This window comes from Hevea brasiliensis, chromosome 3 (genome assembly GCF_030052815.1).
Source record: "Hevea brasiliensis isolate MT/VB/25A 57/8 chromosome 3, ASM3005281v1, whole genome shotgun sequence".
Taxonomy (NCBI): domain Eukaryota; kingdom Viridiplantae; phylum Streptophyta; class Magnoliopsida; order Malpighiales; family Euphorbiaceae; genus Hevea; species Hevea brasiliensis.
The window spans coordinates 57076374-57220552 of NC_079495.1; the positions used below are offsets into that span (position 1 = coordinate 57076374).

The 144179-nt window shown below is 35.7% G+C and overlaps 1 protein-coding gene across 9 annotated transcripts; it reads right to left on the minus strand.

Moving 5' to 3' along the window:
• Window positions 1-43960: 43960 nt before the first annotated feature.
• LOC110671386 (protein ZINC INDUCED FACILITATOR-LIKE 1) lies at window positions 43961-109613 on the minus strand. Of its 9 annotated transcripts, none has more exons than XM_058144013.1 (17): window positions 109261-109609; window positions 109116-109156; window positions 108176-108260; window positions 107973-108075; window positions 107749-107851; window positions 99746-99799; window positions 99588-99650; window positions 87486-87535; window positions 87203-87278; window positions 80537-80713; window positions 80024-80111; window positions 72722-72807; window positions 72519-72626; window positions 46175-46219; window positions 45701-45789; window positions 45202-45245; window positions 43961-44291 (listed from the first exon to the last, which is right to left on the minus strand). In XM_058144013.1, exons 1-17 carry the CDS (start codon window positions 109421-109423, stop codon window positions 44191-44193), a joined length of 1476 nt encoding a protein of 491 aa, XP_057999996.1. In that variant the 5' UTR covers window positions 109424-109609; the 3' UTR covers window positions 43961-44190. The 9 variants fall into 9 exon arrangements, 7 of the variants coding, with proteins under 7 accessions (XP_057999996.1, XP_057999997.1, XP_057999999.1 ...); XM_058144014.1 differs by having other exon boundaries at window positions 108176-108236; window positions 109261-109608; XM_058144016.1 differs by lacking the exons at window positions 72519-72626; window positions 72722-72807 and adding an exon at window positions 70637-70682 and having other exon boundaries at window positions 109261-109613.
• Between the last annotated feature and the right edge of the window lie 34566 nt (window positions 109614-144179).

Below are 144179 nucleotides of genomic sequence, written 5' to 3' on the forward strand. Positions count from 1 at the left end.
ACCTAAAACTTTCATGAAGAATACAAACCCAAATTATGACATTAACCCAATCAAATTATTGAGCACAATTGAGTTACTGAATCTGCAAAACTGCAGAATTGCCACATGAGCAGTAAAGTTTCAATGGCTATAACTCTCTCTAGAAAACTCCGATTAGGTGATTCTTCAACCGATGGAAACCTAAGACATAGTAAAATATTTCATATGAAGAACTTGAGGCCAAATTATGGACTTAACTCAATCAAATTGCGAAATGAATTCGGGTCACCGAATCTGCCAGAATCTGGGCACCTAAAATTGACCAAATAAACAGTAAACTTTGCAAGGCTATAACTCTCTCTAGAAAACTCCGATTTAGACAATTCTTAAACCGATGAAAACCTAAGACATAGTAAAACATTTCATATGAAGAACATTAGACCAAATTATGGACTTAACTTGGTCAAATTGCTGAACGAATTTGGATAGATAAATCTGCCAGAACAAAATCTACAGCATGAACAGTGACGTGAACAGTAATGGTGTTTTGGGCATAACTTGAGCTGCACAGCTCCGAATTAGGCGATTCAAAAAGGAAAATAAAGTTAAGACCTAAATGAACAATTTTCATGAAGAACATCTCACCAAATTATGATCGAAACAAGGTAAAAATTGGGTTCAAAGATTGGGGCACCAAGCTGTCCCAAAACCAAAATATTCTAAAATTTTCAAAGCTAACTTGGGATGCATTAGACATGTATGTAATGAGTTCTTGGCAGCAATTGAGATTGGTATTGAGGTATTCTATTTGTTTATTTTCAGTAGAAAAAGAAGTTGGAATGGACAAGGAGAAGTAGGTAACAAATAAGGAGAATTATTGAAGGTTTGTGCACAACTAACCTTTTTCTTTGTTTTAGCTTCGTAAATTGATTTGAATAAGTTTATTTGAATGAGTTTGATTTGAAATGAGTTTATTTTGAATGACGTATGTTTTTCTCTTGTATTTTTGGAATTTGTGTGTTGCCACCCCTTTTATGGGTTTTATGATGATTTGAATATGCTATTGTTTTGCAAACGTGATTATTGATTTAGAAACTCTTGAAAGTTGTTTTGAAACCATAGTTAGCGTGACAGTCCCTTCGAAACTCCCCAGTAGTAATGGCTACTTGGGGTTTTATAATTGATATTGATTATGTCTCCCATTAATAATGGTTAGTGGGGTAAGACTACATAAGTACTCATTAGCTAGCTAGCCCTTCCCTCATTAATAACGGTTAGTGAGGTTGAGATTGCTTTGTCGTGGTGTACAACACGGCATTGATCGTGAAATTTTGTGTCATAGCCTGAACTGTGTGTTGATGTTGGCAACACTAATGCTTTGTGAATTGTGATTTATGAAGTGTGATTTCTCATTTGAAATGTTATTCCAATAAATGGCTCTTATGAACTTAGAACTATTGTGAAGTTTTCATGCTTAAGAAAAATGTGATTTATTATGCTTTGACAAATTGTGTTTTAACTTAAGTTTTAAAGTTATTAGTTGTGCACCACTGAGTGATATACTCAGCGATAGCTTCTTTATGCTGTCGCAGGTAAGGGAAAGGAGAAGGCTGCCGAGTAAGAGACTTGGAAGCAGCATTTTGGTATTGTTTGTGGGTATATATTGTAGTTATACCCCTGTAATTTCCTTTTGATGTATTTTGTACCTATATGCATGGATGTACGGACATTAAGCAGTTTGTATTTAAAAACATTTACATTGCTATCACATTTTGAGTTTGTAACTATTTTGTATTTTACTTTGAGACTTATGAAAATGTAACTTTTGCAATATTTAGTCTATCATTATTTCCAATGAATGTTTACATGGAATTTTAACTATTCTCATATGGTTTTTTGCAAAAGAATTGATAAGATAAAAAGTTATGGTTTGTTTTAAAATCCTTTGTAGCATAACTAATGGGTTATCTGTAGGTGGAGTATGGTAATTCATTCGGTATGCTACGGGAACATGTCATGCCTTATAAGGGATAGGGTGTGACATGTTTTAGTGGTATCAGAGCTTTGGTTTTTATACAAGTTTTAATATTGCATGTTTGAAAATTATTGATAAGTACAACTGCTCAATTGTCATTATGGATACATATAGTGCACTACATCATAAATATGGGCTAATGGAAGGAAATCTCCTTGTGTTGGTTGCTTAGGGAGTAGAATTCCTTGTGATTCAATATGGAAGAGGGGGATCACACATTAGAGCAATCAGTAACAGCTGAGGTACAAGGGGAGGCCCCAGCTCCTCAGAATGCCAGTGGATCGGCTGCACCCATCCCACCCATGCAGTTTCCTGCTCAGTTCGCTCAGTAGATGGCTGCACTATTTCAGCAAATGGTTGGAAATATACTAGTCCAAGCTCCTGTGCAAGCACCTCCAGTGGAACCACCATCCCTAGCCAGACAATATGATAAGTTAATGAAGTATGGGGCAACAGAGTTCAAGGGTACAGTGGACCCATTGGAAGCTGAGCAATGGTTAGAACGGATGGAGAGGGTCTTCAAGAAATTGCACTGCACAGATGAGTTGAAGTTTGAATATTCAATTTCCTTACTGCATGGAGATGCATATGAGTGGTGGAAGACCATTCCCCACAGTTTGGCTGAGCCGCCAGTGCTGACATGGGATGACTTTCTAAGGGAGTTTAGACAGAAGTATGTCCCTGATACCTATGTGGATATGAAGCTACAGGAGTTTCTCAGTTTGAAGCAAGGGAACAAGACTTTAGCTGTCACACCTTACCCCTCCGTAAGGCATAACATGATCCCGTAGAATACTTAATGAACTACCGAACTTCGCCTACCGATAACCCATTAAGTACCCTACAAGGGATTTTAAAACGATTTTCTTACATTTTGGAAGTGGTGAGCATTTTAGTGAGAATTAAAAACCATTTATTCAAAGCTTAAATACTAGTAAAAATTTTGTCCATTTTAAATTTTGTTGCAAATTTTATAAAAATTTTGACAGAGTTCCATTTGAAAACTGGAGAAAACAGTTCTTCAATTACCTAAAAAAAACACTTCCAAAAATATTTCACAACTCCCAACCTTCAATAACTCAATCAACTCAGTTCAACACACTTCAAAATAATTTCACAATACAATTCAAGATTTCTCATCTCAAAATATTTAATATTTCCATTCACAAAGCATAAAGCAGGAAATTTATATGTACAAATATTAAATTTACAGAAGAAAATCCAAAATAATATTATTACAATTTATTTACAACTGCTCAACAACATTGATACATACAACATTTTTATATTTACATCAAGATTATCCACAAGGGTATAAAATAATACCCGTACAAAATGGTCAGAGTAGTCCTCGATTTAACAGCAGCTCACTCTGCTGCTTTCTCCTTGCTCTTATCTACGACAGCAAAATAAGCTATCGCTGAGTATAAAAATACTCAGTGGTACACAATAAAAATTTAAAATATAATAAATAAATCATTCATTGCCAAACACAATTTAAATATTTCTCAATCACATTTCACAAATATCAAAGTTCATAATAACACCATTTTGTTAAATAATCTATTAAACACAGTTTAGTCAAACAATTTCATAAACACAGTGTTGCCAAAGTCATACACAACTTAAGCCATGACACAAAATTTCCGATCAATGCCGCGTTGTACACCACGACAAAGAAATCTCAACCCCATTAATCGAAATCAATGAGAGAGGTGGCTAGCTAGCTAATGAGTACTCATCCGATCTACAACCTCAACTGGCAAGCCAGATAGGGAGGAAAATAAACGATCTCAACCCCATAAATGGAGAAGGAATAATGTGGTACTATCATGCTAAGTGTGAACGTAAAATCAATTCAAAACAATTTATACAACAATTTATGAGAAATTTGATCAATTTCCAAAGTCACATTTACGATTATAAAATGGCAACAAAGTACATAATTAATCAAAGAAGTCAAATTTTTGAGATTAAAATATTTAAACAATTATTATTGTGCACAAACCTGACTTGAGTCGCCTTGAAGCCTTGACTCAGTCTCTTCGAATTTTCAAGTCTTTTTCAGCTGAAACACACAGTTTCGCAGTATTTCAGTACCATAACTTAGCATAAATCCAAAAATAAATTTAACTTCATTTTTACTAGTTCTATTGCGTTAAATTCAACGTTCTCAAAGTTTTTGTGTTTTGGGTTACTATTTACTACACTATTCAAGTCAAATTGTTGACTTTTTATAGTTTAATAGGTATGGAAACTCCAACTTCACCCACATACCACATTTTGGTCATTAAATTTGTTGGTTTTGGTCATTTTCTCAAAGTTTAAGTCCTTTTGGCCAAATTGTCAAATTTTCAGTTTTGGTGCTCCAAGTTGCACTGTTCCATTGGTCAATCTACTATTGGAATTTGGTAAAACTTACTTCATAGAAAATGTTCCTTAATGTCTTAAGTTTATTCTCATTTTTGAATCACCCAAATTGGAGTTTTGTAGCTCATGTTATGCCCCTTTGAATCAGGGCTGCCGGATGGAACATAACCCAGATTTTCTGGGCAAAGTTGGGTGCTGGCAGATTTGAGTCACCAACTTGAGGTGGCCAAATGGTTTGGTTTCTGGCATAATTTGGACTTGTGTTCTTAATGAAAGTTTTAGGTCTATATGTGATCTAACTACTGGTAAAATTTCAGGTCAATTTAACCTGCCTAGCTCGAGTTATGACCAAATGAACAAACACTGTTCATTTGGTCAGTTTGTACAGTGGCAGCCTGCTCTCATTTCACTTTGGTCAATTGGTTCACTAAGTTTTAGTCAGTTTTTGGCCATGGTTCCTCAATGAAAATTGTGGCATTTTATGTCTATTTTCATCTCCAATTGATGGCATATCAATTGGACTTGTAAAATTTCCGTTTTGGTCCTTCAAAGTTGGCTTGGTCATGCTGCCAGCAGCATGACCATTTACCCTACGAATTTGCCTTCCATTCCAATAATTCCCACACATCTCCTTTGGTCATTATTGACCATTTTTCAGCTCACAATAGGTCAAAGTCATCATTTATGCATCTCTCCAAATTTTGGTTCACAAATCCTAACATTCAAACCCTAATCTCACTAAATCATTGTATTTAACTACATTTAATGGTTTTAATGCTAATCATTCAACTAATTAAGGTTTCTACACTCATTCAAAACCCTCAAACCATACAAAATCCTACTCCCTCCAAGCTGGATGAAATTTCAGTTTAGTCCTCTTTACATATTTTTATTTCACTTCATTAACTTCTAAACTCATTTAAGTAACTAATGATGCATTTAAATAACTAATTGATAGTTAAGAGACTAACCTTTATTTAGATCCTCAAATCCCAATCTTTTGTTCTCCTTTCTTCCTTCAATCTTCTTCTCAAGTTGAGATTACAAGTTCTAGTGAGGTATTTAAGGGAGTTATTTGGATTAAGTGAAGAAAATTAAGCTTAAATGTAAGCTTAAATGGAGGACCATTCATGGAGGAATTTGGGAGGAAAGTGGGGCGGCAAGGAAGAAGAAAGAAGAAGAGATTTTCTATTTTTTTTTCTTTTGTTTTCTTTATTTATTTTAGGTTATGGAAGACCACAAAAACCTAATTAATTTATTTATTAATTAATTCTTTTATGACATCATGCATGAGGTCATGCATGATGTCATCACCCTTTTTACTTTTTCATTTTCCTCTTTTTTTTTCTATTTTTCTATTAGTTCTTTAATTTAATTCTCGATTCCGAAATTTTCTTTTCTTCGATTTTATTTGACACTTAGGTCAGGAGTCAGCTCTTGGGGTCAATTGACCAAATTGCCCCTCGTCGGTTCATCCCGATTTACAAATAATCTAATATTTCTTCCGGCTCTCTGACCTAATTATTTGACTGGCTTAACAGTTCCTTTTCATGATTTTCTCTTTTCCACTGTGTTCATAATGGTCCTAAGGACTGCGGCGTCACATTTTACGATTCGAAAATTGAGTTTAAAACGACTTCGCAGTCGTTCCCGAGGAGGTCACCCATCGCTGTGACTCTCGGCTCGTTTAACTTCTTATGTTCTGTTTTTCTTATTTATACTTAACTAATTGAACATTACTAATTATTTGTGTTTATGGTTTCTCTAGTTGTCTTAAGTGTGGTTCTAATCCCCTTAATTGTCCAGACCGACACCGGTCACCGGAACAGTGAAATCTACTAGGCTATGCAAACGGGGGTGTTACATTAGCCAAGTATGAGAGAGACTTTTCTCACCTCAGCCACTATGCTGGAAGCCTACTTACTACCAGTAGAGACAGATGCAAACGGTTTGAGGCCTAGTTTGAGATTGCAAGTGGTTGGATTTCGACATGATAACTTCTCTGGGTTGATATCACAGGCCCTTGAATTGGAAAGGATAGAACTGGAAGGGGCATCTAAGAAGGTAACCACTGAAAAAGAGAAGAGCAGTAAGCCTATAGGTCAAAGTCCAAGTAACAATTCGGGTAAGAGGAAGAGCTTTGGGGAACCAAGTAACAGAGGATCTAATAAGGGAAGATTCTCAGGGCAGAGGCCACCTAGATCCGGACAGCAGACATCTAGGGGTTCCTTTCCTACCTGTGCTTGTGAGACTTGTGGCAGGACTCATGGAGGAGTACGTTATAAGGCCATAGGAGCCTGTTACAACTATGGTGGAAGTAGGCATTTTGCTAGAGATTGTACTAGTGCCCGCAGATCTGGGCCTCCTATTACCACTGAGAGATCTGTTCAAGGTTCTGCTTCCAGAGGACAACAGACAACTAGTAGAGGCAAAGGCAGGGGTAGAGGTAACACTTCTGGCAGCCAGGGCACAGTGAGCCAACCAGAGCAGAGTGGTGCACCAGTCAGGGTGTACACCATGCGCCAGAGGGATGAAGCTGAGACATCAGATGTTGTGGCTGGTACTTTCTCCATTTTTGATAGAGATGTATATGTGTTGTTTGACCCTGGTTCTACACATTCTTATGCTAGTGCCAGTATTGCATGCTCTGTTGCTATTCCTTGTGTGAAATTGGATTATGATGTGCTAGTGACTAGTCCTTTAGGACAAAAGGTTAGGGTGAATAAATTGTATAAGGATTGTCCTTTGGTGATCCAAGGACATACATTCCTGTCAGACTTAATTGACATGCCCTTCCGATATTATGATATCATCTTGGGCATGGATTGGTTAGCAAGACATCACGCCATGATCGACCGTAGACTGAAGACAGTCACTTTTGGTCTTCCCGAGTATGCAAATGTAGTGATACACGGGGAGAGGCAGTTATTGCCATCCAACATCATTTCAGCTGCACTTGCTAGAAAGATGATTAGAAAGGGATGTGAAGCTTATCTAGCTCATGTGATAGACACCCAGGTGGGGAGTCCAGATCTTAAAGATATTCCTACAGTATGGGATTTAGGAGCCAATCTCTATCACTCCTTATAGGATGGCACCTGCTGAGTTGAAAGAGTTGAAGGTACAATTGCAGGAATTGTTAGATAAGGGTTTCATCCGCCCTAGCGTGTCACCTTGGGGAGCACCAGTATTATTTGTGAAGAAGAAGGATGGTACTCTCCGCCTATGCATAGATTACAGACAGTTGAATAAGGTGACCATAATGAATAGATATCCTCTGCCACGGATCGATGATTTCTTTGATCAGTTGAAGGATGCAACGGTATTCTCCAAAATTTACTTGAGATCGGGCTACTACCAGTTGAGGGTGCAGGAGCAAAGTATTCCTAAAACTGCCTTTAGGACTCGGTATGGCCACTATGAGTTCTTGGTAATGCCATTCGGGTTGACTAATGCTCCAGCTGCTTTTATGGGCCTAATGAACACTATCTTCAAGCCATATTTAGACCAGTTTGTTGTGGTGTTCATTGATGATATTTTGGTATACTCAAAGAATACAGAGGAACACGACAAATACTTGAGGATAGTATTGCAGACTTTGAGGGAGAAGCAGTTGTATGCCAAACTGTCGAAATGTGAGTTTTGGCTAAAGGAGATTTCATTTTTGGGGCATATTGTATCTGCAGAAGGTATCCAGGTGGATCCTAGCAAAGTAGAAGCCATTCTTAATTGGAAGCCACCTAGAAATGTCACAAAAGTTCAGAGTTTCCTTAGTTTAGCTGGGTATTATCAAAGGTTTGTGAAGGGATTCTCCATGCTAGCATCTACACTGACCAAGCTACTTAGGAAGGATGTAAAATTTCAATGGAATAATCGGTGCCAGGAAAGTTTTGATGAGTTAAAAAGGCGTTTAACTAAAGCTCCCGTCTTAACCTTGCCCACTTTGGGTAAGGAGTATATCGTATATAGTGATGCTTCTCATAATGGATTAGGCTGTGTGTTGATGCAAGATAGAAACGTCATTGCCTATGCTTCACGCCAGCTTAAACCGCATGAGAGGAATTATCCCACGCATGACTTGGAGCTGGCAGCCATTGTCTTTGCCTTGAAGATCTGGAGACATTACCTGTATGGGGAGAGATGTTATATATACACAGATCATAAAATTTTGAAGTACTTGGGCACACAGAAGGAGTTAAATTTGAGGCAGAGGAGATGGTTAGAGCTGATAAAAGATTATGATTGTTTGATAGACTATTAGCCTGGAAAGGCAAATGTTGTAGCTGATGCTTTAAGTCACAAGACTATGGCTGGTTTGAGGGTTTCTCCTTTGTCCATGGTGCATGAATTAAGGGCATTGCATGCTAATTTGGAGATTAATGAAGATGGGCAGATGGTAGCTACTTGGCAAGTGAAGCCAATGCTGGCAGAACAAATTAAAGCAGATTACGAAGGATGATAAGTATGTGAAGTTAATGGAAGAGGCTCGGGATGGCAAGAAACCGAATTATCGTGAAATGATGAGAGCTTGTTGTTATATAAGGGCAGAATGTGCATTCCTGAGAATGTTGAACTGAGGCAGACCATTTTAAAGGAAGCACATGATTCACCTTTTGCAATGCACCCTAGTGGAACCAAAATGTACAGAAGTGTGAAAGAGCACTATTGGTGGAGAGGAATGAAGAAAGACATTGCAGAATATGTTGCCAAATGCCTAACTTGTCAGCAAGTAAAGGCAGAACACCAAGTGCCTGCAGGGTTGCTATAGCCATTGCCAATTCCCGAGTGGAAATGGGAAAGAATCACTATGGATTTCGTGACAGGACTTCCACGTACACAAAAGAATCATGATGCAGTTTGGGTTATTGTTGATAGATTGACCAAGTCTGCACACTTTTTGCCAGTGAGAATGGATTACAGCCTGGAAAGATTATCCAAACTGTACATTGATGATGTTGTGAGGTTACATGGAGTGCCAGTGTCTATTGTGTCGGACAGAGACCTAAGGTTCATTTCTAGATTCTGGGGTAGTCTCCAAAAAGCCCTAAGAACTAGATTGAACTTCAGTACAGCATTTCATCCACAGACAGATGGCCAATCCGAAAGGATCATTCAGATTTTGGAGGATATGCTTCGGGCATGTGTGATTGAGTTTGAAGGGAGTTGGGACACACACTTGCCTTTAATTAAATTTGCCTACAACAACAGTTATCAGTCAAGCATCGGAATGCCTCCATGCGAAGCACTTTATGGCAGGAAGTGTAGAACTCCCTTGTGTTGGGATGAAGTGGGCGAGAGGAAGTTGATTGGCCCAGAATTAGTGCAGCAAACAGAAGAAAAGGTTAAGCTCATTAGAGACAGACTCAAAGTTGCAACAGATAGACAAAAGTCCTACATTGACCTAAAGAGAAGAGATATTCGGTATAGTGTGGGTGACAAGGTGTTACTGAAAGTTTCCCCTTGTGAGAGGATCATGAGGTTTGGTAGAAAGGGGAAAATAAGTCCTCGCTTCATTGGGCCGTATGAGGTTCTAGAAAGAGTGGGTCCATTGGCATATAGACTTACATTGCCTCCGGAGTTGGAAAAGATTCACAATGTCTTCCATGTCTCCAAGTTGATGAGGTACAGATCAGACCCCTCTCACATTTTGCCAATAGAGGAGATTGAGGTGAATCCAGACCTGACATATGATGAAGAGCCCATAAAGATCTTACCACATGAGGTGAAGCAACTGAGGAACAAACAGATACCTCTAGTCAAAGTGCTGTGGAACCATCATTCAGGCCAGGAGGCTAAATGGGAGCGTGAGGAGGACATGAGGAGACAACACCCACAGCAATTCAAAGACTGAGACCAGGTAAATTTCATGGACGAAATTTATTTTTAAGGAGGGGAGAATTGTAACACCCCGAACCTCCGAGTTATGAATAGTACCATTTTTTGTCCGTGACTAATACTATTCAAAGACACCTTGAGGACCAAAAATAAATAGAAAATTAATTGAGATAGACACAATAAAAATTCTAGTGAATAAAAAAGCTAAGGACTCATTGGGTATTATAAAAAGAAGGATTATAACCCGATGAGGGGCATATTGGTCAATTCACCTCAAGAGTTGACTTTTGACCAAAATGTCAATTAAATTAAATAAAATTAATGAATTGAATTATGGAGTAAAAATTGAAGAAAAACTCAAGTAAAAATATGTGAGGGAAAATTTAAGAAATAAAAACTTAAAATTTCATTTCCATTATGACAAAATTAAAATGAAAGACTTATGGGCTTTTGATAGCTAAATTTAAATTTTTAATTAAAAGGAAAAAATTAAGTGTAAATGTAAAAAAAAACAAGGGAATAAAATTTAAGTTTCATTATTCTTATGGCACAATTAAAATTTATAATTTTAATAAGCTAATTTTGGGGATAAATATATATATACATATATATATATATATAAGAAGACAAATATCTTCTTCATTTCTTTTTTTTTTTTTCACAAGATACAACCACCCTCTCCTCTCTCTTCCTCTCTCTCTCTTTTTCTCTTCTTCTTCCACTTCTTCCCCTCATTGATTCCCCCTCCCAAGTTTTAATTCCCTTCATAAATTCCATAGCCCACTAAAAGAAAACATCAAAGAGATCTTTGATTGAGAGATTAAAAGCAAGGAGAACAAGAATTGGAAGAAAAGTGAAGTTGGAAAGAAATCAACAAGAGGTAATTTTATTTTCATGTTAGATTAGTTGTATAAGCTTAGAATGAAGTTAATTTATGATGAAATTTCATAAGAAAATGAAAGAAAACATATATGGAACCTAAACTAGGGTTTTGGCCAAATGGGAGAAAAATTAGGGTTTTGAACATTAGGGTTTAGCGACCAAAAATGTAAATAAGTGCTAAATGATGTCTTTGACATAGTTTAAGGAAAGAAATGGCCATTTGTGACCTAATTAAGTGTGTTAGAAGTGTTTAAATCAAAGCCAAATTTGGATTGGGTGTGAAGCAAGACCAAAAGTCAACTTTGAGGGACTAAAAATGAAATTTTACAAGTCCAATTGGTATGGGACCAATTGGGACTGAAAATAGGCACTAAATGATACAATTTTCATTTAGGAAGCATGCCCAAAAAGTGACGAAACCCTAGTGAATAAACTGACCAAACTTGAAAAACTGCAGTATGAACAGTACACATAAACTGTAATAGTGTTTGGGTCATAACTCGAGCTAGGCAGGTCAAAATGACCTGAAATTCTACCAGTAGTTAGATGAGATATAGACCTAAAAATTTTATGAAGAACACAAACCCAAATTATGACATTAACCCAATCAAATTATTGAGCAAAGTTGAGTTACTGAATCTACAAAACTGCAGAATTGCCACATGAGCAGTAAAGTTTCAATGGCTATAACTCTCTCTAGAAAACTCCGATTTAGGTGATTCTTGAACCGATGGAAACCTAAGACATAGTAAAATATTTCATATGAAGAACTTGAGGCCAAATTATGGACTTAACTCAATCAAATTATGAAACGAAGTCGGGTCACGGAATCTGCCAGAATCTGGGCACCTAAAATTGACCAAATAAACAGTAAACTTTGCAAGTCTATAACTCTCTCTAGAAAACTCTGATTTAGGCAATTCTTAAACCGATGGAAACCTAAGACATAGTAGAACATTTCATATGAAGAACATTAGACCAAATTATGGACTTAACTTGGTCAAATTGCTGAACGAATTTGGATCGATAAATCTGCCAGAACAAAATCTGCAGCAAGAATAGTGACGTGAACAGTAATGGTGTTTTGGGCATAACTTGAGCTACACAGCTCCGAATTAGGCGATTCAAAAAGGAAAATAAAGTTAAGACCTAAATGAACAATTTTTATGAAGAACATCTCATCAAATTATGATCGAAACTGGGTAAAAATTGGGTTCAAAGATTGGGGCACCAAGCTGTCCCAAAACCAAAATATTCTAAAATTTTCAAAGCTAATTTTTGATGCATTAGACATGCATATAATGAGTTCTTGGTAGCAATTGAGATTGGTATTGAGGTATTCTATTTGTTTATTTTCAGTAGAAAAAGAAGTTGAACCGGACAAGGAGAAGTAGGTAACAAAGAAGGAGAATTATTGAAGGTTTGTGCACAACTAACCTTTTTCTTTGTTTTAGCTTCGTAAATTGATTTGAATAAGTTTATTTGAATGAGTATGATTTGAAATGAGTTTATTTTGAATGAGGTATGTTTTTCTCTTGTATTTGAGGAATTTGTGTGTTGCCACCCCTTTTATGGGTTTTATGATGATTTGAATATGCTATTTTTTTTGCAAACGTGATTATTGATTTAGAAACTCTTAAAAATTGTTTTGAAACCACAGTTAGGATGATAGTCCCTTCGAAACTCCCCATTAGTAACGGCTACGTGGGGTTTTATAATTGATATTGATTATGTCTCCCATTAATAATTGTTATTGGGGTAAGACTACATGAGTACTCATTAGCTAGCTAGCCCTTCCCTCATTAATAACGGTTAGTGAGGTTGAGATTGCTTTGTCGTGGTGTACAACACGGCACTGATCGTGAAATTTTGTGTCATCGCCTGAACTGTGTGTTGATGTTGGCAACACTAATGCTTTGTGAATTGTGATTTATGAAGTGTGATTTCTCATTTGAAATGTTATTCCAATAAATGGCTCTTATGAACTTAGAACTATTGTGAAGTTTTCATGCTTATGAAAAATGTGATTTATTATGCTTTGACAAATTGTGTTTTACCTTAAGTTTTAAAGTTATTAGTTGTGCACCACTGAGTGATATACTCAGCGATAGCTTCTTTATGCTATCGCAGGTAAGGGAAAGGAGAAGGCTGCCGAGTGAGAGACTTGGAAGCAGCATTTTGGTATTGTTTGTGGGTATATATTGTAGTTATACCCCTGTAATTTCCTTTTGATGTATTTTGTACCTGTATGCATGGATGTACGGACATTGAGCAGTTTGTATTTAAAAACATTGCATTGCTATCACATTTTGAGTTTGTAACTATTTTGTATTTTACTTTGAGACTTATGAAAATGTAACTTTTGCAATATTTAGTCTATCATTATTTCCAATGAATATTTACATGGAATTTTAACTATTCTCATACAGTTTTCTACAAAAGAATTGATAAGATAAAAAGTTATGGTTTGTTTTGAAATCCTTTGTAGCATAACTAATGGGTTATCTGTAGGTGGAGTTTGGTAATTCATTAGGTATGCTACGGGAACATGTCATGCCTTATAAGGGATAGGGTGTGACAGTTTTGACTTGAAGAATTTGTGTCTTTTCCTTGTTAAGTTCAACTGTTCAATGTCCATATTTATTACATACAGTGCATTACATCATAAATATGAACTAACGGAGGAAAATCTCCTTGTGTTACTTGTTCAGGAGATACCCTAACTTCAGACTAAGATGGAAGAAGGGGATCGCTCAGTTGAGCAGTCTGTTGAAGCTGAGGCACAAGGGGAAGCCCACTTACGTAATGTTAGTGGATCAAGAGCACCACCCGCAAATGCCGCAGCTTCTGCACAACAGATACAATGATGGTCGTGATGTTTCAACAAATGGCTGGGGGTATGCCTACTCAAGCTCCACCCCAGACACCTATGGCACAACCACTGCCTCCAGCCGGATAGTATGATAAATTACTGAAGTATGGGGCTGCAGAATTTAAGGGTACAGTGGATCCTTTAGAGGCAGAGCAATGGCTTGAAAGAATGGACAGAGTATTTAAGAAGCTGCACTGCCAAGGTGAACTAAAGTTTTAGTATTCTGTGTCGATACTGCAAGGGGATGCATATGATTGGTGGAAGACTATCCCCCACAGCTTGGCTGAACCACCAGTGCTGACCTGGAATGACTTCATCAGAGAATTCAGATAAAAATACATCCCAGATGCATATGTTGATCAGAAACTGCAAGAATTTTTGAGTTTGAAATAAGGGAATAGATCAATGGCAGAGTATGAGAGGAAGTTCTCCCGCTTAAGTCATTATGCTGGGAGTCTCCTTTCCACCAGCAAGGCAAGATGCAAGAGATTTGAGACGGGTTTGAAGCCCAGCATAAGGATGCAAGTTGTGGGATTTCGACACAGTAATTTCTCAGAGCTCATATCTCAAGCACTTGAGTTGGAAAGAATAGAATCAGAAGCAACCCCAATGAAAGAAAAATCAGAGAAAGCTGAGAAATCAGAAAAAGACAAGGGGAAAAAATCAGTAGAGCCCAAGTTCTGGTGGGACTTCTGGGAAAAAGAAGAAATTTAGTGGACCCAGCAGGGGTCGAGGTGGAAGATTTGGTAGGGGCAGATTTTCTGGACAGAGGCCCCCTAGGTCTGGTCAGCAGTCGAGCAGGGGTTCACATTCTGCCTGCCCCTATGAGACTTGTGGCAAAATTCATGGGGGGGAATGCTATTGGGCCACTAAAGCCTGTTTTAACTGTGGAGGCAATGGCCATATAGCTAAAGACTGCACTAGTGCTCCATTTCCGAGATATGGTCCAGCTCCTACTACTGCCAAGGGATCTATTCAGAGTCCTGCTCCCAGAGGTTCACAGTCAGTTGGTAGAGGAAGAGGCAGAGGTAGAGGCACTGCTTCAGGCAGTCAGGGCACAGTTGGTCAATCAGCACAAGGAAGTGCTTCAGCCAGAGTTTACACGATGAGACAACGAGAAGAGGCTGAAACTTCCGATGTGGTAGCTGGTACATTCTCTATCTCTGATCAAGAAGTATTTGTATTGTTTGATCCGGGTTCAACCCATTCATATGTTAGTGCTAGCATAGTCTATTCACTTGCTGTTCCATGTGTGCAAATGAGTTTTGAAGTGCAAGTAACTAATCCGTTAGGACAAGAGTTCCGGGTCAACAGAATCTATAGAGACTGTCCTTTGGTGATCCAAGGACATGTTTTCCTGTCAGACTTGATTGAAATGCCCTTCAGAGAGTATGATATCATCTTGGGCATGGATTGGTTAGCCAGGCATCACGCCATGATTGATCAGAGATCAAGATCACTTTTGGTCTCCCTCTATACGGTGATGTGGTAATACACGGGGAGACGCATTTACTGCCATCAAACATCATTTCGGCTGCACTAGCTAGAAGGATGATCAGAAAGGGGTGTGAAGCATACTTGGCACATGTGATAGACACCTAAGTGGGGAGTCTAGCATTAAGGGACATCCCTACTGTATGTGACTTTTCGGATGTGTTTCCTGATGAATTGCCAGGATTACCTCCAGAAAGAGAGGTGCAGTTTGAAATTGATGTTATGCCTGGTGTGGACCCAATCTTCATAACACCATATAGAATGGCACCTGCAGAATTGAAAGAGTTGAAAGTGCAGTTGCAAGAATTGCTTGACAAGGGCTTTATCCGCCCTAGTGTGTCACATTGGGGAGCGCCAGTGTTGTTTGTTAAGAAGAATGATGGCACTCTCCGCTTATGTATTGATTATCAGCAGTTGAATAAGGTGACAATAAAGAACAGATACCCATTGCCCCGCATTAATGACTTGTTTGATCAGTTAAGGGGTGCAGCTGTGTTCTCCAAAATTGACCTGAGATCAGGTTATTATCAGCTGAAAGTATAAGAGCAGAGTATTCCTAAAACTGCCTTCAGAACCGCTATGGTCATTATGAGTTCTTGGTTATGCCATTTGGGTTAACTAATGCTCCAGCTGCTTTTATGGATCTGATGAACACTATCTTCAGACCATACCTCGACCAGTTTGTTGTGGTATTCATAGATGATATATTGGTTTATTCGAGGAATGCAAAAGAGCATGATAGACATCTGCGGATTATACTGAAAACTTTGAGGGAGAAACAACTATATGCCAAATTGTCGAAATGTGAATTTTAGCTGAAGGAAATATCTTTCTTGGGGCATGTAGTATCAGAAGAGGGCATCAAGGTAGATCCAAGTAAGATTGAAGCTATCCTTAATTGGAGGCCACCTAGAAATGTCACAGAGATTCGCAGTTTTTTGGGTTTAGCTGGATACTACCGTCGATTTGTGAAGGGATTTTCCATGTTGGCATCTCCATTGACTAAGCTATTCCAAAAAGATGTAAAATTTCAGTGGACAGATAAATGCCAATAGAGTTTTGATGAATTGAAAAAATGTTTGACTGAAGCTCCAGTCTTGACTTTACCTACACTGGGTAAAGAATACGCCGTTTACAGTGATACTTCTCACAATGGGTTAGGCTGTGTATTGATGCAAGATCGAAATGTCATTGCCTATGCATCACGCCAACTAAAACCGCATGAGAGGAACTATCCGGCAGATGACTTGGAGCTTGCAGCTATTGTGTTTGCTCTTAAGATCTGGAGACATTATTTGTATGGGGAGAAATGCTACATCTACACAGATCATAAGAGTTTGAAGAATTTGGGCACCCAGAAAGAGTTGAATTTGAGACAGAGGAGATGGTTAGAGTTGATAAAGGACTATGATTGTCTAATAGACTATCAGCCAGGGAAAGCTAATGTTGTGGCTGACGCCTTAAATCTCAAAACCATGGCAAGTCTACAGGTTACTCCTTTGTCTATGGTACATGAGTTAAGATCATTGCATGCCAGCTTAGAGATTAATGATGAGGGGCAGATAGCAGTTGCATGGCATGTACAGCCAGTGTTGATTGATCAGATCAGAATGGCTACTCATAATGATCAGAAGTATCAGAAGCTATTGGAAGAAGTCCGGCAGGGCAAGAAATCAGAATTTTCTATCAGAGATGATGGTCTATTGCTACACCAGGGCAGAATGTGTGTTCCTAATGATGTTGATTTGAGGCATATCATTTTGAAAGAAGCACATGAGTCTCCTTTTGCCATGCACCCTGGTGGCACAAAAATGTATAAAGGGTTAAAGGAGCATTACTGGTGGATGGGTATGAAAAGAAATGTGGCAGAGTTTGTATCCAAATGCCTAACTTGTCAATAAGTAAAGGTAGAGCATCAAGTACCCTCTGGGTTATTACATCCACTACTAGTACCGAAATGGAAATGGGAGAGAATAACGATGGATTTTGTGATGGGACTTCCGAGGACACAGAAGAGCCATGATGCAGTATGGGTCATTGTTGACAGACTGGCCAAGTCTGCTCATTTTCTGCCAGTTCAGATGGATTACAGTTTAGAAAGATTGGCCAAGTTATACATTGATGAGATTGTGAGACTGCATAGAGTGCCAGTATCCATCGTGTCAGACAGAGATCCTAGGTTCACTTCTAGATTCTGGGGTAGCCTTCAGAGAGCCCTAGGAACTAGATTGAACTTCAAGATCAGATTCCACCCACGCATGCATGGCCACCGAGAGAGTAATTCAGATCTTGGAGGACATTCTACGGGCTTGTGTGATTGAGTTTGAGGGCAGTTGGGACACACACTTGCCTTTGATTGAGTTTGCTTACAACAACAGCTACCAATTAAGCATTGGGATGCCTCCATATGAAGCTTTGTATGGCAGAAAATGTAAAACCCCGTTGTGTTGGGATGACATGGGTGAAAGAAAGATGATTGGGCCTGAAATTGTTCAGCAAACTGAGGAGAATATCAGAGTAATCAGAGATCGACTTAAGATTGCATCAGACCGTCAGAAGTCCTATATTGATTTAAAGAGGAGATATTGAGTATGCAGTGGGTGAGAAAGTATTCCTCAAGGTTTCTCCTTGGAAGAGGATTATGAGATTCGACAGAAAGGGGAAATTGAGTCCTCGTTTCATTAGGCCTTATTAGGTCCTGAAAAGAGTGGGTCCTTTAGTATATTGTTTGGCACTACCTCCAGAGTTGGAGAAGATACATAATATTTTTCATGTGTCTATGTTGAGAAGGTATCGATCAGACCCATCTCATGTACTACCAGTAGAGGAAATCGAAGTGAATCCAGACCTAACCTATGAAGAAGAACCCATAGTGATTCTGGCTTATAAGGTGAAGCAGCTACAGAACAAGCAGATACCGTTGGTAAAAGTGCTGTGGAACCATCATTCGAGCCAAGAAGCTACTTGGGAACGAGAGGAGGACATGAGAAGACAACACCCACAGCTGTTCAGAGATTAATACCAGGTAAAATTTTGAGACGAAATTTATTTTAAGGGGGGGAGAATTGTAACACCCCCATTTGTATAGCCTGGTATATTTCACTGTTCCGGTGACCGGTGTCGGTCTGGACAATTAAAGGGATTAGAACCACATCTAAGACAACTAGAGAAGCCATAAACACAAATAATTAGTAATGTTCAATTAGTTAAGTATAAATAAGAAAAACAGAACATAAGAAGTTAAACGAGCCGAGAGTCATAGCGATGGGTGACCTTCTCGGGAACGACTACGAAGTCGATTTAAACTCAAATTTCGAACCGTAAAATGTGATGCCGCGGTCCTTAGGACCCTTATGAACACAGTGGAAAAGAGAAAATCACGAAAAAGAACTATTAAGCTAGTCAAATAATTAGGTCAGGGAGCCAGAAGAAATATGGAATTAATTGCAAATCGAAATGAACCGACGAGGGGCAATTTGGTCAATTGACCCTGAGAGCTGACTCCTAACCTAACTGTCAAATAAAATCAGAGAAAAGAAAACTTCGGGATCGAGAATTAAATTAAAAACTAATAGAAAAATAAATAGAAAAAAAAAGAAAGAGAAAATGGAAAAGTCAAAAGGTGATGACATCATGCATGACCTCATGCATGATGCCATAAAGAATAAAATTAATTTATTTACTTATTTGGATTTTTGGTCTTCCTAAAGAGATAAAAGACAAAAGAAAAGAAAAAAAAAATTAAAAGCCTCATCTTCCTCAAAGTGCCGCCTCCCATCCTTCTTTCTCCCTCACCATTGCAAATCTCATTTAAAGCTTGCTTCAAGCTTTGAAACCATCATTAAACCCCAAATCCCCCCATACTTGCTTCACAAAAACTTGATTTAATCACTTGAGAGGAAGATTGGTCATCAAAGAATTGAAGAAAAGTGAGAGGAAGTGAAGTTCAAAGACACCTAACAAGGTTAGTAATGCAAACTTCAAGTTTTTAGTTTAATTAGTGTATGTATAGCATCAAGAACATAGAAACAAACTTAAAATGAAAAGAAAAATTAGTTGAGGGAATAAACTAATTTTCGGCCAGCTTGGTTATGAGGATGATTTGCATGAATTGGATGGTTTGAAAGGGGTATATAAACCTTAGTTAGTTGAATGACTATGGTTAAAGGCATGGAATCAAGTAAATGCAAAAATTAGTGTGAATTAGGGTTTGGACATTAGGGTTTAGGGACAAAAAATGTGAAGAAGTGCTAAATGATGTCTTTGACATAGTTTAAGGAGAGAAATGGTCATTTGTGACCTAATTAAGTGTGTTAGAAGTGTTTGAATCAAAGCCAAATTCGGATTGGGTATGCACCATGACCAAAAGTCAACTTCAAGGGACATGGAATTTTACAAGTCCAATTGGTATGAGACCAATTGGGAATGAAAATAGGCACTAAATGACACAATTCTCATTTAGGAAGCATGCCCAAAAAGTGATTAAAACCTAGTGAACAAATTGACCAAAGTTGAGAAATCACAGTCTGCCTCTGCACAAACTGACCAAATGAACAGTATTTGTTCATTTGGTCATAACTCGAGCTAGGCAGGTCAAAATGACCTGAAATTTTACCAATGGTTAGATGAGATATAGACCTAAAATTTTCATGAAGAACACAAACCCAAATTATTCCATTAACCCAATCAAATTACTGAGCAAAGTTGAATCACTGAATCTGCAGAACTGCAGATTTACCATATGAACAGTAAAGTTTCAATGGCTATAACTCTCGCTAGAAAACTCCGATTTAGGTGATTCTTGAACCTATGGAAACCTAAGACATAGTAGAACATTTCATATGAAGAAAATTAGACCAAATTATGGATTTAACTTGATCAAATTGCTAAACGAATTTGGGTTAATAAATCTACAGAACTAAATTCTGCAGCATGAACAGTAACCATAATTTGGATATAACTTGAGCTACAAAACTCCAATTAGAGCGATTCAAAAAGGAGAATAAACTTAAGACAATAGGGAACATTTTCTATGAAGAAAGTTTTGCCAAATTCCAAACAAAAAGGGACCAATGGAACCGTGCAACCTTAGACACCAAAAACTGAAAATTGACAATTTTGCCTAAAAGACTTAAGTGTTGAGAAAATGACCAAAACCAACAAGTTTGGTGACCAAAATGTGTTATGTGGGTAAAGTTGGAATTCCCATACCTATTAAGCCCTAGAAAGTCAATAATTTGACTTGAATAGTGTAGTGAATAGTAACCCAAAACACAAAATTTCAAGAACGTCGAGTTTAATACGTTAGAGCTAGGTAAAAGTGAAGTTAAATTTATTTTTGGATTTATGCTAAGTTATGGTACTGAAACACTGTGAAATTGTGTGTTTTAGTGGAAAAGATTACCGAGACAGAACCTGAGGAGTCGAGTCAAGACCAACAGGCGACTCGTTTGAGGTTTGTGCACAACGTATATTTTTTATAATCATCTTTTGCATACTGTTTTGAATAATGAGAAATATTGGATTATGGCATTCTTATGATGTTTGATCTAAATTGTTAAAAGTTATTATGTATATTTGAAATGACAATGTTTAGCAAATTATTAAGATAAGTTTTGAAACCTCAGTGTCATGACCATATATTTGAACACCTCACTAGCACGACTAGTGGGGGTAATTAGTTTCGAATTTTGATTCCTTCTCTGGAGAAGTGATGAGGTGTGCCAGTAGAAGAGGGTGTGAATGGATATCCATATATTTGAGCTAGCTAGCCTTGTGATGTGATTTCTCTTTAGCCTCTGGCTATTGAGATTCTATTTGTTTTGAATGGCATGATCTAACTGTGGGTTTTATGAAATGTGTTTTGATACTTTGAAATGAACTTGGTTTGCATTAAAATCTCATAATTCATGTTTTGTGTTTAATGCTCATGTTTAGTCAAAATTTTGAATAAATGTGATTTATATTTTGCATAAAGATTATTTTAGTATGTTGTGCACCACTGAGTCCTAGTACTCAGCGATAGCTTCTATTGCTGTCGCAGATACAGAGACTAGAGGAGCAGCAGACTGAGCTGCTAAGGATTAAAGATCATTCAGCTTGAAGTTATCGGGTATAATTTATACCCTGCCTGTAAATATTTATTTTGATGTATGTATTGCACATAAATGTATGGACATGTAAATCGATCTTGAGCAGTTTGTACAAAGTTTGTATAAAGTTGTAAAAAAATTTAGTGGAATTTTCATACTATAGAATTTGGTATGATGTATATATATATATATATATAGTTTGTTGTCTTTAATGAATGGAAATGTTTTATTTGAATTTGAATGAGATTGATAGATATCATTTTATTGATGATTGAACTTTGGAAATTGAGAAATGTTTACTGTTAAATTTGAGATTTGAGAAATCGTTGAGATTGATTGTGAAATTGAAGCAGTGGTTGAGAAAATTTTTGGAAGTGCTTTTTACAGGTATTTGAAGAACTGTTTTCTCAAAATATAAATGGAACTCTGTCAAAATTTTTATAAAATTTGCGAAAAAATAAAATGGGCCAAAAGTTTTAACTAGTTTTTAATTTCAATTAAATGTTTTAAACAGCTATTAGGAAACGCTCACCACTTAACAAAAGTAAGAAAATTGTTTTAAAATCCCTTGTAGGGTACTTAATGAGTTATCGGTAGGTAAAGTTCGGTAGTTCATTAGGTATTCTACGGGATCATGTTATGCCTTACAGAGAGGTAACATGTGACATCGGTAGTTGTATAAGGTGACAATAAAGAACAGATATCCGTTGCCCCGCATTGATGACCTATTTGATCAACTAAAGGGTGCAGCTGTGTTCTCCAAAATTGATTTAAGATTGGGCTACTATCAGCTGAAGGTGTAGGAGCAGAGTATCCCAAAAACTGCTTTTAGAACTCGATATGGCCATTATGAGTTCCTGGTCATGCCATTCGGGTTAACTAATGCTCCAGCTGTATTTATGGATCTGATGAACACTATCTTCAGACCATACCTCGACCAGTTTGTGGTGGTGTTCATTGATGACATCTTGGCGTATTCGAGGAGTGCAGAGGAGCATAATAGACATCTGCATATTGCACTACAGACTTTGTGGGAGAAACAGCTATATGCCAAATTGTCGAAATGTGAATTTTGGCTAACAGAAATTTCTTTCTTCGGGCATATAATATCGGCAGAAGGCATTAAGGTAGATCTCAGCAAGATTGAAGCTATCCTTAATTGGAAGCCACCCAGGAATATCAGAGAAATTCACAGTTTTCTGAGTTTAGCTGGATACTACCATCGGTTTGTGAAGGAATTTTCCATGTTGGCTTCTTCACTGACTAAGCTGCTTCTGAAAGATGTGAAATTTCAGTGGACGGATAAATGCCAACAGAGTTTTGATGAATTGAAGAGATGTTTGACTGAAGCTCCAGTCCTGACTTTACCTACACCGAGTAAAGAGTATACAGTTTATAGTGATGCTTCTCATAATGGCTTAGGCTGTGTACTGATGCAAGATTGGAATGTCATTGCATATGCATCACACCAGCTGAAATCGCATGAGAGAAACTACCCAACACATGACTTGGAGCTTGCTACCATTGTATTTTCTCTGAAGATCTAGCGACATTATCTGTATGGAGAGAAGTATTATATCTACATAGATCACAAGAGCTTGAAGTACTTGGGCACCCAGAAAGAATTGAATTTGAGACAGAGGAAATGGTTAGAGCTGATAAATGACTATGATTGTCTAATAGACTACTAACCAGGGAAAGCTAATGTGGTGGCTAATGCCTTAAGTCGAAAGACTATGGCAAGTCTTAGAATTTCTCCTTTGTCCATAGTACATGAGTTAAAAGTACTACATGTACAGCCAGTGTTGACTGATCAGATTAAAATGGTTGCACAGAAGACGAGAAATCGATGAAGGAAGCTTAGGATGGCAAGAAACCTGAATTCTTTATGAGAGATGATAGCTAACTGCTACACCAGGGCAGGATGTGCGTTCCTAATGATATTGACTTGAGACAAATCATTATGAGGGAAGCACATGAGTCTCCTTTTGCTATATACCCTGGTGGCACTAAAATGTACAGAGGGCTAAAGGAACACTATTGGTGGATGGGTATGAAAAGGGATGTAGCTGATTTTATCTCCAAATGCCTAACTTGTCAGCAAATGAAGGCAAAAATCAAGTCCCAGCTAGTTTACTACATCCATTGCTAGTACCTGAGTGGAAATGGGAATGGATAACTATGGACTTTGTGATGAGACTTCCGAGGACACAGAAGAGCGATGATGCAGTATGGGTCATTGTTGACAGATTGACCAAGTCTGCTCATTTTCTACCAGTTTGGATAGACTATAGCCTAAAAAGATTGGCTAAATTGCATATTGATGAGATAGTGAGACTGCATGGAGTGCCAGTGTCGATTGTGTCAAATAGAGATCCTAGGTTTACTTCTATATTCTGGGGTAGTCTTCAGAGAGCCCTAGGAACTAGATTAAAGTTCAGCACGGCATTCCACCCACAGACAGATGGCCAGTCTGAGAGAATAATTCAAATCTTAGAGGATATGTTACGGGCTTGTGTGATTGAATTTGAAGGTAGTTGGGATACACACCTAGCTTTAATTGAGTTTGCTTACAATAACAGCTACCAATCAAGCATTGGGATGCCTCCATATGAAGCTTTGTATGGCAGAAAGTGCAGAACTCCTCTATATTGGGATAAAGTGGGTGAAAGAAAAATGATTGGGCCAGAAATTGTTCAGCAGACAGAGGAAAAGATTAGACTAATCAGAGATCGACTCAAGGCTACATCAGACGTCAGAAGTCCTACATTGATTTGAAGAGGAGGGATATTGAATATGCAGTGGCTGATAAGGTATTCCTCAAGGTTTCCCCTTGGAAGAAAATTATGAGATTTGGCAGAAATGAGAAACTGAGTCCTCGTTTCATCAGACCCTATGAGATTCTGGAAAGAATGGGTCCTTTGGCATACCGATTGGCACTACCTCCAGAGCTAGAAAAGATACATAATGTCTTCCATGTGTCTATGTTAAGGAGGTATAGATCTGACCCATCTCATGTAACATCCTCCCGGTAGCAACTCCGTACATTCTCTTATCAAGCCACGATCGGTCGGTCCATACCTAGAACGTCCGAAAAAATATTTAAACTAAAGTCAGGAACCATAATTAACTCAAATATTAATAAGAAAAATTTAGTAAAAATTTAATAAATAAAATACAACCAAGTCAAATGAGCCGGTGCCCAAGCGATGGGTAACCCAGAGGGAAGTTGCGGTTCTTGCAACGAGGAGCCCTAGACTTGGGGGAAAAATTATAAAATAATTTTTGGGACTCCAGAGAAGGGTCATTGAGGTTCCTATGGCATTATAATGCCAAGAAAATATTTAGAAAAATTTTTCAATCGGTACAGCCAATTTTGACCCGTTAAGCCAAACGGAGGGCATTTTGGTCATTTCGCCTTCGGAGGTGATTTTTGGCCGACTTGTCCAGTTAAGTAAATAATTATTATGATCTAAAATATGAATAAATATTAGTAAAAATTTAATTAGAAATGAGTTAAAGAAAGAAGAAAGAAAAATCAAATAAAAAGGCATTAATGACATAAGCTTGATGTAATTAGAACCCCTTAGCCAATCAAATTAAAGGAAGACATTTATAATACATAAATGGGCAGAAAAAGAAGACCATTTTAGAGAATTTTCTGCAGCTACTCTTCTTCCCCAATAAAACGTTTCATGCTTCTCTTTTCCCTTCTCCATTTTCATGCTTACAAAGCTTGAATCCACACCCTTTCTCACCTCAAAACCCTAAGTTATCTTCGCTAAAACTTGTCCCCACATCCTAAGCAACCTCTAGGCAGCCAAAAGAAGAAGAAAGAAGGAGTTTGGGTAGCTTGAAAAATCTGCCACCTAAAGGTTAGTGCCTATTTACACTTAAATCTCTTTTAATTCATGTTAAAGACTTAAAGTGAGTAAGGTTTTGTAAATTAAATGAATGGAATCTATGTATATGGACCCTATGAATTTCGGCTGCCCTAAGGAAGGAACAAAGGTGAAGTGTTTTTGATGATTTTAATGGACTTAGAATGAATTAGAGATTATGTTTAAGGTGTATATACACATAAATAATGAATGGAAGTGCTTAATTAGGTGTATGTGTGAATCATAAGGGAAAACTAAGGTTTTGAGAAGTGAAAAATTGACTTGGCTTAGAAAATTGTTAGAGAACATCTTAATGGTCAATTAGTGACCATTTTAGGTGAGTTGACCATAAATTGGACCAAATTTATAAACCGTAATGAGTAAAATAAGTCTGCAAAAAAATTGTTAGAATTTAATTATTGGAAATGGATACTGAAACACTTTAAATTTATGTGTTTCGGTTGGAAAGGGATCTTCGAAGGAGAATGAAAATTTGAGTAAATTGAGTCAACAAAAGAGGTTTGTGCACAACTAGTTTTAATTTGTTCATGTTTTACATATTTTATTTGATTAAATGATTTTAGTTTCTTTATGTAATATGTTTACCAATTATTGAATTTATTTCAATGATTATTGAAATACATTATGGTATGAATGAGTTTAGTTTTGGAAAATGAAATTAATTATGATTTTATTTTGTTATGAATTGGATGAAAGTGGCTTCGGAAAAATTTTGATTGAAATACATTTACATGGTTTACATGGAAAATTTGATTTGAAAAATGGTTTATACTTAATATGGGAAATGGATTAAATATGTTTTGAATTGTGATGGGCATAAAAAAATTATTGGATACTGAAATTGACTTTAAATTGAATTGTATTGTGATTTATGCTTACAAGAAGGACAAAGAGATTCATGATGTGTTTTATATCTCACTATAGATGCTTGACTAGGTTATTACCCGTCCCTCATTTATTGAGGAGACACTGGAGTTAGCTTTATTTTGATTACCATGGTACGTGCACATGCTTAGATTCTCCTCTTATTAGAGGTTAGATATAAGTTTCTCATGGCCCTTTCGGAAGTTACATTGCTGTGGCATTGTAATGTGCCTGATGATTCAATCTCCCCGACCATAGGGAGTTAGAATCATGATTTGACCTCCGCGACCATAGGGAGTTAGAATCACTTTGAAGATGGCCCTTACGGATTAGTCTTGCATAGTTAGTGAGATAAAGAATGTTTTTTGAATAGTAAGAATGGTGATTTAAAATAAGATTTGAACATAATTGATTTTAGTGAAATTAATATTTATTTCTACAAAATGATAGAATTATTTTAAACATTCAATTATGATTTGACAAATGATTGGTATTATTGGCAGCAGATATTTTGATTTTTGGAATTTTGATGAATTTCAAGATTTCCAAATTCTTTGTTAAAATTTTCTCAATGTATAGTGTATTATATTTTAAATTATAGTTGTGCACCACTGAGTTCACCACTCAGCGATAGCTTTGTATGCTGTCACAGGTGAAAGTAAAGATAGAGCAGCTGAGTAAGATTTCCTATAGCTGCGCCTTGAAGACACATTGGGACTAGCTTCGGGTATATTATAGGTATACCCTTGTACATTAGATTTTGATGTATGCATGTAATTATATGTATGTAATATATTTGAGCAGTTGTACAAAAACTCTTGTAATATTATTTTGGTATGAAACTAAATGAAAATTATTATAATGTAAATTTGAGATTTTTATTTACCTGTATAGTTTTGTAATATTAATTGTATTACCCTAATGAATGTAATATTCAAAATTCTTTCTGAGTTTGGTAATGAATGAAAGTGCTGTGGAACCATCATTCAGGCTAGGAAGCTACTTGAAAAAGAGAGGAGGACATGAGGAGACAGCACTGCTGTTTAGAGACTGATACCAGGTAAAATTTCGAGACGAAATTTATTTTAAGGGAGGGAGAATTGTAATACCTCTATATGCATAGCTATGTGTAATGCACTGTTCCGGTGACCGGTGTCGGCCCGAACAATTAAGAAGATTAGAACTATGTTTAAGACACTTAGAAAAGCCCTGAATGGAAATAAATAGTGAGTACTAGATAGTGAAGTATAAATAAGAAAAACAAAGCATAAAAGATTAAATGAGCCGGGGGTCACAGCGATGGGTGACCTTACTAGGAAGGGACTGTGAGGTCAACTATAATCCTAATTTTGAATGGAAAATTGTGACATCGCAGTCTTAAGGGCTATAGCGAAGCTAGTGAAAAAGAGAAAATCATAGAAAAGAGTTGATAAGTAAGTCAAATAATTAGGTCAGGGTTTCGGAAGAAATATCGAATTATTTGCAAACCGGATCAGACCGACGACGGACAAATTGGTCAATTCACCCTTAGAGGTGATGCATGACCTAACTGTTCAATAAAATCAGAGAAATGAAAATTTTGAAATGTAGAATTAAATTAAAGAACCATGGAAAAATAATGGAAAAAGGAAAAGAAAAAAAGAGTTGAATTATGACATCACTCAAATGAGGTATGCATGATGCAATAAAAAAATTTTATTTAATTAATTTTGACTAAGTCAAAAATGAAGATAAAAGCAAAAATTGCAAAAAAACAAATTCACTCTTCTCCTTCCTTCATGGCCGGCTCATTTCCCTCTCCTCCCTCTCTCTCTAAAAACTCAATGGAAGCATGAAAATTAAGCTTCATAAACCCCTAATTTTCCCATAAATTCCCCAATTTTATTAATTAAACCTTGCTCTTGCAATTGGAAAAGAAGATTGAAGAAGAAAAGGAAGGAAGAAAGTGAAGGATTTGAGGAATTGGAATTCAAAGAAGAGGTTAGTGTTTAAACTTGTAATTTTCTAGTTAAATTCATGTGCATGTATTTGAAATAACTTAGAAATTATGAAAAATTCAAACAAATCAAGCATGTTGGACTATATGGGAATTTCGGCCAATATTAGTGGGAATAGGGTTTGAGTGATTTTGATGAATTAAAAAGGGTAATTGAGTTGAATTAAGTGTGTAGAAGAAGATTATGCACTTTGATTTAACTAATTGAATAATTGGCATAATTAGGGTTCTTGAGCTAATAAGTATTGGGGGAAAAATTGGAGAAAATGGTCAATTGATGCAATTGACCCTAATTGAGGTTAGAAATGGTCAATTGGGACCAATTGAGATGTGTTAGAGTGACTAGAATTGCCATGCAATTCAGATTGGATAAGGTTCACCTTTGGGCAGTATGACCTAGGTCCATTTCAGGGACCAAAACTATAATTCTGTCACCCTAATTGGTGTGAGGCCAATTAGATATGAAAGTAGACACATAATGCCACAATTTTTGTGTAGAAACCATGCCCAGAAAATGACATTAAGTGAACAATTAGGTCAAATACGGGTAATGTGCACTGCCACTATACCAAACTGACCAAATTAATAGTGTTTGTTCATTTGGCCATAACTTTGTGTAGGAAGGTTCAAATGACCTACATTTTATACCGATGGAAATCTGAGACATAGCACTACAACTTTTATGAAGACGCAAACCCAAATTCTGACCATAACCCATCCAAAAAGTAAGCTGCAATCAGTACACCAAAACTGCCAGAACCAAGAAAGTGCCCAGAATTCTGGGTTTGAACTAATTCGGCCAGCCTTAGAAAATAGGCATATCTTGGGCTACAAAACTCCAAATGGAGTAATTCAAAAAGGGAATTAAAGCTAAAACAATAAGGAATAATTTGGATGAAGAACACTTAGCCAAATTCTCACAATAACCAGACCAATGAAATAGTGCAAAATAGGAGATCAAAACTAAAAAATTGAAATTTCTCTTAGGAAACTTATAAATTGAAATGGCAACTAAGGCTAACAAATTAGGTACCCAAAATGTGGTATGTGGGTGTAATTGGAATTCACATACCTATTAAGTATGAGAAAGTTAATATTTTGACTTGAATAGTACCATAAATAGTAACCCTAAAATGCAAAGTCTAGAGAATACCATTGTAAGCCTATGTAGAGATATAATTAAATAAGTATGAAATAAATTGTTGGATTTATTATGAGATGTGATACTGAAACACTATAAACTGTGTGTTTCAGTTGAAAAAGACCCTAAGAAGGATAAAGCCTAGAAGCGACTCAGTCTAGGTTTGTGCACAATAACGTTAACTTATTATTTTCACATTGAAAACTTGATTTTTTACACATTGCACATATTTTGTGTTAATTATGAATTTCGAGAAATGTGGTGTTGCCCTTTGTGTATGGAAAAATTGAATTGAAAGTAGATTTATGATTTTGCCTATAATATTTGAATAAATTATTTTAAATTTATTTCGGAATCACACTTAGCATGACAGTATCATATTATTACTCCTCCATTTATGGAGTTGAGATTGATTATTTTCCTCCCTCTCTAGCTTACTAGTTGAGGTCGAGATCGAATGAGTACTCATTAGCTAGCTAACCACCTCCCTCATTGATTTCAATTAGTGAAGTTGTAGATTACTTTACCGTCGTGTACAACACAGTATTGATCGAAAATTTTGTGTCATGACCTAAGTTGTGTATGGATTGGCAACACTGCATTTATTAAATTATTTGACAAAATTGTGTTGTAAATGTGATTTAAAAATTATGAAATGTTTAAATTATGATTTGGCAATGAATGGTTTATGTTCGGCATTTTAAATTTTATTTTGCACCACTGAGTAAATTATACTCAGCGATAGCTTATTTTGCTGTCGCAGATAAAGGGAAGGAAAAAGCAGTAGAGTGAGCTGCTGAGTAGACAAGGACTTCACAAAAAAATTTTGTACGGATTTTTTTTTATACCCTTGTAGTTTAATTTGATGTAAATATCGTAGTGTCATATGTATTAATGTAAAATTGAGCAGTTGTACAATAAATTTGTAATAATATTATTTTTGGATTTTATGCTTGTAAATTTAACTTGTAAATGTAAATTAAATATTTTGAATGCAATGTGGATGAATTGATGAAAAATTTGGAGATGAGAAATTTTGAATTGAATTTGTGTTGATTATGTGGATTTGAGTTGCATGGGAGGTTGGGATTTGTGAAGTGATTTTATTGGATGTGCTATTTACAAGTTTAAATTTTTTATTTTTCTCAATTATAGACGGCACTCTGCCGAAATTTTTACAAATTTGCGGAAAAGTAAAAATTATCAAAATTTTTACCTAGCATTTAAACTTCAAATAAAAGTTTTTAATTCCTACCAAAAGTGTGCACCACTTTCAAAAGGAAATAAAATTGTTTTAAAATTCCTTGTACTGTATTTAATGGGTTATCGGTAGGCGAAGTACGGTAATTCATTAAGTATACTATGGGATCATGTTATACTTTACGAAGGAGTAAGATGTAACATTCCCTTTCTTTCTTCTTCTTGTAAACTTGAAGTTAAGTATGAATATGGAAAGAATTGCAAGGAAAATATTGTTGAAATTTTTAAACAGGTGAATAGTGAAACACGCCAAATGGTAATAAAATAGGGAAAACTCCGTCAGTTTCTCCTTTGAATATAATTTATTTTAAAATATAACAAGATTAAAAATTATTAAAGGAATAAAGTAAGATAAGTAAGGTGCTCCGGCACCGAGTGTGGCATTTCCTTCTCGGCTACATTGTAGATCAGGTAGGGGATGTTACAAGGAAACTCAACCTCAACAAGTGGAGGAGATTACAATCAATATCATCTCACTAGATAAGTTAATGAGGAACATAATCACATTGCCATATCAACTGTGGTTTCAAAACATATTTAAAGAAATTCCATTCATAAAACACATTTATAAATCAAAAAACATATTTAATTGTTGTAAATTCATGCACATGGTTGGCAATACATCAAGTTCACAAAAACACTTTAAAATACATTCAAATACCAGCCCGCCCCCTTGCTACATTGAAATTAAGGACCAACATCCGCCTTTCCATAATATAATTTTATTTCATAATTCATAATTTTCAAAACAATGTAAATAATTCTTTAGCTGCATAGGAAAAATCATATTTGATACATACAATTTCATTCAACAATTTAAAGTTCTCAATACAATGAAAACCATAATTCATTCATATAGCCTTATTCAAATCAATTTCAAAGTGAAAAACAAATAAAAATGATTAGTTGCACACAAACCTTATTTGACTTCTCTTTTCTTGACTTAATCCTTCCCTTGCTTGGGAGGATCCTTTTTCCACTAAAATTACACAATTACCAAACCTTAATACTCATTCTAATTATCTTCGATAGCTAATTAAATAAATGTCTAATGCATCCCTAAGTAGACATTGAAATTTCAATGTATTATGGGTCCAAGGCAATTCTGGACCCTAACTTTTCAACCCCATTTTAACCTAGTTTTAGTCATAATTTGGTAAATTGTCCTTCATGAAAATTGCCCCTCTATATCTTATTTTTATTTTCTAATTTGAATCACTCAATTTGGAGTTCTGGATCTCAAGTTATGGCCAAATTACTAAATACTGTTCTAGGTGCCATATCCTGAGATTCCCAGATTTTCTAGATTTGTATCCTAACTTTGCATTCTATATCCGGGCATCTCAAGCTCACAATTTGGCCCTGATCCCTAAAACAATGTTTTAGGTATTTGTCTTAAGTTTCCAAATCATTTTGAATCACTTCAATTGAAGTTTTGTAGAGGAAGTTATGGTCTGATAACCATTCGGAAGTCACAGAGCCAATTAGCCAAGGAGCAAGAATTCCAAATTTAGGATTCCTAATTTATCCCAATAATTCCCCTACTTTTCCCTAAGAACTGGGTTCTGGTCAAATTACGAAATTTTTAGTTCTATGTCTTATGAGAATTTTGGCGTTGGAATCACCTAATTTTCATTTTTTTAGCCCAAGTTATGGTAATTTTGCCAAAACTGATCAAATAGGTAATTGTCCAGAATTTCTAGGTTAGTCCAGAATCAAGGCAGATCTATTGGATCAAATTTGTCTAGCAATTTGATCAACTTAAGGTCATAACTTGACTCTATGGTCTCCTTAAGAATTGTTCTCTTATGTGTTCAAGAATCACCTAATTTGGAGTTTTTTAGAGTGAGTTGTGCCAAATTTACTGAGTACTATTCATTTGGTCATTTTTTGTTAGGTCTAGAATTGCAATCCGGATTCAAGGCAAATTTAGGGCAACTTATGGTCATTTTCTAGGCAAGGTGTCTGCATGAAAAATTTAGCCCTATGTCTTATGTTTCATTTCCAATTGATTTCACACCAATTGGAGTTGTGTAGCCCAATTTATAGACTGTTAAGCACACTGGACTCAAGTGTCTAGAATTTCAGCATAATGACACACTATCAATCCATCAATTCTTTTCATCAATTCAACATAAATTCTCAACTAAATATATCAAATGACCATAATTAGGCCTCATAACATCAATTACATAGCATACTACAAAACCCTAATTTTCACCAAAATCCTAATCATGCAACTTACTACTCCAATCATATACATATAACTTCATACAAGCTAGAATTCATCATTAATCTCATCAAACACTTCAAACCCTAAGTTCCCTCAAGCTGGCCGAAATTCATACATCAAGATTCATGCATCATTTTCATAATTTTACAAACAAAATCCTCATATTCAACTTCAATTCAAAGAGTATATAACTAAATATCCTTGGAAGAGTGCTTACCTCTATTGATGATTTCCCAACTTCAATTTCCTCCCAATTTTCTTATTTTTTCTTGCTTCAAATCTTCCTATCTAGTGTAAATTGGATGTTTTCTACTAGTTTAGTGTGGGATTTATGGAAGAAATGGGAGTTTTAGAGCTTGACTTAACAATGGAAGAAAAATGAAAGAGAAAAGAGGAGAGAGAATGGCCGACCAAGACTAGGAAGAAGACAATTTGTTTTTGTTTAATTTTTGGTCTTTTACGTTAATAATTATCCCCAAAATTTAAATAATTAAGATTATAGTTTTAATTGTATCATGCTAAGGTCATGATGATGTCATAAATCAATTAGAATTTAAATTTTTAATCCCTTTTCTTTTCTTTCCATACACATTCTATATTTTTAATTCTTTTTTAATATTTTAAATCTCATACAATTTAATGGACATTTAAGTCAAAAGATACCTCTAGGAGTGAATTGACCAAAATGCCCTTCATCGGGTTATAGTCCATCTTTTTTCATAATGCCGATGAGTCCTAAGGTTCTAATTTTCTTATTTGTACTTGTTCCCTTTTTATTTTCTAGATTTTCTAGTTCCCTAGAGTTTCGCAATTAACTCTCAATTAAAAATGTCATGGGGTTCCATACGAATTTAGGGTAGCAACTGAGCTCGCAGTCGTTTCCCGAGTCGGTCACCCATCCTCAGCACTCTAAACTCATTTAACCTATTTATGCTTCATTTCTCTTATTTTAATTCAACCTCTTTTACTCTTTGTCAATTTTATTTATGTCTCTTCTATGTGAATTAAACATAGTCTTAGACATTCTAACCGTCCGGACAGACGCTAGTTACCAGAACAGTAGAATATACGGACTACTTAATATGAGGGTGTTACATTCTACATGTCTAAATGCTGATCAAATTGATTCCTAATGAAAGTTAAGACATAAATTGACATGTTTTATGAAAGAAATTGATCTTGAAAATGCTTTTCTCTAGGTTTAATTGTGATTGCAAAATGAGTTGGGAAATCTGCCTTATTGGAGGGTGATGTGATTGATTCTAAATGCTATGGAATAAGATGCTACTACTTTTCCATATGAAATGATAAGCTATATAATCATGTTCTTGTTGGGAATATGCAAATGATTATGTGATGATAAGAATTGATGTTATGAGAGTCACTACTTTGCTTAAATGAAATGACATGTTACATAGTTATGTCTTTATTCTGAATATGTAAACGATTATGTGATGATGACAAATGATGTTAAAATGATGAATGACAATCCTTTATGGATATAAGAATGGTTGAATTGTCTAAGACCATGTTATATGACTATTAAGGCCCAAAATTCCACCTAACTTAAAAGTTGAAATCGGATAGTTTGGCATGCCAAATAGGAAAGTAAGTTAGCAGATCTACAAAATGAATTGAACCTATATCTTTGATGATTTAAAGATGATATCTGAAAGACGATATCGCAATATACATACTATTTCTAAAAAGGGCACATAAGACGACACCTGAAAGAAGGTATTGCAGTTGTGAAAATGGCACGTAAGACAACATCTGAAAGAAGATGTTGCAGTAGTAAAGAGGAAATGTAAGACAACATCTAAAAGAAAGTGTCGCATCAAAATCCAAGTATCCGGTAAAGGAAAATTATACTAGGAAGGAATTGGGCTTTTAAAAAGGAAACAGTAGAATGACCAATATTCATGCCAAATAAGCTATTCATTTGTTTGTAAATTTGGACCTTACCTTGGTTAACAGATAACTTATTTCTATGTGCATATCTCATGAGCAAAATCAATTGATCTCAGTTAAATAGTTACAATGGAACGCTTTATACATTTTTGCAAAGTTGTTATAAATTGTTACTTGATTGAAATTATTTTAATTAGTTATTAAATGCCTATAGCATGTATAGTTACAGATGACTATTAATTAGCCGTTTTAGGTTAGACTTTCACCACTAAGCTATATGCTTAGCACGATGGGTTTTTTCCTCATGCAGGTACTAAAGTCAAGGGTTCGCAAAGAGTAGATCATTGAAGTCTGCATCAGAGGGGTATTTTTTTAAGAGTTTAATTAGGGTTGGTTTCTTTAATTGTAAATAATTCATTTTGTATAAGTTGTATAAAGAGCTAATACTCAACTCAACTCAACTCAACTCAACTCAACTCAACTAAGCCTTTATCCCAAAAATTTGGGGTCGGCTATATGGATTCGCTTTTTCCACTCTGAACGATTTTGGGTTAAATCCTCAGAAATGTGTAATACTTCTAAGTCATGCTGTACTACTCTCCTCCAAGTCAATTTAGGTCTACCCCTTTTTTTCTTTCTATCCTCTAGCCTAATGTGCTCTACTTGTCTAACTGGAGCCTCCGTATGTCTACGCTTCACATGACCAAACCACCTCAATCTCCCTTCTCTCAACTTATCTTCAATTGGCACCACTCCTACCTTTTCTCTAATACTTTCATTACGGATTTTATCTAGTCTAGTATGACCACTCATCCACCTTAACATTCTCATCTCTGCAACTCTTATCTTAGATGCATACGACTCTTTCAGTGCCCAACACTCACTACCATATAGCATAGCCGGTCGTATGGCTGTACAGTAAAATTTTCCTTTTAATTTATTGGGAATCTTACGATCACATAAAACTCCCGTGGCACGTCTCCACTTCAACCATCCGGCTTTAATCCTATGACTAACATCCTACTCACATCCCCCATCTACTTGAAGGACTGAGCCTAGCAATTTAAAGTGATTACTTTGGGACAGTGCCACTCCATTCAAACTCACTCATTCCCGTTCACCAGTTTGGCCTTCACTGATCGTGCAAGGCATGTATTCTGTCTTCTTTCTTCTTAACTTAAAACCCTTTGACTCGAGAGGACTTCTCCAAAGTTCTAGCTTCCTCTTGACTCCTTCGTGTCTCATCTATCGTAACAATATCATCCGCAAACATCATGCACAAAGGAATACTCTCTTGTATATGTTTTCAGTTCATCTAAAACTAATGTAAAAGGTAAGGGCTTATGGTGATCCTTGGTGTAATCCAATTGAGATCTGAAAATCTCAAGTGTCCCCTCCCACTGTGCGCACAATAGTAGTTGCTCCTTCATACATATCTTTCAATACTTGTATGTACCTAATAGATACCCTCTTTTGTTCTAACGCATTCCATAAGACCTCTCTTGGAACACTATCATAAGCCTTCTCCAAATCAATAAAAACCATGTGTAGATCTTTCTTCCCATCTCTATATTTCTCCATCAAGCTTCTAATGAGAAAGATCGCTTCCATAGTTGAACGACCAGGCATGAAACCAAATTGATTGAGAGAGATAGAAGTATCATGATGTAGTCGATGCTCCACAACTCTCTCCCACAACTTCATAGTATGGCTCATGAGTTTAATTCCCCTATAGTTTGAGCAACTCTGTATGTCTCCCTTATTTTTAAAAATAGGTACTAAAATACTCTTCCTCCATTCATCATGCATTTTCTTTGAGTTTAGAATCTTATTAAATAATTTAGTTAACCATGCCACTCCCATATCTCCCAAATACTTCCACACTTCAATTGGTATTTCATCGGGTCCACAGGCTTTACCTACTTTCATTCTCTTAAGTGCTTCCTTTACTTCTAAAGATCTAATCCTTCTAGTATAATTTATATTCTTTTCTATTGTTCTATAATTTATATTCACGCTATTTCCATTTTGACTATTATTAAAGAGATCATTAAAATAATTTCTCCATCTTTCTTTAATGTCCTCATCTTTCACCAACACTTTTCCTTCTTTATCCTTAATGCACCTAACTTGATTGAGATCTTGACATTTCCTTTCTCTACTCCTTGCTAATCTATAAATATCTTTCTCCCCTTCTTTAGTTCCAAGTTTCTCATATAACTTTTCAAAGGCACATGCTCTTGCTTGGCTAATCGCCTTTTTGCCTCTTTCTTTGCTATCTTGTACTATTCATATGCCTCATTATTATCACATTTAGGTAATTTCTTATACCATTCCCTTTTTCTCTTCACTGCCTTTTGTACTTCCTCATTCCACCACCATCTCTTTTGAGGGTGGTCCATGTCCTTTAGACTCCCCAAGTACTTTTCTAGCTACTTCTCTAATCTTTGATGCCATCTGTATCCACATATCATTGGCCTCCATATCTAGCTTCCATACTTCGCACTCAAGAAGCTCATTTTTGAACTTCACTTGCTTTACTCCTTTGAACTCCCACCACTTTGTTCGAGCTACACTATTTCTTCTGACCTTACTTGAATTGTTCCTAAACTTGACATCCAAGACCACCAACCTATGTTGACTTGTTAAAGCCTCTCCTGGAATGACCTTGCAATCCTTGCATAGAGCTCTATTTGTCTTCCTGGTTAAGAGGAAGTCGATTTGGCTTCTATTTCTTTTGAAAGTCACTAAATGTGACTCTCTTTTTATAAAGTAGGTATTTGCTAGTATTAGGTCGTATGCCATAGCAAAATCCAGGATGCTTTTTCCCTCCTCATTTCGACTGCCAAAACCAAAACCTCCATGAACATTCTCATAACCTTGCCTATCGCTTCCTACATGTCCATTCAAATCTCCACCAATGAAAACATTCTCTTCATTCGGTATGCTTTGCATTAAATCATCCATATCTTCCCAAAACCTTTGTTTACTCTCACTGTCTAGTCCTATTTGTGGGGCATAAGCACTAACTATATTTATTGTTTCTCCGTCTAGTACTAGCTTTACTAGTATAATTCTATCTCCTACTCTTTTCACAGCTACTACTGCATCTTTCAATGTCCTGTCTATGATTATACCCACTCCGTTCTTGTTTCTCTCCTTTCCGGTAAACCACAATTTGTAACCTGAATTACCCACTTCCTTACTTTTCTCTCCTACCCATTTAGTCTCCTGAATGCAAGCAATATTCACCCTTCTCCTTTCCAAGGTATCCACAAGCTCCATTAATTTTCCTGTAATTGATCCAACATTCCAAGTACCAACCCTGATCCTCCTCCTATCCTGCTCCTTCCTAATTGGTCTCCTTCTATAATATCTTCTATTATTTTCTATGTCTATCTTGTGTTCTGTTTCACTATTTGTTCTATTATCTGTCCTATGGACTAACTTCTTTACCCACACCCGTCCATGATGTGGGAACCCTTGCTCACTTAACACCACACCCGGGCGCCGGCATGGTGCGTCGCTTTCGGTGAACGCCCTACACCCTTGCATATTTATCACTACACCCGAGCTCCGATGTAGCGCGTTGTTAGTAGAGGACGCCCCAACGTTTATATCATTTGAATCCATATCATAGGGTGTGACGAAATTTTTACGCTGGTTGTCACCTACCGCAACCCTCCTCCTTTATCAAAGTGAATAATATGATATGTAAAGTTTGTATTTTGTTTATGTGATATATGATGGAATATTCATGTGCAATTGAGATATAATTCTTCTTACTGGTTATGAAAATTACAGGTAACGCCCTCAGTTTAGTTGTTATGCTGCCGGATCGAGGGTTATTACAATTAAAATAATTTTTTAATTTAGCAACCGATTTTAAATCAGTTGCTATTGCAATGGATTTTAGTAATTGATTTCTTAATCAGTTGTTAATAGAAACCGATTTTAAAATATATTGTTAATCGTATATTTAAGGTTTTTCTAATATCGACTAATAACTGATTTAGTAACCAATTATAAATCGATTGCTATTAGTAATTAATTTTAGCAACCAATTATAAGCAACTAATTCAAGAATCGATTGTTAAATTTTTTAAAATTATTTATTTTACTAAAAAAATCATAAATTGATTGCTAATAAGAACCAATTTCAGTCGATTGCAGTAATTGGTTACAAAACTAATTATTTTTTATATTGTGAAGGGAAAAACTCAAGTGTCTACTTTGGTGAATCCTTCAGCCACACCTACCAATTCAGCTCTCTTTATGACGACTATCATTATCTGCTAAAGAAATTGAATTACCCACGTTCAATGGGAAGGATCCAATGGGTTGGTTGGCTTGTGCGGATCAATATTTTCATGTGCATCATACTCCAGCTCATATGAAGTTGCCATTGGCTCTTATCTCCATGGAAGGGTCTGCCCTCCATTGGCTTCGTTAACATCGTTCCCCCCAAATGACTTGGGAGAGGTTTTCTTTGGAATTATTCCAATATTATGGTGGGGATGTTATTGCCAGTCCCTTTGAATGGCTCGCAGCACTCCAACAAGAAGGTTCAGTGGAGGATTATATTCATCTCTTTGTGACTCGAACTTCCCAAGTAACAGGAATTATTGGTTCACATTACATTGGTTTTTTCTTGAATGGTTTGACACTAGAGATTAGATTGAAGATTCGCTCGCATGAAACGACAGCGATTGGTTATATCATGAATTTAGCATATGAGATAGAACGAGAATTGCTCATCCAAAAATCTAGTGCTTAGAGTTGATTTCACAACGGGATGATGGTAGGAACTTCTAATGTGCTGGATTTCAAAGTGAGTTCCGCTATCCACTTTCGGTCTACTAATTCCAGTTTCAAGCCCACTCAGTCTTCTGGGCCTAGTCACATTAAGTCCTCCTTTTTCACTGTAGATAAATCCTCAATGGCATCTTCCAAACCTCTAACTCCTTTTTCCACTTCTCAACGTGGTCCTCCGGTGGCACTGTCTAAGCCTTGAGGAGCTCGCCAATTTACTCAACAGGAATTCTTAGATTTGCATGCTAAAGGGCGTGTTATAAGTGCAAGCAGCCATATAGTCCACTTCATGACTATCCAAACAAGTCGTTACAGGATCTCATTATCGATGATGATGAAAGTGTAGACATTGATGCTATGGGTAAAGGTGAACCAGAGCAAGTAGTCATGCTTACTGACGGCATAGATGAATCCCATTTTTCTCAATTGGAATTGCCCTTTTACTCTGTGGGTGGTATTACTCGGCCAAAAATGATGAAGATTAAGGGCAAATTAAATGGGCATTGTCTCCCAATCATGATCGATAATGGCACTAGTCACAATTTCATTGTTGATAGAGTGGTTGATAAGTTGAGCCTTCATGTTCAACAAGCACATTCGTTCGGGATACGATTAGTGTTAGTATATATGCACTGTAGCCAATGTGTTAGTTACAAGTGTAATCACTTAATACATATATATATTTTTTGTTATTAACAAATGCTGTTTTATCTTCAACATTCAATTTAATTTTAATGAATATTAATTAATAAAGATATAGTCTATGGAACTTGTATGCATAACAGTTACAATTATAAAGTTGTTATAATTATGATATTCTGACTGCATTATAGCATTGTTCCAAAAATGCTCTTGGTCAATAGTTTATTGAGATTGGACATTGATACAACTATTGAAATCAGTACATATTGCATTCTTTTTCTATATGAAAGGAACTAGCAATTCTCATTAAGTCCAGGTATATGAGATACCTAAAATCAATATGTAGGTGTTTGTGCTGACAAGATCATTAAACTGACCCGCATGAGGATTCCGTATGAAAGTTTACCTGTGTCTATGAAAAAATTCGCGTGACAATTGTATAAATGATCCTTAGACTTGAGATATTAAGTTATCTTATATAGGAATTACTGTATTTTGATACTGCTCATATGTCATTCTATATAAGGATAACAAATATGGTAGCTGTTAGATATAATATGAACTATATTAAGATATTTATTTGTCAAGATAGAATTCATCACCCTAAATAATAAAGAAAAAGTATTTCAATTATTCTTAGCCAGTATGAATTGTTAAATCTTTGCACAAGGTAAAATAAGATTGAAATCTTATTTAATTAATCAATTAATCAATTATACTGGGAGAACAGAAATTATTTATATATAGTATACACATTCCATGGATCAATATATAAATTGAAATATTATGATGAAAGGATATTAATTACACTGACAAACTGTTCACAAAAAGGTATGTGTTCTAATATGAAATTAGATTTGGAACTTGTCTCTATTTTTGCGGAAGGTTACAATTTTCCCCTCGGAGATGTGGATTTGATTTTTGGTGTGGCTTGGTTGGAAACATTCCGCGACGTCAAAGTCAATTGGGCAGATATGGCAATGCAATTTTCTTATCGGGGTACTCCTGTCACTGTTAAGGGAGATCCCACTCTTACTCCAGCCCTAGTTTCTATCCCTGGTAAAGTAAATTAGAAGTAGTGGAGTATTATGCCATTCTTTGGGAAGCATCTGAGAATTTTGAATTAGAATTAACAGAGCCTTCACTGGCAGAGCATCAATGCACTCAATTAGCCCTTTCTCAAGTCCTGTATTATTGGTCCGGAAGAAAGATGTGAGTTGGTGATTGTGTAGATTATCGAGCCCTCAACAAGGTGACTATCTCAGATCTATCCTATTCCGACTATTCAGGAATTACTAGATGAGCATCATGGCTCTCATTATTTTTTAAAGATAGATCTTCGGTCAGGCTATCAGATCAAAGTTTAGTCCAAGAATATTCCAAAGACTGCCTTTCAAACCCATTCGGGTTACTATGAATTTTTGGTGATGCCTTTCGGGCTCATGAATGCTCCCTAACTTTTCAAGGGACAATGAACAACATATTTTGGCCATTTTTGTGCAAGTTTGTGTTAGTCTTCTTCGACGACATCCTTGTGTATAGTCACACTTGGTCCGAACATCTTCAACACTTGCAATTGGCGCTTCAATTGTTGCGCGATAATAAATTTGTGGCTAATAAGAAAAAGAGTTCTTTGGGTCGACGGCTGGTCGATTATTAGGCCATGTTATTTCCGCTCACGGGTTTGCCATGGACCTTACTAAAGTTTCTAGTGTGTTGAAATGGCCTATACCGAAATCGGTGAAATGAGTGCGCAGATTCTTGGGTTTAATGGGCTACTATCGCCAATTCATAAAAGATTATGGCAAGAACATTCGGGGACTTTTGAATGGACTCCTGCTGCTCAAACAGCTTTTGAATCGTTGCAAAAGGCTTTAGTATCCGCTCCAGTTCTCACTACGCCCAATTTTCAGCAGTCATTTACCATGAGTGTAATGCTTCTAGGAAAGGATTAGGAGCTGTTTTGATGCAAAATAAACAGCCCATTGCTTATTTTAGTAAAGCTCTATCAGCCCACTCTTGGACTAAGTCCACTTATGAAAAAGAAATGATGGGCCATTTCGAATTATTGATAAAATTGCTTCAGTGGCGTATGAACTTTAGCTTCCAGCAGATTCCCGGATTCATCCCGTGTTGCATATCTCTCAATTAAAAGGAGTGGTGGAAGATCATATTGTTGCTATTGACTTACCTAAAGAGCTGGCTGTCGATGAAGAGATGGTGGAGTCGAGGAAATTCTAACCCGGAAAGGCATGGGAAATGGGGACAATACGAGATTCTGCTACTAATTCGTTGGAAAGGTCGTTCTGCGGACGAAGCTACCTAGTTGAACTTGGTTGATTTTCACAATCAATCTTCCTTCTTCAGCCTTGAGGACAAGACTATTTTTCCAGCAGCAGGCGATGTTATGGATCAGATCAGGAAGTTGGGATTGAAAAACCAAGGCCCGGGAATGCTGAAGGCGTACTCACGCATGCCCAAACAAGCAAGGGAGGTTTTTGGCAGGACAGAAGTTTCCAATGGCACAGAAAGGAAGTCAAGATTGGTGGGACTGACAGCTAAATAACAAAATGGAGTGAATAGTATACAAGAGCGAAGTGGTTATGAAATAAGGCATTCTTTTGATGTATTGAAATTGCGGCTTTGAGCTGGGTCAAGAGAATTATAGAATTCCTCGGAAGAGAGTTTCTGTCGTTATTTTTTCTTTCTTCTGCTTATCATCATATTTGAATACTTTCAGTTCCATTCTCTTGTATTATTGGACAATCAATTCAATATAATTCTCTATGATTTTCTCTTACTTTCACTCTTTCTTTGTGGTGTTGCTTCTAACTCTATCAGCTACACACAGCACGCCCACAAGTCCGCTGCATTTTTAAATTTGCTAAACACACCATATCACTTTACTAGCAAAATATGCTCCCCTAAAGTCACTTATATATATTTGAGTTTGGATAGAGAAATAAGAGACATCAATAATTTATTTTTATAATTAAAAATTAAAATTATATTTAATTAATATATACTTATTACAAAATTATACATTCATTGCAAATTTAGTGAAGGCCAAAGTGGTGATACGGAATGAGTTAGTTTAGATGGAGAGGTAAAATATCTCGGTTCAATCTTTCAAGTAGATGGGGAATACGAGGAGGATGTTAGTAATAGGATTAAAGCTGGATAGTTGAAGTGGAGAAATGCTATAGAGATTTATGTGATCGCAGGATTCCTAATAAGTTGAATGGAAAATTTTACCATACAGTCATACCACCGGTCATATTATGGTCGTGAGTGTTTGGCATTGAAAGAGTCGTATTTGTCTAAAATAAGAGTTGCAGAGATGAGAATGTTAAAGTGAATGAGTGGTCATGCTAGACTAGATAAAATCCGTAATGAGAGTATTAGAGAAAAGGTAGGAGTGGTGCCAATTGAGGATGAGTTAAGAGGAGGGAGATTAAGGTGGTTTGGTCATTTAAAGCATAGACATGCGGAGGTTCCAATTAGACAAGTAGAGCACATTAGATTAGGAGGGGATAGAAAGAAAAGAAGGGGTAGACCTAAACTGACTTGGAGGAGAGTAGTACAACATGACCTAGAAGCATTATAAATTTCCGAGAATTTAACCCAAAATCGTTTAGAATGAAGAAAGAGAATCCATAGGGGTCAAGGCTTAGTTAAATTGAATTGAGTATACTTATTACAAAATTGAATATATATGTAATAAAATAATATAAATTATACGTTTATAAATTATATATAAAAAAAAAAAAACTGTATTGCATGTGCAGGTACAAAATCTAGTACACATATCTTTATATATTTCAATCTACCACTTAAACTTTGATGTCATGGTTGGAGTCCAGAATTCTACTATGAAATAAGGTTCTCTGGTATAGCTAGAAAAGGTTTGAACGTCATTAGCAGTCCAATCACCTCAACTATGTTTAGAATGAAGAAAACAATTTGATCACCTGCATCTCAGAAAGATCATCCATCAGAGGTTTACATACATAAAAATGGGAGGCAAAAAAATATGAAGCCCAACTACATTTAATATGAGTTTCTAAACTTCCATAATAAAGAATCTAATTTAGAGAAAGATCAAATATGGCAATTTTTGTGGCCGCCACATTTCTCATATTAGACTGGAAAGATGCCTGTTCTGCTCACTATATTATAATTTCCTTTGACTGGGTTGGGAAGATATTGCAACGACTATACTTCCCAATTTGTCAGCAATTTACCAATATCAATGTCATAGGTGATCCCAAGCTGCAATGTTGTCCTTAACTCTCTCATTTTCATAAAATTCTCTAGAGCGCTTAAGCAACAAGTAAATTGAAAATCAAACTCATGAAGAGCATGGGAATAGTATTGAAACTGATGTGGATAATTGGGTGCATAATCAAATCTCCCTCCCGCCCCCCTTTTAGGTTAAAAAAAGGCGTTCAAGGTTTAGAATAAAGACATCAAATATCAAAAAATATATGAGTGCAGATTCTAGTATCTCAACTAGAAAAAGAAAACATGAACTTCTTTTCTTTCAACAAATATAGGGACTTATCTTCCACAGCAATATTGAATGGGAAAAACATCATCATGTGTTGAACTGAGAGCAATCTAAACATGTTCATGTAACAAATTATCTAATGATCCTAAACTTGGAAAAGTACTTCAAAAATTCTGATGTTCATGAATTTCACAACAAAATATAGTTATTATATTTATTTTTACAAACTTGTATCAATAGACAACAATTATAGCCTTTTGATAAGGAAAGTTCAACATTAACTAATGAATGTCATAAAAGTATCATAGATTAAAATTGTTAATTGGTTTTAGGCCCAAAGAACAAGAACAGATTAAATTTAGAGTTATTACCTGGTAGAAAGAAAGCATCTTGACGCTTTTGTGCCCAAGAAAAGCTGTGAATATAAAAAGTATAACTGATTAAAATATTTATTGTTAATTGAGTTCAAAATTGAACAGGTCACTAAGTGCCACTGAAATGATGAATATATCACATGGCTATGAAATGAGATACAATTGACGAAGAAACAATCTCAAATTCTAAAATAAATTGATTATTTAGCATTACTTCTTATTTTAACTAAATAATTGGCAGGATACTTAATTTTACTTGCAACATTTTGATCATTAGTTTTCTATTTTTGCCTCATTTCAGAGTCTTGGTAGTTGTCCTAGCATGAAACTAAGCAAATTCAAAGGTGAATTAAATTAGGAATTGACTGATAAGTTGCTTTTCCCCTCCTCCCCTCTTATATGTGGTTACCAGAATCCTTGCTGTATTCTATTCCAGCATGCCATGCCTACAATGAATATGTATGGAACCTCCTACATTCAGTGCATAGAGACTTACATAGAACCTCCTGAAGCAGGACCAACTGCCTTGAAGAAGGACATCGCAGACATTGAAATCCCATTTGCAGCTCCCCTTTGCTTTTGTGCCTGACATTAAGTTCCGGAAACATATTTTACCAAATGAAGTAGTCTAGCTAAAGGCTGACACTCGGTATTTTATACACACACACACATACACAAACATATTGAATAAATTACAAAAATCCTCATGACAATTGACAAAATATACACCAAAATCTTTTTCCTTTTTCCCAAGATGAAACTGCATTGTCATTGACTTCTTAAATTTGCTATACTTCAGTTTTTCAGTTGCATTTTGAAAAAGTTAAAGAGAATATAATTCATTTTGAAACAAGTGACTACCTAAGTGGATATCTTATTCAATGACTTGGTTTTTTGAATGTATATACGTACATGCATGTTTGTGTGTGTTCGGCATGTGTATATGCATTAACAAAGCAAGAAGAGTTACCACAGCTCTATTTTGTAGAAGGAACAATCCTGTTGTGATTGATACCTGCAATTTCAAAGAATAAATGAAGAGTTTAGTAAAATCCAAAATATGGAGAGAGAGAGAGAGAGCGAGAGAAATAGACATATTTTTTCTGTTTTTATGAGGAAATGCTTCTAACAGAAATCAATGATACAAGCCATTCATTTAAGTTTCTTATGTGTTATAGAAAGTCAATCCTATAATTATGTACATAATATTCTTTCTTAAGTAGTTAGCATAATTATTGGGATATCTTCCCAATTAGAATACTTAATTATAGGATTCTTTATATATAAATACCTTGTATCCCATTCAAGAAAATACACAAAAAAATATTATCTTCATGGTATCAGAGCTAGGTTCCCTGGCCTGAATTTTTTTTTTTCTTCTGAAATTTTTTTTTTTTGGTTCTTCTCCTCCGACAAGTGCTGTCTTCTAGGAGAACTCAATAGAGTTATCACAGTGTCTCACCACCCATCTCAGGAGAAGGCCCAAGTGCCGATCGGCCACCCTTGGAAGTCCGGTGATTGGACTTGAAGCGCATCCCCTTCACAGGCCATTCTTAAGTTCTGATCCCTATTCCACACGCCGGCGCATGAACGCACATGAGCCGTCCTCCGGCAACGTCCGACAGTCGCGCCTCTTGTCCCAGGGTCGCCTCGACTTGGTGATTCTAGTTCCATGGTTCATTGTTCTGTTTGGGGCATTTCTTTTGCATCTCAAACATTTCTCTCCTTCAGGCAGTTCACTGTTGAGCAATTTCAAGTTCTGTTTTCACGGAATTCTTTTGTTTCTAAGCTTTATTGAGTTTGTTTGAAGATTGGGACAGAGTTGGTTATTAATCTGTGTTAGAATTTTGTTAATTTCATCTAATGGCGGACAATAAGTCTATTATTTCTGATGTGATTCCAATGATGACTAAAATCACGGAATACAAACTTAACGGTTTAAATTACCTGGAGCGGAGTAAGACCATCAGGGTCTATTTATGAAGTATTGACAAGGATGATCATCTGACTAAAGATCTACCCACTAATGATACAAGGCAAGCTTGGCTTAGGGAAGATGCTCAGTTGTATTTGCAACTTCGGAATTCGATTCATAGTGAGGTAATTAGTTTAATTAATCACTATGAATTTGTTAAGGAATTGATGGATTACTTAGGTTTCTTGTATTCTAGTAAAGAAAATATTTCTTGTATTTATGATGTGTGCAAAGCATTCTATCGTGCTGAGAAGCAGGATAAATCTCTTACAGCTTATTTTATGGAATTTAAGAGAGTATATGAGGAACTTAATGTTTTGTTGCCTTTTAACTCTGATGTGAAAGTCCAGCAGGCTCAATGAGAGCAGATGGCTATTATGAGTTTTTTTGCAGGTCTTCTTTCAGAATATGAGACTGCTAAATCTTTAATCCTATCTAGCTCTAAAATTTTCCCTCTAATTGATACATTCACACGTATCCTTCGTACAGAAAGTACCCAACTTCCACAAACTACTAGTGGTGCTCTTGTTAGTAGAAATATGAACGGACAACAGAGAATTAAAGGAGGAAATTCAAGCAATAGAAGTAATAAGCGTAACGAGGAAACCAATTCTAATTTGAACTTAAAATGAGTTATTTGTTATTATTGTCATGAGCCTGGTCATACAAAATACAATTGTCTAAAGCTTCAGAGGAAGAATCAGCGGTCTCAGATGGCAAACATGGCAATAGATGAGTCTACAGTTGCACCCTCATCTGAGAAAATTGTCTTAATATCTGCAAAGGAATATGCACAATTTTCCCAATATCAGGCATCTCCAAAGGCCTCTAATTCCCCTGTCACTGCTATCGCTGAGTCAGGTAAATCCATATAGAAAGAGATGATTCTCTTTAATTTCAATTAATCTATACATGGGTATATATATACAATTGATTCCTATAATTGTGTTCTACTAATTAGGAAGAAATCCTAAATAGGAATACAGAATACAGAATATATAGAGAAATAATATAGTGATTGACTTTCCATAACACTCCTCCCTCAAGTTGGAGCATAGATGTTAATCATGCCCAACTTGTTACAAATGTAGTCAATCCTAGCTCCATTCAGAGCTTTTGTGAAAATATCTCCTAACTGCTCTCCAGTTTTGATGTGTCCTGTTGAGATAATCTGTTGTTGAATCTTTTCACGAACAAAGTGACAATCAATCTCATTATGTTTGGTTCGCTAATGAAACACCGGATTAGAAGCAATATGGAGAACAGCTTGATTATCACACTACAATTTCGCAGGCAAGGAGGTCTTAAAACTTGTCTCAACTATTAATTGAAGTATTCATATTATCTCACATACTGATTGTGCCATGGCTCTGTATTCGGATTCAGCACTAGATCGAGAAACTACACTCTGCTTCTTGCTTCTCCAAGACACCAAATTTCCTCCAACAAAAACGCAATATCCAGTAGTTGACCTCCTATCAACCTTAGATCCAGCCCAGTCGGCATCTGAAAAACATTCAACATTCAAATGCCCATGATTACCATATAACAAACCTCTTCCTGGAGCGCCCTTTAGATAACACAAGATTTGTCCCAAGGCTTCCCAATGAGCAACAGTTGGGGAAGATATAAACTGACTTACCACACTAATAGCATAAGCAATGTCATGACGAGTGACTGTAAGGTAGTTCAATTTTCCTACTAATCTCCTGTATCTCTCTGGATCTTCAAACAATTCACTATCCCCTCCTAACAGTTGTAAATTTTGAGTCATTGGTGCACTACAAGACTTAGCATCTAATTTTCCTGTCTCTGTCAATAAATCGAGGACATATTTTCTTTGAGACAAGAAAATACCCTTCTTACTTCTCATAACTTCAATACTCAAGAAATACTTTAACAATCCCAAGTCTTTAGCCTGAAACTGGATTTGGGGGAAGGTTTTAAGAGATGAAATACCTGCAGAGTCACTCCCAGTGATGACAATGTCATATCCACATAGACTAACAGGAGAATTAAACCAGCCTCAGATTGCCTATAAAATACTGAGTGATCACACTTACTCTTTTGCATACTAAATTCCTGTACTGCTTCACTGAATCTCCCAAACCAGACCCTAGGACTTTGTTTCGAGCCGTAAAGAAACTTCCGAAGCCTACAAACTTTACCCAACTCCCCCTGAGCAACAAACCCAGGTGGTTGCTCCATATACACCTCCTCCTGAAGATCACCATGAAGGAAAGTATTCGTGATATCCAATTGATGCAGGGGCCAATCATATGTAGCTGCTAAAGAGATAAACAAGCGAATAGAAGTAAGTTTAGCTACAGGAGATAAAGTATCAGAGTAATCAACTCCATATGTCTGAGCATATCCTTTTGCTACAAGGCGTGCTTTTAACCTAGCCACAGAACCATCAGGACTTACCTTTACTGTAAATACCCATTTGTAACCAATAGCTTTCTTACCAGTGGGCAAAGGCAATAGTTCCATGTACCATTAGCATCTAAAGCCTCCATTTCCTCTTTCATAGCATCACACGCAGGATGAGACAGTACCTCATCAACAGTATTAGGGATAGGAACAGAGTCTAAAGAAGTAACAAAACACCGAGAATAAGAAGACAATTGATTATAAGAAACAAAAGAAGAGATATGGTAAGTACATGAACGTTTACCTTTACGAAGAGCAATGGGTAAGTCTAGATCAGAATCATGGTCAGTATGAGGTACATGATCTCCCAACGAAGTAAGCTGGTTGAGGATCTGAGTCAGGAATCTCCATTCTCCTGGAATAAACATGAACAACGGGAGGTCGAGTAGGTCTAGAGACAGAAGGAACAGGCTGTGGGAGAGGACTAGACATTGGTTGGACATATATATTAAGAGATCATCCTCCTCCCCCTGACTCTCATACACAGATGATGGAGGAAAAAATGGAGTGGACTCAAAAAATATGACATCTGCAGAAACAAGATAACGATTAAGAGTAGAAGAGAAACAACGGTACCCTTTTTGGAGCCAGGAGTACTTAAGGAAGACACATTTGAGAGATTTTGGATCCAATTTAGTAACCTGTGGATTAACATCACGCACAAAACAAGTATAACAAAAAATACGGGGTTCAATAGGGAACAAAGATTTTGTAGGAAATAAAGTAGTATAAGGAATATCCCCATTAAGGACAGAAGACGGCATACGATTGATAAAAAAACATGCCGTGGAAACTACATCCGCCCAAAAGTGTTTAGTTACTTTCATCTGAAAAAGAAGAGCACGAGTTACCTCAAGAAGATGACGATTTTTTCTTTCGGCCACGCCATTTTGAGATGGGGTATCCACACAGGAAAACTGATGAAGAATGTCATTTTGTGTCATATAAGACTGAAATTGTGCTGAAAAGTATTCTTTGGCATTGTCACTTCTTAATATGCGCACAGAAATATTAAATTGAGTTTTGATTTCATTACAAAAGGCACAAAAGATAGAAAATAACTCAGAACGATTCTTCATTAAATATAACCAGGTAACACGAGAGTAATCATCAACAAAAGTAACAAAATAACGAAATCCAGTTTTAGATGTAACAAAACAAGGACCCCAAACATCAGAATGAACTAACTCAAAAGGGGGATGAAGCCCGTTTATTGACTCCAGACACAGAAGGAAAACGATGATGTTTTGCAAACTGACACGACTCACATTCTAGTACTGATAAAGACTGAAATTGAGGACACAGCTTCTTCATGGTAGACAAAGAAGGATAACCCAATCTACAATGAGCTTCAAGAGGTGTTAAGGTACTGGAGCAAACAAGCGACCGCAGTACATGATTTTCCAGAATGTAGAGACCACCTGACTCGAGTCCTCAACCAATAATCTGCTTCGTCGTAAGATCCTGAAACAAACACTGATCAGGAAAAAAGGAAACAGAACAATTTAAGGTACGAGTAAGTTTACTAATAGAAAGTAGATTAAAAGAGAATTTTGGTAGACAAAAAACAGAAGACAAAGAAATTAACAAGGTCGGGTTTGCAATTCCAGAACCCATGACACAAGAAGCAGAACCATCAGCTAAAGTAACAGTAGAGGAAGTGAGATTAGACTGAAAAGCAGATAGAAGACTAGAGTTACCTGTCATGTGATCTGTCGCACCAGAATCAATAACCCATTTGGATGAAGAAGGCACAAGGCATGTAGTGGATTTACCTGACTCAGCGATCGCAGTGACAGGGGAACTGGTAGGCTTTAGAGATGCCTGATACTGGAAAAATTGTGCAAAATCCTCTGCAGATACCAAAATAGTTTTCTCAGAGGAAGATACTGTAGAATTCGTTGCTGCCATATTTGCCATCTGTGATCGCTGATTTTTCCTCTGAAGTTGCGGACAATTATATTTTGTATGGCCAGGCTCATGGCAATAATAACAAATGACTCCTCTTGAGTCCTGATTAGAACTAGCCTCTCCATTACGCTGATTACATTGCTGTAATTCCTCATCTACTTCCTCTTCTATTACCCTGTTGTCCATTTGGATTACGGCTAATAAGAGCACTACTGGCAGGCTGTGAAGATTGGGTACTCTCTGTACGAAGGACCCGTGTGAATGCTTCATGCAAAGAGGAAATCTCAGAACTGGAGAGAATCTGAGATTTAGCAGTCTCATACTCTGAAGGAAGGCCTGCAAGAAAACTCATAACAGCCGCTGTTCTGCTGGGCCTCGAACTTTCACATCAGGACTAAAAGGCAACAATACATTAAGTTTCTCATATACCCGTTTAAAATCCATAAAATAAGCCGTGAGAGACTTATCCTCTTTCTCAGCACGGTAGAATGCCTTACAAATATCATAAATACGGGAGATATTCCCTTTACCAGAATACAGAAAATCTAAGTAATCCATCAATTCCTTAACAAATTCACAGTGATTAATTAAACTAATTACCTCACTATGAATCGAGTTCCGAAGCTGCAAAAATAACCGAGCATCCTCCCTTAACCAAGTTTATCGTGTATCATCAGTGGATGGATCTTTAGTAAGGTAATCATCCTTATCAATGCTACGGAAATAGACCCTAACAGTCTTACTCCACTCCAGGTAATTCGAACTATTAAGTTTGTGTTCCGTGATCTTAGTCATCACCGGAATCACATCAGAAATAACATTCTTATTATCTGCCATTTGTTGAGACAAAGAAAACTAACCAAAACGCTAATCCAAAGTGCTTATAGCAGCAAAATAACCCAAAATCACAAATCAAGCAAATACCGAAATAGGATCTGAGAGCCAAACCTCAGAAGTCTTTTAATGGTATACTGGATCAGGCAACAGCACACAGTGGTGGAATGAGGGGGTTGAGGCGACGCTGGCGATGTTGATTGGGGTTTGTAGAAAGAGATGATTCTTATTGATTTCAATTAATCTGTACATGGGTATATATATACAATTGATTCCTATAATTGTGTTCTACTAATTAGGAAGAAATCCTAAATAAGAAATCCTAAATAGGAATACAGAATACAAAATATACAGAAAAATAATATAGTTATTGACTTTCCATAACATAGTGATTGACTTTCCATAACATAGTGATTGACTTTCCATAACACTCCCCCTCAAGTTGGAGCATAGATGTTAATCATGACTGTAGAAAAAGAGATGTAGAAAGAGATAATTCTCATTGATATCAATTAATCTGTACATGGGTATTTATATACAATTGATTCCTATAATTGTGTTATACTAATTAGGAAGAAATCCTAAATAAGAAATCCTAAATAGGAATACAGAATACAGAATATACACAGAAATAATATAATGATTGACTTTCCATAACACTCCCCCTCAAGTTGGAGCATAGATGTTAATCATGCCCAACTTGTTACAAATGTAGTCAATCCTAGCTCCATTCAGAGCTTTTGTGAAAATATCTCTAATCGCTCTCCGCTTTGATATGTCCTGTTGAGATGATCTGTTGTTGAATCTTTTCACGAACAAAGTGACAATCAATCTCAATATGTTTGGTCCGCTCATGAAATACCGGATTAGAAGCAATATGGAGAGCAGCTTGATTATCACACCACAATTTCGCAGGTTGGGGGTCTTAAAACCTGTCTCATCTAGTAATTGAAATATCCACATTACCTCACATACTGATTGTGCCATGGCTCTGTATTCGGATTCAGCACTAGATCGAGAAACTACACTCTGCTTCTTGCTTTTCCAAGACACCAAATTTCCTCCAACAAAAACGCAATATCCAAAGAGTTGACCTCCTATCAACCTTAGATCCAGCCAATCGGCATCGAAAAACATTCAACATTCAAATGCCCATGATTACCATATAACAAACCTCTTCCTGAGCTCCTTCGATAGCACAAGATTTGTCCCAAGGCTTCCCAATGAGCAACGGTTGGGAAGACATAAACCGACTTACCACACTAACGGCATAAGCAATGTCGGGGAGTGACAAGAAGGTAGTTCAATTTTCCTACCAATCTCCTGTATCTCTCTGGATCTTCAAACAACTCACTATCCCCTGCTAACAGTTGTAAATTTGGAGTCATTGGTGCACTACAAGGCTTAGCACCTAATTTTCCTGTCTCTGTCAATAGATCAATGACATATTTTCTTTGAGACAAGAAAATACCCTTCTTACTTCTCATAACTTCAATACCCAAAAATACTTTAATAATCCCAAGTCTTTGGTCCAAACTGGGTTTGGAGGAAGGTTTTAAGAGATGAAATACTGCAGAGTCACTCCCGGTGATGATAATGTTATCCACATAGACTACCAGAGAATTAGACCACCTCAGTTGCTTATAAAATCTTGAGTGATCACACTTACTCTTTTGCATACCAAATTCTGTCTTGCTTCACCGAATCTCCCAAACCAGGCCCTAGGACTTTGTTTCAAGCCATAAAGAGACTTAGAAGCCTACAAACTTTACCCAACTCCCCGAGCAACAAACCCGGTGGTTGCTCCATATACCTCCTCCTAAGATCACCATGAAGGAAAGCATTCTTGATATCCAATTGGTGCAGGGCCAATCATATGTAGCTGCTAAAGAGATAAACAAGCGAGCAGTAAGTTTAGCTACAGGAGAAAAAGTGTCGAGTAATCAACCCCATATGTCCGAGCATATCCTTTTGCTACAAGGCGTGCTTTTAACCTAGCCACGTAACCATCAGATTTACCTTTCAGAATACCCATTTGCAACCAATAGCTTTCTTACCGGTGGGCAAAGGCAACAGTTCCCATGTACCATTAGCATCTAAAGCCTCCATTTCTTCTTTCATAGCAAAGACACCACCAGATGAGACAAAGGCCTCACCAATGTATTAGGGATAGGAACAGTCTAAAGAAGTAAGAAAACATCGAGAACAAGAAGACAATTGATTATAAGAAACAAAAGAAGAGATAGGGTAAGTACATGAACGTTTACCTTTACGAAGAGCAAAGGGTAAATCTAGATCAGAATCATGATCAGTATGAGGTACAGGATCTCCCAACGAAGTAATCGTGGAGGATCTCGAGTCGGTAATCTCAATCTCTGGAATAAACATGAACAACGGGAGGCCGAGTAGGTCTAGAGACAGAAGAAAGCAGTGAGAGAGGAGTAGACATTGGTTGGGCAAGATATATTAAGATATCATCCTCCTCCCCACGACTCTCATACACGGATGATTGAGAAAAAAATGGAGTGGACTCAAAAAATGTGACATCTGCAGAAACAAGATAACGATTAAGAGTATGAGAGAAACAGCGATACCCTTTTTGAATCCGGGAGTACCCAAGGAAGACACATTTGAGAGACTTTGGATCCAATTTAGTAACCTGCGGACGAACATCACGTACAAAACAAGTACAACCAAAAATACGGGGTTCAACAGGAAACAAAGATTTTGTAGGGAACAAAGCGGATAAGGAATATCCCCATTAAGGGGTAAGACGGCATATGATTGATCAAAAAACATGCCGTAAAAACTGCATCCGCCCAAAAGTGTTTAGGAACTTTCATCTGAAAAAGAAGAGCACGAGTTACCTCAAGAAGATGCCGATTTTTTCTTTCAGCCACGCCATTTTGGGATGGGGTATCCACACAGGAAGACTGATGAAGAATGCCATTTTGTGTCATGTAAGACTAAATTGTCTTTGAAAAATATTCTTTAGCATTGTCACTTCTTAATATGCACACAGAAATATTAAATTGAGTTTTGATTTCATTACAAAAGGCACAAAAGATAGAAAACAACTCAGAACGATTCTTCATTAAATATAACCAGGTAACACGAGAGTAATCATCAATAAAAGTAACAAAATAACGAAATCCAATTTTAGAAGTATGTAACAAGGTCCCCAAACATCGAATGAACTAACTCAAAAGGGATGAAGCCCGCTTATTGACTCTAGACACGTAAGGCAAACGATGATGTTTTGCAAACCGACACGACTCACATTCTAGTATCGATAAAGATCAAATCGAGGACACAACTTCTTCATGGTAGACAAAGAAGGATGACCCAATCTACAATGAGCTTCAAGAGGTGTTACAGATCGAGCAAACAAGCGATCATGTACATGATTTTCCGTAATGTAGAGACCACGACTCACGCCCTCTACCAATAATCTGGCCACGTAAGATCCTCAAACAAACACCGATCAGAAAAAGGAAATAGAACAATTTAAGGTACGAGTAAGTTTACTAATGTAAAGTAGATTAAAAGAGAAATTTGGTAGACACAAAACAGATGACAAAGAAATTGACGGTCGGATTCGCAGCCTAACCCATGACACAAGAAGTAGAACCATCACCAAAGTAATGAGAGGAAGTGGGATTAGACCAAAAGCGGATAGAAGACTAGAATTACTGTCATGTGATCTGTTGCACCGTAATCAATAACCCATTTGGATGAGGAAGACACAAGGCATGTAGTGGATTTACTCGACTCAATGATCGCAGTGATAGGGGAACCGATAGGCTTTAGAGATGCTCGACATCGGGAAAATCAGTGCAAAATCCTCTGCAGATACCAAAACAGCTTTTCAGAGGAAGATACCGTAGAATCCTCATCGCCATATTTGCCATCTGTGATCGCTGATTTTTCCTCCAAGTTGCGGAAAATTATATTTTGTATGGCCGTGCTCATGACAATAATAACAAATGACTCCTCTTGAGTCCTGATTAGAACTAGCCTCTCCATTACGCCGATTACTTCTGTAATTCCTCCTCTACTTCCTCTTCTATTACCTGTTGTCCATTTGGATTACGGCTAATAAGAGCACTACCGCAGTCGTGAAGATTGGGTACTCTGCACGAAGGACCCGTGTGAATGTTTCATGCAAAGAGGAAATCTCGTAATCGAAAGAATCGAGATTTAGCATCTCATACTCAAGGAAGGCTCGCAAGAAAACTCATAACAGCTTGCTCCGTTGGGCTCATGAACTTTCACATCGTAACTAAAAGGCAACAATACATTAAGTTCCTCATATACCCGCTTAAAATCCATAAAATAAGCCGTGAGAGACTTATTCTCTTCTCAGATGGTAGAATGCCTTACAAACATCATAAATACGGAGATATTCCCTTTACCGTAATACGTAAAATCTAATTAATCCATCAATTCCTTAACAAATTCACAAGTGATTAATTAAACTAATTACCTCACCGTGAATCGAGTTCAAGCCGCAAAAACAACCGAGCGTCCTCCCTTAGCCAAGTTTGTTGTGTATCATCGATGGTGGATCTTTAGTAAGGTGATCATCCTTATCAATGCTACGCAAATAGACCCTAACAGCCTTACTCCACCTGTAATTTGAACCATTAAGTTTGTGTTCCGTGATCTTAGTCATCATCGAATCACATCGTAAATAACATTCTTATTGTCCGCCATTTGTTGAGACAAAGAAAACTAACCAAACGCTAATCCAAAGTGCCGATAAAGAACAAAATAATCCAAAATCACAAATCAAGTAAATACCGAAATAGGATCCGAGAGCCAAACCTCGTAAGTCCTTTAATGGTGTAATCGATCGTGCAACAAAGACACAGTGGTGGAATGAGGGGATTGAGGCGACGCTGGCAATGTTGATCGGAATCGAAACGGACGGTCGGCAGCCAAGGTCTCTCCTGAGCTGGGTGGTGAGAACAAATAGTCACCCTAGATGGCCTGCTCTGATACCATGTAGAAAAAGAGATGTAGAAAGAGATAATTCTCATTGATATCAATTAATCTGTACATGGGTATTTATATACAATTGATTCCTATAATTGTGTTATACTAATTAGGAAGAAATCCTAAATAAGAAATCCTAAATAGGAATACAGAATACAGAATATACACAGAAATAATATAATGATTGACTTTCCATAATAATGACCAACTTGTTACAAATGTAGTCAATCCTATCTCCATTCAGAGCTTTTGTGAAAATATCTCCTAACTGCTCTCCAGTTTTGATGTGTCCTGTTGAGATGATCTGTTGTTGAATCTTTTCACGAATAAAGTGACAATCAATCTCAATATGTTTGGTTCGCTCATGAAACACCGGATTAGAAGCAATATGAAGAGCAGCTTGATTATCACACCACAATTTCACAGGCAGGGAGGTCTTAAAACCTGTCTCATCTAGTAATTGAAGTATCCACATTACCTCACATACTGATTGTGCCATGGCTCAGATTCGGATTCAGACTAGATCGAGAAACTACACTCGCTTCTTGCTTCTCCAAGACACCAAATTTCCTCCAATAAAAACGCACATCCAAAGAGTTGACCTCTTGTCAACCTTAGATCCAAATTTCACGGCATCCAAAAACATTCAACATTCAAATGCCCATGATTACCATATAGCAAACCTCTTCCCGGAGCGCTCTTCAGATAACACAAGATTTGTTCCAAGGCTTCCCAATGAGCAACAGTTGGGAAAGACATAAACTGACTTACCACACTAACGGCATAAGCAATGTCAGGACGAGTGACTGTAAGGTAGTTCAATTTTCCTACCAATCTCCTGTATCTCTCTGGATCTTCAAACAACTCACTATCCCCTGCTAACAGTTGTAAAGTTGGAGTAATTGGTGCGCTACAAGGCTTAGCACCAAATTTTCCTGTCTCTGTCAATAGATCGAGGACATATTTTCTTTGAGACAAGAAAATACCCTTCTTACTTCTCATAACTTCGATACCCAAGAAATACTTTAACAATCCCAAGTCTTTGGTCCAAATCGAGTTTGGAGGAAGGTTTTAAGAGATGAAATACCTGCAGAGTCACTCCCAGTGATGACAATGTCATCCACATAGACTACCAAGAGAATTAGACCAACCTCAGATTGCCTATAAAATACTGACATCTGCAGAAACAAGATAACGATTAAGAGTATGAAAGAAACAACGGTACCCTTTTTGGAGCCGGGAGTACCCAAGGAAGACACATTTGAGAGATTTTGGATCCAATTTAGTAACCCGTGGACGAACATCACGCACAAAACCGGTACAACCAAAAATACGGGGTTCAATAGGGAACAAAATTTTGTAGGAAACAAAGTAGTATAAGGAATATCCCCATTAAGGACAGAAGACGGCATACGATTGATAAAAAAACATGCCGTGGAAACTGCATCCGCCCAAAAGTGTTTAGGTACTTTCATCTGAAAAAGAAGAGCACGAGTTACCTCAAGAAGATGACGATTTTTTCTTTCGGCCACGCCATTTTGGGATGGGGTATCCACACAGAAGATCATGAAGAATGCCATTTTGTGTCATATAAGGCTGAAATTGTGCCAAAAGTATTCTTTGGCATTGTCACTTCTTAATATGCGCATTGTAAATATTAAATTGAGTTTTGATTTCATTACAAAAGGCACAAAAGATAGAAAACAACTCAGAACGATTTTTCATTAAATATAACCAGGTAACACGAGAGTAATCATCAACAAAAGTAACAAAATAACGAAATTCAGTTTTAGATGTAACAGAACAAGGACCCCAAACATCAGAATGAACTACCTCAAAAGGAGATGAAGCCCGTTTATTGACTCTAGACACGTATATGCATCGATGATGTTTTGCAACCGACACGACTCACATTCTAGTATTGATAAAGACCAAATTGAGGACACAAATTTTCTTCATGGTAGACAAAGAAGGATGACCCAATCTACAATGAGCTTCAAGAGGTGTTAAGATCTTTGAGCAAACAAGCGACGCGGTACATGATTTTCCATAATGTAGAGACACCGACTCGCGTCCTTACCAATAATGCTGCCGTCAGAAGATCTCGAATAAACATCGATCAGAAAAGGAAGCGAACAATTTAAGGTACGAGTAAGTTTACTAACGAAAGTATATTAAAAGAGAATTTTGGTAGACACAAAGAAGACAAAGAAATTGACGAAGTCGAGTTCGCAGCCGAACCCATGACACAAGAAGTAGAACCATCAGCTAAAGTAACAGTAGAGGAAGTGAGATTAGACTGAAAAGCATATAGAAGACTAGAATTACCTGTCATGTGATCTGTCGCACCAGAATCAATAACCCATTTGGATGAAGAAGACACAAGGCACGTAGTAGATTTTCCTGACTCAGCGATCGCAATGACAGGGGAACTGGTAAGCTTTAGAGATGCACGATATCGAAAATTGTGCAAAATCCTCTGCAGATACCAAAATAGTTTTCTCGGAGGAAGATATCAGAGAATTCTCTCACGCCATATTTGCCATCTGAGATCACTGATTTTTCCTCTGAAGTTGCGACAATTATATTTTGTATGGCGTGCTCATGGCAATAATAACAAATGACTCCTCTTGAGTCTCGATTAGAACTAGCCTCCATTACGCCGATTACTGCTGCTTCGTAATTCCTCCTCTACTTCCTCTTCTATTACCTCGTTGTCCATTTGGATTACGGCTAATAAGAGCACTCTTGACAGTTGTGAAGATTGAGTACTCTGCATCGAAGGACCCGTGTGAACGTTTCATGCATAGAGGAATTCTCAGATCTTGAGAGAATCAGAGATTTAGCAGCTCATACTCGAAGGAAGGCGCAAGAAAACTCATAAAACAGCTGCTCCGCTCGCCGAACTTTCACATCGTGACTAAAAGGCAACAATACATTAAGTTCCTCATATACCGCTTAAAATCCAAAAATAAGCCGTGAGAGACTTATCTTCTTTCAAAGACGGTAGAATGCCTTACAAACATCATAAATACGGAGATATTATTCCCTTTACGAATCTGAAAATCTAGGTAATCCATCAATTCCTTAACAAATTCACGCGATTAATTAAACTAATTACCTCACTATGACTCGAGTTCCGAAGCTGCAAAAACAATCGAGCATCCTCCCTTAGCAAAGTTTGTCGTGTATCATCAGTGGGTGGATCGTTAGTAAGGAGAATATCCTTATCAATGATACGCAAATAGATCCTGGTCAGCTTACTCCACCTGTAATTCGAACCATTAAGTTTGTGTTCCGTGATCTTAGTCATCACCGGAATCACATCAGAAATAATATTCTTATTGTCTGCCATTTGTTAAGACAAAGAAAACTAACCGAAACGCTAATCCAAAGTGCTTATAGCAGCAAAATAACCCAAAATCACAAATCAAGCAAATACCGAAATAGGATCTGAGAGCCAAACCTCAGAAGTCCTTTAATGGTTATACTGGATTAGGCAACAGCACACGGTGGTGGAATGAGGGGGTTGAGACGACGCCGGCAATGTTGATCGGGGTTGAAACGGCCGGTCGGCGACCAAGGTCTCTCCTGAGCTGGGTAGTGAGAACAAATAGTCACCCTAGATTGATGACCTGCTCTGATACCATGTAGAAAGAGATGATTCTTATTGATTTCAATTAATCTGTACATGGGTATATATATACAGTTGATTCCTATAATTGTGTTCTACTAATTAGGAAGAAATCCTAAATAAGAAATCCTAAATAGGAATACATAATACAAAATGTTATGGAAAGTCAATCACTATGTTATGGAAAATCAATCACTATATTATTTCTCTGTATATTTTGTATTCTGTATTCCTATTTACGATTTCTTATTTAGGATTTCTTCCTAATTAGTAGAACACAATTATAAGAATCAATTGTATATATATACCCATGTACAGATTAATTGAAATTAATGAGAATCATCTCTTTCTACATAGTATCAGAGCAGGTCATCAATCTAGGGTGACTATTTGTTCTCACTACCCACCAGAGAGACCTTGGCCACGACAGCCGCTTTCAACCTGCATCAACATCGCGGCTGCCTCAACCCTCATTCCACCACTGCAGTCGTTGTTCGATCCAGTATAACCATTAAAGGACTTCTGAGGTTTGGCTCTCAGATCCTATTTTGGTATTTTCTTGATTTGTGATTTTGGGTTATTTTGCTGCTATAAGCACTTTGGATTAGCGTTTCGGTTAATTTTTTTTGTCTCAACAAATGGCAGACAATAAGAATGTTATTTCTGATGTGATTCCGGTGATGACTAAGATCACGGAACACAAACTTAATGGTTTGAATTACCTGGAGTGGAGTAAGACTGTTGGGGTCTATTTGCGTAGCATTGATAAGGATGATCACCTTACTAAAGATCCACCCACTGATGATACACGACAAACTTGGCTAAGGGAGGATGCTCGGTTGTTTTTGCAAATTTTGAACTCGATTCATAGTGAGGTAATTAGTTTAATTAATCACGTGGAATTTGTTAAGGAATTGATGGATTACTTAGATTTTCTCAGATTCGTAAAGGGAATATCTCCGTATTTATGATATTTGTAAGGCATTCTACCGTACGAAAGAGGATAAGTCTCTCACGCTTATTTTATGGATTTTAAACGTATATGAGGAACTTAATGTATCGTTGCCTTTAGTCCCGATGTGAAAGTTCAACAGCCCAACGGAGCAATCGTTATGAGTTTTCTCGCAGCCTTCCTTCAGAGTATGAGATCGCTAAATCTCGATCCTCTCCAGCTCGAGATTTCCTCTTGCATGAAACGCTCACACGTGTCCTTCAGCATGCAGAGTACTCAATCTTCACACCGCCAAGAGTGCTCTTATTAGCCGTAATCCAAATAGACAACAGGGTAATAGAAGAGGAAGTAGAGGAGGAATTACAGGCAACAGAAGTAATCAGCGTAATGGAGAGGCTAGTTCTAATAAGGACTCAGGAGAAGTCATTTATTATTATTGCCATGAGCCTGGCCATACAAAATATAATTGTCCGCAACTTCAGAGAAAAAATCAGCAATCACAAATGGCAAATATGGCAGCAGAGAATTCTACAGTATCTTCCTCTGAGAAAACTATTTTGGTATCTGCAGAGGATTTTGCACAATTTTCCCAAAGATCGTGCATCTCTAAAGCCTACCGTTCCTCACATCGCGATCACGAGTCGTAAATCCACTACATGCCTTGTGTCTTCTTCATCCAAATGGGTTATTGATTCTGCATGATGCATCACATGACGTAATTCTAGTCTTCTATCCGCTTCACCTAATCTCACTTCCTCATCATACTTTAGCTGATGGCTCTACTTCTTGTGTCATGGGTTCTGAATCGCGAACCCGACTTCGTCAATTTCTTTGTCTTCTGCTTATGTGTCTACCAAAATTCTCTTTAATCTACTTTCTACTGTTAGTAAACTTACTCGCATCTTAAATTGTTCTCGCTTCCTTTTTCCGATCGTTGTTTGTTTCAGGATCTTACGACGAAGCAGATTATTGGTAGAGGACGCGAGTCAGGTGGTCTCTACATTTTAGAAAATCATGTACCGCGGTCGCTTGTTTGCTCCATTACCTTAACACATCTTGAAGCTGTGTACCCATGCACAGATTAATTGAAATTAATGTGAATCATCTCTTTCTACACAAAATATACAGAAAAATAATATAGTGATTGACTTTCCATAACATAGTGATTGACTTTCCATAACAGGGTTGAAACGGCCGGTCGGCGGCCAAGGTCTCTCCTGAGCTGGATAGTGAGAACAAATAGTCACCCTAGATTGATGACCCGCTCTGATACCATGTAGAAAGAGATGATTCTCATTGATTTCAATTAATCTGTACATGGGTATATATATACAATTGATTCCTATAATTGTGTTCTACTAATTAGGAAGAAATCCTAAATAAGAAATCCTAAATAGGAATACAGAATACAGATTATATAGAGAAATAATATAGTGATTGACTTTCCATAACATAGTGATTGACTTTCCATAACACTGGAAATGACTCTGCAGGCATTTCTTCAATCAAGTCATTCCTTCAGACTCGGTTTCAAACAAAAGATTTGGGTTTATTGAAATATTTTTTAGCCATTGAAGTTTCAAGGTGTAAGAAAGGCATCTTCTTATCTCAGAGGAAGTATGCCCTTGATTTATTAGCGAAAATAGATAAATTAGGTGTCAAACCATGCAATGCACCAATGACTCCCAATCTTCAGCTCACAGCAGGAGATGGTGAACTATTTGAGGACCTTGAGATGTATAGGAGATTCGTTGGCAAACTTAATTATCTCATAATAACTCGTCCAGATATTGCATATTCAGTTAGTATCGGAAGTCAATTTATATCCTCTCCTACCGTTACCCATTGGAAAGCTTTGGGGCAAATTTTATGTTACTTGAAGGGTGCTCTTGGTCATAGTCTCTGTTGGAATCCCTTAATTAGTGCATTAGCTGTAAGTTTGTGATATTAGGGATATTATTAGCTTTTATTTTCTTTCCTATTAAGGCCATAGCCTGTGTATAAATTTGAATCATTGTAACACTGTGAAATATATCAAGAAATTCTTCAATTTTCTCTAATCTCAACATGATATCAAAGCCTTAACCATTTTATTTGGCAATTTTTTTTTTTTTTTTTTTTTTGCAGAGAGAAAACAGTGAGAAATTGTTAAGGTTTGTGTGGGTAAGCCTTGAAAGCAGGTCTATTAAGGGAGGTAGTTGTCACTGCCCCTTTAGGAAGGAAAGAACCTCATCACTGGTCCTCGCCTGGGAGTTGTCACCGCCCCTTTAGTTGTCCACGCGCCGACAGAAGGTTTCCGCCTCGTATACACACACCAGGGAATGAGCCTGTTCCTGGTCAGTTTTTTAGGCCTCACTTTTTTTTGACAACATCCCTAGTGTACCGCGCCTTTGCCCAGCCCATTCCTATCTCTTGGTTTGCAATTTTGTTTTTGGGTATTTGTCTTTTGCCTACTGTTTCTTTTAATCAGTTCTCTGAATCATGTCTGATGCAAAAAATTCAGTAGTTGAAGGGAAAATGACTACTACAACTGAAAATTCCTCATTAATTATTAGCCTCCTAAAGCTTGATGGAACAAATTACCTTGCATGGTCTAGATCGTGTCTCCTTTTTATTCAAACTAGAGAGTTGCAGGGTTATCTTACTGGAGATAAGTAAAAACCAGAAAAGTCTGCTTCCACCTACTGTCAATGGGAGTCAGAAAATTCTCTTATCATGTCATGGCTTATCAATTCTATGCAACCACATATAGCTCGTAGGTATTTACTATTGAATAGTGCAACTGCCATTTGGAGTGCAGTTTCTTAGACCTATTCTCAAGTTGGGAACGATGCACAAGTGTATAAGCTTCGAAATAAGGTTCATGGTATGAAACAGGGTGAGCTAACTATTGCTCAATATTATGCAAAATTGAGTGGTCTATGGCAGGAACTAGACTTTTACCAGGACTTTCAGGCCTCATGTCCTAAAGATGCTGTTAAATTTCAGAAGTTGGTTAAGAGAGTGGATCTATGATTTTCTTGCTGGGTTGAATATGGAATATGATCAAATTAGCGTCCAAGAGCTTGGGAACGATCCTTTACCTACCTTAAGATAGACATGCTCTTATGTTCAGTAGGAAGGGAGCAGGAGAAGTGACATGATTCATTCTATGTCTGTTGATAAGGCAGGGCTAGTTGCTAATTCCTCAAGTGAATAGTCACATGGTTCATCAGATAAGGATCAACTAAATTGTGACTATTGTGAAAAAAACCGACATACTAAGGAACACTGTTGGAAATTGCATGGACGCCCCACTAAAGGCTTGGAGGAAAAAGGATGGGCCTTCTAGACCAGAAGCTAATGTATTTGAGGCTGTGAATCTGTCTGAAGATGCTACCACCACTGAGATGTTTTCCAATGAAGAGGTACAGATTCTATGGCTTTTGCTATCACAACTTGAATCGCAATCCACCACAGTTGCCTCTTCTAACTTCGTCAACTCGGGTAATGCTTTTCTTGTAAATCTTAATAATTCTTTTAGGGTTATAAATTCTGGAGCAAACAAGTATATGACAGGCTCTTCAAATAAATTTATATCCTATTCTCTATGTTCAGGAAAAGAAAAAGTCCGCACTGCGGATGGATCCTTATCTAGTGCTTCTGGAACAGGTTCTGTTAAATGCACTGCTAATATAAGTCTTAGTTCTGTTTTACATGTGCTTAACTTTCCTATTAACCTCTTGTCTGTCAGTTCAATCACAAAAGCTCTAAACTGCAAAATTGAATTTTTCCCAACTCACTGTTCAGGAATTGACGACAGGGAGAATAATTGGCAGTGGTAGACTGCAAGATGGGCTATATTTCTTGAATGATTATGTTGGCTAGGCCATGTTGGGGCAATCTATGGATGCTGAGAACAAATTATCATGTGGCATAGGAGACTAGGGCATCCTTCATTTACTGTGTTAGAAAAACTTTATCCTTTTCTATTTAAACAATGCAAAACTGAATTGTTAGTATGTGATGCTTGTGAGTTTGCTAAACATACTAGATAATCTTATCCTATAATAAATAATAAGTCTTCAGTTCCTTTTATGTCTATCCATTCTGATGTATGGGGGCCTACTCAAACTGTCTTTACCGAGTTACAGATGGTTTGTGACCTTTATTGATTATTGCAGTAGGTTAACTTGGGTATATTTGATGAAAGGGAAAAATGAAGTTTTCTCTTATTTTCAGCAGTTCCATAAAATGATTAATACACAATTTGATGCTCATGTTAAAATATTGAGAACTGATAATGGTATAGAATATATGAATGGAGTCTTTCAGGAGTATTTGAAGGCACGTGAGATTTTATATCAGACTTGTTGTGTTAATACTAGTTCAAAAAATGGGGTATCTGAGAGAAAAAATACACTTACTTGATGTTGCTAGGTCTCTTATATTTACCATGAATGTTCCTAAACCTTACTGGGGCGATGCTATTCTTTTTGCTACATATCTTATTAATAGGATGTCTCTTCGGACATTGGAGTTTAAGAGTCCTTTAGAGGTTTTACAGGGTAAAAATTCATATACCGTTCATCCAAAGGTATTTGGTTGTATTTGCTTTGTTCATAAGCTTAATAGTGGGAAATTGAAACCCCGAGCCTTGACATGTGTTTTTGTTGGTTATTCTAGCACTCACAAGGGATATAGGTGTTATCATCCTCCTTCACGAAAATATTTTGTGAGTATGAACGTTAGCTTCAGGAAATCTGAATCTTATTTTCATCCACCTCTTCAGGGGGACCATAGGAAGGAAGAGGTGTATTTTCCTTTATCCTCATCCTCTCCCAACCTTCAATTTCAGGGAAAGAATATGGGTTTAGAGCCTATACCTAATAATGAAACTCAATGAGAGTCACCTAAATTTCGAGAAAGACTGAAAAAGGTAGATTTGAGAACATATACTCGACTAAACAAGACAGATATAGCCATCGAGCAGGAGACTGCTGATCAACTGGAATCCCTAGATTTAATTCCTGGACATCTTGAGGTATGTGATGAGTCTCCTTTGGCTCCTAATGAGTCTAATTTTGATTCTCAGTCTGTTCTTCTTTCTTCTGATAATGATCTTGATATTCCTATTGCTCTCCGGAAAGGTGTTAGGACCTGTACTAAACATCCCATTTCTAATTTCATCTCCTATAATTCTCTGTCTCCATCCTACAGAGCCTTTCTACTGTCTGTTTCCTCTATCTCTATCCCACAGGATTGAAAGAAAGCTTGCCTCGATCTAAAATGGAGGGCAGCTATGGTGGAGGAAATGAAAGCTTTGGCAAAGAATGAGACATGGGAACTAGTTACTCTCCCACTGGAAAAGAAGTCAGTTGGATGCAAGTGGGTGTTCACTGTGAAGCATAGAGCAGATGGTTCAATTGAGAGGTGTAAGGCCAGACTGGTAGCAAAAGGCTCCACACAGACGTACGAAGTAGATTACCAAGAGACCTTTGCTCTGTTGCTAAAATGAATACCATCAAAATTCTGTTGTTATGTGCAGCGAATCTTGAGTGGAACTTGCAGCAGTTTGATGTTAAAAATACCTTTTTACATGGTGACTTGGAAGAAGTAGTGTATATGGAAATTCCTCCAAGGTTTGAGGATGAGAAGACCAGAGGGAAAGTTTGCAGATTAAAAAAGGCTTTGTATGGTCTAAAACAATCACCTAGAGTATGGTTTGATAGGTTCAGTAAAGCGATGATCTCCTTTGGATACTGTCAAAGCAATGCTGATCATACATTGTTTATGAGACATCGTAGAGGCAAAATCACACTACTTATTGCCTATGTGGATGATATTATGGTAACTGGTAACGATAAAGAACATCTCTTTTAAAGGAGCGCCTAGCACAGGAGTTTGAAATCAAAGATTTAGGAAGGCTCAAGTACTTTCTTGTAATAGAGGTTGCCAGATCAGATAAGAGAACATTTATTTCTCAAAGAAAGTATATCTTGGATCTGTTGGAAGACATAGAAATGCTGGGCTGTAAACCGGTAGAGTTTCCTATTGAGGCCAATCATAAATTGCATGCTGGAGTTGGAAAATCAGTGGATTTATGGAGATATTAGAGGTTGGTTGGCAAACTAATTTATCTTTTGCACACTAGACTGAACATAGCATATGCAGTTGGTCTAGTGAGCCAGTATATGCATGATCCTCATGAATCTCATTCGGAGGTTGTTTTCCGTATCTTGCGATACCTAAAATCTACACCTGGGAAAGGACTTCTTTTCTCAAAGCATGGTCATCTTCAGATTAAAGCCTTTATAGATGCAGATTGGGCTGGGTCTCTTGATGATAGGAGATCAATATCATGATACTGTACCTTTGTTGGTAGTAATCTAGTCACCTGGAAAAGTGAGAAGCAAAATGTGACACAACTAGATGCAGTGCAGAAGCCGAATTTAGGGCAAAGGGTCAAGGTATCTGTGAGTTATTGTGGTTACGGAAGTTGATGTAAGAATTAAAATTATTTGAAGCTATTGGTTTGTTTTTGTTTTGTGATAACAAAACTGCAATCAATATAGTTCATAATTTAGTTCAGCATGGTCGGACCAAGCATATAGAGATTGATAGACACTTCATAAAAGAAAAAATTGTGGATGGTTCCTCAAGTGTCTCTTACGTAGGTTCGAAAGATCAGTTAGCTGATGTGTTCACTAAAGGGTTAAGTTGTAAGGTGTTTCATACCCTAGTTTGCAAGTTGGACATGTGCAACATACATGAACCAACTTGAGGAGGAGTGTCGGAATCCCTTAATTAGTGCATTAGCTGTAAATTAGAATGTGTTAAAATCTCTTAATTAGTGCATTAGCTGTAAATTAGAATGTAAATTAGTGATATTAGGGATATTTGTATTTATTAGCTTTTATTTTCTTTCTTATTAAGGCTATAGCCTTTGTGTATAAATTTGAATCATTGTAACACTGTGAAATACATCAAGAAATTCTTCAATTCTCTCTAATCTCAACAATCTCTTATATAACAATCATGGGCACTTAAATATTGAGTGTTTTTCAGATGCAGATTTGGCAGGTTCAAAGATTGATAGAAGATCCATTACAGGATATCGTATCTTTGTTGGAGGAAACTTAGCATCTTGAAGAAGTAAAAAATAGACTGTAGTTTCTCGTTCGAGTGCTAAATGAGAATATCGAGCTATGGCCCAAGCTGTGTGTGAAGTTATGTGGACACGTCAGTTATTGGAAGAAGTGGGTCTCGAGACCTCATCTCCTGTCAAACTATGGTGTGGCAATCAAGCCGCTCTTCATATCGCCTCAAATCCAGTGTTTCATGAGTGTACTAAGCATATTGAAATTGATTGTCATTTCCTTTGAGAAAAGATTCAACAGAAGATCATCTCAACAGGACATGTCAAAACCGGGGAGTAATTAGGAGATATCTTCACAAAAGCTTTGAATAGGGCTCGGGTTGACTACATTTGTAACAAGTTAAGCATGATTAATATCTATACTCCAACCTAAAGGGGAGTGTTATAGAAAGTCAATCCTATAATTATATACATAATATTTTTTCTTAATTAGTTAGCATAATTATTGGGATATCTTCCCAATTAGAATACTTAATTATAGGATTCTTTGTATATAAATACCTTATATCTCATTCAAGAAAATACACAGAAAATATTCTCTTCATTATGGAAAAAAAATTCCCTTGCCAGTTTAGGTATAAGCAAGTCTATGAATACATGGCCAGTCCAATGCTAATCCTTCTTTGTAGACATATTTAAACAGTATTATTGGACAGCTCATATCAACGTAGGCAAACAAGTATAACTAGAGCCTTATTATTTGAAAGCTGAAATAGTAGAAATCATGTGTCTATCAGAGTTTGCAAAGAAGTATAACCAGGGATCCGTAGCACAAGAAAATAAAGCTTAAGGCTGTTTGCCGTGTAGATATTGGAACTATGAACAGTGACTTAGTAGAAATTTTGGAAACTACTGATGCTAGTTGATCAGGTAACAAATTAAAGTTTTAATAGGAGATTTGTAGGATTTGATGAAGAAAAACTAAATCAGAATATAATGTAAATCCTGCAAGAATCAAAGGAAAAATGGAACAGTTTATGTTTCACAAATAACATTCCAGAACCATCATCCCCAAGGCTAATAACCTTAGCAAGATTTTGTAATCGAGTGTGACTACAAAGTGAGTTAGGATGCTGTTTCGATGTATCTTTGGCACTGTAAATAGTACCCATGAACAGTAAAATAGGAGGTTTTAGACTTGATAAATGAACTCCTAAGTCATCATACAATCCACAAAATAATTAGGCAAATTTTATTTAATGAAAAATTATTAATAAAGCATGCAATGTCATAAATAAAACACTAGACTCCCATAACGACACCTAATCCTATTTAAGTATTTTTACATCCGCTGAAATCTAGAATGACTAAGTTTTAAACCAATGAAGACAATAAAATTAAGACCAAAAAAGAATACCTTCAAAATAAGCCATTTCAACAAAGACTCAAGAAATTATGCAAAAACCCCTGAATCTTAAGGTTGTAAAATACCATACCAGCAACTATTTTATGAGAAATTCTCTCTCAAACAAAAAAAAAAAAAGAGAAACATATTTGTAAGACAATGAAGTATAGAAAATCCTTGTAATGTCATAAATAAGCCTACAAAATCTATACCATAATTCTAAGTTTCTTGAGCCCCTTGATGCCTGTATGAAGTAACCTGCACCCAAGTCTACAATTGTTACAAAATTTTAGTGAACAAAATAATATTAATAATCTCATTTTATCCAACTCCTTCGATGCTGAAAAACTCAAAAAAAAAAAAAGTGAAGGGGATATTGATGTCAGAAACCCCAACCAAGATAGAATGCTCCAGATCTTGAGGAAACTCTTCTCAATTAATGGCAAACAAATGTTGTTTTTCTTAGGGCAATGCAAGATGTATATCACATCAATATTTTCTTCATTCAATTGACTAGTCTAAATTTATTTAGTTCCATTTTTTTAGTGAACATTTAGTTATTTATATGAAGTGGAAAATAAAATGTTTAAAAAGGATATCAATAGAAATATTGGTTAAAGTTCTACCCAATTTCTATTTGAGTGCTTGAACATTAATTTTTTTTAAATCTGATGGTTAAACAAATTAATAATTTCTCATCCAGTGCATATAGCCAGAATTCCACTGAAATAATAGGGATATCACAGAATTATTTTACAGATTAAATACCAAGATGGAAAACATATTTATTATATTCGTTATTTTTTACAATAATTTTTCCATTCATTAATTATTGTGGGTTTTTAATGTGACTTTATTGGATTGTCCCTTGGCTAATAATGTTGTAACTTTCTTCTTTCTTTCCTTTTTCCTCTCAATCATAGCATTTGATTTATAAAAAGTGGATTGGAGATAAATTATGGCCAAATGCACCTGCAAAGAAATTATTTTCTGTTTGAGCACTTGATTACAAAAAAATTAAAGATCAAACGCTCAAATAGAAATTAGGTGAAAGCTCAAGAATGGCTAGTGCTATTATCCTTACTTAAAACAGTGAGGAAGCTCTCATAAAATAAAATAAGGACCTCAAAATCGTTAGGTCCATAAGAAGCAAATTACAACATTAAGAGTGTTGAGTTTTTAGAAAGAAAGAAGAAAAGGGAGAGAATTAGAATGAACTTTAAAGGATAATATTTTCATTTACTTGCACTTAGTATAATACATAAGAGTCCGTATTTATAATAGAAGATATAAGTTATATGGCATTCCATAAATCACTTCTTAATACAAGCACTAATTAAGCTAATCAATCACCATGAATTAAAGTAAAATCTCATCAATTCTAACACTCCCTTTTGATGAGATTTTTGCTGAAGTTACTGATCCATCATCAAGAATGAGAATTTAGAAGAAAAATAGCTTTGGGACTCAAACCCTAGAATAAAATGAAGAAGAATGAGAATATGAGAGAAAAACAGCTGAAACTCAAACCCCACACTCTGATGAAGTAGAAAAAGCGAGTAGGGACTTTAACCCTAGACTCTTAAATCATGAAGAAAGGGAAGAAATGGAAGATGAATAGCTTGGGACTAAAACCCATAGCTTACTAAAGAAAGAAAATAGCTTTTGGGACTCAAACCCATAGCTTTTTTAAGGAAGAGGACAATAAGAAAGAAGAAACCCTAGAATTTTTTTTTTTTGTAAGCTCTGATACCATGTTGAGTTTTCAGAAAGAAAGAAGAAAGCGAGAGAATTGGAATGAACCTTAAAGGATTACATTTTCATTTACTTATACTTGGCATAATACATAGAAGTCCATATTTATAATGGAAGATATAAGATATATGGCATTCCATAAATCACTCCTTAATACAAGCACTAATTAACCTAATCAATCACCATGAATTAAAGTAAAATCTCATCAATTCCAACAAAGAGAAGCACCTATCTCTGGATAGAAGAAATATTGAAAGCAAATAACCCAATAATAACACCATCAAAAATCAGTAAGTGCTACAAACACAAAACAGATTATCATCTGGAGCATGCACTTACACAGAGCACATTCTTCAGCACAGATGCACAGTCAATCAGTAGGGTGAGGCCGAGGCCTTTTAGCAAAGCTATAAAAGGGTAGCTAGCCAGCAATGGCACAGTCAGGACCTTCACATATAAAAGCAAGAAAAGATCACATGAAAAAGGGACTCAAGCAAATAAAAATAAAAGTTATATGCAAGGAAGTTGTGCTAAAGACATACTGCTCCTATGCGAGATACCATGACTGGTCCCAAATTTCTTTCCACCAGTGGGTATAAAAATAGTTGAAAGAGTAGCAGTCCAAAGCCTGATGTTTGCATGCCAAATAGGAAAATAAACAAGAAATATACTTTACCAATAATGCATGTCACTGAGTGCACAAAAATAGACAGATAAAACTTAACTCAACTTAACTAAGCCTTTATTCTAAGAATTTGGGGTCAGCTACATGAATTATCTTTCTCCATTCTAAACGATTTTGGGTTAAATCCTTAGAAATGTGTAATGCTTCTAAGTCATGTTGAACTACTCTCCTCCAAGTTTATGTCTACCCCTTCTTTTCTTTCTATCCTCTAACCTAATATGCTCTACTTGTCTAACTGGAGCCTCCGTATGTCTACACTTCACATGACCAAACCACCTCAATCTCCCTTCTCTCAACTTATTCTCGATTGACACCACTCTTACCTTTTCTCTAATACTCTCATTACGGATTTTATTTAGTCTAGTATGACCACTCATCCACCTTAACATTCTCATTTCCATAACTCTTATCTTAGACACATACGACTCCTACAGTGCCCAACACTTACTACCATATAACATGGCCGGTCATATGGCTGTACGGTAAAATTTTCCTTTCAACTTATTTAGAATCTTGCGATCACATAAAACTCTGGTGGCACTTCTCCACTTCAACCATCCGGCTTTAATCCTATGACTAACATCCTCTTCATATCCCCCATCTACTTGAAGGATTGAGCCGAGATATTTAAAGTGATTACTTTGGAGCAGTACCACTCCATCCAAACTAACTCCTTCCCTATCACCAGTTCGGCCTTCACCGAACTTACAATGCATGTATTTTGTCTTCGTTCTACTTAACTTAAAAACTTTTGACTCTAGAGTACTTCTCCAAAGCTCTAGCTTTCTATTGACTCCTTCTCGCGTCTCATCTATTAGAACTATATCATCTGTAAACATCATGCACCAAGAGATACTCTCTTGTATATGTTTCATCAATTCATCTAAAACTAATGTAAAAAGGTAAGAGCTTACAGCTGAACCTTGATGTAATCCAATTGAGATAGGAAAATCTCTTTTGTCCCCTGCCACTGTGCGCACAATAGTAGTTGCTCCTTCATATATATCTTTTAACACTTGTATGTACCTAATAGATACCCTCTTTTGTTCTAACACTCTCCATAAGATATCTCTTGGAACATTATCATAAGCCTTCTCCAAATCGATAAAAAACCATGTGTAGATATTTCTTCACATCTCTATATTTCTTTATCAAGCTTCTAATGAGAAAGATCGCTTTTATAGTTTGTAGAAAGAGATGATTCTTATTGATTTCAATTAATCTGTACATGGGTATATATATACAATTGATTCCTATAATTGTGTTCTACTAATTAGGAAGAAATCCTAAATAAGAAATCCTAAATAGGAATACAGAATACAAAATATACAGAAAAATAATATAGTGATTGACTTTCCATAACATAGTGATTGACTTTCCATAACACTCCCCCTCAAGTTGGAGCATAGATGTTAATCATGCCCAACTTGTTACAAATGTAGCCAATCCTAGCTCCATTCAGAGCTTTTGTGAAAATATCTCCTAACTGCTCTCCAGTTTTGATGTGTCCTGTTGAGATGATCTGTTGTTGAATCTTTTCACGAATAAAGTGACAATCAATCTCAATATGTTTGGTTCGCTCATGAAACACCGGATTAGAAGCAATATGAAGAGCAGCTTGATTATCACACCACAATTTCACAGGCAGGGAAGTCTTAAAACCTGTCTCATCTAGTAATTGAAGTATCCACATTACCTCACATACTGATTGTGCCATGGCTCTATATTCGGATTCAGCACTAGATCGAGAAACTACACTCTGCTTCTTGCTTCTCCAAGACACCAAATTTCCTCCAATAAAAACGCAATATCCAGTAGTTGACCTCCTGTCAACCTTAGATCCAGCCCAGTCGGCATCTGAAAAACATTCAACATTCAAATGCCCATGATTACCATATAGCAAACCTCTTCCTGGAGCGCCCTTCAGATAACACAAGATTTGTTCCAAGGCTTCCCAATGAGCAACAGTTGGGGAAGACATAAACTGACTTACCACACTAACGGCATAAGCAATGTCAGGATGAGTGACTGTAAGGTAGTTCAATTTTCCTACCAATCTCCTGTATCTCTGGATCTTCAAACAACTCACAATCCCCGCTATGATTGTAAAGTTGGAGTCATTGGTGCGCTACAAGGCTTAGCATCTAATTTTCCTGTCTCTGTCAATAGATCGAGGACATATTTTCTTTGAGACAATAAAATACCCTTCTTACTTCTCATAACTTCGATACCCAAGAAATACTTTAACAATCCCAAGTCTTTGGTCTGAAACTGAGTTTGGAGGAAGGTTTTAAGAGATGAAATACCTGCAGAGTCACTCCCAGTGATGACAATGTCATCCACATAGACTACCAAGAGAATTAGACCAGCCTCAGATTGCCTATAAAATACTGAGTGATCACACTTACTCTTTTGCATACCAAATTCCTGTACTGCTTCACTGAATCTCCCAAACCATGCCCTAGGACTTTGTTTCAAGCCATAAAGAGACTTTCGAAGCCTACAAACTTTACCCAACTCCCCCTGAGCAACAAACCCAGGTGGTTGCTCCATATACATCTCCTCTTGAAGATCACCATGAAGGAAAGCATTCTTGATATCCAATTGATGCAGGGGCCAATCATATGTAGCTGCTAAAGAGATAAACAAGCGAATAGAAGTAAGTTTAGCTACAGGAGAAAAAGTATCAGAGTAATCAATCCCATATGTCTGAGCATATCCTTTTGCTACAAGGCGTGCTTTTAACCTAGCCACAGAACCATCAGGATTTACCTTTACTGTATATACCCATTTACAACCAATAGCTTTCTTACCAGTGGGTAAAGGCAATAGTTCCCATGTACCATTAGCATCTAAAGCCTCCATTTCCTCTTTCATAGCATCACACCAGCCAGGATGAGACAGTACCTCATTAACAGTATTAGGGATAGTAACAGAATCTAAAGAAGTAACAAAACACTGAGAACAAGAAGACAATTGATTATAAGAAACAAAAGAAGAGATAGGGTAAGTACATGAACGTTTACTTTTACGAAGAGCAATGTGTAAGTCTAGATCAGAATCATGATCAGTATGAGGTACAGGATCTCCCAACGAAGTAGCTGGTGGAGGATCTGAGTCGGGAATCTCAATCTCTGGAATAAACATGAACAACGGAGGTCGAGTAGGTCTAGAGACGTAAGGAACAGTGTGGGAGATTACTAGACATTGGTTGGACAGTATATATTAAGAGATCATCCTCCTCCCCCTGACTCTCATACACAGATGATGGAGGAAAAAATGGAGTGGACTCAAAAAATGTGACATCTGCAGAAACAAGATAACGATTAAGAGTAGGAGAGAAACAACGGTACCCTTTTTGGAGCCGGGAATACCCAAGGAAGACACATTTGAGAGATTTTGGATCCAATTTAGTAACCTGTGGACGAACATCACGCACAAAACAGGTACAACCAAAAATACGGGGTTCAAAAGGGAACAAAGATTTTGTAGGAAACAAAGTAGTATAAGGAATATCCCCATTAAGGACAGAAGACGGCATACGATTGATCAAAAAACATGCCGTAGAAACTGCATCCGCCCAAAAGTGTTTAGGTACTTTCATCTGAAAAAGAAGAGCACAAGTTACCTCAAGAAGATGACGATTTTTTCTTTCGGCCAAGCCATTTTGGGATGGGGTATCGACACAGGAAGACTGATGAAGAATGCCATTTTGTGTCATATAAGACAGAAATTGTGCTGAAAAGTATTCTTTGGCATTGTCACTTCTTAATATGCGCACAGAAATATTAAATTGAGTTTTGATTTCATTACAAAAGGCACAAAAGATAGAAAACAACTCAGAACGATTTTTCATTAAATATAACCAGATAACACGAGAGTAATCATCAACAAAAGTAACAAAATAACGCAATCCAGTTTTAGATGTAACAGAACAAAGACCCCAAACATCATAATGAACTACCTCAAAAGGAGATGAAGCCCGTTTATTGACTCTAGACACAGAAGGCAGACGATGATGTTTTGCAAACTGACACGACTCACATTCTAGTACTGTTAAGACTGAAATTGAGGACACAGCTTCTTCATGGTAGACAAAGAAGGATGACCCAATCTACAATGAGCTTCAAGAGGTGTTAAGGTACTGGAGCAAACAAGCGACCGCGGTACATGATTTTCCAAAATGTAGAAATCACCTGACTCGCGTCCTCTACCAATAATCTGCTTCGTCGTAAGATCCTGAAACAAACACTGGTCAGGAAAAAAGGAAACAGAACAATTTAAGGTACGAGTAAGTTTACTAACAGAAAGTAGATTAAAAGAGAATTTTGGTAGACACAAAACAGAAGACAAAGAAATTGACGAAGTCGGGTTCGCAGTTCCAGAACCCATGACACAAGAAGTAGAACCATCAGCTAAAGTAACAGTAGAGGAAGTGAGATTAGACCTAAGCGGATAGAATACTAGAATTACTGTCATGTGATCCGTCGCACTGTAATCAATAACCCATTTGGATGAAGAAGACACAAGGCATGCAAGATTTACTCGACTCAATGATCGCGATGACAAAGGGAACGGTAGGCTTTAGAGATGCCTGATACTGGGAAAATTGTGCAAAATCCTCTGCAGATACCAAAATAGTTTTCTCAGAGGAAGATACTGTAGAATTCTCTGCTGCCATATTTGCCATCTGTGATCGCTGATTTTTTCTCTGAAGTTGCGGACAATTATATTTTGTATGGCCAGGCTCATGGCAATAATAACAAATGACTCCTCTTGAGTCCTGATTAGAACTAGCCTCTCCATTACGCTGATTACTTCTGTTGCCTGTAATTCCTCCTCTACTTCCTCTTCTATTACCCTGTTGTCCATTTGGATTACGGCTAATAAGAGCACTACTGACAGGTTGTGAAGATTGAGTACTCTCTGTACGAAGGACCCGTGTGAACGTTTCATGCAAAGAGGAAATCTCAGAACTGGAGAGAATATGAGATTTAGCAGTCTCATACTCTGAAGGAAGGCACAAGAAAACTTATAACACCGATTGCCCCGTTGGGCCTCTTTGAACTTTCACATTAAGACTAAAAGGCAACAATACATTAAGTTCCTCATAAACCCGTTTAAAATCTATAAAATAAACCGTGAGAGACTTATCATTTTGCTCAGCACGGTAGAATGCCTTACAAATATCATAAATACGGGAGATATTCCATTTACTAGAATACAGAAAATCTAAGTAATCCATCAATTCCTTAACAAATTCACAGTGATTAATTAAACTAATTACCTCACTATGAATCGAGTTCCGAAGCTGCAAAAACAATCGAGCATCCTCCCTTAGCCAAGTTTGTCGTGTATCATCAGTGGGTGGATCTTTAGTAAGGTGATCATCCTTATCGATGCTACGCAAATAGACCCTAACAGTCTTACTCCACTCCTGTAATTCGAACCATTAAGTTTGTGTTCCGTGATCTTAGTCATCACCTAATCACATCGTAAATAATATTCTTATTGTCGCCATTTGTTGAGACAAAGAAAACTAACCAAACGCTAATCCAAAGTGCTTATAGCAGCAAAATAACCCAAAATCACAAATCAAGCAAATCGAAATAGGATCGAGAGCCAAACCTCGTAAGTCCTTTAATGGTTATCTTGGATCGTGCAACAAAGACACGGTGGTGGAATGAGGGGGTTGAGACGACGCCGGCAATGTTGATCGGGGTTGAAACGGCCGGTCGGCGACCAAGGTCTCTCCTGAGCTGGGTAGTGAGAACAAATAGTCACCCTATATTGATGACCTGCTTTGATACCATGTAGAAAGAGATGATTCTTATTGATTTCAATTAATCTGCACATGGGTATATATATACAATTGATTCCTATAATTGTGTTCTACTAATTAGGAAGAAATCCTAAATAAGAAATCCTAAATAGGAATACAGAATACAAAATATACAGAAAAATAATATAGTGATTGACTTTCCATAACATAGTGATTGACTTTCCATAACATAGTTGAACGACCAAGCATAAAGCCAAATTGATTTGGAGAGATAGAAGTGTCATGACGTAGTCGATGTTCCACAACTCTCTCCCACAACTTCATAGTATGGCTCATGAATTTAATTCCCCTATAGTTTGAGCAACTCTGTATGTCTCCTTTATTTTTAAAAAATAGGTACTAAAATATTCATTCTTCATTCATCAAGCATTTTCTTGGAGTTTAGAATCTTATTAAACAATTTAGTTAACCATGCCACTCTCATATCTCTCAAACACTTCCACACTTCAATTGGTATTCCATCGGGTCCACAGGCTTTATCCACTTTCATTCTCTTAAGTGCCTCCTTTGCTTCTAAATATTTAATTCTTCTAGTATAATTCACATTCTTTTCTATTGCTCTGTAGTCTATATTCACGCTATTACCACTTTGACTATTGTTAAAGAGATCATCAAAATAATTTCTCCATCTTTCTTTAATGTCCTCATCTTTCACCAATACTTTCCCTCTTTATCCTTAATGCACCTAACTTGATTGAGATCTTGACATTTTTTTTTCTCTTCTCCTTACTAATCTATAAATATCTTTCTCCCCTTCTTTAATTCCAAGTTTCTCATATAACTTTTCAAAGGCCTGCGCTCTTGCTTGACCAACTGCCTTTTTTTTCTCTTTCTTTGCTATCTTGTACTATTCATATGCCTCATTATTATCACACTTAGATAATTTTTTATACAACTCCCTCTTTCTCTTCACTGCTTTTTATACTTCCTCATTCCAGCACCATCCCAGCTTCCATGCTTCAGACTCGAGAAGCTCATTTTTGAACCTCACTTGCTTTACTCCTTTGAACTCCCACCACTTTATTCGAGCTACACTATTTCTTCTAACCTTACTTGAATTGTTCCTAAACTTGACATCCAAGACCACTAACCGATTCATGATATTTCATAAATTTCAAATATGACCTATTCATCCCATGTTTCTTAAGCGAATAGCATGGTTGTTAGTGCAAGCATGAACCAACTTTATTACCAAGAGAAAATAACTCAACAATAGTTGAAAAAAAGTTTACTCCATATATGTAGAGAAACTAAAGAACTAGGGCAAGACAAAGTGGGAACATTATCTATGAAATGAAGTTGATTGTTGTATACAACCTGAGATTGCAAGAACTTCACCAACATCTGCTGTGGAATAGCTCAATCCGCCATTCTTCCTAGGACTAACTGCCCATAATGAGAAAATCTGAAGAAATAGTGTAAGAAATACTGAATATGAAAACAGATCACTAATTTATTTGAAAAGAGAGAGAGAGAGAGAGAGAGAGAGAGAAGTGAAAGTCTTGCAAGCCAAAACACAATAAATTCTGTTTCAACCTAAGCTTCAAATTAAGCAATTGAAGCTACCAACATAAAGTACTTTTTTTCCTTATTTAAAAGTACAGGGCATAAACTTGGAAATAATCTCTCATAAATGAGAGAAACCTTGAGCAAACATTAAGAAATTTGAATGGCATAAGGCATGTGCATCTAAAATAAAATATTACTTCTCTAAAATCATCTAAATATGCACATGCACACATATTATAAAAATTATGATAAGATGGGATCAAAACTATAATCAATGACACTGTCATATAAAATGGATTACGATGAATTCATAAGAATTACCTCTGCATAGGCCATGTCATGAAGTTGGAACACACAATACACGATAATGGATGACATTAAGGGCCAATTTTTCAGCAGGCTTTCTTCAGAAACTAGGCTTTTTCCTTCATTCATTTCTGGCTTATCATATGAATCATGGCATTCTTCATCATTTCCTTTATGGTTGTGCAATGTTTCCTACAAGAATCTATAAATTTTTAGATCCGATGTCTATTTAGAGCCCACAGCAAGCAAGGCAGAGTATAACAGTAATGCAAGAAACATGTAAAAAATGAAGAAAATGAAAACAAATACTTGTATGAATAGTGAATTACTGCAACACAGGCAAGAAAGACGGTCTTATTGCCCAGAAAATACAACAAAAAAAGGATTCCTAGTACATGAGACTTCTAGGAATTGGGAAGCAGGCTATTTTCATGGCTTGAGCCCAAGTCCTCCAGTCACAAACACTATAAAAGTGTTGAAAAAAAAAAGAAAAAGAAAAGAAAACATAGAGAAGGAAAAAGAATGAGATATTTGAAAATATACATGGCTTTGGTAGTTCCAAATCCGAATCTTAAAACAAGATCATACTTTTTAGTTTCAAGGAGTTTTATCTTCAATGATGATGTTATGGAAAGTCAATCACTATGTTATGGAAAGTCAATCACTATATTATTTTTCTGTATATTTTGTATTCTGTATTCCTATTTAGGATTTCTTATTTAGGATTTCTTCCTAATTAGTAGAACACAATTATAGGAATCAATTGTATATATATACCCATGTACAGATTAATTGAAATCAATAAGAATCATCTCTTTCTACATGGTATCAGAGCAGGTCATCAATCTAGGGTGACTATTTGTTCTCACTACCCAGCTCAGGAGAGACCTTGGTCGCCGACCGGCCGTTTCAACCTCCTCATTCCACCACCGTGTGCTGTTGCCTGATCCAGTATAACCATTAAAGGACTTCTGAGGTTTGGCTCTCAGATCCTATTTCGGTATTTGCTTGATTTGTGATTTTGGGTTATTTTGCTGCTATAAGCACTTTGGATTAGCGTTTCGGTTAGTTTTCTTTGTCTCAACAAATGGCAGACAATAAGAATATTATTTCTGATGTGATTCCGGTGATGACTAAGATCACGGAACACAAACTTAATGGTTCGAATTACCTGGAGTGGAGTAAGACTGTTAGGGTCTATTTGCGTAGCATTGATAAGGATGATCACCTTACTAAAGATCCACCCACTGATGATACACGACAAACTTGGCTAAGGGAGGATGCTCGATTGTTTTTGCAGCTTCGGAACTCGATTCATAGTGAGGTAATTAGTTTAATTAATCACTGTGAATTTGTTAAGGAATTGATGGATTACTTAGATTTTCTGTATTCTGGTAAAGGGAATATCTCCCGTATTTATGATGTTTGTAAGGCATTCTACCGTGCTGAGAAAGAGGATAAGTCTCTCACGGCTTATTTTATGGATTTTAAACGGGTATATGAGGAACTTAATGTATTGTTGCCTTTTAGTCCTGATGTGAAAGTTCAGCAGGCCCAACGGGAGCAACTGGCTGTTATGAGTTTTCTTGCAGGCCTTCCTTCAGAGTATGAGACTGCTAAATCTCAGATTCTCTCCAGTACTGAGATTTCCTCTTTGCATGAAACGTTCACACGGTCCTTCGTACAGAGAGTACTCAATCTTCACAACTCATCAAGAGTGCTCTTATTAGCCGTAATCCAAATGGACAACAGGGTAATAGAAGAGGAAGTAGAGAAGGAATTACAGGCAACAGAAGTAATCAGCATAATGGAGAGGCTAGTTCTAATCAGGACTCGAGAGGAGTCATTTGTTATTATTGCCATGAGCCTGGCCATACAAAATATAATTGTTCGCAACTTCAGAGGAAAAATCAGCGATCACAGATGGCAAATATAGCAGCAGAGAATTTTACAGTATCTTCCTCTGAGAAAACTATTTTGGTATCTACAAAGGATTTTGCACAATTTTCCCAAGATCGTGCATCTCTAAAGCCTACCGTTTCCTCACATCGCGATCACGAGTCAGGTAAATCTACTCCATGCCTTGTGTCTTCTTCATCCAAATGGGTTATTGATTCAGTGCGACATGCATCACATGACGTAATTCTAGTCTTCTATCCGCTTTTCAGTCTAATCTCACTTCCTCATCATTACTTTAGCCGATGGTTCTACTTCTTGTGTCATGAGTTCGAATCATGAACCCGACTTCGTCAATTTCTTTGTCTTCTGTTTTGTGTCTACCAAAATTCTCTTTTAATCTACTTTCTGTTAGTAAACTTACTCGTACCTAAAATTATTCTGTTTCCTTTTTTCCTGACCAGTGTTTGTTTCAGGATCTTACGACGAAACAAATTATTGGTAGAGGACGCGAGTCAGGTGGTCTCTACACTCTGGAAAATCATGTACCGCGGTCTCTTGTTTGCTCCAGTACCTTAACACCTCTTGAAGCTCATTGTAGATTGGGTCATCCTTCTTTGTCTACCATGAAGAAGCTGTGTCCTCAATTTCAGCCTTTATCAGTACTAGAATGTGAGTCGTGTCAGTTTGCAAAACATCATCGTTTGCCTTCTGTGTCTAGAGTCAATAAACGGGCTTCATCTCCTTTTGAGGTAGTTCATTCTGATGTTTGGGGTCCTTGTTCTGTTACATCTAAAACTGGATTTCGTTATTTTGTTACTTTTGTTGATGATTACTCTCGTGTTACCTGGTTATATTTAATGAAAAATCGTTCTGAGTTGTTTTCTATCTTTTGTGCCTTTTGTAATGAAATCAAAACTCAATTTAATATTTCTGTGCGCATATTAAGAAGTGACAATGCCAAAGAATACTTTTCAGCACAATTTCAGCCTTATATGACACAAAATGGCATTCTTCATCAGTCTTCCTGTGTGGATACCCCATCCCAAAATGGCGTGGCCGAAAGAAAAAATCGTCATCTTCTTGAGGTAACTCGTGCTCTTCTTTTTCAGATGAAAGTACCTAAACACTTTTGGGCGGATGCAGTTTCCACGGCATGTTTTTTGATCAATCGTATGCCGTCTTCTGTCCTTAATGGGGATATTCCTTATACTACTTTGTTTCCTACAAAATCTTTGTTCCCTATTGAACCCCGTATTTTTTGTTGTACCTGTTTTATGCGTGATGTTCGTCCACAAATTACTAAATTGGACCCAAAATCTCTCAATTGTGTCTTCCTTGGGTACTCTCGACTCCAAAAAGGGTACCGTTGTTTCTCTCCTACTCTTAATCGTTATCTTGTTTCTGCAGATGTCACATTTTTTGAGTCCACTCCATTTTTTCCTCCATCATCTGTGTATGAGAGTCAGGGGGAGGAGGATGATCTCTTAATATATACTGTCCAACCAATGTCTAGTACTCTCCCACAGCCTGTTCCTTCTGTCTCTAGACCTACTCGACCTCCCGTTGTTCATGTTTATTCCAGGAGATTGGAGATTCCCCGACTGGATCCTCCACCGCCTACTTCGTTGGGAGATCCTGTACCTTATACTGATCATGATTCTGATCTAGACTTACCCATTGCTCTTCGTAAAGGTAAACGTTCATGTACTTACCCTATCTCTTCTTTTGTTTCTTATAATCAATTGTCTTCTTGTTCTCGGTGTTTTGTTACTTCTTTAGACTCTGTTACTATCCCTAATACTGTTAATGAGGCACTGTCTCATCCTGGCTGGTGTGATGCTATGAAAGAGGAAATGGAGGCTTTAGATGCTAATGGTACATGGGAACTATTGCCTTTACCCACTGGTAAGAAAGCTATTGGTTGTAAATGGGTATATACAGTAAAGGTAAATCCTGATGGTTCTGTGGCTAGGTTAAAAGCACGCCTTGTAGCAAAAGGATATGCTCAGACATATGGGGTTGATTACTCTGATACTTTTTCTCCTGTAGCTAAACTTACTTCTATTCGCTTGTTTATCTCTTTAGCTGTGACATATGCTTGGCCCCTGCATCAATTGGATATCAAGAATGCTTTCCTTCATGGTGATCTTCAGGAGGAGGTGTATATGGAGCAACCACCTGGGTTTGTTGCTCAGGGGGAGTTGGGTAAAGTTTGTAGGCTTCGAAAGTCTCTTTATGGCTTGAAACAAAGTCCTAGGGCATGGTTTGGGAGATTCAGTGAAGCAGTACAGGAATTTGGTATGCAAAAGAGTAAGTGTGATCACTCAGTATTTTATAGGCAATCTGAGGCTGGTCTAATTCTCTTGGTAGTCTATGTGGATGACATTGTCATCACTAGGAGTGACTCTGCAGGTATTTCATCTCTTAAAACCTTCCTCCAAACTCAGTTTCAGACCAAAGACTTGGGATTGTTAAAGTATTTCTTGGGTATCGAAGTTATGAGAAGTAAGAAGGGTATTTTCTTGTCTCAAAGAAAATATGTCCTCGATCTATTGACAGAGACAGGAAAATTAGGTGCTAAGCCTTGTAGCGCACCAATGACTCCAACTTTACAATCAAGTAGCGGGGATAGTGAGTTGTTTGAAGATCCAGAGAGATACAGAGATTGGTAGGAAAATTGAACTACCTTACAGTCACTGCCCCGACATTGCTTATGCCGTTAGTGTGGTAAGTCGCTTTATGTCTTCCCAACTGTTGCTCATTGGGAAGCCTTGGAACAAAACTAGTGTTATATCAATGGCGCTCCAGGAAGAGGTTTGCTATATGGTAATCATGGGCATTTGAATGTTGAATGTTTTTCAGATGCCGACTGGGCTGGATCTAAGGTTGACAGGAGGTCAACTACTGGATATTGCGTTTTTATTGGAGGAAATTTGGTGTCTTGGAGAAGCAAGAAGCAGAGTGTAGTTTCTCGATCTAGTGCTGAATCCGAATACAGAGCCATGGCACAATCAGTATGTGAGGTAATGTGGATACTTCAATTACTAGATGAGACAGGTTTTAAGACCTCCTGCTCGTGAAATTGTGGTGTGATAATCAAGCTGCTCTTCATATTGCTTCTAATCCGGTGTTTCATGAGCGAACCAAACATATTGAGATTGATTGTCACTTTATTCGTGAAAAGATTCAACAACAGATCATCTCAACATGACACATCAAAACTGGAGAGCAGTTAGGAGATATTTTCACAAAAGCTCTGAATGGAGCTAGGATTGACTACATTTGTAACAAGTTGGGCATGATTAACATCTATGCTCCAACTTGAGGGGGAGTGTTATGGAAAGTCAATCACTATGTTATGGAAAGTCAATCACTATATTATTTTTCTGTATATTTTGTATTCTGTATTCCTATTTAGGATTTCTTATTTAGGATTTCTTCCTAATTAGTAGAACACAATTATAGGAATCAATTTTATATATATACCCATGTACAGATTAATTGAAATCAATAAGAATCATCTCTTTCTACAGATGAAAAGCCCCAATGTTGTAGTTGCAGTTACCCTTATATATATAACAGGTTTTTTTTTTCTTTTTTTTTTTTTGAAAAGGTTAGCAGCCGTTAGATATGTTGTTGTGCTGCATATAAAACACAGAGTGGCAGACATTTATTCTGCCAAAGATGAGAACCAGTGAAGACTCTTACCCTTCCAGCCTCCATTTTTATGCTATATTTAAGATGAATCTACAAACATGGATTAATTTGCTAGGTCTCCAATTTTTTTCGAAACCATTTAAGACATCTTCATAATTTCTTAAAGTAAATTATATATATACAACTCAACTCAACTAAGCCTTTATCCAAAAAATTTGGAGTCGGTTATATGGATTCTCTTTCTCACTCCAAACGATTTTGGGTTAAATCCTCGGAAATGTGTAATACTTCTAGGTCATGTTGTACTACTCTCCTCCAAGTCAGTTTAGGCCTACCCCTTCTTTTCTTTCTATCTTCTAACCTAATGTGCTCTACTTGTCTAACTGGAGCTTCCGTATGTCTACACTTCACATGACTAAACTACCTCAATCTCCCTTCTCTCAACTTATTCTCAATTGGCACCACTCCTACCTTCTCTAATACTCTCAAAGTAAATTATATATGTAATTGAAAATTAATGGTAAATTAGAAGTTTAGCTTGATTAGATTACGTCTTCATTGTCTACTTTGTTTTGCACTAGCCACTTGAGTTGATTATTAATAATGTATATAAATCATGGATTCAATGCCTTTATTGATTTTTTTTTTTTCTGAGATAGCTTTTCTTATTTATTTATGCTCATTAGTTAGTTGCATTTCTTAATTTTAATCAACTCAATCATTATCTATTAGCTTACTTACATTTTGAAATTTTTATAGTAAAATGTATATAACAATAGACCACTACCATGACATAACAACCTTGATAGCACTGTTTATGTTACTCAACCATGATCATCAGATCATGGCCACGACAGTGATTAAATCCAGGAATTCAAGAAATATAAGATGTCTGCCTCAAAAGTGAGAAAATGAGTCCTGGAAAGTTGAATTATTTGAAAAGGGTAGCCTTGATTTTTACATCTTTCTAGTCCTCTTATAATCACACAATGAAATGTAACTTGCCACAAAAAATGTGATTTTACAAGAACCTAATTTTAAAAACAAATTACCATAAAGAAAACAATTAACACAGTACATGCAGAGAAATTCAATCAAATAAAATGGTTTCATATAATAACATACCGGAAGCGAAAAAGAAAGGACAAATACACCCAATCCAAAGATTGATATCAAAAGGCAAGGTAAAAAGTATGGAAACCTGCAATATCATTTATGTTTAACAAATTTAGCATTAATTAAAAAATTAAAAAAAAAAGATGAAGCAAAGAGCAATATAAAATAAAATATAGAAAGACTGCAATATCATTTATGTTCAGAAAATTTAGCTTTAATAAATAAAAAAAAAAAAAGATTGTTGTGATGAAGCAAAGAGCAAAATAATGTAAAACATAAAAAGACTGCATACCTCCCAAAAAGAGAATCTTTAGGAAAAACGTTTTCATATTTCTCTGCAGGCTGCAAGCAATATGTTCAAAATTAATTAATCATAGCAACTAATAAATGTGTATATATATATATATCATAGCAACTAATAAATGTGTATATATATATATATATATATATATATATATATATATATATATATATATATGAGAAAGAGAGAGAGAGTTGCACCAACTACTGGAGGTTATATCAATTTTTTACCTGCTTAAATGAAGCTCTCATGATTTTCTAATGTTTAAGTATACTTCAAAATTGGGTTCGCTTTTTATTGAAGAGACTAGCTGATAGATATCAAAGTAAAGGTGATACGAAGTATCTAAAAATCATACCTATAAGCAAATAAAGCACAAAAATGTGGAACTCTTCATTATAGTATTATTATTTTTCTGTTTTGTTGTTTTGTTATATTAGATTAAGCAAATAGAAGACCGGCACATAAGATTTTTATAAGGAAACAAGTATTTGAATTAAGATAATGATGACAATTAAATATTGTAGTCTATTTCTTAAATATAAATATATTATTATTTTTTATATGTAGGTAGATCATATTTAAAATAACTTTTATTTTCTTATGTTGGATTCCTATACATGCATACATACATATAAGCATGAAGATCTCTTCAAATAAGCATGTTTCCTACAACCAAAATCTCCACATTCATTCTCAAACAATAATAATATCGACAAATAAAAAATTTCAAAAATATCAAAAGCCGATACAACTATTAACAAAGAAGACAAAAGATTGAGTTGAATAATTCTTATGGTCTTAATAGAAGACCGGCACATAAGATTTTTATAAGGAAACAAGTATTTGAATCAAGATAATGATGACAATTAAATATTGTAGTCTATTTCTTAAATATAAATATATTATTATTTTTTATATGTAGGTAGATCATATTTAAAATAACTTTTATTTTCTTATGTTGGATTCCTATACATGCATACATACATATAAGCATGAAGATCTCTTCAAATAAGCATGTTTCCTACAACCAAAATCTCCACATTCATTCTCAAACAATAAAATATCGACAAATAAAAAATTTCAAAAATATCAAAAGCCGATACAACTATTAACAAAGAAGACAAAAGATTGAGTTGAATAATTCTTATGGTCTTAATTCTGAAAGTGTCAAGCCAACCTATCTATACAAGAATTGAAAAATACAAATATTATACACTGGAAAATTACATTTTACAAGAAAAACAAAAGCTTTTGTTATAGCCCTAATTAAGGAAATATATAATAAAGGGAAAAACACTAAATTAGCAAAATATTGTCAATGCTCCCTCAAGATGGTGCATAGATATCTTGCATGCCCATCTCGCAAATTAAACCATTTAAAGATTTACTACAGATACCCTTAGTGAAAATATTAGCAAATTGATTTTTAGAGGTCATATGAAAGATATCTAGAATTCCACAATTTAGTTTCTCCTTAATGAAATGTTGATTGATTTCAATATGCTGTGTTCGATCAGGTTGAATTGGACTGTGAGCAATGCTAACGGCAGTCCTATTATCAAAATATATGAACAATTTTGTTGAGAATTATAAGTCTAAGAGCGTGAATCGTCAAACTAGTAGGGCTACAAGCTGAAATAGGCTTGAAATTAGGCTCTCCTTCACCAAAATGACCTAAGCCATTTTTATTTGGTTTGTCAACACTTATATGCCTTTTAATTTTCTTATACATTGCCCATTTGGGACTTGTTCCCACAAGCCATATTCCAACACTCCCCTCAAGTGTGTTCAGGCTCAGCTCTGGCTCCTCTTGGATCTGCCCTCAAGGTCTACCTTGCTAGGCTTGCCCTACGAATCCACCTAAGTTTGACTCGATTAGCTAAGTTCATTGGGGCTCAGGCCACCATGCTTTCTAGTCCCAGATTCACAGTCTTGGGGCCTCATTGCTCTGATATCATGTTGAGAATTACGGGCCAAAGAGTGTCAATCATCAAACTGATAGGGCTACTAGTTGAATTGGGCTTAAAATTGCGCTCTCCTTCACCAAGATGGCATAAGCCATTTTGGTTTGGTTTGCCAACACTTATATGTCTGTAGAAAGAGATGATTCTCCTTAATTTCAATTAATCTGTACATGGGTATATATATACAATTGATTCATATAATTGTGATCTACTAATTAGGAAGAAATCCTAAATAAGAAATCCTAAATAAGAATACAGAAAACAGAATATACAAAGAAATAATATTGTGATTGACTTTCCATTACACTCCCCCTCAAGTTGGAGCATAGATTTAATCATGCCCAACTTGTTACAAATGTAGTTAATCCTAGCTCCATTCAGAGTTTTTGTGAAAATATCTCCTAACTGCTCTCCAGTTTTGATGTGTCCTGTTGAGATGATCTGTTGTTGAATATTTTCACGAACAAAGTGACAATCAATCTCAATATGTTTGGTCCACTCATTAAACACCGAATTAGAAGCAATATGGAGAGCAACCTGATTACTACACCACAATTTCGCAGGCAGGGAGGTCTTAAAACCTATCTCATCTAGTAATTGAAGTATCCACATTACCTCACATACTGATTGTGCCACAGCTCTGTATTCGGATTCAGCACTAGATTGAGAAACTACACTCTGCTTCTTGCTTCTCCAAGACACCAAATTTCCTCCAACAAAAACGCAATATCCAGTAGTTGACCTCCTGTCAACCTTAGATCCAGCCCAGTCGACATCTGAAAAACATTCAACATTCAAATGCCCATAATTACCATATAACAAACCTCTTCCTGGAGCGCCCTTCAGATAACACAAGATTTGTCCCAAGGCTTCCCAATGAGCAACAGTTGGGAAAGACATAAATTGACTTACCACACTAACGGCATAAGCAATGTCAGGACGAGTGATTGTAAGGTAGTTTAATTTTCCTACCAATCTCCTGTATCTCTCTGGATCTTCAAACAACTCACTATCCCCTCTAACAGTTGTAAATTTGGAGTCATTGGTGCACTACAAGGCTTAACACCTAATTTCCTGTCTCTGTCAATAAATCGAGGACCTATTTTTTTTGAGACAAGAAATTACCCTTCTTACTTCTTATAACTTCAATACCCAAGAAATACTTTAACAATCCCAAGTCTTTGGTCTGAAACTGGGTTTGGAGGAAAGTTTTAAGAGATGAAATACCTACAGAGTCACTCCCAGTGATGACAATGTCATCCATATAGACTACCAGGAGAATTAGACCAGCCTCAGATTGCCTATAAAATACTGAGTGATCACACTTACTCTTTTGCATACCCAATTCCTGTACTGCTTCACTGAATCTCCCAAACCAGGCCCTAGGACTTTGTTTCAAGCCGTAAAGAGACTTTCGAAGCCTACAAACTTTACTCAACTCCCCCTGAGCAACAAACCCAGGTGGTTGCTCCAAACAATCTAGTACAGCATGATCGAACCAAACATATAGAAATTGACCGACATTTCATAAACGAGAAAATTGTAGATAGATCGTTGAGTGTCTCTCATATGACTTCTAAATATCAGTTAGCCGATGTGTTCACTAAGGGACTTAGCAGCAAAATGTTTCATCCTCTAGTTTGTAAGTTGAATATGTGTAATTTACATGAACCAACTTGAGGGGGAGTGTTGGAATCTCAATCCCTACATTAAAGGAATTATTATTTCTTTCTCCTTATGTATATCTTGTTTCCTATTTATATTAATTTCTATTAATTTAGGTTTCCTTGTAAAGCTAGAAATCTTGTATATAAATAGGCATATGTACAAAGTCATTGATACATAAGAATATACAGATTTTTCTCTCCAATCTATTATTTCAAATCAACAGCACAGCAGCCAAATTTCCACAACACCACTAAGAGAAAAGTCCCAAAACCCAACACTAACTAAGGTCAAAAGTTTCCTTAGAAGAATTTGCAGCAACAGTTATTTGTTTTGATAATCTCAAAATAGGGTTCCAAGTTCACCAACACTACAAGGTGACATCAAAACACCAGGAAACCACTAGGAATGCACTCTACTCTTCAAGGAAACTACAGGGAAAGAAGACCAACCACCGAAATACATCAAATGCACTGATGAGTGATGCGGCAGTAGAAACTTTGATTTGGCATGTGAGGGCTACTTGCCAGTCCATTGATGACCAAATTTTGTGGGAAGGCCAATTGGCGGCCAGACGAAACTCCTTAGGGGGGTGGTGAGGCAAGAAGACCATCCTAAAGTGCTAACCTAGAGAGGCAATGTCTTCTTTACACGGCGAAACCTAAGAATGTGTTTTGAATTTCAAAGAGAAACAGAACAGATATTTCTAAGGCTTTGATACCATGTTAAGATTAAAGAATTAGAAAAAGAAGAAAGAAAAGGAAGGAAGAGAAGAGAAGAAAATAGCTCAAAGCTACATCTTTATTATTCTCGTTATTCTATAAAATAGAAGGTTATATATATCTATAATATATATATAAATGCATGAATCAAGGGGCAAACTTTTGAAGGACAAAAATATCTTTAATTTTTTATATTATTTACAAACATATTATCTCCTATTATTTAAATTAGTTTTAGAATTTATATAAATTTAAAATTTTTAGTCTTATACTTAACTTCCATTTATTTATTAAGTTTCTTATTGCAATTTAAATAAACTTTTATAAAAAAAAATTAATTAAAATCAGAAATTCATGCTAAAAAAGTATATTTATATTTTTTTGAAAAATATGTCGACTTATGTAATAAAGTTGGACAAATTACTTTAAAAGTTAAATTTTTTTATAATTAAAATTTTAATAATTAAAAATTTATTTGTAAATAATTACAATGTATTTATAATTTTTTTTTTGGTTTAATAATTAATTCTAAAACAATTAAAATTTTATTTATAAATTTAATTTATTTTATATTTAAATTACTGCATTTTATTTTATAATTATTTTTTATTTATAATTTTATTTTACTTCTTAATTTTTTAATTTATTGATTATAACGAATAATATAACAATGGACAAAGCTAAAGGCTACTTTTTTTCAGCTAATTAATGAATGTGGAAAGAGATGATTCTCCTTAATTTCAATTAATCTGTACATGGGTGTATATATACAATTGATTCCTATAATTGTGTTCTACTAATTAGGAAAAAATCCTAAATAAGAATACAGAATACAGAATATACAGAGAAATAATATAGTGATTGACTTTCCATAACACTCTCCCTCAAGTTGGAGCATAGATGTTAATCATCCCAACTTGTTACAAATATAGTCAATCCTAACTCCATTCAGAGTTTTTGTGAAAATATCTCCTAACTGCTCTCCAGTTTTGATGTGTCCTATTGAGATGATCTGTTGTTGAATCTTTTCACGAACAAAGTGACAATCAATCTCAATATGTTTGGTCCACTCATTAAACACCGGATTAGAAGCAATATGGAGAGCAACCTGATTATCACACCACAATTTCGCAGGCAGGGAGGTCTTAAAACTTATCTCATCTAGTGATTGAAGTATCCACATTACCTCACATACTGATTGTGCCACAGCTCTGTATTTGGATTCAGCACTAGATTGAGAAACTACATTCTGCTTCTTACTTCTCCAAGACACCAAATTTCTCCCAACAAAAACACAATATCCAGTAGTTGACCTCCTGTCAACCTTAGATCCAACCCAGTCGGCATCTGAAAAACATTCAACATTCAAATGCCCATGATTACCATATAACAAACCTCTTCCTGGAGCGCCCTTCAGATAACACAGGATTTGTCCCAATGCTTCCCAATGAGCAACAGTTGGGGAAGACATAAACTGATTTACCACACTAACGGCATAAGCAATGTCAAGACGAGTGACTGTAAGGTAGTTCAATTTTTCTATCAATTTCCTGTATCTCTCTGGATCTTTAAACAACTCACAATCCCCTACTAACAGTTATAAATTTTGAGTCATTGGTGCACTACAAGGTTTAGAATCTAATTTTCCTGTCTCTGTCAATAGATCGAGGATATATTTTCTTTGAGACAAAAAAATACCCTTCTTAGTTCTCATAACTTCAATACCCAAGAAATACTTTAACAATCCTAAGTCTTTGGTCTGAAACTAGGTTTGAAGGAATGTTTTAAGAGATGAAATACCTGCAGAGTCACTCCCAGTGATGATAATGTCATCCACATAGACTACCAGGAGAATTAGACCAGCCTCAAATTGCCTATAAAATACTGAGTGATCACACTTACTCTTTTGCATACCAAATTCTCAGATCGCTTCACTGAATCTCCCAAACCAGGCCCTAGGACTTTGTTTCAAGCCATAAAGAGACTTCCGAAGCCTACAAACTTTACCCAACTCTCCCTGAGCAACAAACCCAGGTGGTTGCTCCACATACACCTCCTCCTGAAGATCACCATGAAGGAAAGCATTCTTGATATCCAATTGGTATAGGAGCCAATCATATGTAGCTGCTAAAGAGATAAACAAGTGAAAAGAAGTAAGTTTAGCTACAAGAGAAAAAGTGTCAGAGTAATCAACCCCATATGTCTGAGCATATCCTTTTGCTACAAGGCGTGTTTTAACCTAGCCACATAACCATCAGGATTTACCTTTACAGTAAATACCCATTTGCAACCAATAGCTTTCTTACCAGTGGGCAAAGGCAACAGTTTCCGTGTACCATTAGCATCTAAAGCCTCCATTTCCTCTTTCATAGTAGCACCCCCAGCCAGGATGAGACGGTGCCTCACCAACAGTATTAGGGATAGGAACAGAGTCTAAAGAAGTAACAAAACACCGAGAACAAGAAGACAATTGATTGTAAGAAACAAAGAAGAGATAAGGTATGTATATGAACGTTTACCTTTACGAAGAGCAATGGGTAAGTCTAGATCAGAATCATGATCAGTATGAGGTACAGGATCTCCCAATGAAGTAGCTAGTGGAGGATCTGAGTCAGGAATCTTCAATCTCCTAGAATAAATATGAACAACGGGAGGTCGAGTAGGTATAGAGACAAAAGGAACAGGCTGTGGGAGAGGACTAGACATTGGTTGGACAGTATATATTAAGAGATCATCCTCCTCCCCCTGACTCTCATACACAGATGATTGAGGAAAAAATGGAGTGGACTCAAAAAATGTGACATCTGCAGAAACAAGATAACGATTAAGAGTATGAGAGAAACAGCGGTACCCTTTTTGGAGCCGGGAGTACCCAAGGAAGACACATTTGAGAGATTTTAGATCCAATTTAGTAACCTGTGGACGAACATCACGCACAAAATAGGTACAACCAAAAATACGGAGTTCAATAGGGAACAAAGATTTTATAGGAAACAAAGCAGTATAAGTAATATTCCCATTAAGGACAGAAGACGGCATACGATTGATCAAAAAATATGCCGTAGAAACTGCATCCGCCCAAAAGTGTTTAGAAACTTTCATCTGAAAAAGAAGAGCACGAGTTACCTCAAGAAAATGCCGAGTTTTTCTTTCGGCCACACCATTTTGGGATGGGGTATCCACACAGGAAAACTGATGAAGAATGTCATTTTGTGTCATATAAGACTGAAATTGTGCTGAAAAGTACTCTTTGGCATTGTCACTTCTTAATATGCGCACAGAAATATTAAATTGAGTTTTGATTTCATTACAAAAAGCACAAAAGATAGAAAACAACTCAAAATGATTCTTCATTAAATATAACCAAGTAACACGAAAGTAATCATCGACAAAAGTAACAAAATAACGAAATCTAGTTTTAGAAGTAACAGAACAAGGATCCCAAACATCAGAATGAACTAACTCAAAAGGGAATGAAGCTCGTTTATTGACTCTAGACACAGAAGGCAAACGATGATGTTTTGCATACTGACACTACTCACATTCTAGTACTAATAAAGACTGAAACTGAGGACACAGCTTTTTCGTGGTAGACAAAGAATGATGGCCCAATCTACAATGAGCTTCAAGAGGTGTTAAAGTACTGGAGCAAACAAGTGACCGCGGTACATGATTTTCCAGAATGTAGAGACCACCTGACTCACGTCCTTTACCAATAATCTGCTTCGTCGTAAGATCCTAAAACAAACACTGGTCAGGAAAAAAGGAAACAGAATAATTTAAGGCACGAGTAAGTTTACTAATAGAAAGTAGATTAAAAAAGAATTTTGATAGACACAAAACAGATGACAAAGAAATTGACAAAGTCGGGTTCGCAGTTCCAGAACCCATGACACAAGAAGTAGAACCATCAGTTAAAGTAATAGTAGAGGAAGTCAGATTAGACTGAAAAGCAGATAGAAGACTAGAATTACCTGTCATGTGATCTGTCGCACCAGAATCAATAACCCATTTGGATGAGGAAGACACAAGGCATGTAGTGGATTTACCTGACTCAGCGATCAAAGTGACAGGGGAACTGGTAGGCTTTAGAAATGCCTGATACTGGAAAAACTGTGCAAAATCCTCTGCAGATACCAAAACAGTTTTCTAAGAGGAAGATACTGTAGAATCCTCTGCTGCCATATTTGCCATCTGTGATCGCTGATTTTTCCTCTGAAGTTGCGGACAATTATATTTTGTATGGCCAGGCTCATGGCAATAATAACAAATGACTCCTCTTGAGTCCTGATTAGAACTAGCCTCTTCATTACGCTGATTACTTCTATTACTTGTAATTCCTCCTCTACTTCCTCTTCTATTACCCTGTTGTCCATTTAGATTACAGCTAATAAGAGTACTACTGGCAGGCTGTGAAGATTGGGTACTCTCTGTACGAAGGACCCGTGTGAACGTTTCATGCAAAGAGAAAATCTCATAATTGGAGAGACTAAAAGGTAAAAATACATTAAGTTTCTCATATACCCATTTAAAATCTATAAAATAAGCCGTGAGAGACTTATCCTCTTTCTCAGCACGGTAGAATGCCTTACAAACATCATAAATACGGGAGATATTCCCTTTACCAGAATACAGAAAATCTAAGTAATCCATCAATTCCTTAACAAATTCACAATGATTAATTAAACTAATTACCTCGCTGTGAATCGAGTTCTAAAGCTGCAAAAACAACCGAGCATCCTCCCTTAGCCAAGTTTGTCGTGTATCATCAGTAGGTGAATCTTTAGTAAGGTGATCATACTTATCAATGCTACGCAAATAGATCCTAACAGTCTTACTCCACTCCAGGTAATTCGAACCATTAAGTTTGTATTCCATGATCTTAGTCATCACCGGAATCACATCAGAAATAACATTTTTATTGTCTGCCATTTGTTGAGACAAAGAAAACTAACCGAAACGCTAATCCAAAGTGCTTACAGCAGCCAAAACTCAAAATCACAAATCAAGCAAATACCGAAATAGGATCTGAGAGCCAAACCTCAGAAGTCCTTTAATGGTGTACTAGATCAGGCAACAACACACAGTGGTGGAATGAGGGGGTTGAGGCGACGCCGGCGATGTTGATCGAAGTCGAAACGGCCGGTCGGCGGCCAAGGTCTCTCCTGAGCTGGGTGGTGAAAACAAATAGTCACCCTAGATAGATGACTTGCTCTAATACCATGTAGAAGGAGATGATTCTCCTTAATTTCAATTACTCTGTACATGGGTATATATATATATATAATTGATTCCTATAATTGTGTTCTACTAATTAGGAAGAAATCCTAAATAAGAAATCCTAAATAGGAATACAGAATACATAATATACAGAGAAATAATATAGTGATTGACTTTCCATAACAATGAAAATTATATTTTATTAAGCTAAATAACATTAGTACCTAAAAATCATTCAAATTAAAAAATATATATATATTATTTTCCTAATAATTTTAAAATAAAATTAAAATTTTCAATTTAATTAGAATTTTATTATTTAAATATTATATTTTGATTTTTTATTTCAATCTATAAAAGTTTGAATGGGAAGACGAATTTATAAAAGGATAAAAATATTTTAAGTTTTAAAATAATTTTTGATCCTTAAAATAATTATAATATTAATTTTGCATTCAAAACTAATTATTTCTATTAAAATTTATAAAATTTTTCACTTACCTAATTTAAAAAATTTGCAAATATAAACTTTTATTAATATAAAAGTTTCAACTTTTATACTACTTAATAATATAATATTTTATTTATGCATGAAAATGTATTTAAAGAATAAATAATCATAATATTTACAAACTATATGATTTTTTTTAAAAGGAAATATAAGCTACATAATCTTAAGTTTATTGAATTGCTACTTCTTAATATAAATTATTTTTTATTAAAGATTTATATTAATACATCAAAATTAGTATTTGTAATTCTCTAAGGTAGGCTTGGTATAAATGAATTCCACAAAATTTTATGGAATTCATTTGTAAATATAAAATTTTAGTATTTGATTTAAATGAAATGCATTTAGAATTTTTAATAATCAATTCCATGAAACTTATTATAACTAAACTAAATTCCATCCAAATTGATAGAATTTGCAAATGAATTTCAAACTTTAAATCATATATGTTTCAAATGACAAAATTATCCTCTTATTATATATCATTTTATTCTATTTTATTTATTTTAAACACAAAATTCATTTTATTAGAAATGAATTTCACATTTAATATAAAATATATCAAACAAAAAAATTCATTTGTAAATGAATTCCATGATGGAATTCATTTACAAATTAAATAAATTTTACCATAAAATTGAACCAAGCAGGATCTAATAAATAAAAAGTATCTATGTCACAATACCAATTTATAAACTTCTAAAGTAGAAATAAGACTTTTAATTTAAAAAATTCTTATAAATTTAAACTAATAAATATATTCTTAAACATGTCTAAATATTATTATGATTATTATGATCATACGAGTAACTTTTATATTTTAGATTTTCATAATTTTTAATGAGTATGATAAGTTTCCCACAAATTTCTTTTATAATGAATTATAAATCTTAATACTTATTATTGAATTAAAGGTATCAATACAATATAATTGTTAAAGAGAATAAATTATCATATTTCAAAAAAAAATGATTTACAATTTTATTGTAGATATGAAAAAAAAAATTCTAACAACAATAAAATAAAGGATATGAAAGCGTGTCAAATATCTATATATTATATTGTACTAATTAAATTATTGTATTAATTATTGTAAAAAAATTTAATATTTTAATTAAGTAATTAAATTAATATTTGATTAATTTATATATAAATAAAATAATTAAATGCTATAAATTATTTTGATGCACGTGCAACGAACGTGCTTATATATATATATATATATATATATATATATATATATATATATATATATATATATAAATCCTACCAGTTTTAGGAATTTAAATCCTACATTAAATAGGAATACATAAAAAATCTACTAATTAGGAATATAACTAAAACATAAACATTGACTTTCCATAACGGATATATATATAGTTTTTCCTTCTATAATTCTGCTACAATCCCTGTAATTAAACACTACCTTACAAATCAGGAATCTATTCTAAATAGGAATTCAAATATACAAGTTGTTTGTTGACTTTCCATAACAGCCATTAACCAAACAAAAGAAATTTATAAGTTATAATTAGCGTAACACAAATCAATAAGGTGTCATCTCCATCCTTTTCTTTTATCCTTGTCTCTATGCTTTCAAAGAAGCACTTAATCATTTGGCAAACCAAAAAATTTTCCACAATAGACAGCAGTATTACCTTGTATCTCCAAATGAACATCGTCAAACAATAAAAGAAAAAAAAATGAGAGCCTCAAAAACTAAAACATAAACTTTACCTCCTCTCTAAGACAAGCCAATATGTGTAGCCTAATAGATGCTACAAATAAACACATGGATTCAAAATCCTATATATCAACAGAACATGTAGAATGTGTCATTTTTATGAGGACAGAATGTACAACACCCGATAACTCCAACATTATAGAGCTCATTCTTCCAATATGGTATTAGTTCACTATAAATATGTTCATGTTCCTTTGCATAACTGAGCTAACCAAAACATTGTCATTATAAGTAGTAAAATGATGCATCAGTTAGAAAAATTACCTGCGCAAGAAAACCTCCAAGAGCTGGACCCATGACTAATCCAATGCCCCATGATGTGCTTATCTGAAAAGCATAGTTGTGTTGGATAGAATATACTATAAAGGTTTAAACAGTTTAAAGGCCAAAAGAAGGGACAGCAAGGGAGAAAATGCCCTTACAATTGACATTCCCAAAGCTTGATATTCTTTTCGGCAAACTTCTGATGCATATGCCTGGTCAAATTGGGAAATAATAATAATAATAATAATAGTATTAAACATCTGCATAGCATTAATAACAATTATATAGAAAGGCAACCAACCAAGTAGCACAGACAGAAAGCCCAAATGGGTCGAGGCATCATTCAAAGAGTAGTAAGTGGCATTTAGCAATTAGATCACCTAAAAGACTCACAAACCAAACCATAGGAAAAAGATAGGGGCAAAAAAAGTCCCTTTTCTAGAAAAACGGGATTAAAAATATCAGCAACTATTATTGAATTTGCAGTGTAAGAGATAGGTTTTGGGTGGCTGAAATCTACAGCAATTTGCAGTATTGCATATCTACTTGTAGTGACTAAAAAGTAAAAAATAAAATAAAATAAAGATTCTATAGAGAAGTAAAGAAAGTTTTTTTAAAAAATTCTATTCATTATGCTTGGAGTCCTCAGACATCACAATCCCAACTAAAGTTTGCATTAGAATCACAATTATAGTTGAATTGGATCATAGAATTCAAAGAAACATAACTGCTAAAATTTTTGCTCAATAAGAAAATGGGTAATAAACCATAACATGTAACGCCCCTATGTTCGGTAGTGCGTTCTACTGTTCCGGTGACCAGTGCTGTCCGGACAGCTAGGATGCCTAGAACTACACTTCAATATGAGTGAGGAGACATAAAATAATAAAATACAAGAAAAGAAAATACAAGAAAAACAAAGGAAAAATAATAGCAAAGAAATGTAACCAAGTTAAGCAAGCCGAGAACCCTAGCGATGGGTGACCGCACCGGGAAGTCACGGCGTGGACCGTTGACTAGCCCTGGACTGCGGGGAACCCTGGAAAATATTTTTAGGACTTAAATAGACCCTTATTGAAGAATAAATATCATTAGAAAGATCAAAGAAAAATTAAATAATTAGTACAAAGAAAAGGGAGAAATCGAAAAACAGACAAAACCCGGTGTTACCGAAAAATCGGGAATACAACCCGAACAGGGGCATTATGGTCATTCGACATCCCGAATTGTCTTTTGACCTAAATGTCCATTAAAAATAAATAATATTACACTTAGAAAATAAAATGAAAAATTAATTTGGTGGTACCTAAAGTAAATAGCCAAAAGTGGAGTGAAAATGGTGTAAATAACACATTTAACATGTTATATGATTAATTGAGTGAGTGGGCCACTAAAGGAATAAAATAAAAACATAATGGGGCAGCTGTAAGTCCATAATACAAGCTGAAACTTCATCTTCTCCAAATGAATTCATCCATGCCGATTTGAGAAGGAAGAAAATCCTCCATTGCCGTTTTTGCATGAGCTTGATCCACTCCTCCATTTCAACTCTAATCACTTAGATAGCTTCATTAAAGATTATCTACACATCATAAGGAAGAGCTTGATACCAAAATCAAGAAGTTTAATCAAGATTTAGCAAGCTCCAACCATAGGTAAGTTTACATTTTTTAATGTTGCTTTGTTAAACTTTGTGTACATGTTATGGGTGTGTACTTTGTGAAGAAAATTTTCAAGTTTGAAGAGTTCTTGATATATCCAGTTTGGACAGCCATGGAGTTGTGTATTTGATGATTTATTTTACATATGTTTGATGGGAATTCATGTTGAATAGGGTGAATTAATGTCCTAGTAGTTAATTCCACATGTAAATGGTGATTATGCACTTGGAATGGAAATTGATGAATTATGGACACTTTGGCATGGTGAAGCTTTTTGGCAGCCTTGGGATTCTTTGATAAATGTATGTGTTCATGAAGATATGGGCAGAATTGTGACATTGAGGATTAATGAGTGTGTATGTAAATTGGTTGTGTAAAGTATGTGTAAGAATTAGAAATGTCCATGTGTATGTATTGTTTTATTTGGACCTTATGAATTGGAGTTTTATTTGGTGTATTGAGGATGTTTGTAATCTGGCCAAAGTGATTTTAAAGTGAAGTGGTATATGGTTTTGGTAATGTACCAAAACAGAATTGGTAAGGGAAGTGAACTTAGAGTAAGGTAAATGTGTGATTGATGTATGCATGTAATAATATGTATGTAAATTATTTGAGCAGTTGTAAATTAAAATTGTACATTGAAGTTGTAAAGTGAATTATGAGTTATTTTGACTTGTAAAATTTGTATTATATTTCTTTTATCTCATCCTTTGAAAATACTGAAAAATTGTTGTGGATTGAGTTGAGAAAAATATTGTGTTGAATTTTGTTGAAGTTGAGATTGGGAAAAATATTGAAGTGCTTTTTAGAGGTTTTCTGAAGAACTGTTTTATCCAAAATACAGATGGCACTCTGCCAAAATTTTTACAGAAATTCCAAATAAGTCAAATGTGTTAGTTCTATCACTTCAGTTCACAAAAGTTTTTAACACCTGTAAATAGTGCTCACCACTGTGAAAGAAGTAAGAAAAGTTTTTAAAATCCCTTGTAGTGTATTTAATGGGTTATCAGTAGACGGAGTTGATAATTCATTAGGTATACTACGGGATCATGTCATGCCTTACAGAGGGGTAGGGTGTGACATGTTTAGTGGTATCAGAGCAATGGTTTTAAAGTGAATTTCGAACTGTGAATTTGAAATCTTTTTGTCAGAACTACAACTGCTCAAATGTTTGATACATATAGTACATTTACATCATAAATGTGAACTAATGGAGAGGAATCTCCTTGTGTTGGTTGTACAGGAATAGAAAATTCTGTGAAAAAAATGGAAGAGAAGAATGAGACAATAGAACAGTCTGTGATGGCAGAAGAACAAGTTGAGGCCCCAGCTCCACAAAATGTCGAAGGCCTGACTGTACCAGTTTTACCGGTACAAATTACTGCACAAATGGCCCAGCAAATGGCCACTTTCTTTCAACAAATGGCTGATAATCTGTCAGCCCAAGCCCAAGTACAGACCCAACCCCCACAAGGGCAGTGTGAAATGGAAAAGAGGGAGAAACCTATGGGTCAGAGCTCGAACAGTAATTTGAGAAAGAGAAAAGAATTTGAGGAACCCCGAGCTCAGGGATATGATAGAGGTGGATCATTAAGACAGAGACCACCAAGGTCCAGTCGTCGAACAACTAGAAGTTCCTACCCTTCCCGCCAATGTGAAACTTGTGGAAGATATCATGGTGGGATATGCTATAAGGCCTCTGGAGCCTGCTACAATTGTGGAAAACTTGGACACTTTGCTAAAGATTGTACTAAACCACCTCGATCTGCTCTCCGGATTTCACAAACCGTCAGTCAAAGTCAAGATAGAAATAGAGTTGGTACTCCTCACCACTATAACACAGTGAATCAACCTGAATATAGTAGTGCATCAGTCGGAGAGTCCACTATGCGCCAAGTAAAAGGAGCAGAAACTTCAGATGTAGCTGCTGGTAAGTTCTTAATTTTTGAAAGAAACAATTAGTTATTATTTGATCCCAGCACTACTTAGTTGTGTGTTAGTGTCAGAACTATATGTTATGTTGTTATTCCTTTACATGGAAATGAATTTTGATGTATTAGTGACTAGTCCTTTAGGATAATAACTATAATAACAAGTATGATTGACATTAATTTTGGAAGAATTGTTAGCTAAAAGTATTTTCTAACATATCGTAAATTATAAAGCTAATTAATGAGCCTACTTAATGTAAGGCAAGAGGACCTAAAAGTAAGTTACAGTAATAAAATTGCTCTAGATGAGGGCAAAGATGTTACTGTTAGTAATTGTCAAAGGAAATTGTAATCAGAATCGGTTTGGGATATTAGTGGATTCGAGAAAGATAAGATGTTAGAAAACCTAGCCCATGAGGTTATAACGTAGTAACTATGTAATGTTCTCGATGTTTGTATCGTAAGTTGCAGATTTCAGTACCAACACGGGATTATTGTGTAGAGCTACGTGCTTCCTCGTGGTACAATAAAGTAAGAATATTTGTAAGTAATCTATAAATTGATACAGTTGCACCCGAATAGAGTACTATTACTGGAAATAAATGTGAAAATTTTAGTCATAAATGTAAAACTTCAGAACTAGTCTATCAAACGACTACACTTGTAAGGTAGCTAGAGTCAGTGACTCAGTTATATTAATGTGAATTACCTGTACCACAGTAATTGCTATAAGCTTAGAGATATCAGTACGACTTATCATCCTCAGACGGATGGACAATCGAAACAAGTAATTCAGGTAAATTCGGAAACTCATTGAGTTCCTATAAATAATGAAATGAAATGATAATAATAATCTGTAAAATGCAATAAACCCTCGAGAATATACTGAAAACTTCTGTCCTTGAATCCGAAGGAGATGAGACAGATAACTCCCACTAACAGAATTTGTATATAATAATAAGTGTCGAGTTAGCATACAAATAGCACCCTATGAAACATTGTAAGGGAACAGATAACTATGGATTTTGTGATGAGATTTCCGAGGACACAGAATAGTCAAGATGCAGTATAGGTCATAATTGATAGACTAACCAAGTCTGCTCACTTTTTGCCAGTCCGGATGGACTATAGCCTGGAAAGATTGGCCAGATTGTACATATATGAGATTGTAAAACTGCATGGAGTGCCAGTATCAATTGTATCTGACAGGGATCCTAGGTTCACTTCTAGATTCTGGGGTAGTCTTCAGAGAGCCCTAGGAACTAGATTGAACTTCAAAGACAAGATTCCACCCATGCATGCATGGTCACAAAGGGTAATTCAGATATTGGAGGATATGCTACGGGCTTGTGTGATTGAATTTGAAGGTAGTTGGGATACACACTTGCCTTTGATTGAGTTTGCTTATAACAACAGCTATCAATCAAGCATTGGGATGCCTCCATATGAAGCTTTGTATGGCAGAAAGTGCAGAACTCCCCTATGTTGGGATGAGGTAGGTGAAAGGAAGATGATTGGGCCAGAAATTGTTCAGCAGACAGAGGAAAAGATCAGATTACTTAGAGATAGACTCAAGGCTGCATCAAACCGTCAGAAGTCCTATGTTGATTTGAAAAGAAGAGATATTGAATATGCAGTGGGTGATAAGGTATTCCTCAAAGTTTCTCCTTGGAAGAGGATTATGAGATTTGGCAGAAAGGGGAAACTGAGTCCTCGTTTCATCGGACCATATGAGGTTCTGGAAAGAGTGGGTCCTTTGGCATATCGGTTGGCATTACCTCCAGAGCTAGCAAGGATACACAGTGTCTTCCATGTGTCCATGTTAAGGAGGTACAGATCCGACCCATCTCATGTACTATCAGTTGAAGAGATTGAGGTAAATCCAGACCTCTCATATGAGGAAGACCCATAAAAATTCTGACTTATGAGGTGAAGCAGCTGAGGAACAAACAGATACACCTGGTTAAAGTGCTGTGGAACCATCATTCAGGCCAGGAAGCTACTTGGGAACGTGAGGAGGATATGAGGAGACAAAGACTCACAAATTGCTCAGAGACTAATGCTGTAAAATTTCGAGATGAAATTTATTTAAGGGGGAGAATTGTAACGCCCTATGTTCGGTAGTGCGTTCTCTTGCTCGGTGACCATGCTTTGTCCTGGACAGCTAGGATGCCTAGAACTACACTTCAATATGAGTGAGGAGACATAAAATAATGAAATACAAGAAAAGAAAATACAAGAAAAACAAAGAAAAAATAATAGCAAAGAAATGTAACCAAGTTAAGCGAGCCGAGAACCCTAGCGATGGGTGATCAGATCGGGAAGTCACTACAGAGACCGTTGACTAGCCCCTGGATCATGGAACACTGAAAAATATTTTTAGGACTTAAATAGACCCTTATTGAAGAATAAATATCATTAGAAAGATCAAAGAAAAATTAAATAATTAGTACAAAGAAAAGGGAGAAATCGAAAAACAGACAAAACCCGGTGTTACCGAAAAATCGGGAATGCAACCCGAACAGGGGCATTATGGTCATTCGACATCCCGAATTGTCTTTTGACCTAAATGTCCATTAAAAATAAATAATATTACACTTAGAAAATAAAATGAAAAATTAATTTGGTGGTACCTAAAGTAAATAGCCAAAAGTGGAGTGAAAATGGTGTAAATAACACTTTTAACATATTATATGATTAATTGAGTGAGTGGGCCACTAAAGGAATAAAATAAAAACATAATGGGGCAGCTGTAAGTCCATAATACAAGCTGAAACTTCATCTTCTCCAAATGAATTCATCCATGCCGATTTGAGAAGGAAGAAAATCCTCCATTGCCGTTTTTGCATGAGCTTGATCCACTCCTCCATTTCAACTCCAATCATTTAGATAGCTTCATTAAAGATTATCTACACATCATAAGGAAGAGCTTGATACCAAAATCAAGAAGTTTAATCAAGGTTTAGCAAGCTCCAACCATAGGTAAGTTTACATTTTTTAATGTTGCTTTGTTAAACTTTGTGTACATGTTATGGGTGTGTACTTTGTGAAGAAAATTTTCAAGTTTGAAGAGTTCTTGATATATCCAGTTTGGACAGCCATAGAGTTGTGTATTTGATGATTTATTTTACATATGTTTGATGAGAATTCATGTTGAATAGGGTGAATTGATGTCCTAGTAGTTAATTCCACATGTAAATGGTGATTATGCACTTGGAATGGAAATTGATGAATTATGGATACTTTGGCATGGTGAAGCTTTTTGGCAGCCTTGGGATTCTTTGATAAATGTATGTGTTCATGAAGATATGGGCAGAATTGTGACATTGAGGATTGATGAGTGTGTATGTAAATTGGTTGTGTAAAGTATGTGTAAGAATTAGAAATGTCCATGTGTATGTATTGTTTTATTTGGACCTTATGAATTGGAGTTTTATTTGGTGTATTGAGGATGTTTGTAATCTGGCCAAAGTGATTTTAAAGTGAAGTGGTATATGGTTTTGGTAATGTACCAAAACAGAATTGGTAAGGGAAGTGAACTTAGAGTAAGGTAAATGTGTGATTGATGTATGCATGTAATAATATGTATGTAAATTATTTGAGCAGTTGTAAATTAAAATTGTACATTGAAGTTGTAAAGTGAATTATGAGTTATTTTGACTTGTAAAATTTGTATTATATTTCTTTTATCTCATCCTTTGAAAATACTGAAAAATTGTTGTGGATTGAGTTGAGAAAAATATTGTGTTGAATTTTGTTGGAGTTGAGATTGGGAAAAATATTGAAGTGCTTTTTACAGGTTTTCTGAAGAACTGTTTTATCCAAAATACAGATGGCACTCTGCCAAAATTTTTACAGAAATTCCAAATAAGTCAAATGTGTTAGTTCTATCACTTCAGTTCACACAAGTTTTTAACACCTGTAAATAGTGCTCACCATTGTGAAAGAAGTAAGAAAAGTTTTTAAAATTCCTTGTAGTGTATTTAATGGGTTATCAGTAGACGGAGTTGATAATTTATTAGGAATACTACGGGATCATGTCATGCCTTACAGAGGGGTAGGGTGTGACATAACAAGCATGGGCATTAATTAATTTTACTCTCAAACTATAAGCAATGGACTCCTAAAGAATTATAACTATGCCCATCCTAGCAGAACTGACATATTGCTAAAACACCAACTGAATCCCGATGTTAAACTCCAGACCATCAGCTATTATATGAATAAAAATATGTATGAGATTCTAAAAGAACTAGAAAGAAGTAAATTATCCAAAATAAGCCTCTACTAAGTTTAAAACATATCTCTAAATTTCTTAAATCTTTAAGCTTGTGTATTCTCAAGGTCCTTGCTGTCTCCGTCACACTATAGTATTAAAACATAGACCAATACCAAAAGCTAAAGCATCTTCAATCATAAATTGAGTAACAAACTCCATCATTCACTTCCACAGTGCCAGTAATATATTTAGGAAGACATTCAAGGAAATCATTTATCAGGAAATCATTAAAAGAAATCTCAAATTAATTCCCATAAAAAAAACTCAAACATCTAAAATAAAGGAAGTACCCTCATCGGACCAAGTATGCCACACAAACTTCCAAGAAGAAACCTTGTAGAAATTGCCATCCAAAAGCTTGTACTGAGCCCAAATAGGGTATTGAAAATAATCCTGTAATAACAGTTGAAGGCCACAAGCACAAAACCAAATACATTAGAAGATTTCTATACTATATGTGCAGAATCTCACTTATGAACAATTACACAAAAAACAGAAATCCAGCACTACTAACAATGTTATCATGCCAAATATTATGACAGGCTTTCGACCATATCGATCAGCAATCACTCCCCAGAGTACAGAAGTCAAAGCTCTTCCAAACATATATGCAGATCCTTCAAGGAAATGAATTATATCAAGGATTCAAGTCCTCAAACAAGATATTGGAGAAAATAGTATGTCATCGTAGATGATGTGCGTAGAAAATACACTCACCCACATAACCAGCATAGTAGCCAATGTCTTCCTCTCTTTTTGCAATATGGAAGTCCCTTATCTGCAGAGAGTGAATGTTCAAGAGCTACACATAAATAAAATTTAAGAACATATATCAAGATTTAACAAGCCTTTGATCAATGGTGCTCTGAGTTGATTCACAATCCAATTTGCATGAAAGATGACCGTGATTAGTTGATTACAATCTAGGATATGTTTTGAAGTAATAAAAATATAATTTTGAATTTTTTAACAAAAATAGAGAAAGCAGCTCGTCAAACTATACAAATTTTCTTGCAATGCCGCAGCAATTCATTGATTATAACTATGATACTGACAATATCTACCAATATACAGATAAATGCATCGTCTAATCCTTGGCTTAATGGTGCTCAAATCCTTGATATGGGTTGGACATAAAAAATAAAAAAATAAAAAATAAAAATAAATTAAAAAAAAAAAAGAACTAAGCCTTAATCCCAAACATACCAAATAAAAAGCGCTGATATATAAAACCTCCTTTTTTTTTAAATTTCATAGTATCATGATAAAGTAGCATTTTTTGTTAGAAGCAAGAGCAATAAGAGTTAATGTCCTGCCCTCCGCCTTGGAAGAGTAACACTCTCGCCAGTCCTCACTCTACTAGTACATTTCCCAGACAATTTAGCACTAATATCACATTCATTCTGTAAAGTCATCCCCTCTTTCACTTGTGCCAACGTAAGAACTCCATTGAAAATATAGACTTGTGTTGTGAACCACTAATTCAAATCACAAGTAGATCAATTTTGAATTACAGTGGATACAGTAAATGAATTCAAAAAATTTTATGAAATTCATTGATACAAAACATATGGGTCATTGTATCATCCACTTATGACTAAAAAAAAAAAAAAAAAACACAGATAATAATTAAAGCATTCCACAATAAAATGCTTACCATAAAATAGAGGAAAGGAAAAAGAGAAGATATAGGCAAAGCTGCAAAAATTCAAAACAAACATTAAATATATTGCATAAATTAAGCATTTTCGAAGAAGCGAGAAAAACCCAAACAGAAAAGACAGAAAGAAAGAAAGAAAGACCTGCGCAAAGCACAATAATCCAAACATAGAATAAAAGCTTGAAAGGGATGCGAGGATTGGTCTCTTTGAAGAGGTCAATCTGGCAACCTGGGCAATTCTCATAGTAGCTGGTGGTGTTAGTGGTGAGCAAAGGTTGCTGTGTTTCCTCATTATTCTCATCCATCTTACGCTAGGAGTTGGTGGAGAAAAGTAGCTTTGTGGGGTTTGAGAAACAGCTAAATCATCCTCCATGTATTAAAATGTATTAAAATATTGACTTTCTCATGCAAGGGAAGATGCCTAACAGTCCTTCACAATTCAACCAAAGAGAAGCAGCCTGACTACGCATCGTTTATTGCTTTTTCTTTCCTGCTTTTGTGGGCAGTCAAGAGGGGTGGGGGGTGTTTAATTAAGGCGGAAGTTAAATTTGATTTGTTTTAAAACTTTATCATTAATTCAATAGACAAACAATAAATCAATAACAAAGAGATTACCATCTTTTCTCGTCAATGTAAAGGTGGTTAGAAGTTAGAACTTGAGATATCTCCACCTTTAACACTTTCATGAAAAAAATAATTTTATTGAAAATTTTATAATTGTAAAAATAATTTTTCAATAAAATTTTATTAACTTTAATAATATATTTAAAATAATATTAAGATTGTTTATTAGCTTCTTTTCACTTTTAGAGTGCATAGGGTAGTTTTATAATTCAAATGTATCATATTAAGGGCAATTTTATAATTAAAATGTATTAAATTTAAATTTAAATAATTTTTTATAAAATAACTTTGATTATAATATATATTTAAAATTTTATAATTTTAGAAATAATTTTTTAATTAAATTTTATTAACTTTTAATATTTAAAAAAAAAGTAAAACATTTAAATAATAATATTTTTAAATAACAGTTTAAATAATAATAATAATAATAATTATTATTATTATTATTATTATTAGGGTTAAAAGGCACTTTTAAAAAAATATTATTTTTCATATTATTAAAAAATTATTTTATTATTTAGTTATAATTCAAAATTATTAAATTTAACTTTAATTTTTTATATTATTTAATTAATATATTTAAAATAATATTTTTTTTTCCAACAATGCTAAACTTAACGGCATTTTCAACGTTATGTTTACGTTTTGACCAACCATGCCTACCTGGTTCTTTATATAATAATATAATAATAATAATAACCGACATAATAAAGAACTCCTTTAAGTAGGGTCCGCCAGGATTTGATGTGATAGAGAAGAATATGAATAAAATTTTTAGAAAAAGTACAAATATGTCCCTCTACTTTTATTTGATGTCGAATAAGTTAATTTTGAACTTTTTTACTAAATTAACCAACAATTTTATTTAAATTTAAATTAGTCCAAACTTCATAAAATATTATATATTTTTTTAGATATTTTTTGATCTAAACGAAGCTCAAAACTTTATAATTTTAAAGATTACTATAGTATCACAGAGTTAAAAGCTTATTAGCCATAAAATATTATAATTTTTAATAATAAAATATTATTTTATTATTTTAAATACTAAAAATTATTTGTTATTTTTAATTAAAATAAAAATTAAAAAAATTGAACATAAGCAAAAGATGTTCATTCCCCTTAAACCTAGAAATTGTTGAATATCAAACACAAAACAATAACTCAACCTAGAACAATCATTCAACACAAATTTAACTCAACAACCCAAGAAATATATAGAAAAATTATTAAACATAACACCAAAAAACAAAATAATCACTCGCACCTAAACTCATAAAACCTTTAAACAAAGCCTTTAAAAAAACCAATCTATGAAAATCAACCAATTAACATCTTCAAACAAAATCCATTATAATACCTCGCACCGAGGGACAGTCGAAATCCTTATTTGGAGAAGGAAATATCTCATGAAATTCTGAAAGGAAAAAGACCAAGAGGAGTAGTGTGTTTGGAAAGAGAATGAGAAAAGAGAGATTAAAGTGTAATAACGCTTATCCAGGCAAGGTGGCCTTGGAACCTTAACTCCGGCCTTTAAAGTTGGTTTAGGGCAGAATATATAAAACAAAAGTTGGGAGTTCTTGTAACGCCGTCGCCTCGGTAGTCCATACGTTTTACTGTTCCGATGGCTAATTTCTGATTAGATGGTCTGAATATTGGGAACTACACTTAAACGATAGTGAGGAGACATAAAATGGTAGTATACATGATAAGAAAATGCAAGAAAAATTTAAGAAAAATAAAGGCATGAAATGTAATTAGGTTAAAAGAGCCGTGTCCCAGACCCACGAGAAACCCTAGAAAATAATTTCCGAGATTTAATTAAAAATTTACCGAGGTATAAATGACATTAAAAATGTCAAAAAAAATTTAATTAATTGGTAAAAGTGAAAATAAAAAAAAATAGGCAGTGTAAAAAAATTTAAAGAATCGTCCAATCAGGAATTTGATCGGTATTTTCGAAAAAGAGGGACTTTAACCCAAAGAGGGGCATTTTGGTCATTTGACACTTAAAGTTGACTTTTGACCAAAAGGTCCATTAAAATGAGTGGCATTAAATTGTTAAAAATCCCATGAAAATATAAAAATTTTATTAATGCAATTAAGGGAAGTTAAATGGGGTAAAATTAGAAATTATAAAAGTTGATTATTTAAATAATAATTAAATAAGTTAGTGGGCGTATAAAAGCATGTGAGGACAGAAAATCCAGCCCACTAACTCACCTTCTTCCTCCCTTCTTTCTCTCAAGTAGTCGATCCTCCCAAATCCTCCATGAATGATCACATGCAAGCTCCTTAAACCTTTATTTTTCTCCATGAAATCACAAATCCACTTCGCAAAAGCTGGTCCTCACATCTTGGGTAGAGTATTGGCAGCAAAAAAAACAAAGTTTGGTGAAGTTTACAAGGTTAAAAAATTCTGGATATAAAAGTATGTGCATAATTTCAATTCTTTCTTCCTAAATTCTTGATTTGGGTTTGTTTTGAGTTAGAGTGATGAGGAAATTGATGGAAATGATGAGGGATTGTTGGAGCCCTAAATTCGGCAGCCTTATTATGTGAGGGGGTTTGTCAAATTCTTACATGTAATTACTAATTTGTGATATTAATTAATATAATTTCATGAATTGGGGTTAGATTGTGTGAGTGTGTTTGAGGTTGGTGATTTCAATTAGGGTTTTGAAATAATTATTGGGGATTTGTGTAAATGTTCATTTTAGCAGCCTTGAAAGCATGAGAAATTGATAAATTACAAGCATAAATAAGGTGAATTTTGATGTTGATGAATGAGTTATAGGTTGAGGGATGAAATTAATTGTGATATAAATTGATTTCATATATGCATTGTGATTGACCTTGACAATTGAATTTAGGGTTTTGAATTGATTATTATAGGCTTGTGTATACTACTAGAATTGATTGAATTGAGATGAATTGGTGATATTAGAAGTGCCATGAATGCATATTTGAAGTTTGGGAGATGGAGAAATGAATATTAGGAGTATTCTTTTGTGCAGGTTGTGAAATTATTGAAAATAGTATATAAATTAATTAACCTTGGGTGACTCCAATTAGTATGAGGCCAATTAGAGGTGAAAAATAATCTAAAACACTCCATTTTCATGTAGAAGTCATGTCCAAAATCTGCCTAAAAAGTGAACAAAAGCCTGCCCTAATCCAGATTGCCTTTTTTGTAAACCCTGAAATGACCAAATGAACAGTGTTCACTCATTTAGTCATATCTCCTTATGGACAGGTCCAAATGACCTGAAATTTATACCATTAGAAAGCTTAGACATAGGGCTACAACTCTTGTGAAGACACCAAAGCCCAGAAAATGCTATTAACCAAGTCAATTTGCTTGCCTAAGTAGGGATACCAAAACTGTCCAAAATTGAAACTGCCCAGAATTGCTAAATAAAGACAACTTGACCAGTTTTGGCAAAAAAGCCATAACTTGGTCTATATAACTCCAAATGCCCTGAAACTAGTGCCAAAATTTCAATAAGACATAGGCCTACAATAATGGTATTTTGACTAGAACTCAAAAATTAAGAGAACTAAGTCAATTAGCTTGATTAAGTTGGCATACCAAATCTATAAATGGTATAAATGACCAATAACTCCATAATAGTATTTTAAGCATATCTCCCACTAGAATTCTTCAATTAAAATGAGTCATACCATTCTGAAAAGCTAAGAAATAGACCTCCAACTTGGTTTTAGACATTTTCCTCAGCTTATGAATGTAAGGAGCTTAAATGTTGGGTCAAAATTACTGACTTAATTGAAATCCTATTACTACAAGACACTTGAGTCTAGGTCAATAATTTAACTATAAATAGTGCTACAAGAGTTGAAAAATCACAACCAAAAATTTTGAGTGACCATATGACATAAGGCAACATATCCTATGAAGAATATTAGACCTAAATATGGTAGCAACCTACTCAAATAAAATTGGAAAAGTATAATATCAAAACTGCCTAGTAAGGGAACCAAAATCTAGAATTGACCTAGTTATGGTTATTTAACCATAACTTGAGTTATACAAATCCAAATGACATGATTCAAAAAGGAAAATAAAGACAAGACATAGAGGAACAACTTCCATTGAGGAAGTGTGGCCAAATAGTAGCCACAAGCTATTCAATTTGATATGTAAAGACAAGATAGTAAAGCTAAACCTAAAGAAAGGTTCTTGAAATAACTTATTGACTTATCCCTAATAAGTCACTACATGCTAAATTATATGAAATGGTTATGAGGGATTCACTTTCCCACTATAAATTGAAATGAAAATTCTGTTATCACTATATACTAAATTACATGAAACAGAAATGTGTGACCCACTTTCCCACCATACATGAAAATGAAAATTTAGTTAAATAATTATTAATGCTTAATTGCCCACAATAAACCTAAGCTTATATATATATAGTTGGATCGATTGGTATACCAATTAGGGAATACAGATAGCAGTATGACCTACATGAATAAGCCTACATGGATATGCCTACATGGATAATCATTAATCAATAAAATATGCCTGACATAACAGATGTATACAGGGTAGACATATGGCTGTCTAACCCGTATACTCCTGTGTATCCAATATTATAGTCTGTTATAGGTTACTTGAGCATAAATACACTGATTTGACTTTAAAGACACTGATATGACTTTGTAAACACTGATATGACTTTAGAGACACTGAAATGACTGATATGAGTTTAAAAAGATAGAATAAGAAATACATATACAGATAAGATATTAATATGAATTTAAAAGACTGAGAATGCATTGATATGATTTTAAAAGATAGTGAATATTAGTATCAAAGCAAAGTAGGGATGATGATACGTAATGCCTACAATTTCTGGGAACTCTCACGCGTGAACTGTAGCAAAGCATGGCTCTCCGCCTAAGGGCTTACAGGGACAGTGATACGTAATGCCAACAAGTGAAGCGTGGCTCTCCGCCTAGGGGCTTGCAGGGACGGCGATACGTAACGCCTGCAAGTGCTCTGATAGGTACCCTTATTTGCCACCAAAGAAAGAGAAAGAAATAAATACACAGATAAGATCATGATAACTAATTTATTCCCAAAGTGCAATAAAAATATGCAAATGACCTAGAATTGCAAAAGTTTACACAGAATTAGTATTTATAATTATTTAGTTGAATTTCTTTAAGATTATGCACCACTAAGTAATTTGCTTAGTGTATTGGTTTTTCCATCGCGTAGATACTGGAGATCAGCAGCCGCCACAGTAGTGTCCTGACCACAGTTGACCAGATCTGCATACAGTCCAGAGTTCACCTCATCAGTCTTTTGTATTTGGGTAAGGCCTATGTATAGACTAGTATTTTGGTTCATTGTGTATAATCATGATGTAATTACTAGTTTGTGATGTAAATCAAAATTGTAAATTTATATTTTGGGTTGTAAATAAAGTTATGAATTTCTGCATATGAATTTCTATATGAATGAATGAACGAACTTGAAATTGTTTGAGCAGAAATGACATGATATGACATGTAGAGATATGAAATTATTTTTAACAGGTAACTAGTGGAACCCGCCAGATGCCCATTAAACAGAGGAGGCTTTGCCCGGGTATCCACAGAGATAAATTATGATAAAGAAAAAAAAAATATTACCAAATGTTTTCTACAAAGTTTAAAAATTAACAATGGACACGATAGGATAAGATAGGGTGCACCGGCACTGAATGTGGCACACTTTGCTCGGCTACACTGTAGACGGGTGAGGGGTGTTACAGTTCTATTAGCCCTTTCCCTCATTTTCTCCACCTTTCACCCCATTGTCTCCCTCTCCCTGTATTTCCTCTATCCCCTAACCCTAAAACTCTCTACCCTAACCTATACATGAAAGAGAATCATCCTAAACCACTTAAAAGTGTAAAGAGTACATTTTCCTCTCCTTTGTCAAATGGTTTGAAGAAGAAGTAAGAGAAACTCCCTGAATGAAAACCCTAACAAAAAGAGGTAAGTCTTATTCTCCTTCTTCTTAAATTGTTTAAAAGATTCTAAGGTAGTAAGTAAGATGAATGTTTAGTTTGAGGAAGATGAGTGTTTAGTTTTAGGTTAAAGATGTTTTCGGATAAGTTAAATGAAGAGATTTAAACAAAATAAAGAGCGTTTATAGTTGTCTAAAGTCTCAAAATGATGAAATAAACCCAAAATGGGAACTTAGGACTTTATGTTTGGATTTTAAGGTTGAAACCCTAGTTTTGGCACTATGGACAGATTTTGGGAAATCCAAGCTTGGCCGAACCATAACCCTAACCCTAAACTCTTTACCCTAGCCTTTACATGATGAAGAATCATCCTAATTCTCTTAAAAGGGGAAAAAAGTACCTTTTCCTCTCCTCGTTCAAGTGGATTGAAGAAGTAGTGAGAGAAACTCCACCTAATGAAAAGCCCAACAAAGAGAGGTAAGCCCCCTTCTTCTTCTTTATAAGTTATTGAAAAGATTCTAAGGTAGTAGCTAAGATAAGTGTTTATTTTTGGGCTAATGATGTTTTAGGATAAGTTAAATGAAGATATTTAAAGAAAATAAAAAGTGTTTATAAATGTTTTAAGTCTCAAAATGATGAAATAAACCTAGAACGAGAACTTAGGACCTGATGTTGGGTTTTGAGGGTTGAAAACCTACTTTTTTGCACTATAGAAAGATTCTTGGAAAACCCAAGTTCAATGGCCGATTCATGTGAAAAGTCACGTAAATAATACATGGCTAACTTTGGTTACTGAACATGCCCTGACTGAGAATCTTGATTCTAATTAAATCTATTTAAAGCCTAAACCTAAATTCTTTCCCTTGTAGACTTGAAGATAAGGCATAGAAGACTTAGAGATAAGTGATCTAAGGGGCTATCTAGCAATAGGTGAAGTAAAAGAGCCTAGCAACCCTAGTTAAGTAAAACCTACCAAACTCTTTTAAATAAATGTTTTCTTAATGCATCCATGTGCATTCATGCATCATATTATATGTTATTAGATATAAATGCATCTTTAGGTTTATTTGTATAAATGTATGTTTATGATCATGAAGGTGCTGCATAAATTAACTATGTTGTATTAGTAATTCATGGATAAACCATTGGTTTCCATTAGGAAAAAAACGTAAAGTAAAGTAAAGGTTATGGTATACATAAACTATGAGCTCACATGTGAAACAAATAAAGAGGATTTCAAGTAAGGTAATTATGTGTCTCTAACACCCGAGTACCAAGGTTCCAAAAATAAAGCCTCTAAGTAAGATATGAATTATGTATCCTTGGTATTCATTATGTGAATGTTAAGAGGAAGTCCTGCAAAACTCCTTTAATGGGCCAGGCACATTAGATATATGTTTATGATTATGAAATGACTAGGGAAACATTGGCGACATGAATTACCTTAAAATGAATTATTTGTGTTGTGAACCCCATATATTGGGATATAAATGTTTTATTACGTGTTTTCCTCCCCTATGTAGGCTTTTGTTCACTGAGCCCCAAGCTCACTCTCTTTTTCTGCCTTCCCCTTTCAAGACAAGAGTTGAAGATATAATAGCATATATAGGTTATGAGTTTCTAAAGGCTATTGCCTTATTATGTTCTTAGAAATGTAAATGTAAAGTTTATGGAACTCTTAATGAGATGTTATTTTATAAAGATTTACTATGCTTATAAATAAATGATTTATGATGTAAATAAGTTGCTTTTATATAGTTTAAAGTGTTCTATAACTAAAATGGGCCCCACTAATGAGTGTTAAAGTAATGTTCAGGCTTGTTATGGGTTCTGGTGGTTCTTTGCCTACCCATTCCCTTAGTGTTGGTAATTATCCCAAATTGGGCAGTTGGAAAAGTGGTATTGTCACACCTTACCCCTCTGTAAGGCATAATATGATCCCGTAGAATACCTAATGAACTACAGAACTTCACCTACTGATAACTCATTAAGTACCCTACAAGGAATTTTAAAACAATTTTCTTATTTTTGACAAGTGGTGAGCATTTTCTAATAAGTACTTAAAACATTTAGTTAAAATTAAAACTAGTTAATATTTTTGGCCCATTTTATTTTTACGCAAATTTTATAAAAATTTTGACAGAGTTCCCTCTGTATTTTGAGAAACCAGTTCTTCAAATACCTGTAACAAGCACTTCTAAAAAATTTTCTCAACAATTGCTTCAATTTCATACTCAATCTCAATCAATTTCTCAACACATTTATCAACTTTCAAATTTCAAATCCACTATCCAATGATCATTAAAATACTAGCAATCCATTTCATTCAAATTAAATAAAATAGTTTCATTCATATTTCATTAGAAACAAAACAATTTAGATACACATTACAAAATTTACATTAAGAGAATTTCAAACTACAATATATATTACAACTTTATACAAATTTTATACAAACTGCTCAAGACCCATTTTTACATGTCCATACATTTATATGCAATACATACATCAAAAGAAATATTTACAATTAGGATATAAATTATACCCGATGACTTTAAGCTGATAGCTCCTCACACACCAAAGAAATTTCACCTGCTACTCTATTCTCTAAATCTGCGACAGCAATAAAAGCTATCGCTGAGTACTAGGACTCAGTGGTGCACAACATACTAAAATAATCTTTATGCAAAACTTAAATTACATTTATTCAAAAATTTGGCTGAACATGAGAATTAAGTACAAATCATGCATTATGAGATTTTAAATGCAAACCAAGTTCATTTCAAAGTATCAAAACACATTTCATAAAACCCATAGTTAGATCATGCCATTCGAAACAAATAGAATCTCAATAGCCATAGGCTAAAGAGAAATCACATCACAAGGCTAACTAGCTCAAATATATGGATATCCATTCACATCCTCTTCTACTGGCACACCTCAACACTTATCTAGAGAAGGAATCAAAATTCGAAACTAATTACCCCCACTAGTCGTGCTAGTGATGTGCCAAATATATGGTCATGACACTGTGGTTTCAAAACTTATCTTAACAATTTGCTAAACATTTTCATTTCAAATATACACAATAACTTTCACAATTTAAATCAAACATCATAAGAATGCCATAATTCAATATTTCACATTATTCAAAATAGTATGCAGAAGATAATTATAAAAAGTATACGTTGTGCACAAACCTCAAGCCAGTCACCTCTTGGCCTAGACTCGGTTCCTCGGGTTCTTTTTCGGTATTCCTTTCAACTGAAACACACAATTTTACAGTGTTTCAGTACCATAATTTAACATAAATCCAACAATAAATTTAACTTCACTTTTACTTAGCTCTACGAGCTAAATTCGACGTTCTTGAAATTTTGTGTTTCGGGTTACTATTCACTGCACTATTCAAGTCAAATTATTGACTTTCTAAGGCTTAATAGGTATGGGAATTCCAACTTTACCCACATATAACATTTTGGTCACCAAATTTGTTGGTTTTAGTCATTTTCTCAAAACTTAGGTCTTTTAGGCAAAATTGCCAAATTTTCAGTTTTGGTGTCCTTAATTGTACTGTTTCATTGGTCAGTTTACTGTTGGAATTTGATAAAACTTTCTTCATAAAAAATGTTCCTTATTGTCTTAAGTTTATTCTCCTTTTTGAATCACCCCAATTAGAGTTTTTTAGCTCAAGTTATAAGCAAATCACTATTACTATTCACGCTGCAGAATTTAGCTCTGTAGATTTGTTGATCCAAATTCATTTAGTAATTTGATCAAGTTAAGTCCATAATTTGGTCTAATTTTCTTCATATGAAATGTTCTACTATGTCTTAGGTTTCCATCGGTTCAACAATTGCCTAAATCGGAGTTTTCTAGAGAGATTTATAGCTATTGAAACTTTACTGTTCATATGGCAATCTACAGTTCTGCAGATTCAGGTCACCAATTTTGCTCAGTAATTTGATTGGGTTAATGGCATAATTTGGGTTGGTATTCTTCATGAAAGTTTTAGATCTATATCTCATCTAACCCCTAGTAAAATTTCAGGTCATTTTGACCTGCCTAGCTCGAGTTATGACCAAATGAACAAACACTGTTCATTTGGTCAGTTTGTGCAGAGGCAGCCTGTGATTTTCTGACTTCGGCCACTTTGTTAACTAGGTTTTAGTCACTTTTTGGGCAGGCTTCATCAATGAAAATTGTGTCATTTAGTGCCTATTTTCATCCTCAATTGGTCCCATATCCATTGGACTTGTAAAATTTCATTTTTGGTCCCTCAAAGGAGGTTTTGGTCATGCTGCCAGCACATGACCTTATCCAATCCGAATTGGCTTTTAATTCCAACATTTCTAACACACCTCATTTGGTCACAAATGACCAATTTTCACCTCACATTAGGTCAAAGACACCATTTACAAGTTTTTCACTTTTTTGGTCTCTAAACCCTAATGTTCAAAACCCTAATTCACATATTTGTTCCATTCATGCAATTTAAAGTGTGGCACTAACACCTACCCACTTAGATTGACTTGCATGCATGATTTATTGAAGTGAAACATATCACTTTCCCCCAACCCTCATGGCTGCCAAATTGTTTGTCCTTTCATAACTTATCATTTTCTTTAACTTTTCATGCAATTTAGACTCATCTTAACTTAATTTCAAAGCTTAAAGAAGAAAAGAAAGGGAAACAAGTACTAACCTCACTTGTCAAATTTTCTTGAATTACCAAGTTTGATTTTCCTTCACTTTTTTTCCCTCCTATTCTTCTTTAATCTTCTTTTCTAGGGTAACTTAGAAGCTTTTTAGGGTTTACGGTTGAAACTTGTGGGGAAGAACTAAGTTTTTCAAGCTTTAAAAGCTTGTTAATGGAGGAACCTTGGGAGAGAAAAGTGAGAGAGAGATGAAAACGTTTTTTGGAAAAGAAGAAATGATTTTCTTTCTTTTTTTATGAATTTTTAAGTCTTATGGAAGACCAAAAATGTAAATAAATAAATTAATTAATTATATTCTTTATGGCATCATGCATGAGGTCATGTATGATGTCATCACCTTTTGACTTTTCCTTTTTTCATTTCCTTTTTTTTCTATTAGTTTTTTAATTTAATTTTCAATTACGAAATTTTCTTTTCTCTGATTTTATTTGACAGTTAGGTAAGGAGTCAGCTCTCGGGGTCAATTGACCAAATTGCCCCTCGCCTGTTCATCCCGGTTTGCAATTAATTCCATATTTCTTCCAGCTCCCTAACCTAATTATTTGACTGGCTTAAGAGATCTTTTTCGTGATTTTCTCTTTTCCACTGTGTTTATAAGGGTCCTAAGGACCGCAGCGTCACTTTTTACGGTTCGAAATTTGAGTTTAAAATGACTTCACAGTCGTTCCCGAGAAGGTCACCCATCGCTGTGACTCTTGGCTCGTTTAACTTCTTATGTTCTATTTTTATTGTTTATACTTAACTAATTGGACATTACTAATTATTTGTATTTATAGCTTCTCTAGTTGTCTTGAGTGTGGTTCTAATCCCCTTAATTTTCCGGACCGACACCGGTCACCGGAACAGTGAAATATACCAGGCTATGCAATTAGGGGTGTTACAATTCTCCCCCCCTTAAAATAAATTTCGTCTCAAAATTTTACCAGTATCAATCTCAATACCGTGGGTGCTGTCTCCTCATGTCCTCCTCTCGTTCCCAAGTAGCCTCCTGGCCCGAATGATGGTTCCACAGCACTTTTACCAATGGTATCTGCTTGTTTCGTAGCTGTTTCACCTCATAAGCCAGAATCTCAGTGGGTTCTTCTTCATATGTGAGGTCTGGATTCACTTTAATTTCCTCTACTGGTAGTACATGAGATGGGTCTGATCGATACCTCCTCAACATAGACACATGGAAGACATTATGTATCTTCTCTAACTCTGGAGGTAGTGCCAACCGATATGCCAAAAGACCCACTCTTTCCAGAACCTCATATGGCCCAATGAAACGAGGACTTAGTTTCCCCTTTCTGCCGAATCTGATAATTCTCTTCCAAGGAGAAACCTTGAGGAAAACTTTCTCACCCACTGCATACTCAATATCCCTTCTTTTCAAATCAATGTAGGACTTCTGACGGTCTGATGCAGTCTTAAGTCGATCTCTGATCACCCTAATCTTCTCCGCAGTTTGCTGAACAATTTCAGGTCCAATCATCTTTCTTTCACCCACGTCATCCCAACACAACGGGGTTCTACATTTTCTGCCATACAAAGCTTCATATGGAGGCATCCCAATGCTTGATTGGTTGCTGTTGTTGTAAGCAAACTCAATCAAAGGCAAGTGTGTATCCCAACTGCCTTCAAATTCAATCACACAAGCCCGTAGCATGTCCTCCAAGATCTGAATTACCCTCTCAAACTGGCCATCTGTTTGTGGGTGGAATGCAGTACTGAAATTCAATCTAGTTCCTAGGGCTCTCTGAAGACTACCCCAGATTCTAGAAGTGAACCTAGGATCTCTGTCTGATACGATGGATACTGGCACTCCATGCAGTCTCACAATCTCATCAATGTACAACTTGGCCAATCTTTCTAAACTGTAGTCCATCCAGACTGGCAGAAAATGAGCAGACTTGGTCAATCTGTCCACAATGACCCATACTGCATCATGACTCTTCAATGTCCTCGGAAGTCCCATTACAAAATCCATTGTTATTCTTTCCCATTTCCATTCTGGTACTGGTAGTGGATATAACAACCCAGTGGGTACTTGATGCTCTGCCTTCACTTGCTGACAAGTTAGGCATTTGGATACAAACTCTGCCACATCTCTTTTCATACCCATCCACCAGTAATGCTCCTTTAGCCCTCTATACATTTTTGTGCCACCATGGTGCATGGCAAAAGGAGACTCATGTGCTTCCTTCAAAATGATCTTCCTCAATTCAACATCATTAGGAACACATATTCTGCCCTGGTGTAGCAGTAGACCATCATCTCTGATTGAGAATTCTGGTTTCTTGCCCTGCCGGACTTCTTCCAACAGCTTCTGATACTTCTGATCATTCTGAGTGGCCATTCTAATCTGATCAATCAACACTGGCTGTACATGCCATGCAACTGCTGTCTGCCCCTCATCATTAATCTCTAAGCTGGCATGTAATGATCTCAACTCATGTATCAAAGACAAAGGAGTAACCCGTAGACTTGCCATAGTCTTGCGACTTAAGGCGTCAGCCACAACATTAGCTTTCCCTGGCTGATAGTCTATCAGACAATCATAGTCTTTTATCAACTCTAACCATCTCCTCTGTCTCAAATTCAGCTCTTTTTGGGTGCCCAAATACTTTAAACTCTTATGATCTGTGTAGATGTAACACTTTTCCCCATACAAATAGTGTCTCCAGATCTTAAGAGCAAACACAATAGCTGCAAGCTCCAAATCATGTATTAGATAATTCCTCTCATGCGGTTTTAGCTGGCGTGATGCATAGGCAATGACATTTTGATCTTGCATCAATATATAGCCTAACCCATTGTGAGAAGCATCACTATATACTGTATATTCTTTACCCGGAGTAGGTAAAGTCAGGACTGGAGCTTCATTCAAACATCTCTTCAATTCATCAAAACTCTGCTGGCATTTGTCCGTCCACTGAAATTTTACATCTTTTCTAAGCAGCTTGGTCAATGGATATGCCAACATGGAGAATCCCTTCACAAATCTACGGTAGTATCCAGCTAAACCCAGAAAACTACGAATTTCTGTGACATTTCTGGGTGGCCTCCAATTAAGGACAACTTCAATCTTACTTGGATCTACTTTAATGCCCTCTTCTGATACTACATGCCCCAAGAAAGATATTTCCTTCAGCCAAAATTCACACTTCGACAATTTGGCATATAGTCGCTTTCTCCTCAAAGTCTGCAAGATAATCGCAGATGTCTATCATGCTCTTCTGCATTCCTCGAATAGACCAATATATCATCAATGAATACCATAACAAACTGGTCGAGGTATAGTATGAAAATAGTGTTCATCAGATCCATAAAAGCAGCCGGAGCATTAGTTAACCCGAATGGCATGACCAAGAACTCATAATGGCCATAACGGTTACAAGGCGCTTTAGGAATACTCTGCTCTTGTACTTTCAGCTGATAATAACCTGATCTCAGGTCAATTTTGGAGAATACAACTGCACCCCTCAACTGATCAAACAAGTCACCAATGCGGGGCAATGGATATCTATTCTTTATTGTCACCTTGTTCAACTGCCGATAATCCATACACAAGCGGAAAGTGCCATCTTTCTTCTTTACAAACAACACTGGTGCTCCCCAAGGTGACACACTAGGGCGGATAAAGCCCTTGTCAAGCAATTCTTGCAATTGCACTTTCAATTCTTTCAATTCTGCTGGTGCCATTCTATATGGTGTTATGGAGATTGGATCCACACCAGGCATAACATCAATTTCAAACTGCACCTCTCTTTTTGGAGGTAATCCTGGCAATTCATCAGGAAATACATCCGAAAAGTCACATACAGTAGGGATGTCTTTCAGTGCTGGACTCCCCACTTGGGTGTCTATTACATGTGCCAAGTATGCTTCACACCCCTTTTTGATTATTCTTCTAGCTAGTGCAGCCAAAATGATGTTTGATGGCAGTAAATGCCTCTCCCCATGTATTAGCACATCACCATGCAAAGGGAGACCAAAAGTGATCGTCTTGATCTGATCAATCATGGCGTGATGCCTGGCTAACCAATCCCTGCCCAAGATGATATCATACTCTCTGAAGGGCATTTCAATCAAGTCTGACAGGAAAACATATCCTTGGATCACCAAAGGACAGTCTCTATAAATTCTGTTGACTTGGACTTCTTGTCCTAACGGACTAGTTACTAGCACTTCAAAACCCATTTGCACACATGGAACAAAGAAGTGAACTAACTATGCTAGCACTAACATATGAATGGGTTGAACCGGATCAAACAATACAAATACATCTTGATCGAGATAGAGAATGTACCACTACCACATCGAAGTCTCACTCTTCTCATTGTTTCATTGCGTAGATTCTGGTTGAAGCACTTCCTTGTCCCCGACCAATTGTGCCCGATCACCAAGCGGTGCCTCTACCTCTGCCTCTTCCTCTGCTAACCGATCGTGAACCTCGGGAGCGGGACTGCAATAGATCCTCGGCAGTAGGAGCTGGACCATATCTCGGAGCACTAGTACAGTCTCTAGCTATATGGCCCTTGCCTCCACAGTTAAAACAGGCTCCAGTGGCCCAATAACATTCCCCCCCATGAATCTTGCCACAAGTCTCACGGTGGCGTAATGTGAACCCTCGCTTGATCACGACTGCACTAGGGTCTCTGTCCGGAAAATCTGCCTCTACCAAATCTTCCACCTCGACCCCTGCTGGGTCCACTAAACTTCTTTCTCTTTCCAGAGGTAGCACCGGAACTCTGTTCAACTGATTTTTCCCCCTTGTCTTTTTCTGATTTTTCAGCTTTTTCCTTCACTGGGTTTGCTTCTGCTTCAACTCTCTCCAGTTCAAGTGCTTGAGACATAAGTTCTGAGAAGTTACTGTGTCTAAATCCCACAACTTGCATCCTTATGCTGGGCTTCAAACCCGTCTCAAATCTCTTGCATCTTGCTTTACTGGTAGTAAGGAGACTCTCCGCATAGTGACTCAGGCGGGAGAACTCCCTCTCATACTCTGCCACTGATCGATTTCCTTGTTTCAAACTCAAAAATTCTTGCAACTTCTGATCAACATATGCGTCTGGGATGTATTTCTGTCTGAACTCTCTAATGAAGTCATCCTGTGTTAGCACCGTGGTTCAACCAAGCCGTGGGGATGGTCTTCCACGACCATACGCATCCCCTTGCAGTAGAGACACAGAATACTCAAACTTTAATTCATCTTGGCAGTGCAGCTTCTTAAATACTCTGTCCATTCTTTCAAGCCATTGCTCTGCCTCAAGTGGGTCTACTGTACCCTTAAATTCTGCAGCCCCATACTTCAATAATTTATCATATTGTCTGGCTGGAGGCAGTGGTTGTGCCACAGGTGGTTGGGGTGGAGCTTGAGCAGGCATACCCCCAGCCATTTGTTGAAACATTGCCGCTATCTGCTGTGCGAATGCGAGGAATTTTGCGGCATTTGTGGGGTGTCTTCTTGACCACCGACATTCGTAAAGTGGGCTTCCTTGTGCCTCGGCTTCAGCATCGCTCAATGAGCGATCCCCTTCTTCCATTTCAAAGTGAAGTTAGGGTATCTCTGAACAAGTAACACAAGGAGATTTCCCTCCGTTAGTTCATATTCATGATGTAATGCACTGTATGTAACAAATATGGACATTGAGCAGTTGTACTTAACAAAGAAAAGACACAAATTCACAATTGAAAACATAATTCAAAAATTTGCTCTGATACCACTAAAACATGTCACACCTTACCCCTCTGTAAGGCATAACATGATCAGTAGAATACCTACTGAACTACCGAACTTCACCTACCGATAACTCATTAAGTACCCTACAAGGGATTTTAAAACAATTTTCTTATCTTTGACAAGTGGTGAGCATTTCTAATAAGTATTTAAAACATTTAGTTGAAATTAAAACTAATTAATATTTTTGGCCATTTTAGTTTTCCGCAAATCTTATAAAAATTTTGACAGAGTTTCCTCTGTATTTTGAGAAAACCGTTCTTCAAATACCTGAAATAAAAGCACTTCCAATAATTATCTAACCACTGCTTCGGTTTCACAATCAAACTCAATCAATTTATCAAAATTCACAAGTTCAATAATTCTCAAAATACTGTCAATCAATATCATTCATATTTCATTAAAAACAAAATAATTTATACATAACCTTACAAATTTATATAAAAAGAAACACAAACTAAACTTTATTACAAAATTCATACAAATTTGTGTACAAGCTGCTCAAGACCCATTTTTACATGTCCATACATTTATGTGCAATATATACATCAAAAGAAGTATTTACAGTTAGGGTATAAATTATACCCGAAGGCTTCAAACTGATGACTTCACACACCTCAGCAGCTCAGTCTGCTGCTCCTCTAATCTCTGTATCTGCGACAGCAATAAAAGCTATCGCTGAGTACTAAGACTCAGTGGTGCACAATATACTAAAATAATCTTTATGCAAAACTTAAAGCACATTCATTCAAAAATTTGATTAAACATGAAAATTAAATACAATCATGCATTGTAAGATTTTACATGTAAACCAAGTTTATTTCAAAGTATCAAAACACATTTCATAAAACCCACAGTTAAATCATGCCATTCGAAACAAATAGAATCTCAATAGCCAGAGGCTAAAGAGAAATCACATCACAAGGCTAGCTAGCTCAAATATATGGATATCCATTCACATCCTCTTCTCTTGGCACACCTCAACACTTCTCCGGAGAAGGAATCAAAATTGAAACTAATTACCCCCACTAGTCGTGCTAGTGAGGTGTTCAAATATGTGGTCATGACACTGTGGTTTCAAAACTTATCTTAACAATTTGCTAAACATTTTCTTTTCAAATATACATAATAACTTTCAACAATTTAGATCAACATCATAAGAATGTCATAATCCAATATTTTACATTATTTAAAACTATATGCAAAAGATGATTATAAAAGTATATGTTGTGCACAAACCTCAAACGAGTCGTCCTTTAGCCTCGACTCGGTTCCTCGGGTTCCTTCCCGATATTCTTTTCAACTGAAACACACAATTTTACAATGTTTCAGTACTAGAACTTAAAATAAATCCAAAATAAACTTAACTTCACATTTACCTAACTCTAACGTGTTAAATTCGACGTTCTCGAAATTTTGTGTTTCGGGTTACTATTCACTGCACTATTCAAGTCAAATTATTGACTTTCTAAGGCTTAATAGGTATGGGAACTCCAACTTCACCCACATACCACATTTTGGTCACCAAACTTGTTGGTTTTGGTCATTTGTTTAAAGCTTAGGTCATTTTGGCAAAATTGCCAATTTTCGGTTTTGGTTTTCCGAAGTTGCACTATTCCATTGGTCGATCTACTGTTGGAATTTGACAAAACTTTCTTCATAGAAAATGTTCCTTATTGTCTTAAGTGTATTCTCATTTTTGGATCACCTCAATCGGAGTTTTGTAGCTCAAGTTATGGCCAAAATAAGTTTACTGTTCACGTGCACTGTTCATACTGAGATTTTGGTGCTGGCAGATTTTTTGTCCAACTTTGGTTAATAATTTGATCAAGTTAAGTTCATAATTTAGTCTCACTTTCTTCATATGAAATGTTGTACTATGTCTTAGGTTTCCATCGGTTCAAGAATCGCCTAAATCCGAGTTTTCTAGAGAGAGTTATAGCCCTCCAAACATTGCTGCTCAATGAAAATTCTGCAGAATTTCAGTACAGTAATTTTAACTTTGCTCAATGATTTGAATGAGTTAATGGCCTAATTTGGGTTGGTGTTCTTCATGAAAGTTTTAGGTCTATATCATATCTAATTGCTGGTAAAATTTCAGGTCAATTTGACCTACCTAGCTCGAGTTATGACCAAATGAACAGTTACTGTTCATTTGGTCAGTTTTGGTGCAGGGCAGCCTGCAATCAATTCACTTTGGTCAATTGTTTCACCAAGTTTTGGTCAGTTTTTTTGCTATGGTTCCTTAATGAAAATTGTGCTCTTTTATGTCTATTTTCATCTCCAATTGGTGGCATATCAATTGGACTTGTAAAATTTGAGTTTTGGTCCTTCAAAGTGGGTTTGGTCATGCTGCCAGCAGCATGACCATTGGACCTCCGAATTTAACTTAGTTTCCTATCATTCCCACACAAGTTATTTGGTCATAATTGACCATTATTTCACTTCACAATAGGTCCAACATGCCATTTATATATTTCTCCAAATTTTGGTTCACAAACCCTAGCCTACAAACCCTAATCTTACTAACTCTTGCATTTAACCATAACTAGTGCACTTAACCTTAACCATTCAACTAATCAAAGCTTTTAAACTCCTTCTAATGCATCAATTTCATGTAATTCATACTCCTATCAAGCTGCCCAAATTTCAGTTTGGTCCCTCTCCCATATTTGTTTCATTTAAATCAAGTTATTAGCTCACTTAATTACCTAAACATGCATTTGAATGGAAAAGTAACAATTTAACATACTAACCTTTTGTTAAAGCTTCAAAACCCTATCTTTAACTCTCCTTTCTTCTTGTAATCCTCTTCTCAAGTTGTAACAATAAGCTCTAGGGAGGTTTTTAATGGAGTTATTTGAATTAAGTGAAGAAAACTAAGCTTAAAAGTAAGCTTACATGGAAGACCACTCATGGAGGATTTTGGGGAAAATGGGGTGGCAAAGGGAGAGGTGAAGAAGAAGAAAATTCTAATTTTTTTCCTTTGTTTTCACTTTACACGTTTTTTTTACTTATGGAAGACCCCTAAATCCAATTAATTAATTCAATTTATTAATTTAGTTATGACATCATGCATGATGTCATAACTTTTGACTTTTCCAAACTCTTTCCTTTTCTATTTTTTTTTTTCTATTTTTCTATTAGTTCTTTAATTTAATTCTTGATTCCGAAATTTTCTTTTCTCCGATTTTATTTGACAGTTAGGTCAGGAGTCAGCTCTCGGGGTCAATTGACCAAATTGCCCCTCGCCGGTTCATCCCGGTTTGCAAATAATTCCATATTTCTTCCGGCTCCCTGACCTAATTATTTGGTAGCTTAACAGTTCTTTTTGTGATTTTCCCTTTTCCACTGTGTTCATACGTGTCCTAAGGACCGCTGCGTCACTTTTTTGTTGAAATTTGAGTTTAAAAGCGACTTGCGATGCGTTCAGGAGGTCACTCATCGCTGTGACTCTCGGCTCGTTTAACCTCTTATGTTCTGTTTTTCTTATTTATAGTTAACTAATTAAACATTACTAATTATTTGTATTTATGGGTTCTCAAGTTGTCTTAAATGTGGCTCTAATCTCAATAATTGTCCGGACCGACACCGGTCACCGGAACAGTGAAATCTACCAGGCTATGCAACGGGGGTGTTACACTCATACTCTGCCACTGATCTGTTGCCTTGTTTTAAACTCAGAAACTCTTGTAACTTCTGATCAACATATGCATCTAGGATGTATTTCTGTCTGAACTCTCTGATGAAGTCATCCCAGGTCAGCACTGGTGGTTCAACCAAGCTGTGGGGGATGGTCTTCCACCAATCATACGCATCCCCTTGTAGTAGCGACACAGAGTATTCAAACTTCAATTCATCTTGGCAGTGCAGCTTCTTAAATACTCTGTCCATTCTTTCAAGCCATTGCTCTGCCTCTAAAGGGTCCACTGTACCCTTAAATTCTGCAGCCCCATACTTCAATAATTTATCATACTGTCTGGCTGGAGGCAGTGGGTGTGCTACAGGTGGTTGGGGTGGAGCTTGAACAGGCATACCCCCATCCATTTCTTGAAACATGGCAGCCATCTGCTGTGCGAACTGTGCAGGGAACTATGGCATTTGTGGGGCTGATGCTGCTGACCCACTAACATTCGGTAAAGCTGGGGCTTCCCCTTGTGCCTCAGCTTCAACAGACTGCTCAACTGAGCGATCCCCTTCTTCCATTTCAATCTGAAGTTAGGGTATCTCCTGAACAAATAACAGATGGAGATTTCCCCCTGTTAGTTCATATTCATGATGTAATGCACTGTATGTAACAATTACGGACATTGAGCAGTTGTACTTAACAAAGAAAAGACACAAATTCATAGGTTAAAACATGCTTCAAAAATTGCTCTGATACCACTAAAACATGTCACACCTTACCCCTCTGTAAGGCATAACATGATCCCGTAGAATACCTAATGAACTACCGAACTTCACCTACCGATAACTCATTAAGTACCCTACAAGGAATTTTAAAGTGGTGTGCATTTTCTAATAAGTACTTAAAACATTTAGTTAAAATTAAAACTAGTTAATATTTTTTGCCCATTTTATTTTTACGCAAATTTTATAAAAATTTTGACAGAGTTCCCTCTGTATTTTGAGAAACCAGTTCTTCAAATACCTGTAAAAAGCACTTCTAAAAATTTTTCTCAACAACTGCTTCAATTTCATACTCAATCTCAATCAATTTCTCAACACATTTATCAACTTTCAAATTTCAAATCCACTATCCAATGATCATCAAAATACTAGCAATCCATTTCATTCAAATTAAATAAAATAGTTCCATTCATATTTCATTAGAAACAAAACAATTTAGATACATTATTACAAAATTTACATTAAGAGAATTTCAAACTACAATATATATTACAACTTTATACAAATTTTATACAAACTGCTCAAGACCCATTTTTACATGTCCATACATTTATATGCAATACATACATCAAAAGAAATATTTACAATTAGGGTATAAATTATACCCGATGACTTTAAGCTGATAGCTCCTCACACCTCAGCAGCTCAGTCTGCTGCTCCTCTATTCTCTAAATCTGCGACAGCAATAAAAGCTATCGCTGAGTACTAGGACTCAGTGGTGCACAACATACTAAAATAATCTTTATGCAAAACTTAAATCACATTTATTCAAAAATTTGGCTGAACATGAGAATTAAGTACAAATCATGCATTATGAGATTTTAAATGCAAACCAAGTTCATTTCAAAGTATCAAAACACATTTCATAAAACCCACAGTTAGATCATGCCATTCGAAACAAATAGAATCTCAATAGCCAGAGGCTAAAGAGAAATCACATCACAAGGCTAGCTAGCTCAAATATATGGATATCCATTCACATCCTCTTCTACTGGCACACCTCAACACTTCTCTAAAGAAGGAATCAAAATTCGAAACTAATTACCCCCACTAGTCGTGCTAGTGAGGTGTCCAAATATATGGTCATGACACTGTGGTTTCAAAACTTATCTTAACAATTTGCTAAACATTTTCATTTCAAATATACACAATAACTTTCACAATTTAAATCAAACATCATAAGAATGCCATAATTCAATATTTCACATTATTCAAAACAGTATGCAGAAGATAATTATAAAAAGTATACGTTGTGCACAAACCTCAAGCGAGTCACCTCTTGGCCTAGACTCTGTTCCTCGGGTTCTTTTTCCGTATTCCTTTCAACTGAAACACACAATTTTACAGTGTTTCAGTACCATAATTTAACATAAATCCAAAAATAAATTTAACTTCACTTTTACCTAGCTCTAACGTGCTAAATTCGACGTTCTTGAAATTTTGTGTTTCGAGTTACTATTCACTGTACTATTCAAGTCAAATTATTGACTTTCTAAGGCTTAATAGGTATGGGAATTCCAACTTTACCCACATACCACATTTTGGTCACCAAACTTGTTGGTTTTGGTCATTTTCTCAAAACTTAGGTCTTTTAGGCAAAATTGCCAAATTTTCAGTTTTAGTGTCCTTAATTGTACTGTTTCATTGGTCAGTTTACTGTTGAAATTTGGTAAAACTTTCTTCATAGAAAATGTTCTTATTGTCTTAAGTTTATTCTTCTTTTTGAATCACCCCAATTGGAGTTTTGTGGCTCAAGTTATAAGCAAATCACTATTACTGTTCATACTGCAGAATTTGGTTCTGCAGATTTGTAGATCCAAATTTATTCAGTAATTTGATCAAGTTAAGTCCATAATTTGGTCTAATTTTCTTCATATGAAATGTTCTACTATATCTTAGGTTTCCATCGGTTCAAGAATTGCCAAAATCGGAGTTTTCTAGAGAGAGTTATAGCCATTGAAACTTTACTGTTCATATGACAATCTGCAGTTCTACAGATTTAGGTCACCAACTTTGCTCAGTAATTTGATTGGGTTAATGGCATAATTTGGGTTGGTATTCTTCATGAAAGTTTTAGATATATATCTCACCTAACCCCTGGTAAAATTTCAGGTCATTTTGACCTGCCTAGCTCGAGTTATGACCAAATGAACAAACATTGTTCATTTGGTCAGTTTGTGCAGAGGCAGCCTGCGATTTTCCGACTTCGACCACTTTGTTCACTAGGTTTTAGTCACTTTTTGGGTAGGCTTCCTTAATGAAAATTGTGTCATTTAGTGCCTATTTTCATCCTCAATTAGTCCCATATCCATTGGACTTGTAAAATTTCATTTTTGGTCCCTCAAAGGAGGTTTTGGTCATGCTGCCAGCACATGACCTTATCCAATCCGAATTGGCTTTTAATTCCAACATTTCTAACACACCTCATTTGGTCACAAATGACCATTTTTCACTTCACATTAGGTCAAAGACACCATTTACAAGTTTTTCACATTTTTGGTCTCTAAACCCTAATGTTTAAAACCCTAATTCACATATTTGTTCCATTCATGCAATTTAAAGTGTGGCACTAACACCTACCCACTTAGATTGACTTGCATGCATGATTTATTGAAGTGAAACATATCACTTTCCCCCAACCCTCATGGCTGCCAAATTGTTTTTCCTTTCATAACTTATCATTTTATTTAACTTTTCATGCAATTTAGACTCATCTTAACTTAATTTCAAAGCTTAAAGAAGAAAAGAAAGGGAAACAAGTACTAACCTCACTTGTCAAATTTTCTTGAATTGCCAAGTTTGATTTTCCTTCACTTTTCTTCCCTCCTATTCTTCTTTAATCTTCTTTTCTAGGGTAACTTAGAAGCTTTTTAGGGTTTAGGGTTGAAACTTGTGGGGAAGAACTAAGTTTTTCAAGCTTTAAAAGCTTGTTAATGGAGGAACCTTGGGAGAGAAAAGTGTGAGAGAGATGAAAACGTTTTTTTTGAAGAAGAAATGATTTTATTTATTTTTTTTTATGAATTTTTAAGTCTTATGGAAGACCAAAAATGTAAATAAATAAATAAATTAATTATATTCTTTATGGCATCATGCATGAGGTCATGCATGATGTCATCACCTTTTGACTTTTCCTTTTTTCATTTTCTTTTTTTTTTTCTATTAGTTCTTTAATTTAATTTTCAATTATGAAATTTTCTTTTCTCCGATTTTATTTGACAGTTAGGTCAGGAGTCAGCTCTCGGGGTCAATTGACCAAATTGCCCCTCGCCGGTTCATCCCGGTTTGCAATTAATTCCATATTTCTTCCAGCTCCCTGACCTAATTATTTGACTGGCTTAACAGATCTTTTCCGTGATTTTCTCTTTTTCACTGTGTTTATAAGGGTCCTAAGGACCGCAGTGTCACTTTTTACTGTTCAAAATTTGAGTTTAAAACGACTTCGCAGTCGTTCCCGAGAAGGTCACCCATTGTTGTGACTCTCGGCTCGTTTAACTTCTTATATTCTATTTTTCTTGTTTATACTTAACTAATTGGACATTACTAATTATTTGTGTTTATAGCTTCTCTAGTTGTCTTGAGTATGGTTCTAATCCCCTTAATTGTCCGGACCGACATCGGTCACTAGAACAGTGAAATATACCAGGCTATGCAATTAGGGGTGTTACAGGTATCAAAGCATCAAGTTTATGAGCTCAAACTTAGATGCTAGAAATGTAATGTGAAAGGAGAGAAAATGAAAAGAAAGTGAAAATGAAAATGAATGTATGGTCCACTTTTGTGAAAGAAAATGTTTTCTAAAAAGGCAAGCATAGTAAATTATGTATACATGTCTCATGATTATTGATGCTGGCCACATATTCAATGTTTTAGTCTCTTCTTATAAAAGTAAGGTATAGCTGGATAATAGGTATTTGCCTTAAGATATGTAACGCCCCTATGTTCGGTAATGCGTTCTACTGTTCCGATGACAGTGTCTTTCCGGACAGCTAGGATGCCTAGAACTACACTTAGATATGGGTGAGAAGGCATAAAATAATGAAATACAGGAAAAGAAAATACAAGAAAAATAAAGGAAAAATAATAGTAATGAAATGTAACCAAGTTAAACGAGCCAAGAACTATAGCGATGGGTGATCGCACTGGGAAGTTGCGGCGTGGACCGTTGACTAGCCCTGGACCGCGGGGAACCCTGGAAAATATTTTTTAGACTTAAATAAACATCTATTGAAGTATAAATGTCATTATAAATAACAAAGAAAAAATAATTAATTATTACAAAGAAAAACGAGAAATCGAGAAAATGACAAAACTCGGTGTTACCGAAAAATCGGGAATGCAACCAGAATAGGGGCATTGTGGTTATTTGACACCCCGAGTTGCCTTTTAACCTCAATGTACATTAAAAATAAATGATATTGTACTTAGGAAATGTCATGAAAAATTAAAATGGAATACAATATGTAAATAGTGGAAGTTGATGGTAAATTTGTAAATTATGGAATTTGAAAATTAATAAATCATAAACTAAGCTTAGTGGAGCACTAACTACACATTATGTGACATAAATAAATCTACTTGAAGACAAAAATATACGATTCAGCATCTTCTTCCTCATTTCATCTTAAAGTTGCCGAAACCATTTCATTCCAAAGAAAAGAAAAAAACTCCATTGATGTCCATGTGTGGAGCTTCATCCACTCAAGATCAAGCCATGGAACCATCAAGTCTTCTTCATTAAAGTTGGAGTACACACCTTGGGCAACATTTTGGGAGCAAGAAAGGGGAGTTTTTGTGGAGTTTTAAGGAAAGTCCAAAAGTAGTAAGTGAGTGTTTTCAATTCTTGTTTCATTAAAAGTGTAACCATGGTTGTGGGTAGTTGATTTATGGAAGAATTTTTGAAGTTTGATGTTTTAATGGAGATGTACATTTTGGCAGCCATTGAAATTCAATATATGTAGCTTGTTTTTACTTATTTATGGTTGTTTAAGATTTTGTTATTGATGGTAGCATGGATATGTGTATAAGGGTATGGAATTGGGTATGTAAATGGGGTATGTTCATGAGGTTAAATGATGTAAATAGACTTTGGAAAATTTTGTATTATAGTGTGCATATTGAGAATAGTTACAAGCTGTCCAAAATGACCAAAAATGTGTTGTTAAAGGTGTTAATGGTAAGGTACAAATTAGAATTGGCATGAAGGAAGTAGTTTGGTAAGTGTTGAATATGTAATTGGTAAGTGATGAGAAGTGTGTAGTAAGGCAGTGTGTGTTTTGGCTTAGAACCTTAAGTGTGTGACTCCAATTGGTATGAGACCAATTGGAGGTGAAACTATGCACAAAATGTGCCAACTTTCATGAAGGAAGCTTACCCAAATTCTGCCTAGAAGGTGACTTAAAAAATGACCAAATCCGGATTAGTGCTTTGAAAGCCTGAAAATTGACCATTTGGGCAATAGTTAGTTTTTTGGCCATAACTCACTCAAAACAGGTCCAATTGACCTGAAATTTTTATCATGAATAGTTGAGAAAAATATCTACAATTCTTATGAAGACACCAAAGCCCAGAAATAGCCAGAACCAAGCCAAATAGCTTGCACAAGTTCAGGTACCAAAACTGGCCGAACCAAAAGTGACCTAAAAATGACCTAAGCCTACTATTTTAATGCATTCTGTCCAGTATTGGTAAATTGACCATATCTTGGCCTACACAACTCAGAATGACTTGAAATTTTGCCTCGTGTGCAATAAGACATAGACCTACAAGTTTGTAGTTTGGACCGAAACCCAAAAACAGAGGGAACTAGGTCATCCGGCTAGGTCAAATTAGTATACCAAAATTAGGCAAATTACAATAAAATGCAATATACTTGAAAGTGAATTTGGTAACATGTACCAACACTAAAAGGCTATTAAATGTGACATATTGGTAACATTAAACCTAATTCACTTAGAATTTATAGAGGGTCAACATCTTAAGTTGACTAAGGAAATAATAGAATTCAATAAATTAATTATTAAGCCTTATTGTTAGAAACGGTTTAAATGAGTACTGAAACACTTCAAATTGTGTTTCTCAGTTAGCAAAGACTCAGGGAAAGGGAAGGAAACACTGAGTCAGGGCCAACAGACAGTTATTTGATGTTTGTGCATAACTAGTTTTTAACTGATTTTATTCTGAATATTTCATATGATTAAATGACGTTATTTTCTTTATGAATTATGTTTATCAAGTATTGGATTTAATTCAATGATTATTGAAATTGTTATAGTATGTATGAATTTAGCTTTATGAAATGGTATTTCAATAAGTGTTAAGCATTATTGTGAATTGAATAAATTATGTTTTGGAAAATTGTGATAGAACATGTTTTGAATTGTGATGGGCAATTTGCATGGAAAAATGCAAATTTATGATTTGAATTGTGATGAGCATAAAAATTATTGGATATTAGAATTGACTTTGAATTAAATTCTATTGTGATTTATGCTCACTAAAAGGATTGTGATATTGTTTTATATCTCAATATAGATGCTTGACTCGGTTATTACCCGTCTCTCTCATTTGTTGAGAAGACAATAGAGTTATTTGTGTTTTGATTACCATGGTACGTGCACAGGCTTAGATTCTCCTCTTATTAGAGGTTAGATCTTTTTTTTTTTATGTTATGGCCCTTTCGGAAGTTTCATTATTGTGGTGTGTACTGTGCACAATGATTCGACCTCTCCGACTATAGGGAGTTAGAATCTGATTCGACCTCCCCAACCATAGGGAGTTAGAATCACCCCGAAGATGGCCCTTTCGGATTAGTCTTGCATATTTAGTGGGATAAAGAATGGTTTTTGAGATAAAGAATGGTTTTTGAGATAAAGAATGGTTTTTGAGATAAAGAATGGTTCTTGAAATAAAGAATGATTTTTGAATAGTAAAGAATTGTGATTTCAATCATGATTTATGTATAATTGATTTTGTTGGAATTAATCTTTATTTCCAATAAATTGTTGGAATTACCTTAAATGTTATGATTTGATAAATTGAATTTCGTGATCAAAGTCATTTTATACAAATGATTTATATTATTAGCAATAAATATTTTAAGTTTTTGGAATTTGATGAGTATTCAAATTTTCAGATTATTTGCTGTAAATTTTGTCAATGTATATTGTACTATGTTTTAAATTATAGTTGTGCACCACTGAGTTTACCACTCAGCGATAGCTTTGTATGCTGTCGCAGGTGAAAAGAGTATAGAGCAATTGAGTAAGCTTCTTTGAAGAGACATGCAGATCAGCTCCAGGTTTACCCATGTACACAGGTTTTGATGTATGCATGTAATAATATGTATGTAAATTATTTGAGCAATTGTATAAAAACTCTTGTAAAATATTTTGGTATATAATTAAATGTAAATTATTATAAATGTAAATTTGAGATTTCATTTACTTGAATAGTTTTGTAATATTAATTTTGAGCCTTGTAATTAATGAAATGTTTCTTTTTGATGAGATTGGTTTGAAAATGAATTAATTTATTTATTGAGAATTGAATTGTGAGTTGAAAAGAAGTTATTAGAGTTGTAGTTGAGAAAACATATTGGGAGTGTTTTCCTTTTCAGGTTTGAAGAACTGTTTTCTCAAAACACAGTCGGCACTTTGCCGAAATTTTGAAAAAATTTTATAACACCAGATTTTAATCGGTGATTTAAATTTCACAAAAATTATTTTAAAATCCCTTGTAGTATATCTAATGGGTTATCGGTAGGCGAAGTACGGTAATTCATTAGGTATACTACGGGATCATGTTACATCTTATGGGGGAGTAGGGTGTGACATGTTTAGTGGTATTAGAGCAATAGTTTTAAAGTAAATTTTAAACTGTGAATTTGAAATCTTTTTGTCGGTAACTGCAACTGCTTAAATGTTTGATACATACAGTACATTACATCATAAATATGAACTAATGGAGAGAAATCTCCTTGTGTTGGTTGTATAAGAAATAGAAAATCTTGTGAAAAGATATGGAAGAGAAGAATAAGACAATAGAACAGTTCGTGATGGCAGAAGTACAAGTTGAGGCCCCAGCCCCACAAAGTGTCGAAGGCCCGATTGTACCAGTTTTACCGGTATAAATTACTGCACAAATGGCCCAGCAAATGGCCACTTTCTTTCAATAAATGGCTGATAATCTGTCAGCCCAAGCCCAAGTACAAACCCAACCCCACAAGGGCAACGTGAAATAGAGAAGAGAGAGAAACCTATGAGTCAGAGCTCGAATAGTCATCTGGAAAATAAAAGCAAGACATAAAAGAATAATTTCCTTTTAGAAAATGGGGCCAAACAGTGGCCACAAACTGTCCAAAGTGATATTTAAAGTTAAAATCTCGAAATTGAACCTAAAGAAAAGTTCTTGAAAAATATTATTGGCTTATCCCTACTAAGTCACTATATACTAAATTACTTGAAACATGTATGTGGGACCCACTTTCCTACTGTACATTGACATGGAAATTTCGTTATCACTACATGCTAAATCACATGAAATAGTGATGTGGGACCCACCTTTTCCACAATACGTGGACATGAAGATTTTGTTAGATAATTGATAATGCTTAATTGCTCAAAGTAAACCTAGGCTTATGTATATTGTATGGATCGATTAGTACATGGAAAGTCATGGATTGACAATATATGGTTGATATGATTTTAAAAAACAATGAATATCGGTATCAGGGAGCTTACAGGGATGGAGATACGTAACGCCTGCAAAGTGCTCTGATAGGTACCACCCAAGGGCTTGCAGGGACGGCGATACGTAACGCCTGCAGGTGCTTTGATAGGTACCCTTAATTGCCACCAAAGACAGAGAAGGGGCTTACGGGGACGACGATACGTAACGCCTGCAAGTGCTTTGATAGGTTACTTGGGCATAAATATAAGAAATGAGTTTTAGATTTAAATAATTACATGAAGAGACCACTGATATGACTTTAAAAGACAGAGAAGGAAATAAGTGTACAGATAAGATGTTAGAAAACCTAGTCCATGAGGTTATAACATAGTGACTATATAATGTTCTCGATGTTTGTATTGTAAGCTGCATATTACAATACCAACACGGGATTATTGTGTAGAGCTACGTGCTTCCTCGTGGTACAATAAAATAAGAATATTTGTAAGTAATCTATAAATTGATACAGTTACGCCCGAATAGAGTACTATTATGGGAAATAAATGTGAAAATTTTAGTCAAAAATTTAAAACTTCAGAACTAGCTTGTTGAAAGACTACACTTGTAAGGTAGCTGGAGTCAGTAACTCGGTTACAATAATGTGAACTACCTATACCACAGTAATTGCTATAAGTTTAGAGATATCAGTACGACTTATCATCCTCAAACGGATGGACAGTCGAAACAAGTAATTCAGGTAAATTCTGAAACTCATTGAGTTTCTGTAAATAATGAAATGAAATGATAATAGTAACCTGTAAAATGTAATAAGCCCTCGAGAATATACTGAGAACTAGTGTCCTTGAATCCGAGGGGAGATGGGACAGATACCTCCCACTAATAGAATTTGTATACAATAATAAGTGTTAAGCTAACATACAAACGACACCCTGTGAAACATTGGAAGGGAACGGATAACTATGGATTTTGTGATGAGACTTCCGAGGACACAGAATAGTCATGATGCAGTATGGGTTATAGTTGATAGACTAACTAAGTCTGCTCACTTTTTGCCAGTCCGGATGGACTATAGTTGGAGAGATTGGCTAGATTGTACATAAATGAGATTGTAAAATTGCATGGAGTGCCAGTATTGATTATATCAGATAGAGATCCTAGGTTCACTTCTAGATTATGGGGTAGTCTTCAAAGAGCCCTAGGAACTAGATTGAATTTCAGCACAGCATTCCACCCACAGATAGATGGCCAGTCTAAAAGGGTAATTAAGATATTGGAGGATATGCTACGGGCTTGTGTGATTGAGTTTGAAGGTAGTTGGGATACACACTTGCCTTTGATTGAGTTTTCTTATAACAACAGTTACCAATCAAGTATTAGGATGCCTCCATATGAAGCTTTGTATGGCAGGAGGTGCAGAACTCCCCTATGTTGGGATGAAGTAGGTGAAAGAAAGATGATTGGGCTAGAAATTGTTCAGCAGACAGAGGAAAAGATCAGATTGATCAGAGATCGACTCAAGGCTGCATCAGACCGTCAGAAGTCCTATGTTGATCTGAAGAGAAGAGATATTGAATATGCAGTGGGTAATAAGGTATTCCTTAAAGTTTCTCCTTGGAAGAGGACATGAGGAAACAGTACCCACAGCTGTTCAGAAACTGATGCTAGGTAAAATTTCGAGACGAAATTTATTTTAGGGGGGGGGGGAGAATTGTAACACCCTTATGTTCGGTAGTGCGTTCTACTATTCCGATGACAGTGTCTGTCCGGATAGCTAGGATGCCTGGAACTACACTTAGATATGGGTGAGGAGACATAAAATAATGAAATACAAGAAAAGAAAATACAAGAAAAATAAAGGAAAAATAATAGTAATGAAATGTAACCAAGTTAAACGAGCCGAGAACCATAGCGATGGGTGACCGCACTGGGAAGTTGCGACGTGGACCGTTGACTAGCCCTGGACCGCGAGGAGCCCTGCAAAATATTTTTAAGACTTAAATAAACATCTATTGAAGTATAAATGTCATTAAAAATATCAAAGAAAAAATAATTAATTAGTACAAAGAAAAACGAGAAATCGAGAAAACGACAAAACTCGGTGTTACCAAAAAATCGGGAATGCAACCCGAATAGGGGCATTATGGTTATTTGACACCCCGAGCTGCCTTTTGACCTTAATGTCCATTAAAAATAAATAATATTGCACTTAGAAAATGTCATGAAAAATTAAAATAGGATACAATATGTAAATAGTGGAAGTTGATGGTAAATTTGTAAATTATGGAATTTGAAAATTAATAAATCATAAACTAAGCTTAGTGGAGCACTAACTACACATTATGGGACATAAATAAATCTACTTGAAGACAAAAATATGCCATTCAGCATCTTCTTCCTCATTTCATCTTAAAGTTGCCGAAACCATTTCATTCCAAAGAAAAGAAAAAAACTCTATTGATGTCCATGTGTGGAGCTTCATCCACTCAAGATCAAGCCACGGAACTATCAAGTCTTCTTCATTAAAGTTGGAGTACACACCTTGGGCAACATTTTGGGAGCAAGAAAGGGAAGTTTTGGTGGAGTTTTAAGGAAAGTACAAAAGTGGTAAGTGAGTGTTTTCAATTCTTGTTTCATTAAAAGTGTAACCATGGTTGTGGGTAGTTGATTTGTGGAAGAATTTTTGAAGTTTGATGTTTTAATGGAGATGTACATTTTGGCAGCCATGGAAATTCAGTATATGTAGCTTGTTTTTACTTGTTTATGGTTGTTTAAAAGCTTGTTATTAATGGCAGCATGGATATGTGTATAAGGGTTTGGAATTGGGTATGTAAATGGGGTATGTTCATGAGGTTAAATGATGTAAATGGACTTTGGAAAATTTTGTATTATAGTGTGCATATTGAGAATAGTTACAAGCTGTCCAAAATGACAAAAAATGTGTTGTTAAAGGTGTTAATGGTAAGGTACAAATCAGAATTGGCATGAAGGAAGTAGTTTGGTAAGTGTTGAATATGTAATTGGTAAGTGATAAGAAGTGTGTAGTAGGGCAGTATGTGTTTTGGCTTAGAACCTTAACTGTGTGACTCCAATTGGTATGAGACCAATTGGAGGTGAAACTAGGCAAAAATGTGCCAACTTTCATGAAGGAAGCTTACCAAAATTCTGCCTAGAAGGTGACTTGAAAAATGACCAAATCCAAATTAGTGCTTTGAAAGCCTGAAAATTGACCATTTGGACAGTAGTTAGTGTTTTGGCCATAACTCACTCAAAACAGGTCCAATTGACCTAAAATTTTTATCATGAATAGTTGAGACATATATCTACAATTCTTATGAAGACACCAAAGCCCAGAAATGACCAGAACCAAGCCAAATAGCTTGCACAAGTTCAAGTACCAAAACTGGCCGAACCAAAAGTGACCTAAAAATAACCTAAGCCTACCATTTTAGTGCATTCTGTCTAGCATTGGTAAATTGACCATATCTTGGTCTACACAACTCAGAATGACCTGAAATTTTACCTCGTGTGCAATAAGACATAGACCTACAAGTTTGTAGTTTGGACCAAAACCCGAAAACCGAGGAAACTAGGTCATCCAGCTAGGTCAAATTAGTATACCGAAATTCGGCAAATTGCAATAAAATGCAATATACTTGAAAGTGAATTTGGTAACATGTACTAACACTAAAAGGCTATTAAATGTGACATATTGGTAACATTAAACCTAATTCACTTAGAATGCATAGAGGGTCAACATCTTAAGTTGACTAAAGAAATAATAGAATTTAATAAATTAATTATTAAGCCTTTTTGTTAGAAACGGTTTAAAAGAGTACTGAAACACTTCAAATTGTGTTTCTCAGTTAGCAAAGACTCAGGGAAAGGGAAGGAAACACTGAGTCAGGGCCAAGAGACAGTTATTGTTAGTAGTATGCCCTAGAGCATATCATTTAGTATGTATCTTGTACATATTTTATTAATAAAAGGCATTTCCACTTTTCCGTTTACATAATATATTTATGTGTAATAGAAAAGGTCCATTGATATTTTGTTAGAAATATTATTCTTAAGTTGTTAAGAATATGAGTGACAATATTTCTAGCACAAAGTATCATAAATAGGTTCACAATCAAGGATACTTCATAATAAGGACATGACTTATCCAGAAAGATTGCATTCATGTTTGTTCCCAAGTTATTTATATGAGATATAAATAAGATGGAATGGTGAGTCTCATGCCATATAACAAACATGATAGGCACTTATACATGATAAGTAGGCCAAACCAGTGACACTTATGACAAGCACATGGAGTTTACTTTTGTCAATGTTTTGTCATAAATCATATCGATGTATATAATCTTTAGACACGAGATAGCACAGTTATCTTGTATATAGGTAGTTTGAGTTTGATACTGCTTTCATACTTGTACTGTGTATGGGTATATGGGCATGTGTTGGCTCCTACTAGTTATATATGGAGGTAGGTGTTGATCAAGATGGAATCTGTTCCTCTAAGTAAATAGAGATAAAATCCTATGTTCATTTAATTGTTCTTGATGTTTCAAGTTCTGGCCAGACAGATAGATTTATTCGAAAAGAGTTTCGATGAGAAAATCTTTTAATCCAGAACTGGAATTAAAAGAGAACATAATATTCATAGCAAATGGAGTTTGACATAAACCATGACTCCAGCTTGAGTTGGGATTTTGTAACAGAGAGATTCTAGTGCATGGTAACATATGATTATAGGTTCATTTAAGGTAAACCTTATTACTAATTGGGTGGCCATGGCATGCTATGCTAGGTGTTAACCATGGTCTATGAGGTTCATAAAATGATTTAGAGAAATCATTTATGGTAAGAAAGAGTTCTGATGATATTAAGAGTTGATATCATGTCTCATTGCCAA

Coding starts and splice junctions, on each gene's coding strand:
- LOC110671386 (XM_058144013.1), bottom strand. CDS start 109,423: ATGGATGAGAATAATGAGGAAACACAGCAACCTTTGCTCACCACTAAC. Junction 108,261..109,115: donor TTCCTTTCCTCTATTTTATG/GTAAGCATTTTA, acceptor ATTTATGTGTAG/CTCTTGAACATTCACTCTCT. Junction 108,076..108,175: donor CTACTATGCTGGTTATGTGG/GTGAGTGTATTT, acceptor ATTTCCTTGAAG/GATCTGCATATATGTTTGGA.